We start from the raw sequence: 144,179 nt of genomic DNA, 5'->3' as shown, positions 1-144,179 counted from the left end.
TTGGTTCGGGGAGAAGGTCACTCGACGAAGCCAGATGACCCACTATACGTAGCGTCATCTACTCCATTGTATGAAGGTTGTACGGACTCCGTTCTTCGTGCATCCCTCGAGATACTTAACTTGCAAACAATTTATGGATGGAGTAATGTTAGTTTGAATGTGTTATTGAAGTAGGTATCAATTTAGTTTGGCTTATGAATCATAATATTAATTGTTCTATTTTGAAATCAGACACAAATATATGTTGGTGGTTTTTTAACTCACTTTTAAAAATATATGTAGGTTATTATCACAAATGCTTCCAAAAGGAAACAAATTGCCAACTAAGAGAAAGCAAGCAAGACATTACTTAACATCTCTGGGAGGCCTCGATTATGTCAAGATCAATGCATGTGTCAATGATTGTGTCTTATTTCGTGGGATTCATGAGCTCGCATGAGGGTGTCCTGTTTGTGGTGAATCAAGATACGAAGTGGAGATGAAGTCAATGGATGTGCCTCATAAGGTTTTGTGATATTTTTCGATTATTCCACGTATTCAACTTATATTCAAGTGTAAGTCTATTGGAAAGCTCATGTCATGGCATGCTAGTCATTGTTCAAGTGATAGAAAATGGAGGATCCCTATAGACACATCGGCAAGGCAACATATAGACAATTTGTGGCCCGTTTTAAAAGAAGAGCCAAGAAATTTGAGATTTGGTTTAGGTATAGATGGAATCAATCCATTTGGCATCAACGCACATCATACAGTGTATGGCCAGTGGTATTGGTGAGCTATACTATTTCTCCATCTATGGCAATTAAAAAGGGACATGTAATGTTGTCCCTAGTGATTCCTAGAAAGCACAAGGTAATAAACATGGACATTTACTTAGAGCCTTTGATTGAAGAGTTAGAAATGTTATGGAAAGATATTGAGGTACAATATACAAGTGCATGTGCATCCTCTAGAGATTTCACTTTGAAGGCCATGTTATCATGGACCATGCATGACTTTCCAGGATATAGAGAGTGTTCAGGTACATGTATATAACTCTATATTTGAAATTCAAGACTTAATCAATTGCATGTTATTGATTCACTTGTTTGTTCAGGTTTAACCACATCAGGATATCATGCATGTCCTATTTGCAGTCCCTCTCTAGTTTCCTCTAGGCCGGCACGTTTAAAGAAGGTTATCTATGACAATCATCCTCAATTTCTTCATATTGACTATCCCAAATATGTTCTCCATACTAATGGAATGACTCCACAATCTCTAACCATTCCAGATTGGAAGGAGAGATGGATTAATGCCGACAGCCACCCTCCACTCGGCATGAGTCGGTAAGAAGTATATTTCTCTCGATTGATTTAGTATGATGAATTTTTTACACAATATATTGTTTATTTGTTAGGTTCTCTATATTTTTTCATCTTTTGTATTGGACTGAACTCAAGATCAATCACCTGTTGGACCCCATGCACATATTCAAAAATGTTGTATCTACATTATGGGATCACTTGATAGGGGCTCATGATTCAGTCAATGTAAGGGAGGATTTACGTAACATGGGTCGCATGAGACGAGCCTGGCCATGCATTGGACCTTGAGGAAAGATTGAGCTACGCCATGCACTTGGATGCTGTCAAAGAACGAGGAAAAAATAGTAAAGGAACAGATATGTAGCTTTCGAACACCCATAGGATGTATGAGATGTCTCAAGGGAGCCTTCATAAAGAAAAAGAAAAGAGGTGTGGAGCAACTATCTGGTTTGAAATCCCACGATTGGCACAAAATGATTCAAGTAAGGGTATCTCTAACCATGAATATAGTAATTAGTGAAGTAACTATGTGTAAACTTTGGGGTATAATGAAATTTTCCTCAACTAATCATTTGATCTATGAATATTATTTACATTTAGTTCATACTTCCTACTACCATATCCCATTGTGTATCCAAAGATATACTTGATATCATTTACAAGATGGGAGAGCTTGTGATGTGTGTATACATTGTATTTTTTCATTATATATTGCATATATCATGTAGTGAACCTCCTTGAATTTCTACACAAAAATAAACAATTGTTAAATACATCCTGACAGATACGTGAGCTCGAAGGAAATTGATCCAAATACATTGCAATATGCTCGAGTATTATCTATTGAGGTGGTTTGTTTGGTGGATGAAATTTTTCCTCGCTCCATTTTGACTACTCAATTACATTTACTCGTACATTTGATTGATGAGATCGCACTTTGTGGGGCAGTTCATGCAAGGTGGATATTTTTTCTTGAGCACTTCATGAAAATCTTGAAAGATTTTGTGAGGCAAAAAGCACGGCCTGAGGGAAGCATGGCTGAGGGTTGGTTAGTACAATCATCCCTTGTTTATATTTCTGAATATCTTGCTGAAGTGGATCCCTCTCAACCACGACGATGGAAAGATGATGAAGACTTGAGGATGATCTCTATAATACCTCAAGGAAAAGGAATGAGTAAAGTGCTAACAAAAGAAGAACTTCGTAAGTGAAATAGTTTTTCTGTGCTCAATAGTGATGTAATGAGCAAATGGGTGACACTATATAATGAGGCAAGGACAAGAAGAAAAAGTGAAAGACAAGCATTTCGTACCAAATATGGAAGTAATGTCTCATTTCCAGATCATCTAAATGCACTCCCACGTCATATTGATATAGATTGGTCACATGAGGAAATGGAGAGAATGAAAAAAGAGGAGGAAATTAATATATCTCAAGAAGAGTTGGAATACGCACGAGGTTTCTTATCAAAGGTGAGACATACTGTCAATTAATTTCTTTCTAGTTATATTTTATATAATAAATTGACATGTTTAATCTTAATCTTTTACTACTAGTGCACATTATTCAATGCTATTTGATGTGAGGGTAAACATCTTCGAACTCAACGTATAGATGAAAAGAGAAATACCCAAGATTGTGGTGTCCTTGCTCACTTTGAGGATGCCAATGGTACCATGGAAGGTTATTGTGGCTTGATCCAAGATATTCTGAAGCTTGACTTCAGATGATTCTTTATACATGTACTGGATATGAAGTGGTTTAAAGAAGTGGTAACAAATGGTGAGCATTGCACAATCAGACGTCACCCAAGTGGTTTTGTAATCATTGACTCTACAAAATTTCACCAAAATAAGAATGACACATTAATACTACCTCAACAATGCAAGCAGGTGTATATGTAAAAGATAAAAAAATTTATATGTATACATGTGATACATATACACAATATAATAAGTATTTAAGTTTCTTGCTTTTGTTTTTCAAATACAGGTTGTGTATCATCCAATGGTAAACAATAACCGATGGTGGTATTTCATCCCTATATCTAATCGTTCAAAACCAATATATGGTAATATTACTGACATAGAGATAGCAGATGACAATCCAACAATTAATGATGATGTACATGATGACACCATAATGGATGATATGCGTGATATAGTACAAGATGAACCTCGCGAGGATGTTCAAGGAAACACATAAGAGGACAATAATGTGGTTGATGATGATGAAGTTATTGAGCAATATAGCAACACATCTGATAGTGGGATAGACTTATTTGTTTCGTTACCTATTGGTAACATAGACCTAGAAGTAGATAGTTGATCTCATTGAAGATGACATGGATCATTCACTATAACATACTTAATTCGCTTAATGATTCAATGTGTATTCTTAATTCTATGAAAAATATCATACGCACATGTGCAATATACTCAAAAATCAATAGTCAAGTTTAAAGCTAAATTGAATTTTCTATAATAAAAAGGAAGTATTTTTTATCTTCTTCAGGTAGAGAAATTATGAGATACATACAATTCTTGCTACTAATTGTATAATAAGGTTTGTGTCACTTGCCGCGCTAATTAGTTATATCAGGCTTGTCAACTGGAGGAACTGCCATTTATTAGAGCAATGAAAAAATAATTATTAACTCTGGTTTTTTTACTATATTAAGTCCAATTTCAGGTGGTTTAATAATTATGCATCTGAAAATGTGTCTATATTCGCGTCTATCTGCGCGGATATATAGACGCAAAATTCGCATCTATTTACACGCTCTTTTACACGCGCATATAGACGCAATGATAGACGCGCCTGAATTTGCGCATCTAACATGCGCGTCTATGCCTCGTTTCTGTTGCGGTGTAGATCTATACGCATGTCCAGTCCCTTGACTCAACCATCTGCAACGAATGGCACTCCTACGGGTGCATCTTTGAGAGGTCACAGAGGTGGGAGAGGATGCACCTTAGATGCAACCCACCAAGATGTAGATACTTATTAGATGAGAAACTAGTGCTATACTCATGAATGATGAGGAGAGGAGGGTACTTGCCTATAAGAGAAAATTGTGCCAACAAGTATTTAGGCACAATATTCTGGATCATTGAAAAAATATACCGGAGGGAAGCACAAACTATGTGATAATATTTTTATATGAAGAGATCACAGTACCTACATAAGTTGATCAAATCTCCATTAGATAGAGGATGGATTGTATGCATACATATATGTCACATAGATGGTGAGATGTATGCAATGCAATTGAGAGTGGTGTCAAAAGACTTATTTGGAGACTTCATAAGTTCTCTATTGGTTATATTCACTTTTTTATTTTGTATATTTCTTATACTAATAACCTTTTTTCTAACAATGCTACTTTTCTTGTGTTGTTGTACTCAACCACAAATTGCAACGTCATGGGATTGGAGACTTGGTATGCAGAGAGACACAATCTCACTACAATGATTGATGAATTATATGTGCAAGGGAGGCCAATAAGTCATGTCTCTTTCATTTTTTTAATTTTTTGTTTTTGCGATGCATTATGTACTCTAGATTAATCTTTGCCTATTTATATTCCAGACTCGGTTTGACTATTTGTTACATCGGGAATAGATGGTGAGAAGAAATAGTAGTCGCTTGGATTTGTGAAGCACACATCCATTTTTTTTCTAGCTCTATGCTCCATGTAGATTCCTTTAATTATGTAGCATTCTTCGGATACATTTCTCATCCTTTATATGTACTCACATTTGGAAATATTTATGGATACATTTCTATGTCTTGGTTTCTCATCCCTATCAGTCTATATAGCTCTATGGAATGTCATCATCCATATTGTACTTATTTGGAAATTGAATTGCAATCCACTCATTTTTCCTAGTATCTCATGATGTATGTACTTTGATAGTAGTTTCATGGAATATTATTCAACTCATTTGGTTGGAAGGTGGTAGGATTACATGCCCTACCACTGAAATTTATTTTTTTCCCTCTATAATTGTCATGATTTGCATAACAAATAAATATGTATACATCACTATTTGCGAGTATATCTACATTGCTATATACAAATGTTTTCTAGTGAAAATGGGGGCAATTATTTAGGTGAATAATTATGTTGCTTTGAAAGTTGGTATGCAACTATGAGGGAAGTATTCATGAGCATTGGTATATACAAACTCACAATATGGTAACCGGAAAAGAGGACTTGCATTGGTAGACCACACTACAACAAAAAGGCTCCATAGACGCGCTTGTAGACACAATATTTGAATTGTGTTAAAAAATGTCGGGTGCGTTTATTACATCGTCTACTGCTGCGTCTAAAATTTCACGTCCAAAAGCATGCTTATAGTCAGAGTTACACACCCATATAGACGTGCATATAGACGTGCGTATTGATGCACTACGTAAATATATAATCATATTTATAAAAAAGTGGATATATTCATATTGTGCATCTATACACGCTGTATCTGCGCGTCTAAAAAAGGGTTTACTCTGCAAGTTTTTGACGAGAATAGATGCGCATTTATCATGTAATTTAGACACGTTGATAGACACACAAAATAGAGGTGTGAAAAAAAAACCAGAGAGCATGTGGCTTTGCAAGCCACATGCTCTCTGGTTTTTTTTTTCCCATCAACATCAAATTGTATGCTTAGGGAAAAAAGAGAAATATTATTTTGAAGATTTTTGTACTGAAAACAAAACAATGTATATAGAACACGAAATTTCATATATATATATGAAACATTTTTACATGATGAGTTCTAGTGCTTGTGACCTCAAGCATGGTCATGGTCGCAAGCACTAGCTGAAAGTAATACATATCAAAAATGAAAACTACAAGCCAAGGGGAGGCATGCACGCATAGGGCTCCTCTACATCTCCTCAGAAGAGGCATCATCATCGCTACCACCACCACTGCCTCTGCCGTTGCCACTGCCACCGCTACTGCTAGTCCCCCCTTCGCTATCCTCAACTGCATCAGGGTTCGCCTACACAAAGGATTAAGGTATATAAATACCATTACAAACAATAAATTAGAGTTACCTATACTTTTCATGTAAAAAATAAAACATACCTCTTCTGGTTGTGGAATCCTCATGGCACGATTATATTGCTCCTCCGTGATGAGTCTCTCCTCGTTGAAATGCTGCCAAGTGGACGCCCGGTTATGACCTCGATGGTAGCCTACCTCTCTTGGAGTAGGTAACCTACCAACGATATAATAGTACAAAACAATTTGAACATACAACGTATTAGAACACACTACATAATGAAGTGAAACAAATTACAAAATTTAATTTTAAAAAAAGAAATCAAATAATACTTACAAACTCAGCCTCCCATGACTCCCTGCCACCCGATCCATAATGCGATGATCCCATGGTTGCCATCTGGATACATTGCACCTCTGCATGCTGGCGACTTGTCATTTTCTCTGCTGCTCTCTTCTTGGCCTCTTTCCACTCCCTGCGGTAGCAATTGGGTGGTTGGCCATATCCAGGGTGCCCCTGCTCTTGTCTTCGCAGTGACTCCTTGGCGCACGTCATAAAGTGAGACCTCTTGTTATGAAGTACGTCTCTCACCTTTAATCATCCCCAATCATCTGCGAATCGTGAATTCTCAGGATTAGGGTACCTTCTACATACTTCCCGCAGCACCTCTTGCCACAAACCATTATTTTGGTGCTTGAAGGGAATCATGCAGTCTTTGTATGTGGTATGCACGACACTCCTCAAGTAGGCTATCACTTCCCTCCCCTCAGAGTCATGCAAGATACCACCAACATCAGTGGGACAGAGTAGTACATTTGTGGAGGCTCACATCTCTCATTTCCCGGTGAGGGTGATCGAGAGCCACGTCCTAGGCAACCCCCACAAAGCCCTCAACCTCCTCATCCTCCCGCACGACTCTCCCTCCTCCCTCAACGGGCACTATCCTCTACCTCACTCGATGCACATGCTTCTGCAGATGCACGTGCGTTGACCGATCCATGTACTTGAGCTGATTCCTGTGCATCAGCCGATCTGTGTGTATGCATAGTGTGTGGAGTACCTGCTAGTAGAGGTGTCCCAAGGTTTGATGTTTGTGTGGCAGTGCTAGGCAAAGATGTGATAGGTGTCCCAGACATCACACTGAAAACCTCCCATGCAGTGGGAGGGCAACCAAGATAATTGATCATCTCTCGCATGAATTGCTTCTTGTTTAGAAAACCTCCAAAAAAGCTACTAACACCTCTAGAAAACTCCGCTAAGGTGTTGTTCATGCATTCCAACTCAGGATCAGTGCTGGAAGATCCAGGATTCCATATCTACACAAGAAAAATCATATTACCCTGTGCAGATAAAACATATTACATCTTCATCTATATCTGTGTCTCTGTGTGCGTCTGTCAGCGCGTCTATTTCCATGTCTATACCTGCGTCTACACTGTCAGCTGGACGCGCTGACAGACGCACACAGTCGAACCACTTTTTTCAAACTTGGTTAAAAAACGCACAAAAAAACCTCCATAGATGACAGTCTATAGCATGTAAAGAGAGAGAGAGAGAGACAAACAGACAGAGAAAGCAAACAAGATTGAGAGAGAGAAGAAGAACTCACCTTCTTTGCTTGTTTGGACGGGTGGCGGCTAGGTTGCAAGCTCCTTGTCCTCCTTCTCCCTTCCCTTGGTATGTTGCTTGCATCTTCTTCTCTTCCTTGTTGTTTCGATCTTGTTCTTTACTCTTTGGCTCTTCCTTCGTCTTGTCCTCTTTTTATTCTTATTTCCTTCCCTCATTGTCTTCATGAAGTGATAGATAGACATGATTAGTGATGTCGAGCTCGAATTGCAGAAAATGCGCAAAAAATGCATGAAAGCACTGGTTTGAAAAGAAAGCCACAATTTTTTTAAAAAAAATTATATTTACATAGCATGTCTATAAGCGCGTATATATGCACAGATAATACTTATTACACGCGCTGACTGACGCACAGTAACAATTAAATTGATTAGATGCTAGCTTTTGGTTGTTTTTGGATCAACATGACATGACTTTCCTAGTCTTTCAATATCAAAATGTTTGCCTCCATGTTGTAAGTATCAATGCATGCATTTAGGGAATATGACATATATACCAAATGAAATCACATTTGTCCTTATGATCCAGGTGTAATTATGTCGTATATACATCCAATCATGCCCCATACATGCATACAAATATACATCCAATCATGCCCTATACATGCATACATGCCACATAGATGATTAGATGCACGCAAGGCAATCAGGACTTTGTTTTCTTTATAGCACTCCATCACAAACCATGATCCTATGGATTTGGAGACTCGATGTACAGAGAGACATGGTCTCACTACACTCATTGATAGATTGTATGTGCATAGTGGTCCAACAAATCAAGCCTCTTTCTTATTTGCATGCATTATATATTTGTAGGTATTCAATATATAATTGATTTATGGAACATTATTTAGCACATGATGCTAGAAGGTTAGCATCACTAATTTACTACACGCATTGCTATCCATGTCAATATATGCATAAAAAAACACAGCTACTTGTTGCGATGCTAATAGTGATTGATTTGCAGAGAAGTATATACCGATGCTTTTAGTCAATTGGCACATATGTGGTGACTTACTAGACCATCCCACTTGCAATTGCATGTAAGTATCAATAGGTGGATAAAGCGCAAATGGTTTTTAGCTAGAGAGAGATAATGTAATGAAGGTGTATACGAAAGAGATAGAGAAAGGTATATTATCCACCAATCAATCAAAGATATGTACATGAAGTGAATTGATATAGTAATTAGAGTATCGTCATTTTTATGATGCTCCATTGACTTCTGCAAGTTCCCATAACCTTGAAGTAGATAGCCAACCACAGTGTCCATGGAAGGAAAACTTGACCTCATCAAATTAACCAAGTTAATTTACTTATACATTTCATAGATAAGAGTTTTGTAGTTGGCTTGTTGGTATTGCAAAGTATCCTTACAATGATCTATTTTAGTCACCAAAAAGTGGACACACTGGCTAAAGATGATGAAAAGAGGACATGTGCACATTGGCTACATGTGGTCCACCTTATCTAAAATTATATGTGAGCTATAAGTGCACCTTGTCATGATTGGAATAGCTTGCACATGCACAAGCCAACTAATTTACATCAATCTACTCATGCTATGAATTGGCATGCATGTCTTTCTTTTGCTTTGATTATATTGATTATGATGTATATTCCTCGAGAATAATGAGAATCAAGGGACTACCCTAAAAAGTGAGGGTACTCCCTTGAATCACCGATTAAGCTTTGATCTATAAGTTTATGCATGGCTAGGTTAAGTGCACAACAAATGAGACATGTGAGTGTATTGATCAGTTCTCTCTCTCTCTCTCTCTCTCTCTATATATATATATATATATATATATATATATATATATATATAATAGATTGCACATGCACAACCTTTGATCTATAAGTTTTAGCCATGGCTAGGTTAAGTGCACAACATATGTGACATGTGCATGTATCGATCACTTCTCTCTCTCTCTATTGCACATGCACAAGTAAATTTATTTGCATCATTTGACTAACGCTATGAATTGGCATGCATGTCTTGCTTTTGCTTTGATTGTATTGATTGTAATGCATATTTGTTGAGACTAATGAGAGTCAAGCGACTACCCTAAAAAGTTAGGATACTCTCTTAAATCACCAACTAACCTTTGATCTATAAGTTTATGCATGGCTAGGTTAAGTGCACAATAGATGTGACATATTATGCATGTATCGATCACTTCTTTCTCTCTCTCTCTCTCTCTCTCTCTCTCTCTCTCTCTCTCTCTCTGTGTGTGTGTCTCTCTCTCCCTCCCTCCCTCCCTCTCTCTCTCTCTCTCTCTCTCACTACAACAAAAAGGCCTCATAGACGCACTTTTAGACGCGACTTTTGAATATAGAGAAAATCTTACGGGCGCGTCTATCCGCCCGTCTATTTGCGCATCTACAGTGTCGCGTCTATAATCGCATGTATAAAGGAATTTACACGCAAAAATAGACCCGCAAGAGACGCACAATACACGCGTGAATACAAATGCATAAAAAATCAAAATTTTTATTTATATAATTTATTCTGTGCATCTACTAGCGCATCTGTTTGGAAATTAGATGGGCACATAGACACGCCTATAGACGCGCTTTTACAAGCACCCATAGACGCGAATGGAAAACAAAAAATCTCATTTTAAAAAGAAGATATTTAATTTATTTTTAAAATTTGAATTATCTAGCGCGTGTATAAGTGCGTGTACTCTGCATTGTAGACGCACTTGTAAACGCGCGTTTTCTGCAATTTAGACGCGCGGATAGACGCGCAAAACAGAACTGAAAAAAAAAACCAGAGAGCTGGTTTTTTTTTCCCCCTCCTATACATCAGATTGTGCATTTGGAAAAAAGACAATGGATCTAAAAGCACGAGAATTGAAAATAAAAGTCCATATATTCATTATAGATCAAAAGCATTTACATGGGGAGTTTAAGTGCTTGCGACCTAAAGTGTGGGCGCAAGCAGTAGGCTCAAAGATGGATAATACATATACAAGAAAACAAGGCCATAGAGGAGGTATTGTGCTCCTCTACGAATCTGAAGAAGAAACATCTTTGCTAGCACCACCATGGCTACTAGCATCGCTATCCCCCTCCTCGTTATGCTCCACATCTGGGTTTGCCTACACACACAAAAGATCAAGGTTGCTTACGTAGACATGGTGGAGAAAAAGTTATAATTAGCTATACTTTTAATAGAAAAGTAAGAAAAACACACCTCCTCTAGTTGTCGAATCCTCATAGCCCGGTTATATTGGTCCTCAGTGATGAGACCCTCCTCATAGAAGTGAAGCCATGTGGCTGCGCGATTATGGCCTCGATGGTAACCTACCTCTCTAGGAGTAGGTATCCTACCAACGATAGTAGTCTGCAAAACAATCATGATATATACAAACAATTATGAGACACAATGTATTAGAACAAATTATATAAAAAATTGAAAGAAATATAAATTTTAAAAAACTAGAAATCAAAATATACTTACAAACTCTGCCTCCCACGACTCTCTGCCGCCTGATCTGTAATGCGACAATCCCATGGTTTCCATTTGGATCCGTCGTGCCTCTGCGTGCTGGCAACTCTTCACTTTCTCTGCTGCTTTCTTCTTGGCCTTCTTCCACTCTATGCGGTGGCATATAGGTGGTTGGCTATAGGCTCCATGCCCCTCCTCCTACCTCCGCAGTGAGTCCCTGGCACGTGTCATGAGGTGGGATCTTTTGTTGTGAAGCAAATCCCTCACTTTTCTGCGTCCCCAATCATCCGAGAATCGCTGACCCTCAGGATTTGGGTACCTCCTATGGACTGCTCTCAACACCTCCCACTACAACAAAAAGGCTCCATAGACGCGCTTGTAGACACAATATTTGAATTGTGAAAAAAAATGTGGGGCGCGTTTATTAACGCGTCTATTTCCGCGTCTACAAAATCGCTTCTAAAAGCGCTCTTATGATCAGAGTTACATGCACACTTAGACGCGCGTATAAATGCGCTACGTAAATATATAATCGTATTTATAAAAAAGTGGATACATTCATATTGTGCATCTATACACGCGTGTATCTACGCGTCTAGAACCACGTTTTTTCTGAAAGTTTTTGACGAGAATAGACCCGCATTTATCCTGCAATTTAGACGCGCTGATAGACACGTAAAACAGAGGTATGAAAAAAAAACCAGAGAGCATGTGGCTTTGCAAGCTACATGCTCTTTGGTTTTTTTTCCCCCATCAACATTAAATTGTATGCATAGGAAAAACAGAGAAAGATTATTTCGAAGATTGGATACTGAAAACAAAACAATGTATGTAGCACACGAAATTTCATATATATAGATGAAACATTTTTACATTATGAGTTCTAGTGCTTGTGACGTCATGGTCGCAAGCACTAGCTGAAAGTAATACATATCAAAAATGAAAATTACAAGCCAAGGGGAGGCATGCATGCATGGGGCTCCTCTATATCTCCTCAGAAGAGGCATCATCATCGCTAGTACCACCGCTGCCTGTGCCGCTGCCGTCATCACCATCGCTACTGCTAGTCCCCCCTTCGCTATCCTCAACTGCATTAGGGTTCGCCTACACAAAGGATTAAGGTATATAAATACCATTACAAACAATAAATTAGAGTTATCTATAATTTTCATGTAAAAAATAAAACATACCACTTTTGGTGGTGGAATCCTCATGGCGCGATTATATTGCTCCTCCGTGATGAGTCCCTCCTCGTAGAAATGCTGCCAAGTGGATGCCCAGTTATGACCTAGATGGTAGCCTACCTCTCTAGGAGTAGGCATCCTACCAACGATATGATACTACAAAACAATTTGAACATACAACGTATTAAAACACACTACATAATGAAGTGAAACAAATTACAAAATTTAATTTAAAAAAAGAAATCAAATAATACTTACAAACTCAGCCTCCCATGACTCCCTGCCACCCAATCCATAATGCGACGATCCCATGGTTTCCATCTGGATACGTCGCACCTCTGCATATTGGCGACTTGTCATTTTCTCCGCTGCTCTCTTCTTGGCCTCTTTCCACTCCTTGCGGTGGCAATTGGGTGGTTGGCCATATCCAGGGCGCCCCTGATCTTGTCTCCGCAATAACTCCTTGGCGCGCATCATAAGGTAAGACCTCTTGTTATGAAGCGCGTCTCTCACCTTTGACCGTCCCCAATCATCGGAGAATCGTGAATTCTCGGGATTAGGCTACCTTTTATGTACTGCCCGCAGCACCTCTTGCCACAAACCATTTTTTTGGTGCTTGAAGGGAATCATGCAATCTTTGTATGTTGCATGCACGACACTCCTCAAGTAGGCTATCACTTCCCTCCCCTCAAAGTCATGCAAGATACCACCAACATCAGTGATAGAGTAGTACATTTGTGGAGGCTCACCTCTCTCATTTTCCGGTGAGGGTGATCAAGAGCCACGACCTAGGCAACCCCCACAAAGCCCTCGACCTCCTTGTCCTCCCACACCACTCTCCCTCCTCCCTCGACGTGCACTACCCTCTACCTCACTCGATACACGTGCTTCTGCAAATGTATGTGCTTCAGCCGATCCATGTACCTCAACTGATCCCTGTGTAGGCAAAGATGTGATAGGTGTTCCACACATCACACTGAAAACCTCATCTGTAGTGGGAGGGCGACCAAGATAATTGGTCATCTCCCCCATGAATTGCTCCTTGTTGAATGGGGTGCTCGAGGATCTAGGATTCCACATCTACACAAGAAAAATCATATTACCCTGTGTAGATAAAACATATTACATACAGCGTCTATATCTGTGTCTCTGTGCGCGTCTATACCTGTGTCTCTGTGGGCATCTGTCAGCGCGTGTATCATCGCGTGTACACTACAGAGCACACACCCAGCACACGCGCTCTAAGATGCGCCCTCAGAGAAACATTTTTCACATCTATATCTGCATTTACACTGAGATGTAGACGAGCTATCAGACGCGCTCGGTTGGCTGATTTTAGGCCGACGACCGCCATTGATGATTTACAAAATGCAATATATAATGGAATCACAAATCCTAAATACACAAATAGAGCAGAGAGAGGAAGAGAGAAACACAGAGAGAGAGAGAGAGAGAGAGAGAGAGAGAGAGAGAGAGAGAGAGAGAGAGTCACCTTGGGTGTTTGGTGTGGTGGGTGGTGGCGCTTCTTCATTCTCCTTCTTCCTCTCCTTGGTAAGTTACCCTCCCTTGATGCTTGCTTGCTTGCTTACTTCTTCTTCTTGTTCTCCTCTCTCTTGTTCTCTCTTTCTTCCTCTCCTTGGCTTTCCTTTTTCCCTTCTTGTGTGTTTGAAATGAAAGAAGAGGTGAGTCATGAGGAGGTGAGGCATGAAGAGACTAGGTGAGGCATGAAGAGACTGCATGTCGGCTAAACTCAAGCTTCAGAACCGCAAAAAACGCAGGAAAGAAAAGGCGTAGTTTGAAAAGAAATGATTTAAGTATGATTTGAATTTTGACGTGCACGTCTATTTTTGCTTGTATATGCGCGTTTATTGTTCAGATAGACGCGAGTATAGACGCGAACATAGACGCGAAAATAGACACGGAATGAGAGAGGGAGAGGGAGAGGGAGAGGGGGAGAGAAGAAAACATAATAGGGAAATGAGAGAGAGAGAGAGAGGGAGAGAGAAGAAATTAGAGAAGGAGAGGAAGAGAGCCAAAGGAAATGAGAGAGGAAGAGGAGAGAGAAAAAAGAGAGAATGAGAGGAGAGAGAAAAAGAGATAAGATGTCAAACATAATAGGCAAATAGAGCAAGAGAGGGTATGGCCCTTGCACGACATCCACATCTGTGCACGACATCAACCGCGACTGGCCCCTACAGCATGAGGCCTCCTCTGTGCCCTACTGCAAAACACAAACCAGATTGCCATCAAGACGATTGTTGCATGCACGCAATCGCTTCCTTGCGTAAGTACTTTCATGAGTGGTTTCAAGTTATATCTAGCAGAATAAGCTCCTTACAAAGGTCAATCCAAATCGAAGGCTCTTCCTCAAGGCCTTTCAATTGAGTCTCTCATCGTCGACTACCTCAAGAAAGTATCACAATTTATCTTGCATTACCTGAGGGACAGGTATGGTGGGCAATTGATGATGAAGGATATTCAATGGTGTCTTTCCGCGCCAGCAATATGGGCAGAAGCTGCCAAGCAAAAGATGAGGAAATGTGCTCAGGAAGCTGGCATGGTCAAGGGAGTGTCAAGCAGAACATGCTCAGAGGATGCTAGCCCTCATCTATTAAGAGTAGTTCTGGAGCCAGAGGCTACGTCTTTGCATTGTCTCCAAAATTCTAGATTCCTATCCATCAGAGAAGGAGAAAAGTTTGTTGTGGTTGATGTGGGCAGAGCCACTATTGATTTGCTGGTGGGTGAGGATTTGCAAAAATCTGAGGCTGATGCTACAGTGTTAGATGCGACCTTATTGTGGCTTCAAAACTAATGAATGATCTGCATTTTAATAATTATCCTTGGACCTAATGCCAGTCCGGTTGTCTAGATTTCTTTAGTATATTTAGAGTAAAGAAGCCAATAAAGTGATACTTAACATTAATAAGGCAATAGCTCACTTGTGAAATGGTCTTGGTCCAAGTTGCTTATATTGTTAGCCCATGCCAGTACCCAAAAAGTGTCACCTGATTGATAGCTGTCTTTTTACAGACTCCTCTACCCTGTAGTGTTCTGACTTTGCATTGTAAGCCTTGTGTATTCCAACCTCCCTCCTTGTGTATTCCAACCTCCCATGCCAATGAGAGAGGGAGAGGAGAGAGAAAAAGGAATGAGAGAGGGCAAGGAAGGGAGAGGAATGAGAGAGAGAGGAGAGAGAAAAAAGAGAGAGGGAAGGAGAGGAATGAGAGGGAGAGGAGAGAGAAAAAGGAATGAGAGAGAGAGGAGAGAGAAAAAGAGAGAGGGAGGGAGAGGAGAGAGAAAAGGAAATGAGAGAGAGAGAGGAGAGAGAAAAAGAGAGAGCGATGAGATAATTTTCTTATTGATTCAATGTGTATTCCTAATTCTATGGTTTTTATCATGCGCACACGTGTATATTCAAGAATTAATAGTCAATTTTAAAGCTAAATTGAATTTTCCATAATAAAAAGGAAGTATCTTTTATCATCTTCAAGTACGTAGAGAAATTACGAGATACATATTACAATGCTTACTACTAATTGTAAGGTTTCTGTCGCTTGCCGCTAATTACTTATATCAGGCTTGTCAACTGGAGGAACTGCCATTCATTAGAGAGCAATGAAAAAGTAATTGTTAACTCTATTTTTTTAATTCAATGATTCAATGTGTATTCTTAATTCTATGGTTTTTATCATGCGCACATGTGCATGCTCAAGAATCAATTTCAGGTAGTTAAATAATTATTAACTTTGGTTTTTTAATTATGTGAATTGCTAATTTTAGGTGGTTAAATAATTGTGTGTCTGCTGGCGCGTCTATATTAGCGTCTATTTGCGCGGATATATAGACACAAAATTTGCATCTATTTACACGCACGTTTACATGCACTTATAGACATTGTGATAGACGCGCCTGACTTTGCGCGTCTAACATGCGCATCTATGCCTCGTTTCTGTTGTAGTGTCCTGTCACAAGCCGCTTTTCTGATTTTTGAAGTAGACGAAACAATCTTTATACGTCGCATACATGACGCTCCTCATGTACACTATTACATCCCTTCCTTCATCATCATGGAAGATGCCACCAGTATCTATAACTCTATAGTACTAGCGTAGAGGCTCCTCTACGTGATCTACTGGTGAGGGTTATCGCTCGCCACCTCCTAGGCAACCCCCACACAAGCCTCGTTCTCCTCCTTGACTCTCCCTCCTCCCTCTCTATCGACTATCCTCTGCCTCGTTGGATGCACGTGCTTTTGTAGATGCACGTGTATGGGCTGACACATGTGCTTCAGCGGATGCATGTACATGTGCTGCATGTGGAGTATCTACACGTGGAGTACTTGCATGTGGAGTACCTACAATTGGAGTTTGGGAAGTAGTGCCAGGCAAAGACGTCAGAGGCATTCCAAACATGATGCTGAACACCTCATCTGTTGTGGAAGAGCAGCCAAGGTGTCTGGTCATCTCTCCCATGAAGTCTTCTCTACTAGGAAAACCTTGAAAAAATGCATTGACCCCCCTGTCGAACAAGGCCAATGTATCATTCATGCGATCCAAATCCGGGGCATTGCTAGATGAACGAGGATTTGATATCTGCAAAAAAAAAAACAGGAAAAAGACAAATTTGTTTGCATACAAAAAATCATATATTACCTTCATCCACACCTAAACATTTTCAAAGAGCCATAATCCTTGATCCAATCCAAGATTAATTATGAAAAATCATTCAGTGAGCCTAGAATCATTATGTAGGAGAAGGCTTTTGATGCTCACACATAGAAAAAATACATGGATGCTCATGGCACTTGAAAGTGCTAATAATCTAGCTTTCTTTAGACATTGAGCGCATAAAACTTAAGTGTTAATGCTTCTCATAAACAAGAAAACTGATAAACACAAACATGGGATTGGTCACATTCATCATTGCAAAAATATATTATTTAGGCAATGAAAATTATTTTTCATTAGAGCTGGCACTGGTGCATGTATAACCGTGTCTAAATTGCAGGATAGACGCACTCTCAGACGCGTCCCTAAAGTCAACCCTCTGTCCAGAGCGCATCTATATCCACATCTGAGATGCAATATAAACGTGTATCAGACACGGTTTCCAGGTCAATACTTTGGCGTGCGCGTGTATCATCGCATGTAGACTGCAGAGCACACACGCTAGGAGACGCGACTCTGAAGACAAAGCCTCTGTGTAGAGCGCGTGTATTCTCGCGTCTCTGACGCAAAATACACGCGCTTTGAGACGCGGCCTCAGATGCAATGAGAGAAAACACACTTCAACAAAAAGGCCTCATAGACGCACTTTTAGACACGATTTTTGAATATAGAGAAAATCTTACGGGCGCATCTATCCGTCCGTCTATTTGCGCGTCTACCGTATCGCGTCTATAATCGCATGTATGAACGAATTTACATGCAAAAATAGACGCGCAATAGACGCACATATACACACGTGAATACAAGCGCATAATAAATCAAAATTGCTATTTATTTAATTTATTTTGTGCATCTATTAGCGCGTCTATTTGGCAGCTAGACGAGTATATAGACATGCTTATAGACGCGCTTTTACAAGCACCCGTAAACGTGAACTAAAAACAAAAAATCTCATTTTTAAAAAAAAGATATTTAATTTATTTTTAAAATTTGAATTAGCTAGCACGTGTATAAACGCATGTACTCTGCATTATAGACGCGCTTATAAACGCGTATTTTCTGCAATTTAGACGCGTGGATAGACGCGCAAAACAGAACTAAAAAAAAAAACCAGAGAGCATGCAATCACATGCTCTTTGGTTTTTTTTTTCCCCTCCCATACATCAGATTGTGCATTTGGGAAAAAGACAATGGATCTAAAAGCACGAGAATTGAAAATAAAAGTCCATGTATTCATTGTAGATCAAAAGTATTTACATGGGGAGTTTAAGTGCTTGTGACCTAAAGCGTGGCCGCAATCAGTAGGCTCAAAGATGGATCATACATATATAAGAAAACAAGGCCATAGAGGAGGTATGGTGCTCCTCTACGAATCTGAAGAAGAAACATCTTCGCTAAAACCACCATGGCTACTAGCGTCGCTATCCCCCTCCTCGCTATGCTCCACATTCGGGTTCGCTTAGCTACACACACAAAAAATCAAGGTTGCTTACGTAGACATGGTGGAGAAAAAGTTATAATTAGCTATACTTGTAATAGGAAAGTAAGAAAAACATACCTCCTCTGGCTGTCGAATCCTCATAGCCCGATTGAATTGGTCCTCGGTGATGAGACTCTCCTCATAGAAGTGAAGCCATGTGGCTGCACGGTTATGGCCTCGATGGTAACCTACCTCTCTAAGAGTAGGTATCCTACCAACGATAGTAGTCTGCAAAATAATTATGATATATACAAATAATTATGAGACACAATGTATTAGAACAAATTATATAAAGAATTGAAAGAGATATAAATTTTAAAAAACTAGAAATCAAAATATACTTACAAACTCTGCCTCCCACGACTCTCTGCTGCTTGATCCGTAATGCGACGATCCCATGGTTTCCATTTGGATCCGTCGCACCTCTATGTGCTGGCGACTTTTCACTTTCTCTGCTGCTTTCTTCTTGGCTTTCTTCCACTCTATACGGTGGCACATATGTGGTTGGCTATAGGTTCCATGCCCCTCCTCCTACCTCCGCAGTGAGTCCCTGGCGCGTGTCATGAGGTGGGATCTTTTGTTGTGAAGCAAATCCCTCACTTTTGTGCGTCCCCAATCATCCGAGAATCGTTGACTCTCAGGATTTGGGTACCTCCTATGGACTGCCCTCAACACCTTCTGCCATAAGCCGCTTTTCTGATTTTTGAAGTACATGAAACAATCTTTATATGTCGCATGCACAACGCTCCTCATGTACGCCATTACATCCCTTTCTTCATCATCATGGAAGATGCCACTAGTATCTGTAACTCTATAGTACTAGCGTACAATCTCCTCTATGTGATCTACTGGTGAGAGTGATCGCTCGCCACCTCCTTGGCAACCCCCACACAAGCCTCGTCCTCCCCCTCGACTCTCCCTCCTCCCTCTCTGTCGACTACCCTCTGCCTCGCTGGATGCACATACTTCTGTAGATGCACGTGCGTCGGCGGCAGCTGACGCTTGTGCTTCAACCGATGCATGTATAGGTGCTGCATGTGGAGTACCTGCATATGGAGTACCTGCATGTGGAGTACCTACAATTGGAGTTTGGGAAGCAGTGTCGGGCAAAGACGTTAGAGGCGTTCCATACATGACACTGAACACCTCGTCTGCTATGGGAGAGTGGCCAAGGTGTCTGATCATCTCTCTCATGAAGTCTTCCCTACTAGGAAAACCTCCAAAAAATGCAGTGATCCCCCTGTCAAACGAGGCCAATGTATCATTCATGCGATCCAAATCTGGGTCATTGCTAGATAAACTAGGATACAACATTTGCAAAAAAAACACAGGAAAAAGACAAATTTGTTTTCATACAAAAAATCATATATTACCTACATTTTCAAAGAGCTTTCTTTAGATATTGAGCATAAAACTTAAGTGCTAATGCTTTTCATAAACAAGAAAACTGATAAGCACAAACATGGGATGAATCACATTCATTATTACAAAAATATATTGTTTTCTATCAGAGTTGGGAGATCTGGCGCGTGTATAACCACGTCTAAATTACAGGTTAGACGCACTCTCAGACGCGTTCCAGGTCAATACTCTGCGCGCGCGTGTATCATCACGTGTAGACTGCAAAGCACAAGCGCTCTGAGACGCGTCCTCAGACGCAATGAGAGGAAACATTTTTTCACGTCTATACCTACGTCTACACTGAAATGTAGACGCGCTAGCAGACGTGCTTAGTCGGCTAATTTTAGTCCGACGACCGCCATTGATGATTTACAAAATGCAATACATAATGGAATCAGAAATCCTAATACACAGACAGAGCAGAGAGAGAAAGAGACAGACAAAGAGAGAGAGAGAGACTCACCTTGGGTGTTTGGTGTGGTGGGTGGTGGCGCTTCTTTCTTCTCCTTCTTCCTCTCCTTGGTAAGTTACCCTCCCTTGATGCTTGCTTGCTGCTTCTTCTTGTTCTCCTCTCTCTTGTTCTCTCTTTCTTCCTCTCCTTGGCTTTCCTTTTTCCCTTCTTGTGTGTTTGAAATGAAAGAAGAGGTGAATCATGAGGAGGTGAGGCATGAAGAGACTAGGTGAGGCATGAAGAGACTGCATGTCAGCTAAACTCAAGCTTCAGAACCGTAAAAAACGCAGGAAAGGAAAGGCGCAGTTTGAACAGAAATGATTTAAGTATGGTTTGAATTTTGACGTGTGCGTCTATTTTGGCATGTATATGCGCGTCTATTGTTCATGTAGACGCGAGTATAGACGCGAATATAGATGCGCAAATAGACTCTAATATAGACACGTACGTAAACACGGATATAGACGCGCATTTAGGCTTTATCATAATTTTTTGTTTTTAAGATAAGTTTTGATAGTGAATTCTTATTATAAGTTTTAATGTATTTATGATGAATTTTGTGTATTTAAAATTGAGATCTTAGATTAATTAATACGCTAGCTTGAAATTTTTATGTAAACATATGAATGACAAATATTTTGATGTTGTCATGAATTAGGTTTAATCATGTCGTCGTCATCACCATGTCGTCATCACCTAGTGGATTGATCGGGCCTACGAAGTCGATGCCCCACTTCTCAAACGGCTTCAAAGGAAGAATAGGTTGCAGTGGCATGGCACTTGTCTTGGTAGGTTTCCCCATTCTCTGACAAGCATCACATCTTTTACAATAATCATAGGCATCCTTGTGGAGGGTCGGACACCAGTATCCTGCTATAGCAGAGCCTTCCTGGCTGTGGCTTCTCCTGCAAAGTGGCCTCCACATGGCTCGTCATGGCAAGCCTTCAGAACAATCCCGATCTCATCTCCTGCAACACATCTTCTGAGCACTTCATCTTTGCCTTTCTTGTACAGTGCGCCGCCTAACAGGGTGTAGGGGGCTGATTCTAACAAAAGCTTCTTCCTTTCTCGACTAGAAATACCAAGAGGGTACTGTTGGGTTGCCAGCAGATTGGCAATGTCTGCATACCAGGGGGTTATAGTTTCTACCAGGAATAGGGAAGCATCAGGGAGGTCTGGATCATCCTGCTCCTCGTCTGCAGTATGTGGGATACGCGACAAATGATCAGCCAGAATATGGGAACGACCAGGTTTGGTAATCACCTCAAAGTCGAACTCCTGGAATAGAAGGAGCCATCTCATCATTCGTCCTTTCACATCTGCTTTGTTCATCAGGAAGGATAAGGCCTCATGATCCACATAAAATTTAAAGTGGATGGACAGCAGATAGTGGCGAAACTTCTCTAGGGCAAACACCATTGCCAAGCACTCAAGCTCGGTCACTGTGTAGTTCCGTTTCCTATCACTGACTTTTCGGCTTGCGTAATAGATCGGTTGATCCAGCTTCGAGGATCCCTTCTGGCATAGAACTGCGCCTAAGCCTTCAATGGATGCATCAGTGTGTACATGGAACTCCTTCGTCCAATCAGGAGGTTGCAGAATGGGTGTCTCAGTTAGACACTGCTTCAGAATGTTGAAGGCTTTGTCACATTCTTCCGTCCAAACAAACTCTGCATCTTTCCTCAGAAGCTTGTGCAAGGAGGTTGCCTTTGTTGCAAAATGGGCTATGAACCTTCTGTAGTAACCCACGTGGCCTAGGAATCCCCTCAATTGTTTGAGGTTGGTGGGTGCTATCAGAGCTGCAATCTTTTCAATCTTTGCAGGGTCTGTTGATATCCCTTGTGCAGAGACAATATGGCCCAACAGAACTCCATAAAAGACCCAAAAGATGCATTTGTTGGGGTTGAGGGAAATCCCATACTCCCGGCATTGATCAAAGCATTGTTCCAGCTGTCCCCAGTGTTCACGGATCAAACTATAGACACAGAAATCATCCAAATATACCTCAATAAAGTCGTGCAGATGATTTTGGAATGCGGTCATCATGACTCGCTGGAAAGTAGCAGGGGCATTGCAGAGCCCAAACGGCATCACTCGATAAGCGTAGGTCCCCCATTCTATGGTGAAGGTTGTTTTGGATTGGTCTTCTTCTGCTATCTGCACTTGGTTATATCCGCTGAATCTATCCAGAAGGGAATAAAGCTCATGTCTTGCCACTGTGTCTAACAATTGGTCTGTAAAAGGGATAGGAAAGTGATCCTTTTTCGTCTTGGAATTGAACTTGTGGAAATCCACATATATACGAAGCTTGCCATTCTTCTTGGGTACAACCACGATGGGTGAAACCCATTCACTATTTGCCACTGGATAGATGAACTCAGCTTCCAGAAGCTTCAGCAGCTCTGCTTTCACCAAGGTAGAATAATTCGGGTTCATTCGCCTCCGTCGTTGCCATACTGGCTTGGCATCAGGCTCCAAGTCAATATGATGCTGACATATTGTGGGATCAATCCCCTTTAGGTCTTTGTAGGACCAAGCAAACACGTCCAAATTCTCTTTCAACAAGTTATGCAAGGTTGACAACTCCTCTTCTGGTAGGCTGCTACCCACCTTCAAATGACGTTCAGTGCCATCTGCATCCACAAAAGTTAACTGCCTTTCACCTTCTACTTCATGGATGAAGGTCCCACGGGCTGCTTCTGGATACAGATCCGACTCCTTCAAGGGGGGTGGTGTCCTTTTCTGATGTCCCACTAGACCCAACTTCTCTTTTGGTGGAGACTTAGGTTGCTCCTTGAGATGTTCAAATGGGATTAGAGCCGTTTCGGGTTTGGTTTCAAGATTAGTTACCTCTTGGCTTGAAGACTCATCTTCTGATGACGCATCCAGGAACATCACATAACAGGGACCCTCTGATTTCTGCTGGGGTTGTGGGACTGGTGCTTGTTGGCATGGTGCATCATCATCATCTTTCCTTGGCAAAGGTGGGTGAGGGCGGCATGAGCCACTGTTGAAAGATGGCTTGGTCTTCTTAACCCATTTCTTATAAAGATTTTGCATATGAGAAAATCCATTTACCAGACCAAATGGTACCATCGCCATTCTATCCCACAGCATGAGCTCGTCTACTTCTGATGCTTCTGGAACTTCTTCTTCATATGTATCCTCTTCAGGTGGGATAGATTCTTCCGTTTCGCTTTCATTGTCAAGATTGTGGGAGAGAAGGAAGGAGTCTCGCTTGAAGCTTTCTTGCTTGCACAATGGGGGAAGACACACAAGGGTGGAGGCTGAAAACAATTTTCCTCTTCTTAGTTGTGTAAGCCAAAAAAACTCTAGTACAAAGAAATAGAAGAACCCTCTATATGGGTCTCAAACCAAACTCAACTAACTAAGGTGGCATACTAACTGAGCCACGAACTAGAGTAGATAAGGATAGCTATCATGTAGCTATTATTCATAGGCGGTGTACCAACCGCGCCTGCAACTGACAAGTCGGTGACATAAATACACAACGGTCACCCTGGCGTATCACAAGTGGAGCTCGATATCTCAACACTCCCCCTCGAGCTCAATCCCAATTCCTGCACACCAAGCAGGTCTCTGAACTTGCGCAGCTTCTCTGCGCCCAATGCCTTCGTGAATATGTCAGCTACCTGATCCTCTGTGCTGACATAAACTAGATCAATAAGACCTAGTAAAACCCTCTCTCGCACATAGTGATAATGCACCTCAATGTGCTTTGTTCTAGCATGATAGACTGGGTTATTTGCCAAGTGTATACTACTCATGTTGTCACAATAAATGACAACTGGTCCATCTATAGACTGATGCATATCATAAAGTAGCTTATGCAACCAAGCTACCTCACATGCAGCCATTGCTGCACCCCTGTACTCAGCCTCTGTGCTCGACAAGGCAACTATAGGCTGTTTCTTGCTGCTCCAAGTGACTGCAGCACTCCCAAAAGAGAACACATATCCACTGGTAGATCGTCTATCAGAAATACTACCAGCCCAATCAGCATCAGTGTATCCATGCAACTGTATCTGAACCCCAGTCTCATAAAATAGTCCATACTGCAATGTGGACTTTACATACCTGAGTATGCGTCTAGCCGCATCCAAATGTGGTTTCCTTGGAGCCTGCATAAAGTGACTTACCAATCCAACAGCATAGCTCAAATCTGGCCTGGTAATAGTCATATAAATCAAACTTCCTACTATGCGTCTGTACATAGTAGGGTCTTCTAGAAGCTCACCTGCATCTGTGCTCAGCTTCACATTCTGCTCCAAAGGAACTGAAATAGGCTTACAGCCTGTCATCCCATATTTGGACAGCATGTCCAATCCATACTGCCTCTGCAAGAGCTGTATCCCACTTGGTGATCTAATCACCTCAATGCCCAAGAAATAACGCAGCTCTCCCAAATCTTTCATCTCAAACTTCTGCTTCAATAGCATTTTCACATGAAGGATATCTTCATCACTGTCACCTGTCATAATCAAATCATCAACATAAATGACAAGTAGCATAATACCTTTCTCTGTTTTTCTCACATAAAGTGAGAAATCTGCCTTGGAAATCTGAAAGCCAATAGTGACAAGATACTGTCCTATCTTGTCAGACCATGCTTTAGGTGCTTGCTTCAAGCCATACAAGGCTTTCTTCAACCTGCAAACAAACTCAGGATGAACAGCATGCACATAACCTGGTGGCTGCTCCATATAGACCTCTTCTTGCAAATCACCATGCAAGAAGGCATTCTTTACATCCATCTGATGTAAAGACCATCCCTTTGATGCAGCCATAGCAATGACTGCTCTTACAGTTGCCATCCTTGCAACTGGACTGAATGTTTCTTCATAGTCAATGCCATATGTTTGTGCATACCCCTTGACTACTAATCTTGCCTTGTATCTGTTCACAGAACCATCTGCATTGTGCTTCACCTTATAAACCCACTTACAGCCAATTGCATTCTTACCTTTAGGCAAAGGTACTAACTCCCATGTAGTATTTGCTTCCAAGGCATCCATTTCTTCATCCATGGCTTTCTCCGATTTTTCTTTTCCCATGGGTTGCTCAAAAGAAGTGGGTTCTGGTTCCTGTATCACTTTGACCATATATGCATAGTGAATGGCTGTAAATCCATCATATTTCAGCCTATCCACAGGATACCTAGCTCTCGTAGACCTGCGCAAAGTAGGTTCACTCCCAGGTGCTCTCAAAACATCCCTGGTCTTCCTTACTCCAGGTGTAACAATAGAAGGAATACCCAACTCATCATCAATGCTCTGTTCTGAGCCACTGGATTCACCATCCACATAAGAGTGACCTGCATTCACATCAAACATGGGCTGATCAACCTTCTCTTTTCCTTTTCGTGATACCTGCATACCACTATCTGCATTGCTTTGAGAAGATTCTCCTGATCTTAATCTGCCTGTCCACGGCAAAGAATGTGAACCACTGCTAGAGGACGCTCCAGGTCCACTAATATTTTGTGACTGCTGCTGTGAATTCTGTGCAGCATTACCATTTTGTGCATCTACATCATCAATCACATTTACTGGTTTATACCAGCTACTCATCTCATCAAAAACAACATCTCTGCTCACTGTAAACTTACGAGTAGAAGGGTTATAGCATCTATACCCTTTTTGCTACAGAGAGTAACCAATAAAGATGCACTTCTCAGCTTTTGGATCCAACTTGGATCTCAACTCATCTGGCACATGTACATAGGCAATGCAACCAAAAATTTTCAAATGAGAAATATCTGGTTTCCTACCAGTATACCTCTCCTCTGGAGTCATTCCATGTATTGCTGCAGTGGGAGTCCTGTTCATTATGTAGACTGCTGTAGCAACTGCTTCAGCCCAATAAAAATCTGGCAAGTCTTTTTCATTGAGCATGGCACGAGATACCTCTCGAATATGCCTGTTTTTCCTTTCTGCAATTCCATTTTGTTGTGGGGTATGACTGCATGAATATTGCTTCTTTATGCCATGCTCCTGCAGGAACCTTGCAAACTCATTTGAGAGGTACTCTCCCCCTCCATCTGACCTTAGGCATTTTATCTGTAGGCCTGTTTCTTTTTCAACCATCGCTTTAAGAGTTTTGAAATGCCCAAAAACTTCACTTTTCTTTTTCATAAAATACACCCAAACTTTTCTGCTATAGTCATCAATAAAACTGACAAAATAATGACAGCCTCCAAGAGATGCAGCTTTAGTTATCCACACATCAGAGTGGATTAATTCCAATGGCTTCTTACTCTCTTGAACATGTCTAGGAAATGGTTTCCTTGCCTGTTTTCCAAATTGACAGGCTTCACATACTTATGCATTTCTGCAACCTTGAATTTCGGCAAACCTGCAACAATATTTTGGGCCTGCATTGATTTAAGTCGCTGTACATTAACATGACCAATGCGTTTATGCCAGATATCAATATCTGCAACTACACCGGTCCCATGTGCAAACATTGCTGCACTCAATTCAGATATCTCTGCGTCCAATGTAAACATTCTGCCATTCTTCTTTCCTTTTGCTATCAAGCGACCTTTATTTTTCATATCCTCAACAAAGCATCCATGAGGATTAAATCTGACCTGCAAGCCCTGTTCAACCATTTGACCAATAGAAACCAGATTCTTGGTGATATTCGGGACATGAAATACATCGGACAGGTATTTCTTTTTCCCATCCTGCATAGACAAATGAATTTTTCCAATCTGCACAATAGGATGTGCAGTATCATCACCAGTCTCCACAAATCCTAGTTTTTCCATTTTCCTTGCATCCTCCATCCATTCTGCATGACCTGTCATATGGTTTGATGCACCTGAGTCAACATACCATACATCGTTGCTTTCTTCTGCACTTGTCACAGAATTGTTCATGTGCTGCACCCTAAACAAATGCTCATTTCTGTCATCACCCTGTCTACTAGAAGATGCATAGTTTCCTTGTTGCAGTTTTCCATTCATGATGTCATTCTGCTTTTTATAGCAGTCTTTAGCCATATGACCCATTTTACCACAGTAATAGCATTCAACATTACTGTTTGCATTTTGGCCTCTTTGCCATCCACCACGACCTCTTTGGCTCCCCCTGCCTCTAGAGTTACCACGTCCTCCTCCATAGGACTGGTTTTCTTGAGTTTGCTGCATATTTTGATTTCTGCCACGGCCTCCAAATCGGCCTCCTCTACATCTGCCTCTACCTCTTCCAGCATTTGAGTAGAAGACATCTTCTTTTGAAGTTCCTCCTGAAGAAGATGCACCACCATTTCTTTTCTCCTCAGAAATTAGAAGAGCAATCAGCTCCTCAAAATCAAGAAATCTTTCACGAACTGAAATGGATGTCCGAAACTGTGCATAATCCTCTCCTAGACCATTCAAGGTCACAGAAACTAAATCATCATCTTCCACTGGTGACCCAATGGAAGCAAGTGCATCTGCAATCTTCTTCACTTCATGTGGTAGTCGTTGATGCTCATATTTTCTCTTTGCACATTGTGCAACTCTTGCTTGAGCTGCATTTTCCTGGCTTGCGTATTTGTGCTATACATTTTTGACAAAGTATCCCATGCCTCCTTTGGCGTACTTGCATCCTGAATATGCACAATCATAGAGTCTGAAATGCTGATAGACAGCCAATACATAACTTTCCTGGCTCTCTCATGCCATGCTTTAAATGCCTGCATTTGCTGTTGATTGGGAACATCAGGAAGAACTGGTTCTTCTTCATTTCCTGCAACAAATTCCCAATATCCTTTTCCCATAAGGAAATTCGTCATTCTAAACTTCCATGCTTGGAAGTTGTTCTTGTCAAGCTTTTCAGTGACAATCTGTGAAAGAGAATCAGATGCCATTACAGAAGATTGCAAAAAATTCTGTCACTGCAAAAAACACAGCTTCACCCTCACAAGGGAAAATCTGCAAAACTGGTAAAAGTGGTATTTGACCACACAGTCACTTCCTAGTGACGATTTTGCATCAACAGGCAACAGGGATGATTCTGTAACTCCCAATGTCTCTGCGCACAAGCATACGATGCAATTTCTACAGTAACTTTTCACCGACCTGTAAAACAGTGGCTGCACAGCATAAAACTGGGCCTTTTTTTGAGTGCGTGCAGAAAACTTCCGCCTCCAAAACAGGCCCCGAAATGGCCTCAAATCAAAAAAACAAGGTCGCCGAGGGCTAAAGCCATCACGTGCAGTATATACTGTCCTCTTGCTTCACCGCGAAGGGCGTCTCAACCTGAGACAATGCACTCCTGCACTTTCCGGCTGTGCTACCTGCAGAGATCTACTCCCAAAATAGAAAATGAAAGCAACACTGCTCCTCTTACCAGAACACCGCGAGCTTGGCTTGCTTTCTTGAGCTCCTTACCACGAACAAGGCTCTGATACCATGTCAAGATTGTGGGAGAGAAGGAAGGAGTCTCGCTTGAAGCTTTCTTGCTTGCACAATGGGGGAAGACACACAAGGGTGGAGGCTGAAAACAATTTTCCTCTTCTTAGTTGTGTAAGCCAAAAAAAAACTCTAGTACAAAGAAATAGAAGAACCCTCTATATGGGTCTCAAACCAAACTCAACTAACTAAGGTGGCATACTAACTGAGCCACGAACTAGAGTAGATAAGGATAGCTATCATGTAGCTATTATTCATAGGCGGTGTACCAACCGCGCCTGCAACTGACAAGTCGGTGACATAAATACACAACGGTCACCCTGGCGTATCACGAGTGGAGCTCGATATCTCAACATTCATAACCTTCTTCTTCTGTATCATCTCCATCTTCTTCTGTCTCTGTCTCTGTCTCTGTCTCTGTCTCTGTAGGAGCTCTGTAAGAGAAGAACAGGTTCTCTGTTTCATCTGCTGCCTCTGTCTCTGGCTCTGCTATGGCCATGTAACAGGGAGAGCAGTACATCCATGCTTCTATTTCACTGTCAGAAGTGATTTCGGAAATCATTCCTGGTTCAGGCAGGAAGTATTGACCCATTGTCAGGGACTTTGCATCTTGAGGGAGTTGGCTTACAGTATCCACTGTTAATGAACGTGCCATTGTTTTCTTGGGAAGGATCTGTTTGACAACATCTTCGTGTGCTGATGTTCCATTTGTAGCCTCGTTGGGGGAGTCAGAGGTCCTCTACCCAAGGTCAAGGTTCCTTTAAACCAATCCGTCCTTGCTCTGGCTTCAAAAAGCCATGGTCTGCCCAGTAAAACTGAGGGTAGGATGTACCATAAGAGTTTGGCTTCACCACCAGATAGGTTAGCCAATAATCTTTTCCAGCCACTGTAGTCTTCACATATGGGAGAATGCCCGAAGGCTTGATTCTACTCTGATCCACCAGTCCGATGAGCCATTGGGTTGGTCGCACACCTTGTAGGCCTAGATCCTTCATTGTCACATCCGTCATAATGTTCACTGATGAACCACCATCAATCAGTGCATTTGCAATGAAACAACCTTCTATCCACACGCCAGTCTCCAGGATCTAGGAAGGCGTTAGCCACATCCACTTCTTTGACAGGCTCTGGAGCTTTGTTGGACTTTGTTGCTGTTGAGGGAGCAATCCTTAAGCCACGTCTTATTGTCAGTATACTTTTGAACCTTTTTCGGCAACTGGGAGACAACACCAATAATTGTTGGAATGTGAGGTTTGGTTTAAAGGTATCTAGATCTCTGACCAGATCGTATTCCTTAATAGGATCCACTGGCTTCTCTAACCGGTTAGGGAATGGGGCAACACCCATTTTCATTTTCCTTGTTTCTTCCAACAGGGGCATCATGGGACATTCTTCTGTCACTTGGGGCACTTCCTCCTCTTCTATCTCCCGGACCTCTAGTCCTGTCTCTGGAATTGTCTCTGTGACTCTCTGTGGCACTGTGGTGCTCTGTACGGCACTGTCCGGCTCTGTTCTATTCTGTTCTTCTGGTGGAAGATTGAACTTCACTGTTCTGGCAGGAGGATTATTTTCTTTCTGGATAGATGGTTCCTTCTTCTTTGCACGCGTAATAGCAGCAACTTCCAATTCCACTAAATTGGAGGTAGGCTCTTGGGCCTTGGCCGGACTATCAGTAGCACTGTTTTTCACTGGGGCCGGGCTTGGACAGTATTTTGTAGTGTGGCCTTCTCCTTTTCATCGACTGGATAATGTCTTGTAATCCACTGACCTTCTGGGATTTGGAAAATTTGGTGAAATGTGTCTCTTTTCTCCGCATCTGTAACACTCCACTTCTGATCTCTGACCACCGCCAGACTGTCTTCCTCTGTAAATTTGGGATGGAAATATCCTTGGACCGAAATTAGGACCAAACTCTCTAGGCCTAGGTCCAATATCCTCTATTGTCATTTTGGATTCCAACAAGTTGAATCTTGCGTCTTCCTTCTTCCTTCTCCTATCATGCATCTCCTTCGGAGAGCAAATATCCTCTGTATGGTTCTTTCGCAAACAATAGGAACAGAAGGCTCCAGGGATGGTTGATTTTTGTGTACATTCAGTGGCTAAATGGCCTGCTTGATGACACTTACCACACCAAGTATTTGACCATATCACATCTCTTCCTGCTCCTGCCACATTGGATATGCTGGCGGTATTCACTTTTAGCGTTTGTAGCTGCTCTGTAATCACATCCATCAACTCCTTTTTTATATTTGCAACCGAGTTGGATAAATAATCCTTCAATATTTCTCCTCCTGAGGTACTGGCAGTAGGGTTTTGAGGAGTCTCTACAATCACTGCATAAACAGGTTGGGCTGATGCAGAGGAATCTCTGTTCTGATTCTGATTCAGAGCTCCTATTTGAACTGTCTGTTGGCTCCAGTTGGTAGGGTTCCACTGTTGCGGCTGATTTGGTATTGGGGAAATTGGTTGGGACCATTGTTGTTGTGGTTGAACCATCATTTGAGGCATGGATTGTGGCCACTGTGGATTTGGTGCACTGTACTGTGATACTGGGGGCATCTGTGGGTAAGGGTAGGGAACTATCCCTGGGATTGCATTTGGTGGGTACATCATTCCTAGCATCAGAGAAGGTAGGACTCCTCTTCCTGGATTCATCGCCAATCTAGCTTCCACTTCATCGTACAGTCTTGCACCTTCTGTTGCAGCTTGCAGTGTGGCTGGTCTTTGCAGGTCCACAAACTTACGGACTTCTGGTTGTAATCCTCTGAGAAACACCCTCTTCTGAATGTCATCATATAGATTATGGTTAGTCCATCTCTTCAAGATGGATTCCATTCATGAGACATAAGCTTCTACTCTTTCTCTAGAGGACTAACTTAGGTTCATAAATTTCTCTCGTATCCGCTCTTCAAAACCTTCATGCCTGAATTTAGTGAGGAAGGCCAACTTCAAGTCGTCCCATGTGCCAAAAGTTCCTGCTGCTTGTCTCTCATACCATTGAAATGCCGCGCCCTTGAAAGTGGCGGGGAATATTGCTAACCAATGCTCAGGGGTTCTGGCATTGTTAGCCACACATGCTACCATAAACTCTGCTACATGAAGATCAGGGTCTTCATTGTACTCTCCCTTAAAAACTGGCAACGGGACTACATTCGCTAGCTTGAATATTTCCAGGACGGGGGATCTGGCTTGGAAGTGGACCTCTAGCAGGAGGAGGAAGGGCTTGATGTGCCATTGGGACTTCTGTAAAGAGTTCCGCAAGGGCATCAAAGGCGGCTTCTGCTGCGAGCTCGTTCTCAGCTTTGATTTTTGCTTTCTCTCTTCTCACGTACCTCTAGACTCGTTCTAACGCTTGCCTCTTTATTGCGTCATTCATCAGGGGGTTGGCTCCACTATGTTGTTAGTGCTCCACAGAGGGTTAACAGAAGGCTTCAGTATCTGGAGGACTCTCTTGCCAACATTTCTTCTACTTCTTCCTTTTCAATGTCTCTGAATTCTGCTTTCATGCCACTGCATAGAGGAAGGTATTCAGTTTTGAAGGTGTCAAAATGCATACGTCTAAGCATTGTGGTGGTGCCATTATCATAGTAATACTAGCTTCTGATGGTTTCAGCAGTGTATGTTGTGAAGAACACTCTGTCTACCAACTTCGAGTGGGTTGCTAATTGAACAAACATAAGATTATCAGTACACCAAGCATCCCATGTATCTTGCTGTTGAGCATCCACGAACAAATTCCAACTTTTTTCCTTCTTGTCTTCATGAACCTCTACAGACCAAGACTCCCGAAGCTTCTTCACAATCTCCCACTTGATGATGTCTGGAAACTTCTCAATGAATGCCAAATCTTCCATGTATGGTCATTCTCTCTGTTTCTGCTCTTCAGTTTGTTCCCAAACAATTTGCCACCAAGATGCAAGTTTCTGCTGCTTCAACAGGAAGAGGAAACTGTCCACCACATAGAGCATGCATCATGATGGTGATATGTTTCCGCCATTGTGGGGTGAACTTCTTGTGGAAAGTGGCTTTAATTATGAGAAATTCCAACTCTTCAGTGGAAGAAGGAACTTTACAAACATCCATTGAATTCTTCTCTTCTTGGCAATGCCATTTCCTTCATTTTCAGCCTCTTCTGGTGCTTGTTGATAGCAAGCTTCCCCGGCTGCACACAAAAAACATGGAGCCCTAAGAGGACCACCAAGGAAAAGGGAATTCTCTTGCAAGAAAATCTATCTTGTATCATCAACAAGCTTGTTTATTAGGGTTTATATGATCACAATGAAGAAATGAACACCATGCACAACAAATCTTCATGCAGCATCATGTAGATCTCCCACGGATTTGATAGAATCAACCATGTTCTTCAACATCTTCACAAAATCCATCAATATAATAAAGAAAGCAAAAAGGAATACACCATCTCTGAATGGAAATACATCACATAGTATTCATCTTCAATGTCTTCATAGTCTTCTCTCTCAATCTCTCATATACAATCACTCTGTTTTAATAAAATTGGCTATCTCTGACTCTCTCTCTCTCTCTCCATCAATAATACATCATATCCTCACTACAATCTCTCATAATCACTCACAATAATCCTTCTTAGGTCGTGGATACCCCTCCCAAGAGATATGGTTGATATGAAGAGGCACCAGAGCCACTATAGTGTCTTTTCATAGCTCACCAGTGTCACTTCACTTCAGTCTTTACTTGAGTCTTCAGCAGCTACTTCTTTCACTTCTTTTAGCTCTTTTGCACTTGTATTCACCTCTTTCCAAGGCTAGAAAACTTTCCCAAAGTCACACATACATTCTACAAAACACATACAAAAGCATACAGAACAGTCACAGTACAGTATCAGAACAGCTACAGAACAGTTACAGTACAGAGATAGAAGCTCTACAGAAGATCTACAGAAGGTTACAGAAGGTCATCAAAACCACATAACTCATACTCAAAACATTCCAAACTCTCAAAAACTATTCAATAAGCTTTCACAATATCTCAATCTTCATCAATCATCAATCCATCCCTCATATAGAAGACAATCAGAGCAAAACAGAACAAAACAGAAGATATACAGAACTAATCAGGACCTATCAGAACTTCACATCCCACTGAAAATCATCACGAACTTCCAAAACACAATCAATACCATCCAAAACACTCTCAAACCACTTTCAAACCAATCAATTATCTCATAAAATCAACCATTCAGCTCTCAAAAACAACAAAAAATCAGTCAAAAAAACAGGTCATTTCAACACTCAACAGTCTATGGGTGCTTGTAAAAGCCCGTCTACAGGCGTGCCTATATGCCCGTCTAATTTCCAGATAGACGCGCTGATAGACGCACAGAATAAATTATATAAATAAAAATTTTGGTTTTTTATGCGCTTGTATTCACGCGTGTATTGTGTGTCTCTTCCGCATCTATTTTTGCGTGTAAATTCCTTTATACATGCGACGTTATAGACGCACAAATAGACGGGTGGAAAGACGCGCCCGTAAGATTTTCTCTATATTCAAAAATCGCGTCTAAAAGTGCGTCTATGAGGCCTTTTTGTTGTGGTGAGAGAGAGAGAGAGAGAGAGAGAGGGAGGGAGGGAGGGAGGGAGGGAGAGACAGAGAGAGAGAGAGAGAGAGAGAGAGAGAGAGAGAGAGAGAGAGAGAGAGAGAGAGAGAGAGAGAGAGAAGTGATCGATACATGCACAATATGTCGCATCTATTGTGCACTTAACCTAGCCATTCATAAACTTATAGATCAAAGGTTAGCTGGTGATTTAAGAGAGTATCCTAACTTTTTAGGGTAGTCCCTTGACTCTCATTAGTCTCAACAAATATGCATTACAATCAATACAATCAAAGCAAAAGCAAGACATGCATGCCAATTCATAGCGTTAGTAGAATGATGCAAATAATTTTACTTGTGCATGTGCAATAGAGAGAGAGAGAAGTGATCGATACATGCACATGTCACATATGTTGTGCACTTAACCTAGCCATGGCTAAAACTTATAGATCAAAGGTTGACTTGTGCATGTACAATATATATATATATATATATATATATATATATATAGAGAGAGAGAGAGAGAGAGAACTGATCAATACACTCACATGTCTCATTTGTTGTGCACTTAACCTAGCCATGCATAAACTTATAGATCAAAGCTTAATCGGTGATTCAAGGGAGTACCCTCACTTTTTAGGGTAGTCCCTTGATTCTCATTATTCTCGAGGAATATACATCACAATCAATACAATCAAAGCAAAAGCAAGACATGCATGCCAATTCATAGCATGAGTAGATTGATGTAAATTAGTTGGCTTGTGCATGTGCAAGCTATTCCAATCATGTCAAGGTGCACTTATAGCTCACATATAATTTTAGATAAGGTGGACCACATGTAGCCAATGTGCACATGTCCTCTTTTCATCATATTTAGCCAGTGTGTCCACTTTTTGGTGACTAAAATAGATCATTGTAAGGATACTTTGCAATACCAACAAGCCAACTACAAAACTCTTATCTATGAAATGTATAAGTAAATTAACTTGGTTAATTTGATGAGGTCAAGTTTTCCTTCCATGGACAGTGTGGTTGGCTATCTACTTCAAGGTTATGGGAACTTGGAGAAGTCAATGGAGCATCCTAAAAATGACGATACTCTAATTACTATATCAAGTCACTTCATGTACATATCTTTGATTGATTGGTGGATAATATACCTTTCTCTATCTCTTTCGTATACACCTTCATTACATTATCTCTCTCTAGCTAAAAACCATTTGTCCTTTATCCACCTATTGATACTTACATGCAATTGCAAGTGGGATGGTCTAGTAAGTCACCACATATGTGCCAATTGACTAAAAGCATCGGTATATACTTCTCTACAAATCAATCACTATTAGCATCGCAACAAGTAGCTATGTTTTTTTATGCATATATTGACATGGATAGCAATGCGTGTAGTAAATTAGTGATGCTAACCTTCTAGCATCATGTGCTAAATAATGTTCCATAAATCAATTATATATTGAATACCTACAAATATATAATGCCTGCAAATAAGAAAGAGGCTTGATTTGTTGGACCACTATGCACATACAATCTATCAATGAGTGTAGTGAGACCATGTCTCTCTGTACATCGAGTCTCCAAATCCATAGGATCATGGTTTGTGATGGAGTGCTATAAAGAAAACAAAGTCCTGATTGCCTTGCGTGCATCTAATCATCTATGTGGCATGTATGCATGTATAGGGCATGATTGGATGTATATTTGTATGCATGTATGGGGCATGATTGGATGTATATACGACATAATTACACCTGGATCATAAGGACAAATGTGATTTCATTTGGTATATATGTCATATTCCCTAAATGCATGCATTGATACTTACAACATGGAGGCAAACATTTTGATATTGAAAAACTAGGAAAGTCATGTCATGTTGATCCAAAAACAACCAAAAGCTAGCATCTAATCAATTTAATTGTTACTGCGCATCAGTCAGCGCGTGTAATAAGTATTATCTGTGCATATACACACGCTTACAGACATGCTACGTAAATATATATATATATTTTAAAAATTGTGGCTTTCTTTTCAAACCAGTGCTTTCTTGCGTTTTTTGCGCATTTTCTGCAGTTCGAGCTCGACATCACTAATCATGTCTATCTATCACTTCATGAAGACAATGAGAAAAGAAAATAAGAGTAAAAAGAGGACAGTAGGAAGGAAGAGGCAAAGAGTAAAGAACAAGATCGAAACAACAAGGAAGAAAAGAAGATTCAAGCAACTTACCAAGGGAAGGGAGAAGGAGGATAAGGAGCTTGCAACCTAGCCGCCACCCGTCTGAACAAGCAAAGAAGGTGAGTTCTTCTTCTCTCTCTCAATCTTGTTTGCTTTCTCTGTCTGTTTGTCTCTCTCTCTCTCTCTCTTTACATGCTATAGACTGTCATCTATGGAGGTTTTTTTGTGCGTTTTTTAACTAAGTCTGAAAAAAGTGGTTTGACTGTGCTGTCAGCGCGTCCAGCTGACAATGTAGACGCAGGTATAGACACGGAAATAGATGCACTGAGACAGACGCACACAGAGACACAGATATAGATGCAGCATGTAATATGTTTTATCTGCACAAGGTAATATGATTTTTCTTGTGTAGATATGGAATCCTGGATCTTCCAGCACTGATCCTGAGTTGGAACGCATGAACAACACCTTAGCCGAGTTTTCTAGAGGTGTTAATAGCTCTTTTGGAGGTTTTCTAAACAAGGAGCAATTCATGCGGGAGATGATCAATTATCTTGGTCGCCCTCCCACTGCATAGGAGGTTTTCAATGTGATGTCTGGGACACCTATCACATCTTTGCCTAGCACTACCACACAAACATCAAACCTTGGGACACCTCTACTAACAGGTACTCCACACACTATGCATACACACAGATCAGCTGATGCACAGGAATCAACTGAAGTACATGGATCAGTCGACGCACGTGCATCTGCAGAAGCACGTGCATCGAGTGAGGTAGAGGATGCCCGTCGAGGGAGGAGGGAGAGTCGTGCGGGAGGACGAGGAGGTCGAGGGCTTTGTGGGGGTTGCCTAGGAGGTGGCTCTAGATCACCCTCACCGGGAAATGAGAGAGGTGAGCCTCCACAAATGTACTACTCTGTCATTGATGTTGGTGGTATCTTGCATGACTTTGAGGGGAGGGAAGTGATAGCCTACTTGAGGAGTGTCGTGAATGCCACATACAAAGATTGCATAATTCCCTTCAAGCACCAAAAAAATGGTTTGTGGCAAGAGGTGTTGCAGGCAGTATGTAGAAGGTATCCTAATCCTGAGAATTCAGGATTCGCAGATGATTGGGGACGGTTAAAGGTGAGAGACGCGCTTCATAACAAGAGGTCTCACTTTATGACGCGCGCCAAGGAGTCACTGCGAAGACAAGAGCAGGGGCACCCTGCATATGGCTAACCACCCAATTGCTACCACAGGGAGTGGAAAGAGGCCAAGAAGAGAGCAGCAGAGAAAATGACAAGTCGCCAGCATGCAGAGGCGCAATGTATCCAGATGGCAACCACTGGATCATCGCATTATGGATCGGGTGGCAGGGAGTCATGGGAGGCTGAGTTTGTAAGTATTATTTGATTTCTTTTTTTAAAATTAAATTTTGTAATTTGTCTCACTTCATTATGTAGTGTGTTCTAATACATTGTATGTTCAAATTTTTTTGTAGTATCATATCGTTGGTAGGATACCTACTCCAAGAGAGGTAGGCTACCATCAAGGTCATAACCAAGCGTTCACTTGGCAACATTTCTACGAGGAGGGACTCATCACCGAGGAGCAATATAATCGTGCCATGAGGATTCCACAACCAGAAGAGGTATATTGTAACGTGTCCGCTAGTATCATCCAGGACACGTCTTAGCAGTCCATCGGAAAGGATGTCTAGAAAACTCCACCCGGCACTCCCATGGAATGTTACGGGTTTTGCGATCTAGGTCTTCCCGCGTCTGCCACGTAGTGGAAGTATCCTGGCCGTTCCCACTTAGGATCGACCGGAATTAGGGTTTTCCTGATTTGGTCATTAGCTAACAGCAACTAGCGTCAGACCCGAGTGAACTACTTTACGCAGAATGCCAGGTCCGAAGCGGATTCATGCTGCACTTGGTTCAAAGAGAATGGGAAACGAGAGGGATGCAAGGCTCAACCTCTCTGCCATAAGGCATAGTCCCATTCCGTTCCCCTAAAACAACATAAATCGGGTAAGACGTAACTCTAGGTTATCGCTCTCGTTATTCGTTTTGATGATGACAATCATCCCGCTGTTCTTCGAGATTTTTGAGAAAAGTTCCCGGCTAACCGGGACCACCCAATCGTAGGACGGACCCATGGCCCATCCTCCGCACTTTCCTCGGTTTGTTTTAGTTATGTAATTATCTAACACATTAATTTGACATATAATAATCAGCTTCATTAATTAACCCTGTTAAGCACTGGTTCCTTCACGTAATCTTATCACGTGACATAGAAAAACAATATCAAGCAAGTTCTTTTAACATTTCATCATTTTATCTTTGAAATATAAGGAGTTCCGCCCGTAGGCTTGTCCATAATCTGCCCGAAGGCTATCCAGTGATTCCCAGGGATGACTATACCAAGCTTCCACTCGTAAACTAGTATGCGGGCTTCGAGATCCAATCCCGAGTCATGTTAGCCTCTTGTGCAGGACCCGGAAGGCGAGGGATTTACGGCTAGAGCCCCCCCTGGCACCCAAGCGTCCTCCTGCTCCAAGTAGAGCTCAACGGAAAGGCCTCTCGCGGCAGGTTCGGTCCACGTTCCCGTCTCGGTCAACAACCCCCTTGGTTAGGGTCAGGCAGGCAGTCGGGGGTAACTGAAGCTGCCTCTCCCTTCAAGCCTTCAACCTGAAGCATTAGATATCATTTCATCCTTTAGTTCTTTGAGCAAACAATGCAAACAGTGCTTTCTAAACTGTTACAAGCACAATCAATTCCAGTGGTCGTTTATTTGGCCAACTGTTAAGGAGTGAATCCTTCTCTCCGAATGCATCCATCATTCGATCCGGGATCAATTGCGACTTGGCAAGATCCCCAAGGGTTTGTTTGTTCACCCTTTTGTCCTTGGGTTAGGGCCATACCCTGTTAACCCAACTTAACCAATACCTTAGGTTTTATTAACAGTAAATCCTGGCGACCATGTTGCTTTAATTTATTGATTGATCATTTGCTTCCAAGAAAATAACTAACTTCCCTTTACTTGGCAATTTTTCCCCAAGAAAGGTGATGTAACAGGATGACTACTCATCCTCTTGCAAGTTAAACTTGCGCAAGAACTTGCCAACCTCATTCCAAGAAATGGCAAAACTCTCTTGTGAAAAAACCACAAGTCTATGCGACGTTGCAACTTATTGCACAAGTGTCGCATATATTCCATGGGATCATTTCATCCATTGAACGTCGTTTTCTGGTCACAGAATTATCTCCAGACGAGAAGTAGGGTTTAGGGTATCTTTATATCCAATCCATTCCCGATTGCACTAGTCCGACATCGTCGGTCCTAGGGTTCCAACTCAATCCGAGTTTCATCTTTTTAACGAGCGATCCTTAGGATAGAAACCCTAGATCGTTTCTTGCAGGTATGTCTTATTGTCCCTACATTCCGTGAATGTGGGCAGGACTTTTAGGGTATGAAAGTTTCGACTTGGTAATAAGTGCGACTAGGTCAAGTCCTTAACGTGCTAAACCCTAGTTAGCACTTGGAGTATATTGTATCGATTTAATAATTTCTAAGCGAATCCTTTGTGGTTTAGGTGTCTTGGGTAATCCAATTTACTTGTCTTATGATAATGACGAACTATTCCTAAAGATATTGTCTTGATCGAAGAGGGGAAAAACTAGTAGTAATACATCATAATTCATGTAAACATGCGATTCATATCCTCTAGATTCGTAATCCCTAACTTTTCTTATTAAGACCAAACACATGTTAAAATTCGCATAACTTCCATTGATTCTACTAGGATATGCATTCACAACTTATGTTTCTAAGCTTATAAGGTTTTATGTTAAACAAACCATGCACTAGTTTCTCATCTAATAAGTATCTGCATCTCGGTGGGTTGCATCTAAGGTGCATCCTCTCCCACCTCTGTGACCTCTCAAAGATGCACCCGTAGGAGTGCCATTCATTGCAGATGGTTGAGTCAAGGGAGTGGACGTGTGTATAGATCTACACCACAACAGAAATGAGGCATAGACGCACATGTTAGACGTGCAAAGTCAGGCGCGTCTATCATTGCATCTATATGCGCGTGTAAAAGAGCGTGTAAATAGACGCGAATTTTGCGTCTATATATCGGCGCAGATAGACGCGAATATAGACACATTTTCAGATGCGTAATTATTAAACCACCTGAAATTGGACTTAATATAGTAAAAAAACCAAAGTTAATAATTATTTTTGCATTGCTCTAATGAATGGCAGTTCCTCCAGTTGACAAGCCTGATATAACTAATTAGCGGCAAGCGACACAAACCTTATTATACAATTAGTAGCAAGCATTGTATGTATCTCATAATTTCTCTACCCATTTGAGACTTGTAGGGTCAGTTACTAGAGTAAACTTGTTACCCAACAGGTAGTGTCTCCAAAGCTTTAGAGCATGGATGACAGCTAGTAATTCCAGATCATGCGTAGAATAATTCTTTTCATGACTCTTCAATTTCCATGAAGAGTACGCTACCGGATGACCTTCCTGCATAAGTACACACCCCAAGGCAAGAATGCTAGCATCAATTACTACCTCAAACTCTTTGTTGAGGTCTGGAAGTTTTAGAATACGTGCTGATACCAAACTTCGCTTCAATCTGTCGAAGCTATTTTGTTCGGGAGTTGACCATGCAATGGAAGTTTGCTTCTTCAGTAGGTCCGTCAGAGGTGCTGCAATTAAAGCATAGTTTTTTATGAAGACCCTATACCATCCTGTCAATCCAAGAAAGCTACGTATCTCTTTGATGGATACTGGTATTGGCCACTCAAGCACATCTTTGACCTTGGCTGGGTCCACTGATATTCCTTCTACTCATACTATGAATCCCAGATATTCAATCTGACGCTTGAAGAATGCACACTTCTTCATTTTAGCATACAGCTTTTGTGACCTCATTGTCTCAAGGACAATCCGAAGTTGAGGTTCATGATCTTCTTCCTGTTTAGAATAGACTAAGGTGTTATCAAAGAAGACAAGCATGAAATCATCAAGATATGGCCTAAAGATATCCTGCATTAACGTATTGAAGGTGGCAAGTGCATTTGGAAGCCCGAATGACATAACTAGGAACTCAAAGTGCCCACATCTTGTATTGAAGGCCGTCTTTGGGATATCTTATTCCTTGATCCTTATCTGATATAGTAACCTGACCTGAGATCAATCTTGGAGAAGATCTTCGCACCCTGAAGACGATCAAGAAGCTCATCTATTCTAGGAATAGGATACTTGTTCTTGATGACTGTTGATTGATTCAACCCTCGGTAATCAATACATAGTCGAAGTGTCCCATCCTTCTTTTTCTGGAATAGTACTGGTGCTCCCCACAGTGAATTGCTAGGCCAGATGTAGCCCTGATCTAGCAGTTGCTTGAGTTGTTCCTTCAGCTCAATTGCTTCTCGTATGGACATTCTATAAGGTCTCTTTGCAATTGGCGCAGCTCCTAGTACTAACCTAATTTCATGATCTACTTCTCTTTGAGGTGGAAGTTCAGACAACTCTTCAGGGAATACGTCCGCGTATTCCTTTAGCCAAGAAGGTCCTTTATGAGACTCTTGCTTTTGATCTAATTTGTTGAGTTTGATCAAGTAAACAGGTAATCCTTTTCTGACTCCTTTTATGATCTGAGATACTTTGGCCAATTGAATTCTTGGCACTCCTGCCTCACCTTGAGTTGTGACTAATTCCCTTTCAAAGTTTCAAAAGGAAACTTGACCCTTTCCACAGTGAATGTGGGTGTTGTTAGGCTTAAGCCAATCCATTCCGAGTAGACAATCATGGATACCTAAATTCATGACTCTGAATTTGACCGAATTCTTCTTTCCTCCCAGAAAGAATTCCACCTTAGCAGTCTGTCTGGTACAAGTAACCTCACGACCATTTGCCAATTCCACAAGCAGGGTAGGTGCTTCTACTGTGGCTATTTGTAATCTTTTTGCACATGCTGGTGAGATAAAGGAATATGTACTGCCACAATCAATCAAGGTCTTGAAACCTTTACCTTGATAGTCCGCCGGTGTCTAAATTACTGAGAACTGGCGATTCGGCCCTTTCTTGTGTAAAGCGGCATGGACTGTTGCCCTTTCGAATTCTGCTTCCATGGTCGGATCTTCCTCTTCTTCTTCTTCACACATTTGCCTATTGGCAATGCAGGCGGTTCCTCCTCTTCCTCGGGTAGCAGCTCCTTGACTGTAATATTTCCGTTTGAAATATTACTAGACCAACCTCCCGCACATCCTAAATTTGTGAAAAGGTTATCTCCATTTCCGGTAGCTGATTTATGATCGTACGCGAGAAAAGGAGTACTCCGCATTGGTAAATCGGGACCGAAGAATCATGACCTCTCCACTGGCAAAACGGGACCGAGGGTTAAATAACCCGCATAACCATAGGTAAACAGCCTCTTGGGAAGAGGTCAAGAGGATAAGGTAATTGTAATTTTTTTTTTTTAAATTACTTCCCCCAGCCAAGCGTGGGTGAGGGAAGGGGATGGACTGAAATAGGGGAAATAGGAGAGGTGGAGGAAGAGGAGCCATGCAGGCATCACGTGGGGGAGGGAGACCTTACCCCCCTTCCTATAAATACCCCCCTCTAAGGGGTGAGAAGGGGGGGGTGGTGGAAAAAGCTGAGAGGCCGCGGAGGGGCCGTGAGGAGGCTGCCGCTGAAGGGCCGTGAGGAGGCTGCCGAGGAGAAGGCCAAAGGCTGCGAGGAGGAAGGAAGGAGAGGGTCGTGCTGCCTAGAGGGAGAGGGAAGTTGAGGATGCCGTGCATGGGAGTAGAGAGTCTGGAGAGTCTGCCGTCCAGCAAGAAGCTGCCGCCATGCTGCAAAAGGGGCCAACGCCAATCGTGGAGGGTCGCCGCCTGTCAGGAAGAAGCACCATGACGTCATGCTACAGCCGTTGGAAGACGCCACCTCATAGGCTGAAGCCGCCATCGCCAGTCGTCATATTCTTCCCCCTTAATCATCTCGTTGATCCGCATACTCCTGGGAAGTAAAAGATTCCTAAAGCTTTAGAAGCTTCATAGGAGCTTCTTTAGGAAGCTTCTAAGGGGGCTTCCCTAAGCCCCCTTCCCACCAATCACCTATAAGCCTCCTAGGCTCGGGATATTAAGCCCCCTTCCCACTACATTTCCCCCATAACCCCATCCCTATCAACCCCCCCGAGGTCTTCGTAGAGAACAAGAGGGTTCCTTAACGCCCTTTCACACAGATCCTCCATAAGTCCATTTTTTTCCCTGGCTCTGAAGAGGAAGCCTATAAGGGCCTTCCTACCAAATCTCCCATAAGGCCTCTAGGGCCAGATTTAAAGTCTCCACTCCTGCAAGGTCCATCACAAGATCCCTTTCACGAACCCTCTCTTTTTCCGAAAGAAAGAAGGCCCAAGCTCCGAATCCTAAGGCCTTCCATAAGCTCCAAATCCCATATACCCAAATCCTATAGGCCCAGGTCTCACAGGCCGGCCTTTTAAAGATCCGAAGTTCCATGAAGGTATCTCCTGCGTACGAGGGAGAAGGGCAAGATCTTGAGGCTGCATACCAAGGCGAGGAAATTTATAGGCCGCGAAGGCAATCCGGAAGCCAAAATCACGCCTACAATGGGCCCCAAAAAGTCACAAGACGCGCCTGCGGAAGGATCTTCTCCTAGTATTTACGTGGATATTTCCCGGAGTCCACAAGTCCAGGTTTTATCTATTTGGATTCCACACAAAAGTATTGAATTAATCACGATAACTTCATGGATTAGGAAGCACTCATGCATGTTCAAATTCAACTAGTCAAGTTAAATGCAATTGGAAAATGAAATGGCTATTTGAACATTTATTAGAAATAGCTTAAGATATGAAAATTGATCATTGGTACGTTCAATGGAATGAATGAAAAGAGCATAAGGTGTCTATGCATTTGTAGGACCTTATTAGTAAGTTTCCTTTTGTGCATTCAAAAGTGACGAGCCTAGGACGACTGTTACCTCATTACAAGGTTGAAATTATTGAGGTACAACTTTTTACTAGGCATGGAAAGATTAATGGCATGTCACATTTTTAGATAAATCTTCCTTGTAATGATTCATGAGGAAAAGTTAACACCCATAAGATGTTATTCGAAAAGAAATGGAAGAGCACGAAAATGATCTATGGACTTGCAAGTGGCATGTAAAATGGAATAAGTTAACACTAGTTTTAGTTTTGTATGAGCTTCATTGAATACATTGGGCTAGGAGAAAGTTGCGTATTGCATAGTCGTCATGCAGAAATGTCATTCATCAGGAGCCGCATTTAGGAAAGGTTGCATGGTTTATCAAAGCATAAGATTCTAAAGTGTAGACAACAAGGTTGTAGGCATGATTATTTGATGTAAGTCCTAGTAGGACCTAGGAAAGTTAGTGTCCAGATTATCAGGCATTTTTTTACTTTACCAAGGAAAGATAGGGTTATTGTGAACCATGTGATGCGTAGAAGCAATGAATCGCATGTTTTCATATATTGGCGTAGTTGTAACTATTTTTCCCCCTTTAGATCTAGTTTATTATCTCTAGGAAAGGCTCATCCTTGTCGCAAGACAAGTATATTGAATTGTCTAAATCTCCTAACCCACAAGGGATTCATATGGGCATGGTTCAGTCGATATGACAAATATCCCAAGTGCTAACTAGGGTTTAGCGCGATAAGGATTCGACCTAGTTTTACACTTGTTGCCAAGTCAAAACCCTCAAACCCAAAGATCATACCCACATTCACGAAATGTTGAGTCAATTGGATGCTCATGCATAAAATGATCTAAGGTTTCTATCCTAAGGATCACTCGTTCAAATGATGAAACTCCGACTGAGTTGGAAATTCCTAGGACCGTGGCCCAATATAATTAGGAATGGGTTGGGTAAGAAGACACCCTAAACCCTGCTACTCGGCTGAAGGTAATTCCGTGACCAGAAAACGCCATTCAATGGGTGAAATGATCCCGTGGAATAGATGCAACACATGTGCAAAAAGTTGCAACATCGCATAGACTTGTGATTTGTTCACAAGAGAGTTTTGCCATTTCTTGAAATGAGGTTGGCAAGTTATTACGCAAATTTAACTTACAAGAGGATGAGTAATCATCCTGTTTCATCACCTTTCTTGGGGAATAATTGCCAAGAGAAAAGGAGAGTTAGGTATTTGCCTGGAAGCAAATGACCAATCAATAAATTGAAGCGACATGGTCGCCAGGACTTACTATTAATAAAACCTAAGGTATTGGTTAAGTTGGGTTAACAGGGTATGGCCCTAACCCAAGGACAAAAGATGAACAAACAAACCCTTGGGGATCTTGCCAAGTCGCAATTTGATCCCAGATCGAATGCTGGATGCATTCGGAGAGAAGATTCACTTTTTAACAGTTGGCCAAATAAACGACCACTGAAATTGATTGTGCTTGTAATAGTTTAGAAAGCACTGTTTGCATTGTCTGCTCAAGGAACTAAAGGATGAAAAGATATCTAAATGCTTCAGGTTGAAGGCCTGAAGGGAGAGGCAGCTTCAGTTACCCCCGACTGCCTGCCTGACCCTAACCAAGGGGGTTGTTGACCACGCCGGGAACGTGGACCGAACCCGCCGCGAGAGGTCTCTCCGTTGAGCTCTACTTGGAGCAGGAGGACGCTTGGGTGCCAGGGGGGGCTCTGGCCGTAAATCCCTCGCCTTCCGGGTCCTGCACAAGAGGCTAACATGACTCGGGATTGGATCTCGAGGCCCGCATACTAGTCTACGGGCAGAAGCTTGGAATAGTGATCCCTGGCGGATTACTGGATAGCCTTCAGGCAGATTATGGACAAGCCTACGGGCGGAACTCCTTGTATTTCAAAGATAAAATGATGAAATGCTAATAAGGAAGTTGTTTGATACTGTTTTTCTATGTCACGTGATAAAATTACGTGAAGGAACCAGTACCTAACAGGGTTAATTAAAGAAGCTGATTGTTATATGTCAAATTAATGTGTTAGATAATTACATAACTAAAACAAACCGAGGAAAGTGCGGAGGATGGACCATGGGTCCGTCCCACGGATGGGTGGTCCCGGCTAGCCGGGAACTTTTCTCAAAAATCTAAGAACAGCGGCATGATCATCATTACCAAAGCGAATAATGAGAGCAATAACCTAGAGTTACATCTTACCCGATTTACGCTGTTTTAGGGGAACGGAATGGGACTATGCCTTATGGCAGAGAGGTTGAGCCTTGCATCCCTCTCGTTTCCCATTCTCCTTGAACCAAGTGCAGCGTGAATCCGCTTCGGACTTGGCGTTTCTGCGTAAAGTAATTCGCTCGGGTCTGACGCTAGTTGCTGCTAGCTAATGACCAAACAAGAAAACCCAAATTCAGGTCGATTCGAAGTGGGAACGGCCAGGATACTTCCGCTACGGGGTAGACACGGGAAGACCTAGATTGCGAAACCCGTAACATTCCATGGGAGTGCCGGGCGGAGTTTTCTAGACATCCTTTCCGATGGACTGCTAAGACGTGTCCTGGATGATCCTAGTGGACACGTTACAGTTGGTATCAGAGCAAACCAACAAAGGACTTGTTTTTAGGAAATTTTAATAAGACGAAGAAAAGCAAATGCCACTGTCCCAAACATTTCCTTACTTTCAATGCTGTCTTGCAGAATTATGAAGCATGGAACAAGTTCTTAGTGTTCCGAGTCATGTTTATGACCGCGATGCATTCCACGGATTATCGAAAAAGGGTTGAGATGATGAACATCCTAGACCGCATTTACAATCCATCGCCTGTGTACGTGGAACGGAGATGGATGGGTGTTACAGGGATCTATTACATGACTGCCTATCAACCTGCGTACCTTCAAATTAACTTGAAGAGAATCAAGTGGATGGAGGATTTGAAGATCGTAAAGCTGTTCGTCTTTGTTGAGGCTCATGCAAACGCGACCCTACAGGTCGGAGGTCGAAGGGTTAACCAGAATAAGTATGTGTACGGGGAAGTGATTCAAAGAATCCTTGCCGACCGAATCAAGGTTTTGGGACGTCATGAGAAGAATGGATATCAAAGGAAAAGATACCCTAATCTTCCAATGAACTATCGATTCCTGAAAATCGATGACCCCAATCCGTACTACTACTCAGTTCCTGTAGCTGAATGCAACAATATCTTATTCTCTTCGAATTAATGTATCAACTTGTTCCATCGCCCCAAGAAATAATTGTACCTCGAAAGGGCTATGTTGATATGAACGGAATAAATTTTTGTTAAAAAAATCAACGATTGTCTTGACTGTGAATATTGATAGAGAAGTAAAGTGATTTGGTCACTTGGCTAAAGGAATATGCGGACGTAGTTTCTGAAGAGTTAACAGAACTCTCGCTTCAAAGTGAAGTAGATCATGAGATCAAGCTAGTAATAGGAGCTGTGCCAATTAAGAAGAGACCCTATAGAATGTCTACATCGGAAGCAATTGAGTTGAAGGAACAACTCAAGCAACTGCTAGATCTGGGCTACATTCATCCTAGCAGTTCACCATGGGAAGCACCAGTACTGTTCCAGAAAAAGAAAGATGGAACACTTCAACTATATATTGATTACAGTGGGTTGAATCAATCAACAGTCAAGAACAAATATCATATTCCTAGAATAGATGAGCTTCTTGATAGTCTTCAGGGTGCCAAAATCTTCTCCAATATTATCTTAGGTCTGGTTACTATCAGATAAGAATCAAGGAAGAAGATATTCCAAAGACGACCTTCAACACTAGATATGGACACTTTGAGTTCTAGCTATGTCATTAGGGCTTACGAATGTGCCTGCCACATTCAATAGGTTAATGAAGGATATCTTTAGACCATATCTTGATAAACTTTGTGCTCGTCTTCTTTGATGACACTCTAGACTATTCCAAACAGAAGGAGATCATGAACCCCAACTTAGGATTTTCCTTGAGACAAGGAGGTCATAAAAGCTGTATGCTAAGATGACGAAATGTGCATTCCCCAAACATCAAATTGGTTATCTGGGATTCATCATATCGGTAGAAGGAATCTCAGTGGAGCTAGCCTAAGTTAGAAATGTTCTAGGATGGCCAAATACCAACAACTGTCAAAGAAATACTCAGCTTTCTTGGATTGACAAGATGGTATGGGGTCTTCACCAAAAACTATGCTTTGATTGCAGCACCTTTGACAGAATTATGGAAGAAGCAAACGTCCATTGCATGGTCAACTACCGAAAAAACTAGCTTTGATAGGTTGAAGCAAAGTTTGGTATTAGCACCAATCCTAAAACTTCTAGACCACAGTAAGGAATAGAGGTAGTAACTGATACTAGCATGCTTATGTAGAAAAGTCATCCTATAGCATAATCTTCAAGAAATTGAAGAGCCATGAAAAGAATTATGCTACCCATGATCTTGAACTTTTTAGTTGTCAAGCTTGGAGACACTGCCTGCTCGGTAACAAGATTACACTAGAGACTGATCATAAAAAGTCTCAAGTGGAACTTTACCTAGAACAAGCTCAACATGAGGCAATGTCAGTTGATTAAAGTGCTGGAGGAGTATGACCTTAAGATCAAGTACCGAACTAGAAAGGAGTATGTAGTTGCTGATGCACTCAGTCGCAAGGCATTCCTTAATTCACTAATCTTGCAAAATCCATCAATAGCTAGATCTCTAGCCACAAAGGTATAAATGCCGAACAACCCCATACTTGAGCTAGCTAGAGAGGAAGGATGCCATGATCTAGCCTATCAAAGGATGCCAAGGAAAATCTCTATCGAGGACCAGGAACAAAAGCTAGAGGCTAAGTATCATGAATTCTCTATCAATAGTGGACTTGCCTACTATGGGACGAGAGTATGTATACCAGAAAGCCAGTCACTTAAGTAGAAGATATTGTGGGAAGCTCATGATTCCCCTTTCTCAGGACATCCTGGCTATGCCAAGACTCTCACTACAGTTAGGAAAACCTAAAGGTTCATAATGTATTCCCTATCAGTCTATTGAAGAATGAAGTATGTACCTAACCCTAACCATGTACTTGATGACCAACAAATTGTAATATTTAGTCAAGGAGTCCTTGAGCTACGGCCTGATGGGATCTTAGATGCTAGGGGAAAAACGACTAAGATCTAGAACCTTGAAAGAATGCCTCGTCCAGTGGAAAGATTATCCCGAGGAGGATACCACTTGGGTGGATGATAAGCACTCTCAACCATAAATATCCCCAGTTCATCTCGAGATGAGGACATCTCGATTCCTCCAAGGGGGAGAGAATGTAATATTTCCGTTTGAAATATTACTAGACCAACCTCCCGCACATCCTAAATTTGTGAAAAGGTTATCTCCATTTCCGGTAGCTGATTTATGATCGTACGCGAGAAAAGGAGTACTCCGCATTGGTAAATCGGGACCGAAGAATCATGACCTCTCCACTGGCAAAACGGGACCGAGGGTTAAATAACCCGCATAACCATAGGTAAACAGCCTCTTGGGAAGAGGTCAAGAGGATAAGGTAATTGCAAATTTATTTTTTTTAATTACTTCCCCCAACCAAGCGTGGGTGAGGGAAGGGGATGGACTGAAATAGGGGAAATAGGAGAGGTGGAGAAAGAGGAGCCATGCAGGCATCACGTGGGGGAGGGAGACCTTACCCCCCTTCCTATAAATACCCCCCTCTAAGGGGTGAGAAGGGGGGGGGGTGGAAAAAGCTGAGAGGCCGCGGAGGGGCCGTGAGGAGGCTGCCGCTGAAGGGCCGTGAGGAGGCTGCCGAGGAGAAGGCTAAAGGCTGCGAGGAGGAAGGAAGGAGAGGGTCGTGCTGCCTAGAGGGAGAGGGAAGTTGAGGATGCCGTGCATGGGAGTAGAGAGTCTGGAGAGTCTGCCGTCCAGCAAGAAGCTGCCGCCACGCTGCAAAAGGGGCCAGCGCCAATCGTGGAGGGTCGCCGCCTGTCAGGAAGAAGCACCATGACGTCATGCTACAGCCGTTGGAAGACGCCACCTCACAGGCTGAAGCCGCCATCGCCAGTCGTCATATTCTTCCCCCTTAATCATCTCGTTGATCCGCATACTCCTGGGAAGTAAAAGATTCCTAAAGCTTTAGAAGCTTCATAGGAGCTTCTTTAGGAAGCTTCTAAGGGGGCTTCCCTAAGCCCCCTTCCCACCAATCACCTATAAGCCTCCTAGGCTCGGGATATTAAGCCCCCTTCCCACTACATTTCCCCCATAACCCCATCCCTATCAACCCCCCCGAGGTCTTCGTAGAGAACAAGAGGGTTCCTTAACGCCCTTTCACACAGATCCTCCATAAGTCCATTTTTTTCCCTGGCTCTGAAGAGGAAGCCTATAAGGGCCTTCCTACCAAATCTCCCATAAGGCCTCTAGGGCCAGATTTAAAGTCTCCACTCCTGCAAGGTCCATCACAAGATCCCTTTCACGAACCCTCTCTTTTTCCGAAAGAAAGAAGGCCCAAGCTCTGAATCCTAAGGCCTTCCATAAGCTCCAAATCCCATATACCCAAATCCTATAGGCCCAGGTCTCACAGGCCGGCCTTTTAAAGATCCGAAGTTCCATGAAGGTATCTCCTGCGTACGAGGGAGAAGGGCAAGATCTTGAGGCTGCATACCAAGGCGAGGAAATTTATAGGCCGCGAAGGCAATCCGGAAGCCAAAATCACGCCTACAATGGGCCCCAAAAAGTCACAAGACGCGCCTGCGGAAGGATCTTCTCCTAGTATTTACGTGGATATTTCCCGGAGTCCACAAGTCCAGGTTTTATCTATTTGGATTCCACACAAAAGTATTGAATTAATCACGATAACTTCATGGATTAGGAAGCACTCATGCATGTTCAAATTCAACTAGTCAAGTTAAATGCAATTGGAAAATGAATTGGCTATTTGAACATTTATTAGAAATAGCTTAAGATATGAAAATTGATCATTGGTACGTTCAATGGAATGAATGAAAAGAGCATAAGGTGTCTATGCATTTGTAGGACCTTATTAGTAAGTTTCCTTTTGTGCATTCAAAAGTGACGAGCCTAGGACGACTGTTACCTCATTACAAGGTTGAAATTATTGAGGTACACCTTTTTACTAGGCATGGAAAGATTAATGGCATGTCACATTTTTAGATAAATCTTCCTTGTAATGATTCATGAGGAAAAGTTAACACCCATAAGATGTTATTCGAAAAGAAATGGAAGAGCACGAAAATGATCTATGGACTTGCAAGTGGCATGTAAAATGGAATAAGTTAACACTAATTTTAGTTTTGTATGAGCTTCATTGAATACATTGGGCTAGGAGAAAGTTGTGTATTGCATAGTCGTCATGCAGAAATGTCATTCATCAGGAGCCGCATTTAGGAAAGGTTGCATGGTTTATCAAAGCATAAGATTCTAAAGTGTAGACAACAAGGTTGTAGGCATGATTATTTGATGTAAGTCCTAGTAGGACCTAGGAAAGTTAGTGTCCAGATTATCAGGCATTTTTTTACTTTACCAAGGAAAGATAGGGTTATTGTGAACCATGTGATGCGTAGAAGCAATGAATCGCATGTTTTCATATATTGGCGTAGTTGTAACTATTTTTCCCCCTTTAGATCTAGTTTATTATCTCTAGGAAAGGCTCATCCTTGTCGCAAGACAAGTATATTGAATTGTCTAAATCTCCTAACCCACAAGGGATTCATATGGGCATGGTTCAGTCGATATGACAAATATCCCAAGTGCTAACTAGGGTTTAGCGCGATAAGGATTCGACCTAGTTTTACACTTGTTGCCAAGTCAAAACCCTCAAACCCAAAGATCATACACACATTCACGAAATGTTGAGTCAATTGGATGCTCATGCATAAAATGATCTAAGGTTTCTATCCTAAGGATCACTCGTTCAAATGATGAAACTTCGACTGAGTTGGAAATTCCTAGGACCGTGGCCCAATATAATTAGGAATGGGTTGGGTAAGAAGACACCCTAAACCCTGCTACTCGGCTGAAGGTAATTCCGTGACCAGAAAACGCCATTCAATGGGTGAAATGATCCCGTGGAATAGATGCAACACATGTGCAAAAAGTTGCAACATCGCATAGACTTGTGATTTGTTCACAAGAGAGTTTTGCCATTTCTTGAAATGAGGTTGGTAAGTTATTACGTAAATTTAACTTACAAGAGGATGAGTAATCATCCTGTTTCATCACCTTTCTTGGGGAATAATTTCCAAGAGAAAAGGAGAGTTAGGTATTTGCCTGGAAGCAAATGACCAATCAATAAATTGAAGCGACATGGTCGCCAGGACTTACTATTAATAAAACCTAAGGTATTGGTTAAGTTGGGTTAACAGGGTATGGCCCTAACCCAAGGACAAAAGATGAACAAACAAACCCTTGGGGATCTTGCCAAGTCGCAATTTGATCCCAGATCGAATGCTGGATGCATTCGGAGAGAAGATTCACTTTTTAACAGTTGGCCAAATAAACGACCACTGAAATTGATTGTGCTTGTAATAGTTTAGAAAGCACTGTTTGCATTGTCTGCTCAAGGAACTAAAGGATGAAAAGATATCTAAATGCTTCAGGTTGAAGGCTTGAAGGGAGAGGCAGCTTCAGTTACCCCCGACTGCCTGCCTGACCCTAACCAAGGGGGTTGTTGATCGCGCCGGGAACGTGGACCGAACCCGCCGCGAGAGGTCTCTCCGTTGAGCTCTACTTGGAGCAGGAGGACGCTTGGGTGCCAGGGGGGGCTCTGGCCGTAAATCCCTCGCCTTCCGGGTCCTGCACAAGAGGCTAACGTGACTCGGGATTGGATCTCGAGGCCCGCATACTAGTCTACGGGCAGAAGCTTGGAATAGTGATCCCTGGCGGATTACTGGATAGCCTTCAGGCAGATTATGGACAAGCCTACGGGCGGAACTCCTTGTATTTCAAAGATAAAATGATGAAATGCTAATAAAGAAGTTGTTTGATACTGTTTTTCTATGTCACGTGATAAAATTACGTGAAGGAACCAGTACCTAACAGGGTTAATTAAAGAAGCTGATTGTTATATGTCAAATTAATGTGTTAGATAATTACATAACTAAAACAAACCGAGGAAAGTGCGGAGGATGGACCATGGGTCCGTCCCACGGATGGGTGGTCCCGGTTAGCCGGGAACTTTTCTCAAAAATCTCGAAGAACAGCAGGATGATCATCATTACCAAAGCGAATAATGAGAGCAATAACCTAGAGTTACATCTTACCCGATTTACGCTGTTTTAGGTGAACGAAATGGGACTATGCCTTATGGCAGAGAGGTTGAGCCTTGCATCCCTCTCGTTTTCCATTCTCCTTGAACCAAGTGCAGCGTGAATCCGCTTCGGACTTGGCGTTTCTGCGTAAAGTAATTCGCTCGGGTCTGACGCTAGTTGCTGCTAGCTAATGACCAAACAAGAAAACCCAAATTTAGGTCGATCCTAAGTGGGAACGGCCAGGATACTTCCGCTACGGGGCAGACACGGGAAGACCTAGATTGCAAAACCCGTAACATTCCATGGGAGTGCCGGGCGGAGTTTTCTAGACATCCTTTCCGATGGACTGCTAAGACGTGTCCTGGATGATCCTAGTGGACACGTTACATTGACCATGGCCTGTTCCTTGGAAAGACGCTTAGCGATGTCCTCCACCAAGCTTGGGACATTGCCTCTTTAAGTGACCGAGTTCGTTGCAGTGGAAACAACGGAGGTTTTGGCCATTACTTTGAGTAGGAACAAAGTTGTTGACCTTATTCGTCCTTGCTTTCTTTCTTTGTCTCTGGTTATGACCTTGAACTCTCTTCACTTGAGGTCTGAATGCTCCTCTGTTCGGGTCATTGTAAGATCAAGCTTTGTTACCCCTTGGTCTAGACTGCACCTCCTGAATTATAGGCGTCACTCGAATGAGTGCATCCTGAAGATCTGATGGACGCATAGATTCGAGACGGGTATTTATTGGTGGATTTAAACCCGCACAAAGTTTGGACACCTGCTGTGTCATGTCCATCTGTGGCGCATACTTTAAAAGTGAGACAAATTTAGAGTAGTATGTGTCAAGAGTGAGTCCCAGCTGTTTTAGCTCGTAGAACTCATTCATCTTCTGAGTGCGATATGCAGGTGGCAAGTATCTTCCCTGCACGGCTTTCTTCAGCTTCTCCCAGGTAACAGATCCTTCTGCGGTCCCTTGATCCCTACACCATTGCTTCCACCAAAGTCTGGCTTCGCCGGTGAGCTTTAACTTGGCGAGCATAGCTTGATTGGCGGGTGCAGTACCGACTGCTTCGAAGTAATCCTCCATGGATTCAATCCAAATTTCAGCATCAGCTTGGACGAATCTGCCTCTCTGGTCAAACTCGGGTGGCTTAATCTGCTTGAGAAGAAACTTCTTCTCCTGGATTACAGTAGTACTTGATGTAGGAGGTGAATCAGGAACCTGTACCTGGGATTGTGCCTGGATAAAGGTTTCTTAACGTTATTATATGATAATCATTATTGGTTTACATTATATCTTTAATTCAGCTATCTCGTAAACAATGTAGCTACTTAACTTTTTATCAACTCTTATGCACAACCAGACATTGATAAAAATAAGTCTTTATTTGTATTTATATGGGTATAGCCCTTTTGAATACAACGTTTCATGTGATGATAAGCCAACTGATACATCTAGTTTGGGGAGAACAACGTTGTATTGCATTTATCTATAGGAACTGTGTAATAGTAAGGTTTTGGGTCATGGATCTTCAGGAATCGATAAGTCATTGGAAGTTCAGGATATCCTTTCCGTTGGAATCCATACTTCTCATGGCGGCCCAACACTTTAATCCTGTCAGTGGGGATTACACGGGTTACTTCCTCATATACATATGAGTTCATCTCAACCCTCCGACCCCGAATATGTAAAGTTTAATTTACGTGAGCTTCCACAAAAACGAACAGCTTCACGACTTTCAGGTCTTCCAACCATTTGATCCTCTTTAGGTTGGTTTGTAGATAAGCAAACTGGTGGGCGGCTATATAGTAGATTCCTGAAGCACCCGTCCATCTTCGTTCCATGTACAAAGGTGATGGATTATAGATCTGCTCCAGGATGTTCATCATCCCAATCCTTTGTCTATAAAGCGGAGAATGCATTGCAGTCATAAAAATAACTCAAAATACCAAGAACTTGTTCTATGCTTCGTAATTCTGCAAGACAGCATTGAAGGTAAGGAAATGTTTGGACAGCAACATTTGCTTCACTTCATCTTATTATAATTTCATAAAAACAATTTCGTTGTTGATCGGCTCTGATACCAACTGTAACATGTCCACTAGTATCATCCAGGACACGTCTTAGCAGTCCATCGGAAAGGAAGTCTAGAAAGCTCAGCTCGGCACTCCCATGGAATGTTACGGGATTTGCGATCTAGGGCTTTCGGCGTTTGCCACGTAGCAGAAGTATTCTGGCCGTTCCCACTTAGGATCGACTTGAATTAGAGTTTTCATGATTGGTCATTTTCTAACAGCAACTAGCGTTGGACCCAAGCGAACTACTTTACGTAGAAATGCCAGGTCCCAAGCGGATTCACATTGCACTTGGTTCAAGGAGAATGGGAAACGAGAGGGATGCAAAGCTCAACCTCTCTGCCATAAGGCATAGTCCCATTCCGTTTCCCTAAAACAGCGTAAATTGGGTTAAGACAACTCTAGGTCAACGCCTTTGTTGTTCGTGTCCTTTGACGATCATCCCACTGTTCTTCGTGATTTGAGAAAAGTTCCCGGTCAACCGGGACCACCCAACCATAGGACGGACCCATGGCTGATCCTCCTCACTTTCCTTAAGTTGTTTTAGTTATGTAATTATCTAACACATTAGTTAGACATGTAACAACCAGCTTCTTTAATTATCTGTTAAGCACTGGTTCCTTCACGTAATCTTATCACATGACATAGAAAAACAATATCAGACAAGTTATTTATTAATAGATCAACATATTTAACTTTGAAATACAAGAGTTCTGCCTGTAGGTTTATCCACAATCCGCCCGAAGGCTATCCAGCAATCCACAGGGACCACTATTCCATGTTTCCACCCAAAAACTAGTATGGGGGCCTCAAGATCCAATCCCAAGTCACGTTAGCCTCTTGTACAGGATCCGGAAGGCGAGGGATTTATGGCTAGAGCCCCCCCTAGCACCCAAGCGTCCTCCTGCTCCAAGTAGCGCTCAACGAAGAGACCTCTCACGCCGGGTTCAATCCATGTTCCCGGCGCGATCAACAACCCCCTTGGTTAGGGTCAGGCAGGCACTCGGGGGTAACTGAAACTGCCTCTCCCTTCAGGCCTTCAACTTGAAGTATAGATATTCATTTATTTTGTAATTCATTGGTCAAACAAGTCAAACAGTGCTCTAAAATATCTAGCAAGCACAAACAATTCCATTGATCGTTTTTGTTGTTGGCAAAGTGCTAAGGAAGGAATCCTTCCTTTCGAATGCATCCAGCACTCGATCCGGGGTGTCTTGCAACTTGGCAAGATCCTTTATATTCTGGGTTAGGGCGTACCCTATTAACCCAACTTGGTCAAACCCTAAAGTTCATTGGATACTTCAGCTTCTGGTTTTTAACCTTCCTTACTCAAAAGGATATCAAAGTATACATCCTCTTGCAAGATAACTTGCGTAAGGATCCGCCATCCTTGTTGCGAGAATTTAGCCTTTCTTCTTGTGATTCAATCACAAGACCATATGATTCCGTATTTGTTGTGCAAGTCCTGCATCGTACTATGCGATAATGGAGTTACGAAACAATCCGTTTCAGTTCCTTTAAGCTGACGTTGTTAGACCTAGGGTTTCCTAGCTTTATTATTTTCTTTTAAGAAACTCAGGGACAAACCCTAGTTCCTATTACGTTTACAATTTACTGACCCTACAATCAGGGAATGTGGGCAAGTATTTAAGGTATAAACGTTTCTTGGATTTTAATTCATTCCCAATGAATATTTCGCACCATAGGTATTTCTAAGTCTATATTAATTTGGTTAACTTTAGAAGGTAATATCGAGATTACCTCCGCATGATTTGTTATCTATGTGTCAATTGATTTTTCAATCCTATACTTTATCGATTTGAGGTAAGGTTAAATCCAACTAATCTTCCCTTTTCTTTGCGAACAAACTCATGCTAAATAAGCAACCTTTTCCTTGCTAAATTATGTAGTTATAGAGTTTATGCATCGTAAGAGTCCTTTCATGATTTGCATTTTCCATGCATAAAGCTATTTGAAAAAAAATTACATTTATGCTTTATTTCTTTTGCATGTTCCATTAAACTAAATTCCTTCATCATGAATAACTAGGACAAAATATATCCTATCCCTAACAATTCATATTGCATGATTGTATTACAACGATATAAAATTAAGAAGGAAAAAACCTGGGTTTGGGGTGAGATGTCCACATGCATACCGGGAGATGACCCTTCCGCAGCTACTCCTTGGACTTTCTTAGGAGGCATCACAATTGTACTCCTTCGAACGTGGAAGCAGCTTTACACTCTTTTTCGGAATTCCACCTTCGCTCCCTTGCACGTTAATACTCTTCTTCTCTTTTTCGAGTAGGGGAAAAAACCAAGTCCCAAGGGTATTTTGGAAAGGCAAGGAATAGTTAAGGTTTTAACCACGAGGAGGGGGGTAATAAGACCTTTAAGGTCTTAGTTCTTTTGGGAGGGAAAGGCTTACAAAGCCCAAGGAAAAGGCCCTATAGGGGTTTACACACGGGGGGTGGGGGGGGTGGGGGGGGGGAGTAACAAGCCCAAAAGAAAGGGGCTTAAGGGTTAAATACGGGGGAAGAAAGGTTTAAATTATGGGGTTCCAATACCCATGGGATGAAGGGGCTTAAAACACGGGGGGGAGGGGGAGGGAAGGTGTGTATGTGTGGTTCCAAAAGGCATAAGAAGGGGCCTTGGGAGATTTTTGGACACGGGAGTGAAAGGTATAGGAAGGGGGTCTTGGAGGGATTTTAGGACACGGGGGAGGGGTGTGTGGACACAGGGGTGAAAAGGGCTTAGGGGGTTTTTAAAACCCGAGGGGGGGGAAGAGAGTAGGGAGAATTTTGTGGACACACAGGGGGGGTGAAAAGGGGCTTAAGGGCCCCTTGGAAGGTTTTTACGACACGGGGGGCTGAAAGGGGTTTCAAGAGGCATATGAAGGGGGCTTATGAGCTTCAAAAGGGACATTCGGGGGGGGGATAGTAATCCCAAGCCCACAGGAAAGGGGGCATAGGGAGGATTAAGCACGGGTTGAAAGGGGGCTTATGAAGCCCTTTAGAAGCTTCTAGTAGCATCCACACGTGGGCAGGGAGGGAAAGGACAGATGGACTTTGCCGGTCGTGCTGACGAATTCGGCGCGAACTGTGATGATGATGGCCTGGCGATACTCGGTGCCTCCTCTCCCCTCTTGCAACAGCAGTGGAAACAATTAAAAATGGCAGCCCCTCCTCCTTCTACGGCAGTCCTCCCCTCCCTCCCCTACGTGGCAGCATGCATGGCTAAGGCTCCACATGAGCCCCAGCGTGCTGCTTGAACGTGGCTTCCCTCCCTCCCCTCCAGCGCGACGTCGGCTAGGGGAGAATGAGGGGATTTAAAAAATTACTTTTATTTTATTAAAAGGGTTTATCCATTCAGAATTGTTACAGTGGCAAGAAGTATACAGCTGATCATGCCTCAAAATGTGCTTTTAGCAATGCTAAGGCACGGGTTCACAGCATGTTGCTATTTGAGGACTCATAGCATGTTGGTATTTTAGAAATGCTAAGGCACAGGTTCACAGCATGTTGGTATTTGAGGACTTAGAGGAGGACCCTGAAGATACACATGATTTTATGATGACTGCTGAAACAGATGATGTTGATGAAGAGTTTACTCAAGAAGAGTACTTTGACCCTGCTGACTCGTTTCCTTTTGACCTCGGTGGCCATTTATCATGGGGTATGGGTAGAAAGATTGAACCACATGATGAAACACATGCTGCCATTGCTTATACCATATCAATGGATGCTTGGATAGGATCCAAAAGCCCTAATACATTGCGTATTAAGGGCCAAATTCATGGGAAGGATGTGTTTATACTTGTGGACAGTGGTAGCACTCATAGTTTCATTAACAGAGCAGTCATGGACATGCTGAAGTGTTTTCCCATTGATTTACAGCAGCCACCATTGAAGGTGCAAGTTGCCAATGGGGATGAAGAAATTAGCACACAAGTATGCCCTGCTATTCATATTCAGCTTGCTGAAAATTTTGGACAGTGATTGGATTTAATTGCATTAGAAATGGGGCCTATAGATGTTGTCTTGGGTTGTGATTGGCTGAAAACTTTGGGCACTATAACCATGGAATTTTCCTTACTGTATATGGAGTTTGTCAGTGCGGGACAGCTCATTCACTTGCAAGGAATTCAAAATGATAGTGAATTTCAGCTCATTACTAGCAAACAACTCAAGAAAGAGTTCAAGAAACGGTCCCAAATCTTTGTATTACAGTTAAATAAAGAAAATTCAAATCAGTCCACTAAAACAGTAAATAATTCAGCATTGAAAACTCTTTTAGAAGAGTACAAGGACCTCTTCCAAGTACCTACAACACTATCCCCTAATAGGGCGGTTGATCATCCCATAGATCTGGAGCCTCATTCAAAGCCTGTGAACAAGCCACCTTACAAATTGTCTAGGTGCGAAAGAGAAGAAGTTGCCAGACAAGTTAAAGAATTACTGGACATGGGATTCATTGAGCCCAATTCTTCACCGTATGCTTCCCTTGTGCTATTGGTCAAAAAGAAGGATGGATCTTTCAGGATGTGCATAGACTAGAGGGATCTTAATAAGATCACCATGAAGAACATGTACCCTATTCCACGCATAGATGACTTCCTGGATGAGCTCAAGGGGGCTAAGTACTTTACGAACATAGATTTGAGATCAGGCTATCACCAGATCCACATGAGGGTAGGGGATGAGGTCAAAACAGCATTTCAGACTGATAGGGGGCTTTATCATTTCTTGGTTATGCCTTATGGGTTAACTAATACACCAGCCACCTTTCAAAGCTTAATGAACAAAATACTTCAGCCCTTTCTTTTCAGATTTGTGTTGGTCTTCTTTGATGACATCCTCATCTATAGTAGATCACTGAAGGATCACCTTTGGCACATGAGGCAGGTGTTTGATGTATTGAGGCAGCACAGGCTCTTTGCCAAGGAAACAAAATGTTATTTCATACAGACAGAGGTGGAATACTTTGGGCACATTGTTAGTGAAGATGGAATTAGGGCTGATCCTAAGAAAGTGCAATGTATAAAAGACTGGCCCACACCTGCAAATACCACTTCACTTGGAGGATTTATTGGTCTCTCATCATTCTATCGCAGATTCATTAGGCATTATGGCACTATTGCAGCTCCCCTAATGGATAGGCTTAAGAAAGAGGCCTTTTCCTAGGATGCCATAGTTGATAAGAGCTTTAATCAGCTCAAAGAATTGCTTACCTCGGCACCCATCCTTGTTTGCCTAGATTTTTTGAAAGAATTAACCATTCAGTATGATGCCAGTGGCAGAGGCATAGGGGCTGTATTGTTACAAGAGCATGGGGTTATAGCATTTGAGAGCCACAAACTTGCTGAAAATGAGATAACCATGAATGTATATGACCAAGAAATACTGTCCATCCTTCATGCCATTAAGAAATGGCACCACTACTTGTATGGCAACAGATTTAGGGTCAAGAGCAACCATAGGGTCCTTAAATACTTCCTCTCTCAGTCTAATCTTACCCCCAAACAACGCAGATGGGTAGCTACATTGCAAAACTATGACTTTGACATCACACATACACGGGGAAAAGACAATGTAGTTGCTGATTCATTATCAAGAATGTGGGCTTGTAAAGTTTCAGCCATTATGGAACTTCATAGTGATTGGATAGAAGAGCTTCAGGAGGCCTATTTGTTAGATGTTGATTTCAACCACATTTTCTAGAAATTACAGCAAGGGCATGTAGAAGAAAACTCTCCATATTAGCTCAAGAACGGTCTCTTATGGTTTGAGGGCAAGACTGCCATCCCATACACTTCCCCATTCAAGCAAAAGATCATGCAAGAGATCCATTCTTCACCTACAGCTGGTCACTTGGGCATTTTTAAAACTTATGAAAAATTTGCTAAAAGCTTCCATTGGGAAGTGCCTATGGAAGGATGTAAAAGATTTTGTTTTGAGCCGCATGCCATGTCAACAAAACAAAGACAACACCTTAAAACCAGCTGGTTTACTACAGCCATTGCCTATGCTTGAAGGCAAATGAACACATATCAATATGGACTTCATAACTGGCCTATCGGTGACCAAGAAGGGGTGGAACAGCATCTATGTAATTGTGGGCAGACTCATCAAGGTAGCCCATTTCATTCTTACAACGATTCAATATAGTGCTTCTCAAGTAGCTAGCCAATTCATGAAACATGTTTTCAAATTACATGGCTTACCACAGGTCATTGTGCATGATCGGGATGCTAAATTCATGAGCAATTTTTGGCAGGCAGTTTTCAGCTTTATGGGCACTCAGTTAGCCCCTTCCACTGCTTATCATCCACAGACTGATGGCCAAACAGAGAGGGTTAACAAGTGGCTAGAAACTTACTTGAGGCATTTCTGTTATGATGTGCAAAATACTTGGGACTCGTGGTTGCATCTGACCGAGTTTGCCTATAACAACTCTATACACTCTAGCATTGGAGTTTCACCATTTGAGGCATTGTATGGCTATAAGGTGCCCCTCCCCACGGTTATCTTCAATGATAAAGTAAACCCATAAAGCAAGGAGGAATTGGATAAAATGCAGGCCTTACTTCAGCAATGCAAAGTCAACTTGAAGAAAGCTTAGGATCAAATGAAGCTTTATGCTGATGACAAAAGAAGGGATGTTGAATTCCAAGAAGGGGATTTGGTGCTTTTGAAGGTGCCCAAGTCTAGATATGCCACCCTTAAGGATGGATCCAGCAATAAGTTGGCACATAGGTTCTATGGACCATATCGGATTATCAAAAGAGTAGGAGACTTGGCATATCAGTTAGCACTACCGCCATCCACGAAAATTCATAATGTCTTCCATGTGAGCCAATTGAAGCCCTTCATTGGATCATCAGTGGATTATGTTGAGGAGTTACCACCGATAAATGAAGAAGGCATCATTCAATACATACCCGAGCAAATCATTGGACAAAGGGAAAAGAAGCTTCGCTCTCGCTCCATCATGGAATACTTGATTAAGTGGCAATGTTTACCACTTGAGGAAGCTTCTTCGAGGCCAGCTTCAGCTTTGGAAGAGTTTCCATATCTATTAGAAGCAGATTTGGCTGAAATCTAGCTAGCTATGGCCTTGTTTTCTCTTAGAATGATTGCACACAACTCTCTATTTTAAATCAAATTTTACCCTGCACTATGGACAGCAACGGACACCATACATGGGCTAAAAGTACTCCTTGAGAGCTCGGTTTTGATATATGGCCCACCCCGATCGGAGTCTCCTACAGAAAGTTATGACAAATTTACTACAGCAGGGTCCTCTAGTAAACAACTTGTTGTCCACTGTCTGCAACTCACATTCACTCAAGATACTTGGGTCAAAATTCATTTTTTATAATTCCTCAATAAGACCCATGTAAAATACATACCCCAATGACCTCACATACGCAATAATACCTCTTCATTCATTTGTATACCCCTGTAATAATGCAGCAGAGTAGTACTCTGATCTGCTCCTACCCAGTTAGCATAAGTGCCCAAATTGTTTTTGAGGGCAAAAACCTTCGGGTGGGGATGGAATGTAAGAGAGGGGGATTTAATAATAGGGAAATACTAGCTACACTGGCTAGTATATAAGGTGTTAGGGACTTGATTTTTCAGCATCAGATTTTAGTACAAGTCTCCTTTCATCTTCATCTCCTTCTCCAAGCTCTCATGGCTTCTTTCTCTCTCTTTCTGTCTTTCTCTCTCATTTTCAAGTCTCTCTCTCTCCTCTTCACTCTTTTTCTCTCTCTTCCTACAGTTTTTCTCTCTCTTCTGCACCCTCTCTATCTCCTCTCCTTCTCTCTCTACTGCCTCCTTCATTACACTAGTATAAAATATAGGGAATGGAACCTCTTAGTTGTGTAGCATGTTATTTCCTACTATCATATGTGGAGAATGCGATTCCCTAGCTGTATGTCCTATAATTTCCTAATATATGGTGTGGGGAATGGAAATACCTAGTTGTATGTAGGGGATTGATAAAGGCACACCTAAGATTAATCGCTACTATAAGATGTGGGGAATGTAATTTCCTAGTTATATGTTGAGAATGCATTTGTCTAAACCTAGGAAATATTAGAGAATTTCTTAAATTCCACAAGTTTTCCTATATAGGAGCTATTCAAAAGCTCCTTGTGTAGTAGTAAGATTCAAAAATTTAAAAAATCCATCAAATTACAATTTTCAAGGTAGACGATCCAACTAAGATTGATAAAACCAAATGATTTTTTAATAAATCAAAATAATTATAAGTATAATCCTATCCTAATAAGAATGTGTAGAATGATTTCTTTTCAATGTTATCATCAATTAGACACTCTTATTAATCTAACAAAAAATATCAAATCCTAACTACTTGTTACAAAATTGTTTCGGGGTCAGCATCACCATGCCCCTTATTCTCTATGGCAATATGTGTGAGAGCTCACATGGTTGACATGAACTTCGTCTGAATAATGGGACCAAAATGTTAGGTAACATGCGCTTAATGCACAAAAATCAATAACAACTCCAAATTAATTAATACATAATGCATTATAAAAAAATTAATGATTGAAAACAAAAAAACAACATGACTTATTGGGCTACTGTGAGCAAATAATCTATTGATGAGTGTAGTGAGACTTTGTCTCTCTATATATCAAGTCTCTAAACCTGTAAGATTGTAGTTTGTGATCGAGTGTTGTAAGGAAAAAAAAAGTAACATTATTAGAAATAAGGTTATTAGTACAAGTAGTATTCCAAATAAGAAAGTGAATACAACTAAAAGAAAACTTATAAAATCCTCCAACTAAGTTCTATGTCTATCACTGTCTCTAGATGATGCATGATCCTTGCCTCAATCCTACCCTTGTTGTATTCTGTTGTGCTACTATCATCTTGGAGAGTGCACAACCTTCTCCTTGAGTTTGTGCCAATCCTCTTTGTCTAACCACTTAGGATTTGGAGTGCCACTCTTCATCGCCTTACATTCTTCTGATAGTATATCTATACCACATGTATACATTCATACAGTCCATTATCCATCTTGTGGAAAACCTCTTTGCCATCGTAGGTATTGAGACCACCTCATATTAGAATGCTATCATATAGTAGTCCTTTCTCCCTCCAATATATTTTTCGAGTGGTCTAGAACGATGTGCCTAAATACTTATTGTCACAACTCTATCATGTATGCCATCACAATCCTCTCGTCATCATTCACGAGCACCATACCTATTTTCTCATCCACTAGTGATTTGTACCCTAGCGGGATACATCTAAGATGTATCCTCTTCAATCGAAAACTACACTCCTCGGCATAACCAAGAGACACATGTCCATTTGGAATACTTGTGGGGGTGGTATATCTCAAAGTAAAACCCATAGGGATACCATCTGTGGACGACTGAGTTAAACCTAGAGTCACAAGAGGAGATGTACCTACATGTGTGATAACCCTGGAGGTGATAAATGTCCAATTGATTGACGAGATGGGGATACTACATTGGTGCCTCCATAGCACCCACCTGAGACGCTCTCTCTAGAACTGGTATGAGATTAAGGAGTAGTAATCAACTATAGGGTCACAACATCTGTAATTTTACAACATCCCTCCTAAAACCACCACAACCATCCTCTTTGGCTGAGTCGAGCAAGGCGTCCTTGAGCCTTACTTAACAGCTAGTCTAGAGGTTGACTCTACTTATTGGATATCAAAGTGTTAGAAGATACTAAAGTAGAACGTGCAAAATGCACAATCAAGACGACAACCACTGGTCTGATATATCTTTGAAGCGTGCCATTTGAAATTTGGAGGCATATATGTGAAGATTTCCTACAACTCATAATCTCTCATCCCTTGGCTTATGTTTCTCTCTTGATATCACCAACAACAACCTACATAGTTAATTTTTTTAAACATAATAAACATATGGTTTAGGTAAAGCATGAAAACATAACTTTACAAAAAAGGATGTTAGTTAAAAAGCATATATGTAAGTACCAGTAAAAGGGGATCATCAATAAATTTGACAAGTGGATGCAAATACGACTAGTCATACAGCTTCATTTCAAGCTTTTGGAATAGCTCAACGTACACCGAAAGGTATACACATATGTCTCCATAGAAAGAGGAGTCCACTTCATTCTTAAAAAATTATTGTATTCCTGTCTCTTCATCTACATTATCCATGCATCTCTTCTCGTAATGCTCCAAGCCCTCCTTGTCCTCCACAGCCCATAATATCAACTCCTCCACTTACATACTCTCTTGATCTATACTGGGGATATTACTTTCATCATAACTCAAGCACTCTAAGATGTTGATGGCACAACATACAACCAACGAGGTTGTAGGGGGTTTGGATATAAGATTTCATGTTTAATATCACATATAAGTGTGTCACCAAGAATGAAACAAAATTTATGACTATTTCGTGTTGTGAAAAAACTAACAAACAAGGTCATACATATGTTCATATGAGTTGGCAAGACAAATGTGTCATGTAGATCGCTCCATCTTTTCTGTAAATCTACCTCCAAGAATCTAGATGGATCTATTTGAATGGTTACCACTGCTCCTTCCAATACCACTTTACACCACTCACTTTACACCACTGTACATCAAATATGATCATGGAGAAGCTACAATCATCTATTGAAATAACACATTGTAAGTTGCCAAAATACTCCATATTATCTATAATAGTATTTGAATCTATGGCTTCCCGTCCACTTTCTTGTTCAAACTTTAACATGACATCACAATCCATCATGGAATATATTTTGTTGATATGCTCAACTTGAAAATATCACCCGTGTGACCACGTGTTGCATTGAAGATTTTGTACTACTTTTTAAATGGCTAGGTTAATTGTAAGAATGTAAGAATGTAACTAAACATTAATATTAGCCTTCAAACCGCTTCTCTTTTATCAAATTTTCTCTCTTTTGTGCATCAAATTAGCGGTTTGGGAAGTAGAGAGTAAGCTATTGTTTCATGCACTTTTTTTTGTCTATTGCTTCACCTAGACTATGAATATTCTTCTACATCTTCTATTTCTTCAAACCGCTTAGTTGGATGGTCCTACCTTGAAAATTGTAATTTTATCAATCTTAGTTGGATGGTCCTACCTTGAAAATTGTAATTTTATGGTTTTTTAAAAATTTTAAATCTTACTACCACACAAGGAGCTTTTGAATAGGTCCTATATAGGAAAACTTGTGGAATTTAGGAAATTCTCTAATATTTCCTAGGTTCAGACAAATGCATTCTCTACATATAACTAGGAAATTACATTCCCTGCATCTTATAGTAGGGATTAATCTTAGGTATGCTTATATATTGAATGCCCTACATACAACTAGGGATTTCCATTCCCCACACCTTATATTAGGAAATTATAGGACATATAGCAAGGGAATCACATTCTCCACATATCATAGTAGAGGAAATAACATGCTACACAACTAAGAGGTTCTCCTATATTTTATACTAGGGAATTATAGATGGCCTGGTGCGCAGATCGGACGCAGGTAGCTCACGTAGTGAATTCCCAAAGGTCCCCAAGAACAAAGCACTCTACTTTTTAGCACAAAGACCAATGTAAAAACAAGCACGACATGAGACAAAAGACAAATTGGGTTGAATCTCCCCCATGCCTTGTGTGAGCACTTCACAAAGCATGTATTTAATATATATTTTCAATCTTTTTGCTCAAAAATAGCCCAATTACAAAAATATGACAAGCTTTTAGCTTTTGAGTTTGCTTTCTATCAAAAATAGGAAAATAAAGCTAATGGACGGTGCCCAAAGAGTCTGGCACGCCCAATCTCAATGTCCAAATAAAAATAACATATCCAGGCGCATAAGCGCATACAAAATAATAATAAATAGTCGATGTCTCTATAGACATAATCAAAATATAGGCGTGGCGCCTATCAAAATATATCCAAAGGTCGGAAACCCGCTAGACTCCAATGCTTTCCTCCGCCACTGCTGCTATCTCTACACATCAACTGAAGCATTCACAATCGTTAGTAAAATAACACAATTAAACCGACAAAAGTGAATACCTAGCAGTCTTCAGCTACATAAATAAATCAACTGGTTAGAAATAAATCCTAACCTTAATTTATTACGAGTGCGCACTCTAAACTCATAAACGTTTATTAATTTAATATGCATTTTGCGGAATCACCCGCTATGGAATCACCCATGTACACACTAAATTAATGAAACGCCCGAAAAGGACAGGCGTCCCCATCAACTTCTCGCACAAAGAATCCTCTTTGCGTATAAGCCCCGGTCATCTAAGTTTACGGAATCCACCGTAAAACCTCACGGAATCCACCGTGGAATATGCCTCCTGGCATCATACCCCCGGGGTGGGATAGCAATTGACCTCAATTGCTATTAGCTCAATGTGGAGCTAACAGAGTGGGGAAAGCATTTAGGTCTCTAGCGTGCATCCATTGTGCTTCCTCTACAGGATGGTTCTTAAATTTCACGAGATATCTAGAGTACCTTCGGCCAGTTCTAGTGGTCATGTAGTCAGTGTCTATGATGGCTTCTGGTTCAAGTATTTCAGTCTCTTCTTCTAGTAAAGGTGGGTTTTCATATACAGGGTGGATAGGTAATTGTCCTCTAAATGGTCTCAATAAACTAATATGGAAGGTATTATGAATTTTCCAATGTGATGGCAGTTCTAACTTGAATGCATTGTCATTAATCTTATGAATGATTCTAAATGGTCCGTAGAATCTAGGGGCTAATTTGACAACTGGATGTCTATCTACACTTTGCAGTCTACGCTTTTCTATTCTAAGCCAAACATAATCATCAACTTTGAAATTCATGGCTTGTCTTTTCTTGTTGGCTTGTTTGGTATATGATTGTTGGGCTTTAACAATCATATCCTTTACTTCATCAAAAATAGTGTTATGCATAACAGCAACATCATCGGCACTTTGTATTCTATTAGACAAAGATGCAACAGGTGTAGATAATCTATATCCATAAATAACTTCAAAAGGGGCTTTCTTTGTAGATGTGTGCGGTGTATTATTGTAAGCAAACTGTAATAAATGTAAATGAGTATCCCATGTCTGAGGTTTAGAAATAGTGTATGCACGTAAAAGATCTAAAATAGTGCTATTTGTGGCTTCTGTTTGTCCATTTGTTTCTGGATGAAATGCAGATGAGAAATCAATCTTTGTGCCTAGATTTGCAAACAGTGTAATCCAGAAATTATTACAAAATCTAGAATCTCTATCTGAAATAATCACTTTCGGCAATCCATGGTTAGTAAAAACAGTTTTCAAAAATAACTGTGCTGCTTGTGATGCTGTTAAAGTTTTCTTACATGCAATGAAATATGCTTGCTTACTAAATCTATCTACAATTGTCCAAATCATGTCATGGTTAGATTTAGTATTTGGTAAGCCAGTAATGAAATCCATAGATATATGTTCCCAAGGTTTAGATGGAATAGATAAAGGCATTAATAACCCATACTGTTTACCATGATGTCTCTTTATTCTTTGACAAATCAGACATTCAGAAACAAAATTAGACACATCTGCATCCATATGCGGCCAATAAAAATCTTCAGTTAACATGCGTAATGTAGAAATGATACCTCTATGACCTTGATATGGGGGACAATGAATTTCAGTTAAAACAAAAGATCGGAATGGAATAGTAACACACAGTCTCTTTTCAAAGAACATGAATCCATCATTATATGACAATGAATCAACATGAATGAAATTATTTTGAACTAATTTTTGCCAATCAGAATGAAAAGTAATATCCTGGTGATATGTGTCTTTCATAGCAATCAAAGAATCAAAAGATATGATAGAAATATTATGAATTGCAGGTCTTCTACTCAATGCATCGGCAACTACATTTTCTTTTCCAGGTTGGTATTGAATGATAGGATGGAAACTTTGAATGAATGAAGCCCATTTGATATGGCGGTCAGAAATTTGGGGTTGGCTAAGTAGATGTCTAATGCTTTGCTGGTCGGTCTTTATCATGAATTCTGAACCCATTAAATAATGCTTCCATTGTTTCAATGCTTGGACAACTGCTAAGAGTTCCTTGTCATAAGTGGAATATTTAAGCTCAGAGGGTTTCAGCTTAGAACTAGAATATGCTATTGGATGGTTGTCTTGCATTAGCACGGCTCCTATTCCTGATCCGCTAGCATCAGTCACAACTAAAAAGAATGGTCTGTTAAAGTCAGGCAATTGTAGGACAGGGGCATTGGTCAATGCACGTTTAAGTAAATCAAAGGATTTCTGCTGGTTTTCAGTCCATTGATAAACAATACCTTTCTTAAGAAGTTTGGTCAGTGGTAAAGCAAGTAATGAGAAATTACGTACAAACTTCCTATAGAAACTAGCAAGACCAAGGAATGAGCGTAATTCATGTACATTTTTAGGAATAGGCCAATGCAATATTGCGTCAATTTTCTTAGGATCAACTTTTATTCCTTCTTCTGATACAATATGACCTAGATATTCTATTTCTGTCTTAAAGAATTCACTCTTGTCAGGATTTGCAAACAATTGATTTTCTTTCAGTAATTGAAAAACTAATGATAAATGCTCATAATGCTCTTTTTCACTTTGACTGAATACTAAAATATCATCAAAGAAAACAATCACACAATATTGATATTTTAGAAAAATACGATTCATCATTCTACTGAAAGTGGCAGGTGCATTAGTTAATCCGAATGGCATAACTAAGAATTCGTAATGGCCAAACTGTGTCCTGAATGCAGTCTTAAATATGTCGGATCTATCTAACCTCACCTGATGATATCCAGATTTAAGGTCAATTTTACTAAATATAGAAGATCCTTGCAGTTTGTCCATAAGGTCGTCAACTCTAGGTATAGGATACCTATTCTTTACAGTGATCTTGTTTAATGCTCGGTAGTCAATACACATCCGATAAGTATTATTCTTTTTCTTGACTAAGAGTACAGGTGCACCGAATGGGGAACTGCTAGGTCGAATTAAACCTCTATTTAGTAATTCTTCTACTTGACTCTGGATTTCTTTTTGCTCTATTTGATTGTGCCTATATGGGGCTTTGCAAGGTGGTTGTGTGCCAGGTATTAGGTCAATCTTATGGTCTTCTGGACGTGATGGAGGTAAACCTGGTGGTAGGTCTTCTGCAAAACAATCCTTAAAATATGCAAGAAATTCCTTGTGCCTAGGGTGCATATGAGTTTCTTTTGCGTGCAATTCATTCACCCAAATGAGATATGATTTAGTATTCTTGCGTAGTGCACGTTTTGCTTGAGTATGCGAAAGCAGTGGAAACATATGAGATGCATGCATACCAAATAATGTAATAGATTTTCCTTGAAAATTTATATTCATTGTGTGTGTGGAATAATCTATATTGGGATTATGTTGATGTCTCCATGGCATTCCTAGAATAATGTCACTAGATTGTAATGGGACAACTAAGAAATTTCTTCTTTCAATATATGGACCAATTTGAATTTCTAAATCTTGAACTTCTTGTGTGCCATTGTACCTAGTGCCTAAAAATGCATCTTTTATGCGATAGTGTGTAGGTACAGTATGCAATTTCAATTCCTTTACCAATTTTGCTGAAATAAAGTCATGCGTACTACCGTCATCATGCAATACAGTTCTTTCCTTTCCATGCACCATACATTTCATAGTCAACAATGAATGTAAAGTAGGCATACCTGGTAAAGTGTCGGAAGTAGTAGTAGGATCATCTTCTTCTTCAGTGAAGTCCGGCATATCCTCATGCTCGTCTTCGTCCATAGCTCCAAGGTAGTTGATATGTGCTGATGGCTTCTTTGAATGACAATTTGCTGCGAGATGGCCTGGCTGGTGACACTTGTAACATACGATAGGCTTGGCTTTGGTCACATTATTTGCAATGGCTGGGAGTCTGGGTATATTTGGATTTGCTTGTTGGATAGGCTTAGGATTTGGATTGACAGTGGATGGTAATGCGGGTGGTTTAGGCCAATTCTTGCGGAAAGATGGTGATGAAAAACGACCTGGATTAAACCTTCTGAAATTGGAATTGAATTGTTTAGATCCATAATTACCGTTTGCTTGGAATGGCTGTGGTCGTCGATCTCTTCCACGTAACTTATCTTCAGTGTCGTGAGCTAAGGAGATGGCATCTTCAAGAGTAGCAGGCTTGAACATATTCACCTCAGCGTAGTAATGTCCAAGAAGTCCAGACATGTACTTCCGCTTATGGGTCGTCTCTGGTACGTCTTCAAGCATGCGTAGCTGTAGGAGTGCATTCCAAAAACGCTCTGTATACTGTGGAATAGGCTCACGGTCGCGTTGTTGAAGTAAATCCCATTGCTTGATTGCCTTCTCATGAAATTGCGGTGGAAGGAAATTTTGCATAAACTTCTTCTTAAAATCTTCCCATGTAGCAGGACATTCTATGCTCTTGCGGACGACAGTCCACCAAAGTGATGCTCTATCTATCAGATGATTAGTAACACACTTGATTTTATCTTTCTCAGGATAAGTTTCCTCATGGAAATAGTCATCAAACTGGCTAATGAATGATAAAACAGTCTTTCCTTCTCTTATGCCATTGAAAGTGCGAAACTTGAAACTTCGTTTACTTATCTTGGATTCCTTGCGAATGGTTTGTGCTTCAAGAGTGGCGTCGATGGTACGGCGAATCAGATCTTCAGCTTGAGGTTCTTCTTTGTCAGTGGACGCTCCTTGTAGCTTTGTCAATTGCGCTTGCAAGGCTTGCCTAGCTCTTCGCTCTTCGTCCAATTGTAACATGATAAGATCCAGCTTTTGCTCCATGGTAGGCTCGGGTAGGTCGTCTTCAGCCATAGGATCATCCATATGTGGGGTAGTCATCCTGTAAAACTCAACAAACCTTTCTCACTCAAAATCAGTTAGCGGGATGAGCGTAGCTCAAATTTGGGGTTACAAGGCTATGTATTTTTGGGTATTTTCTTCTTCAATTTTCAGAAATTCTGAAATATTTCTGTCTCCGTTTGCTGAAAGTACTTCAACGAACTTGCAGATAGGTAAAACAGCTTGCTGCGAACAACTTTCCAGTTCTGAATTTTTGCAAACGAACAAGTCTTCTAGGAGTTTCGAGCATTAGTCAGTTCTGATTTAGTCTGACTTGTAGAGTTGCAGACTTAACAGACTTACAGGGTTGTTGACTTGCTGAACTTAGCTGATTTGCAGAACTTGCAGGACTTGATTAGTGTCGACTTGCGAAACTTGTCTTCTGGAGTGCGTGACCCGGAGTTACTGAACTTGTCTGCCCAGTGTGACTTGCAGAGGATTGTGTGACTTAGCTTAAGGAATTAAGCTTAAGTTTAATAAGCTTAATAACTTAAGCTTTGGGGAGATGAAGAGCCGTCAGAAAACGGCGCAAATCGTGGAGGACAAGAGTATGTCTTTGATGACGTTGCACAAATTTCGGACATCCTCAGACAGCACGTCGACAAGTTTTGGGGACTTCTTTAATTCCTTAAGCTTTTAAACTTCAAGACTAAGCTTTTTGAAGCAAAAGTTATGGCTTCTTACTGTATTATCCACGATTTTAGTGAAGAAGATGTTTGCGTGGTCCTTCGCCGACAGAGAGTGGTCCTTCGCGATCTGAGAGTGGAAACAGGGGTTCTTGATCGCCAGAAGTCTGCCTGTATCGACGGTTCGCGACGAGATTGACTGTAGAGGCCGTTTGTTCCTGGAGCTCCGCCTTCGCCCGAGATTGGTAGCGATTGGAAGCCCTTGATCTCTGCTCCGCTTTGATACCACTGGTGCGCAGATCGGACGCAGGTAGCTCACGTAGTGAATTCCCAAAGGTCCCCAAGAACAAAGCACTCTACTTTTTAGCACAAAGACCAATGTAAAAACAAGCACGACATGAGACAAAAGACAAATTGGGTTGAATCTCCCCCATGCCTTGTGTGAGCGCTTCACAAAGCATGTATTTAATATATATTTTCAATCTTTTTGCTCAAAAATAGCCCAATTACAAAAATATGACAAGCTTTTAGCTTTTGAGTTTGCTTTCTATCAAAAATAGGAAAATAAAGCTAATGGACGGTGCCCAAAGAGTCTGGCACGCCCAATCTCAATGTCCAAATAAAAATAACATATCCAGGCGCATAAGCGCATACAAAATAATAATAAATAGTCGATGTCTCTATAGACATAATCAAAATATAGGCGTGGCGCCTATCAAAATATATCCAAAGGTCGGAAACCCGCTAGACTCCAATGCTTTCCTCCGCCACTGCTGCTATCTCTACACATCAACTGAAGCATTCACAATCGTTAGTAAAATAACACAATTAAACCGACAAAAGTGAATACCTAGCAGTCTTCAGCTACATAAATAAATCAACTGGTTAGAAATAAATCCTAACCTTAATTTATTACGAGTGCGCACTCTAAACTCATAAACGTTTATTAATTTAATATGCATTTTGCGGAATCACCCGCTATGGAATCACCCATGTACACACTAAATTAATGAAACGCCCGAAAAGGACAGGCGTCCCCATCAACTTCTCGCACAAAGAATCCTCTTTGCGTATAAGCCCCGGTCATCTAAGTTTACGGAATCCACCGTAAAACCTCACGGAATCCACCGTGGAATATGCCTCCTGGCATCATGGCCATATCAAGGTCTATTTTGTTTGTTTGTTTTTCTAGAACTATGGGAAATAGTCAGCATACAAATTAGGCTTTAAACCAAGTAGTCACTTTGATGCACTTTCATTGCCAAAGAGATCAAAATGACCCTCTTTTTAAACATTGCACAAAGTGCAATGTCATAAAAGTGGCATCAACCTTGAGGAAGTTACTATATGTATATCCTCTACATCACGTGCATTCAAATCCTATTTATAAATATCCTTATCTATAAATTTTCGCGCGTGAATAGAATGTAACCCTTTTCTATTTAATCTGTAAATAACCCGTTTATATTACACCCCTCTGTATGTAAAAAATGTATAAAAATAGTATTTAAAAATTACCTTATTTTGAACCCACGTGATGCACACATATATTTATGAGTAACTTACTGAAGGCATCAACTCACTAAATTTATCTCTATGGGAAACTTCAACAAAACTAGTCTTCCAAAAAAATATGTTAAACTTACTAAAAGTTCTGGCATTCCACGTTGCTAAAATTAGACTTTTGCATTTACTCACACACATAAATTTTTGTGTTTATTTCAAAATGCATGTGCCTTGAGAAACTAGCTTATCTTCCTTGGAACATTGATTTTTATCACACTATGTCTGCATAGCTGCACGACATCCACCCCCTCTGAATCTGCACATCCTCTATAGTATGTGCCAAAATTCTAGTTGCCACCAAATTATGAGCTGTCCTCCTTATCCTCTACAACCATATCCTTTGCTTTTTCATCTTCCATATTTTCCTTGCTAGCCCCTATATCATGGCCACTATTTTGTTCCAATTCTGGCAACTCATAGGTAGAAGATTCCCACCTCTTGGATAATTTGATTATTTTTCCTACTACTAGAAGTTTTATTGGCTATCCTATCTAGCCCATTTAATGCATAAGTAGCATTACCAAACACTTGTCTTACCACATAGAGTCCATACCATATTTTGGAGACTTTATGCATGGAATTATACTGGTTGTCAAAACTTCTATCATAAACCAGTATCGAATCCCCATCTAGGATGGTTCTTGGCCTCAATTTGTGTCTTTTGTCAAACCATTTTTTTTGTTATGTATCCTTGTTGCCCTTAACTTTACAACTGTTGCCTCTATGTCTTCTGACTTTCTTTCTAATTATCTAACACATAAGGCCAAGAACTCCTCTGGATTCAACTCCTCTTGGTAACACACTCCACGTGACTGTCATCTCTTCTATCATCATAATAGGTTTTTTACCATACATCAATTCAGCTAGCCTAGTACAAGATACAGGCCTCATACCGACATTCAAAGCAACAAAAATGTTAAAAAAAAAAAAAACCCTCATCATAGCTAAACATGCCAATATTAGCATTTCCATAGAACAATCGCGTATAGTCAATTTGTGATGCTAATAGCGACAGTTACAAAGAAAAAAAATATTTGTGGCAGGGTAATAAGCTGCCCTACCACATTTAGCACTATGTGCTGTATTTACATTCTACAAATGAATTACATGTAAAGTATACAATGGTCGTCAAAATGTACTTGAACCCAAAATACTGATACATAAAATAAATACAAGATCGCTTAATGGAAGCACTCATGGAATCATAGCAACATATAAAGGATGATAATAACATAGTGCATAAAAATTGCCTACATAAGTCATAGGAACAAAAAAGAAGAGGATGTGCGCTCCACGAATCCAAGTACGAGCTATAGATCCTCGCCATCCAAAAGCTTGTCTTGATGAAAAGGAGCATAACTACACATGAGTCCACCATACAATAATGCATTTTAATTAAAAATAGTAACTATGGACAAAAAATATGAGTGACTTATTGAGTTGTTGTGTGCATAGAGTCTATCGATCAATGCAGTGTGACCGTGTCTCTTTGCATATCGAATGTCTAGGCCGGTGGCATCGCGATTTGTAATGGAGTACTAAAAACAAAACAATATACAACTGCTAGAAACATGATTATTAGTACAAGCGATATTGCAAAAAAATAAGAGAGAAGAACAAAAGAAAATCTTACAAAGTCCTCCAGATAAGTCATGTGGCCACCACTCCCAAGATGATGGACCACTCTTGCCTCCAATCATGCCCTCGCTGCCTCTCATTGCTATCTCCAATGTGCCAGATAATCTGTAGCCTCCTCCTTGAGTCAGTGCCAGTCATCTATGTCTAGCCACTTAGGCTTTGAGACCCCACTCTTAAGTGCCTTGGGCGCGTTTGATTATCTGGGTGACATGTAAGCATGCATGAACTCCATCATCTAGCGTGTGGAAAACCTATCCGCCGCTGTGGGTACTGAAATCTTCTCATTCAAGGATGCCACTATGTGGGTATGTTCTTCAAATGATCCAAGATGTTGTATCGAAAAGCTTGTTGGTACAACTCTCTCATACGAGCCATCACCCTTCTTCCCTCATCATTCATGATGATGGCTCTTGTCCTATCATCTACAAGGTATCCATACCCTTGTGGTGTATGTCTAAGATGTGTCCTCTCCCACCTGCGACGGCACTCTTGGGCACGTCCTAGAGACCCTTGTACATTTAGTGTACCCACGAGGGTAGTATCTCTTGAAGCAGCACCCATATGGGTGCTACTTATGTACGGTTGAGCAAAAATTGGAGTCACTGGAGTAGACATCTCTACAGGTGTGACAAATCCTATAGGTGATGCAACTCCACCAGAACGGCGAGATGGAGACATTGGCTTGGTACCTACACAACAACCACGTGAGGCACCCTCTCTAGAACCTACATGAGAGCGAGGAGTAGCACCTGTATCTCGAGCCATCCGCAGGCTCCAGTGTATCCACGTCTCTATAGCATCCCCCAGAACCACCCCCTCCATCTGGCCCAAGTCTAGAGCGTTGGCCTCGTCTACTGGAAATCAAAGCATCACACCGTATTGAAGTAGATATTACGTAATAGCCTGATAGTGTCCAAGACAGCTCCTCATCTGCTATATCTCTGAATCAAATCATATGATCTGGAGACATACGTGTGAAGATCTCATGCAGCTCTTCATCACTCATCCCTGGACTCATCGTGCTTTCCAAATATCGCCAAAGGTTACCTAAACATACAAAATTTGATGTTAGCATAATTAATATAAAGATTCAAGCAAAGCACGGTAATATAACTATGACTCTGTGTGGACCATTTGTAGCTCATACCTACTTTCGGTGTTCATTTGTGTCGCTAGAGGTCATCCAAGAAAACGTTCCCTCAGTTCATGACCCTCCAGTAATAAAGCGGCGTATCCTTGATATACCATCTTCTTCATGGCTCATTACCTTCGGTAGTCTAACTATGGCTCACAAAATGGATATGCATGATAGTCTGAGATAGCCAAACTTGTCCCAACACCTCTATCTTGTGAATACAAACTTCAACCAATTATGATAGATATGACCAATGAGAATGGAAGTCTACTTGCTTAAACGCTCCTTGAATCTCGGAAAGTCATGCATGGTCCACATGAAAATGGCTCATATATTGGCGGACTGTTGACCATCGCGCTTGCTCATATTTTCCACGATGAGCCCCTTCTCCCACAAAAACTTAAGCTCATCGACTAATGGACAGAGATAGACATCCATATTCTTGACTTTGTAGTGGCTAGTAATGAGAAGCTAAGGATAATGTGTCCTTTCTTCGTAGAAAGCCATGGTAGTATGTATAGTTAACAAAAACTATAGGGCACACACTGTAAGAAGTTGAGGGGAGACGGAATGGGTTCACGCCATCCATAGCAAGACCAAGCCGAAGATTCCTTGGCTCTCGTGCAAAGCTAGAAAAGGTAGAGTCAATGTGGCTCCATGTGTGTGGATTTACTGATATTAACTGGACTCCATTTATGGATTTATTCTGCACATGCCACATTGTCAAGCTCGCCAAGCTTGACATACAAAACATGTGATGTATACGAGGAATAAGTGAAAAGTGTTTAAGAATTTTTTGAGGGGGATGGTTGCCCTTGCAAGTCCTATTGATATCTATGAGCACCACACTTTGGACATGTCTCCATAGTCTCTTACTCTCCTTAAAACAGAACGCAATCATTGACACATACACTACAACAAAAAGGCTCCATAGACGCACTTGTAGACGCAATATTTGAACTGTGAAAAAAAATGTCGGCCGCATTTATTACCGCATCTATTTCTACGTCTACTGTATCGCGTCTAAAAGCGCGCTTATAGTCAGAGTTACACGCCCACATAGATGCGCATATAGACGCCCGTATTGATGCGCTATGTAAATATATAATCATATTTATAAAAAAGTGGATATATTCATATTGTGCATCTATACACGCATGTATCTACACATCTAAAAACGTGTTTACTCTGCAAGTTTTTGACGAGAATAGATGCGCATTTATCCTGCAATTTAGACGCGCAAAACAGAGGTATGAAAAAAAAACCAGAGAGCATGTGGCTTTGACATGTGGCTTTGCAAGCCACATGCTCTCTGGTTTTTTTCTCCCCATCAACATCAAATTGTATGCTTAGGGAAAATAAAGAAAGATTATTTCGAAGATTGGATACTGAAAACAAAACAATGTATGTAGAACACGAAATTTCATATATATAGATGAAACGATTTTACATTATGAGTTCTAGTGCTTGTGACATCATGGTCGCAAGCACTAATTAAAAGTAATGTATATCAAAAATGAAAATTACAAGCCAAGGGGAGGCATGCATGCATGGGGCTCCTCTATATCTCCTCAAAAGAGGCATCATCATCGCTACCACCACCGCTGCCTGTGTCGCTGCCGTTGCCGCCACCACTACTGCTAGTCTCCCCTTCGCTATCCTCAACTGCATCAAGGTTTGCCTACACAAAGGATTAAGATATATAAATACCATTACAAACAATAAATTAGAGTTATCTATACTTTTCATGTAAAAAATAAAATATACCTCTTCTTGTGGTGGAATCCTCATGGTGCGATTATATTGCTCCTCCGTGATGAGTCCCTCCTCGTAGAAATGCTGCCAAGTGGATGCCTGGTTATGACCTCGATGGTAGCCTACCTCTCTAGGAGTAGGCATCTTACCAACAATATGATACTACAAAACAATTTAAACATACAACATATTAAAACACACTACATAATGAAGTGAAACAAATTACAAAATTTAATTTAAAAAAAGAAATCAAATAATACTTACAAACTCAGCCTCCCATGACTCCCTACCACCCGATCCATAATGCGACGATCCCATGGTTGCCATCTGGATACGTTGCGCCTCTGCATGCTGGCGACTTGTCATTTTCTCCGTTGCTCTCTTCTTGGCCTCTTTCCACTCCTTGCGGTGGCAATTGGGTGGTTGGCCATATCCAGGGCGCCTGTGCTCTTGTCTCCGCAATGACTCCTTGGCACCCGTCATAAGGTGAGACCTCTTGTTATGAAGCAGGTCTCTCACCTTTAACCATCCCCAATCATCTGAGAATCGTGAATTCTCGGGATTAGGGTACCTTCTATGTACTGCTCGCAGCACCTCTTGCCACAAACCATTTTTTTGGTGCTTGAAGGGAATCATGCAATCTTTGTATGTGGCATGCACGACACTCCTCAAGTAGGCTATCACTTCCCTCCCCTCAAAGACGCTCACCTCTCTCATTTTCCGGTGAGGGTGATCGAGAGCCACCACCTAGGCAACCCCCACAAAGCCCTCGACCTCCTCGTCCTCCCGCACAACTCTCCCTCCTCTCTCGACGTGCACTACCCTCTATCTCACTCGATACACGTGCTTCTGCAGATGCACGTGCTTCGGCCGATCCATGTACCTCACCTGATCCCTGTGTAGGCAAAGATGTGATAGGTGTCCCAGACATCACACTGAAAACCTCGTCTGCAGTGGGAGGGAGACCAAGATAATTAGTCATCTCCCCCATGAATTGCTCCCTGTTGAATGGGGTGCTGGAGGATCCAGGATTCCACATCTACACAAGAAAAATCATATTACCTTGTGCAGATAAAACATATTACATGTTGCGTCTATATCTGCGTCTTTGTGCGCGTCTATATCTGTGTCTCTGTGGGCATCTGTCAGCATGTCTATTTCCGCGTCTATATCTGTGTCTACACTGTCATCTCGATGCACTGATAGACGCGCACAGTCGGACCATTTCTTTTCAAACTTGCTTAAAACACGTGCAAAAAAACCTCCATAGATGACAAGATCCAGCATGTGAAGAGAGAGAAGAGAGAGACAAACAGACAGAGAAAGCAAACAAGATTGAGAGAGAGAAGAAGAACTCACCTTCTTTGCTTGTTCCAACGGGTGGCGGCTAGGTTGCAAGCTCCTTGTCCTCCTTCTCCCTTCCCTTGGTAAGTTGCTTGAATCTTCTTCTCTTCCTTGCTATTTGGCTCTTGTTCTTTACTCTTTGGCTCTTCTTTCCTCCTGTCCTCTTTTTACTCTTATTTCCTTGCCTCATTGTCTTCATGAAGTGATAGATAGACACGAGTAGTGATGTCGAGCTCAAACTGCAGAAAACGTGCAAAAAACGCAGGAAAGCACAGGTTTGAAAAGAAAGCCACAACTTTTTTAAACTTTTTATATACCTGCGTGGCGCGTCTGTAAGTGCGTGTATATGCATAGATAATGCCTATTACACGCGCTTATAGACGCGCAGGAACAATTTAGGGAATCAATGCATGCATTTAGGGAATCAATTGACCTATGTGGTGACATATATAACAAAGCTTGAGGATAAGAGATAACACATTGGCAGGTCAATTGGCACATATATAGTGACTTACTAGACCATCCCACTTACAATTGCATGCAAGTATCAATAGGTGGATAAAGCACGAATGGTTTTTAGCTAGAGAGAGATAATGCAATGAAGGTGTATACGAAAGAGATAGAGAAAGGCATATTATCCATCAATCAATCAAAGATTATATGTACATGAAGTGACTTGATATAGTAATTAGAGTATCACCATTTTTAGGATGCTCCATTGACTTCTGTAAGTTCTTATAACCTTGAAGTAGAATATAGCCAACCACACTGTCCATGGAAGGAAAACTTAGCCTCATCAAATTAACCAAGTTAATTTACTTATATATTTCATAGATAAGAGATTTGTATTTGGCTTGTTGGTATTGCAAAGTATCCTTATAGTGATCTATTTTAGTCACCAACAAGTGGATACACTGGCTAAAGATGATGAAAAGAGGACATGTGCACATTGGCTACATGTGGTCCACCTTATCTAAAATTATATGTGAGCTATAAGTGCACCTTGACATGATTGGAATAGCTTGCACATGCACAAGCCAACTAATTTACATCAATCTACTCATGCTATGAATTGGCATGCATGGCTAGGTTAAGTGCACAACAAATGAGACATGTGAGTGTATTGATCAGTACTCTCTCTCTCTCTCTCTCTCTCTCTATATATATATATATAGCAAATGCACAAGTCAACCTTTGATCTATAAATACATCCAATCATCATGCCCTATCCAATCACATTTGTATAGGGCATGATTGGATGTATATAGAGCATGAAATCACATATATATAATTAGCTTTGAATGATTGGATGTATATTTGTAATACTCAGAAAGAAGTAAAGTTGGTAATGTATATCATGTCCTATGCATGTATATGCCCTATACATGTATATCATGTCGTATATACATGTATATCATGTCCGTATGATCCTATACATGTATATCATATCCTAGCTTATGATCCAGGTGTAATTATGTCGTATATACATCCAATCATGCCCATTACCTAAAAAAAGAGGTTCATGCGTGAATTGCAATGTTTGATATATTACACTCTCTTGATGCCCATAGGTAATGCCAGTTATTAGGTAGTAGCTTATGGTACTACTTCTCTCTTGATGCCCATAGGTAATGCCAGTTATTAGGTAGTAGCTTATGGCCTTTTCATTTTATTTGCAATGTGCAGGCAAACATCAGTCAAGGTGGTCAGAAAAAAGTGACCATCAAACAATAGGCCATCTTTCTATGGATGGTGTAAACATTTATTGCTCACCACAGGCCCAAGGTGTAATATTTTTGTTGGAAATATTATGAGCCGTGTGAGTCTCATGCAATGACTCCTCGTTTCTGTTGTAGTGATATTGGATATAAGATTTGGTAAAACATGTCGCACATCATCAAGAGACTCAAGTATGGTATTTTCAAGTGGTAATGTATGATACGTTAGCAACCTAAAAGGAAATCATAAAACAAATTGTAAAAACATAATTGTTTTTTATAATGGTACCGATGAAAAGAAATCAAAGAAGCATACGTAGAAGGTACCTGAATAACTCGGTCACACTCGCATTGTTCCACCTATATTTTGCTTGCACACTTAGGAGTGCAAGCAGCATCTTGAGGCGAGATAATCGATACCCATTAGGTAATGGTATGGATGCTTTCTCTCTAACCGAATTAGATATCTTAGCATCCATGGGCATCAATTGAAGGTAATCATATTCTTTCTTTATTGTTATATTTAGATATATATAGAACTACTAACCTAGCCATTTTAAAAGTAGTACAAAATCTACAATGCAATATGTGGTCACACAAGTGATATTTTCAAGTTGAGCATATCGACAAAATGTGTTCCATGATGGATTGTGATGTCATGTTGAGTTTCAACAAGAAAGTGGACATGAAGCCACATATCCAAATACTATTGTAGATAATATGGAGTATTTTGGCAACTTACAATGTGTTATTTTTGTAGATTATTGTAGCTTCTCCATGATCATATTTGATGTACACTGTTGTAAAGTGGTATTGGAAGGAGCAGTAGTAACCATTCAAATAGATCCATCTAGATTCTCGGAGGTAGATTTACAGAAAAGATGGAACGATTTACACGGTACATTTGTCTTGCCAAGTCATATGGACAAATGTATATGACCTTGTTTGTTAATTTTTTCACAACACGAAATAGTCATAAATGTTGTTTCATTCCTTGTGACAGACTTATATGTGATTTTAAGCATGTAATCTTCTATCCAAACCCCCTACAACCTCATTGGTGGTATGTTGTGCCATCAACATCTTATAATGCTTGAGCTATGATGAAAGTCACTACAACATATAGACCCAATAGCGACGTTTAAAGCGACGAAATTAGTCACAAAAAAAATTATCCCCGTCATCGCTATTCGCGTCGCTATTAGCGACGCGATCGATTCGTCGCTATTTGCGTCGCTATATGCGTTGCTATTAGCGTCGCTATTTACGTCGCTATTTGCGTCACTAATCCAATTAGCGACGCATATAGCGACGGTTGCAGAGTAAATTTGCGACGCAAATAGCGACGGTTACAGAGGGGAAAAAAAATAGGTGGCAAGGCATACAGCCCTGCCACCCTTCTAGCTATATGCACTAAATATTCTTGCATAATTCATTTGCCAATGTCAGCTACGTCTAATGTCTAAAAATTGTGTATCAGATTATTTAAAAAAAACTGAATCCTTTGATTGCAAAAGCAAGATATAATTAATTCGAAAAGGTATTTCGCAAGGAGCTTTTTCATCACTTGCTTAGGCCTGAGAAGAAAAAGAGATTGTGATTATAAAAGCTAGATATAATCAATTCAGAAAAGTATTAATCAAGGAGCTTTTTTATCACTCGTTAGGCCCAAGAAAAAGAGCTTCACTTCAAGCTTTCATTATAGTCAGAACCCTGAGGTATGAATAAGTCCCATTGATCTTATGCTTACTCCAGCTTATTCTCCCCCTTCTCAAACTCCATTTCTTGAGCTCAGATTAGTTACTGTACTCCAAGTAGATCCATGAAACAAACAAATTTCTGTTTACCAAGTGATTTGGTAAAGATATCGGCTACCTGGTCTTGTGTCTTCACATGAAGTAGATCAGTCTATCCTACAAGTATCATTTCTCTGATGAAATCGTAATGAATCTCTATGTGTTTGGATCTAGCATGATAGACGGGGTTGCTAGTTAGTATCCATATATACCTTAGGTTGTATACATAACCCTCATGCTACTCCATATATACCTCTTCAAGCAAGTCACCATTCATGAATGCATTTTTGACATCCACTTTTCATAATTTTCAGCCCTTAGAAGCCACTAATGCAATGACTATTCTCACCATTTCCATCTTAGCAACCGAGCTGAAATCTCCTCATAATCTAGGCTGTATTGATGTGCATATCCGTTTGTAACGAGCCGGGCTTTATACATTTCCAACGAACCATCTGACTTGCATTTCTCTTTATAAACCCATTTGCTTAAAGACATCGAGTACCTCATCCTTGTACTTCCGAATGTACAGCCATGTGTATCAGTTGAAATCATCTATCCAACCGACACTAGATTCTTGCAAATTTCGTTCTGCCATCTATCCAATCGACAATAGATTCTTGGTAATAGAAGGTACACGTAGTACATCATGTAGGCTCTTCTTTCTATCGTCATAGTTGTAGCAGTCTACCTTCCTACTGGTGGGTTGTCTCACACTTGTGCCTACTTGGTTTCCATCTCCTCTTCTTCTCTAGTGGTCATTGTGCTCTATGGGGAGTACCTGTTGCTGCACTAGAGGAGGCTCCACCTTGTACTCCAGGTGGCGGGCTTTGGCATGAGACCTCTCCATGGCCGAGAAACGGGGACATGCTTGCTTGGTGCCTGCCATGCAAGCTTGAGGAGGGCAAGATGGAGAAGAGACAGAGGTTGGCTTCTCCTTTGTAGTTGTCCCCTCTCTTTTAGTGGATGTGCTGGCAATGGTAGTGGCAATGGCAGCTTCTCTCTCTCTCTCCCTCTCTCTCAATCTCCCTTGTGTTGATTTGTCTCCCTTCTTCTCTCTATACATCTATTCATCAACAAAAATAAAAAGAGAAGTAAATAAAAGAGAAAAACAAAGAGAGAAGATATAATACATTTACCTCAAAGCTTGAAGAAGAATCCTTTCGCGCTTCTCTCCTTCTTCTTCTTCTCCTTCACGGGTCCCCTCATTCTTCTTTGCAGTTGTCCCCTCTATTTTTGTGGTGGATTGGCGGTGGCAGTGACCTCTCTCTCTCTCTCTCTCTCTCAATCTCCCTTGCGCACGTTGATCTCTCTCACTTTTTCTCTCTATACACTCTTCATCAACAAAAAGAAAGAGAGAAGTAAAGAAAAGAGAAAAACAAAGAGAGAATAGATAATGCACTTACCTCAAAGCTTGAAGAAGAATCCCTTCGTGCTACTCTCCTTCTTCTTCTTCTCCTTCACGGGTTCCCTCCTTCTTCTTTGCAGTTGTCCCCTCTCTTTTTGTGGTGGATTGGTGATGGCAGCGACCTCTCTCTCTCTCTCTCAATCTCCCTTGTGCATGTTGATCTCTCTCACTTCTTCTCTCTATACACTCTTCATCAACAAAAAGAAAGAGAGAAGTAAAGAAAAGAGAAAAACAAAGAGAGAATAGATAATGCACTTACCTCAAAGCTTGAAGAACAAAGAGAAAAACAAAGAGAGAATAGATAATGCACTTATCTAAAAGAGAAAAACAAAGAGAGAATAGATAATAGACTTACCTCAAAGCTTGAAGAAGAATCCCTTCGCGCTACTCTCCTTCTTCTTCTTCTCCTTCACGGGTTCCCTCCTTCTTCTTTGTAGTTGTCCCCTCTCTTTTTGTGGTGGATTGGTGGTGGCAGCGACCTCTCTCTCTCTCTCTCAATCTCCCTTGCGCATGTTGATCTCTCTCACTTCTTCTCTCTATACACTCTTCATCAACAAAAAGAAAGAGAGAAGTAAAGAAAAGAGAAAAACAAAGAGAGAATAGATAATGCACTTACCTCAAAGCTTGAAGAAGAATCCCTTCGTACTTCTCTCATTTTTTTCTTATTTGGGAGTTCCTTCCTTCTCCTTTACACTTGTCTCCTCCCTCTTCATGGATGGTGGCAGTGGGAACGACCTCTCTCTCTCTCTCTCTCTCTCTCTCAATCAAAGATAGAAAATAAAAAGCTTAAGAAACAAAGATATTGAAAGAAATGTCACCCCACCTCTCTTTATCTCTCTCTCCCCCCTCTCCCTTTACTTTTCTTTATTAACATTCTCTCTCATTCTCTCATTGTTTTCCTATTTCTCTCTCCCTCTCTCTCGCTCTCTATTTTTTCTCTCTATCTCTCTTTCTCCCTCTCTCTCTCTCTTCTTTTCACTCTCCTTCCTCTCTTTACCTCACCCTTCTTTTCTACGTCCTCCTCCTCTCTTCCTTCCCTCTCCCTCTCTCTATTTCTCTCCCCCTCCCCTCTCCCTCTCCCTCTCTCTATTTCTCTTCCCCTCCCCTCTCCCTCTCTCTATTTATCTCTCCCTCTCTCTATTTCCCTTTCTTTGTTTCCTCTCTCTTTGTTTTTTCCCTCTCTCTCTCTCGTTGTTTCTCTCACTCATCCTCTATCCCTCCCTTTATCTCTCATTTCTCTCTTCCTCTTTCTCTTTATTTCATTTCTCTACCTTTTTCTCTCTTTCTCTCCCTTCATTCTTCTCCCTTCTTTCTTCCCTCCCTCTCTTTCCATGTATCTCTTTGCAAAGAAAAACAAAAAAAGAAAACAAGATAACACAAAAATAAAGCAAGAAGAGGCAATGTACCTACCTCAAAGGCTTGAAGATGAAACCCTTTGTACCTTCTCTTTGCACCTTCCCTCCCTTCTCCATTGCACACTTCTCTTTCTTCTTCATATATAGCGGCGGCGGCATAGTGATGAGCTCCCTCTCTCTCTCTCTCTCCCTCGCAAAGCTTTAAGCTCTCTCGCTCTCTCTTTCATTCTTTCTCGCAAATAATCTCTCGACGAATGTTATGCTCGGGTTTTCGAAATTTTTTCCCCAGACCGGCGTCGCTATTTGCGTCTCTATAAGCGTCGCTATATGCGTCGCTATATGCCTTGCTATTTGCGTCGCTATATGCGTCGCTAATATTAGCTATTTGCGTCTCTATAAGCGTCGCTATATGCGTCGCTATATGCCTTGCTATTTGCGTCGCTATATGCGTCGCTAATATTGCTAATATTAGCGACGCATATAGCGACGCAAATAGCAAGGCATATAGCGACGCATATAGCGACGCTTATAGAGACGCAAATAGCAAGGCATATAGCGCAATATTAGCGACGCATATAGCGACGCAAATAGCAAGGCATATAGCGACGCATATAGCGACGCTTATAGAGACGCAAATAGCGACGCTTTTAGCGACACCGCCTTTTTGCGTCGCAAATGGCCGTCGCTATTGCCCCATTCCCTTGTAGTGAGTAATATCCCCAGTATAGACCAAGAGAGTATGTAAGGAGAGGAGTTGATATTATGGGATGTGGAGGACAAGGAGGGCTTGGAGCATTACAAGAAGAGATGCATGGATAATGTAGATGAAGAGATAGGAGTACAATAATTTTTTGAGAATGAAATGGACTCCTCTTTCTATGGAGACGTATGCATATACCTTTTGGTGTACGTTGAGCTATTCCAAAAGCTTGAAATGAAGCTATAGGACTAGTTGTATTTCTGTCCACTTGTCAAATTTTTTTATGATTCCCTTTTACTGGTACGAACATATATGCTTTTTAACTAACATCTTTTTTTGTAAAGTTATGTTTTCATGCTTCACCTAAACCATATATTGATTATGATAACATTGTTTTTTAATTGTGTAGGTTGTTGTTGGTGATATCAAGAGAGCAAGATAAGCCAAGGGATAAGACATCATGAGTTGCAGAAAATCTTCGCATATATGCCTCCAAATTTCAAATGGCAGGCTTCAAAGATATAGGGGACCAGTAATTGTTGTCTTGGTTGTGCATTTTGCACGTTCTACCTTAGTATGTTCTAACGCTTTGATATCCAATAAGTAGAGCTGAGCTCTACACTAGCTGTAAAGGAAGGCTCAAGGACACCTTGCTCCATAAAATACGAGTTGTGACTCGTCACTTTGATGCAGCGAGCTACGACAGAGGCATTGAAGTTGCGGGCACAGGGGCACTCTATAGAGGCATATGAAGGAGGAGTTGCAAAAGGAGGAGAAGGCTGATGGTTTTTGAGCAGTAGGCCACTTCAGCTGTGCAGATTTGTGCAAGTGCAAGCAGCGAAACAAGTCATCTTGCATACTGGTACCGGTGAAACGAGTGTCGAGTCGTCACTCCAAGGCGAAGGCATTGAAGCTGCGAGCGCAGGGGCATAGGCATATGAAGGAGGATTTACAAAAGGAGGCGAATGATGATGGTGTCTGGGCGGTGAGCCACTTCGACTACACAGATTTGTGCAGGCGACAACGAAAGAAGCCTTCGTGCATAGTAGGGGGCCGACTCGCCGAGGCACAGAGGCAGTGGCACGACCTTTTGAGCCTTGAGGCTGTCTCTTGAAGCACCCGAGGTCAACTTCTATAACTTGTAAGCCTTTCTAAATTCTCATAATCCTTGGATTTTGCTTTTTTTCACCTCTCTTGAGTCACTTTAGGTGTCTAGGCTTTTGATGATGTGAGTATATCTATCCTCTATGAGGATTCTAGGCAACTTACAAGCCATCCAAAAAAAATCAAGGTATGAGTTCTAATTCTTCTAAGTATGCATCTAGTCAAACTATTTGAGAAAAAGTAAATTTTGTGAAAACCATTATTGAAATACCTCATTTTTACTATTTAACAGATGAGTCGACAAGCTTCTTGGATATGCTTAGCAAGGGAAAACAAAAGGGAAAAGTTAATCCAAATGTCAACCTCGAAGTGAATCCAAATATAGATCTTAATGTCTATCTAGAAGACAATCCATATGTCGATCTAGATCTTCATCCTCAACTCTTTGGCGATACTCCAGAGCATGATGAAGATGAAGACAATGAGAATGAAAATGAAGATGAGGATAATGAAATGGACGGTGATGTAGAAATGTTTGATATGCGAGGTAGCACTTCAGAAAATGTAGCTAACACAGAAGACTCCATAACAACATCAAAATAGTATTCTAGAAAATTTCGAATAGAATGGACGAGAAAATATCCTTTTTTAAAACATGTGGTGGAGGGAAAGAATGAGTATATGAAATGTGAGTGGTGTGAAAAGTTTAGGATCAAAGGACCATGGGGAAAAGGAAAGGGATGTAAAACCATGCAGCTTAGTGCAATTTGAAAACATGTCATCTCTAAGGAGCATCAATGGGCACAAGCTAGACATGATGCTAATGTAAAGGGAATCAAAGTATTCACACAAGTGAAAACAATTAATGATAGAAATAAGGAGAGAGTAACTACAGTAATGAAACTCATGTACTTTGTGGCAAAAGAAGACTTGGCAATCCAAAAGTTTGTTAAGATTTGTGAGTTGGCTTATGCAGTGGCAATGGAATCAATGCCTTCTTATCATGATTATTCATCTTATACTAACATTATGGCTGGTAAGGAGTTTGCTTTCTCTATATAAGAACATCTATATACATTGCAACTTTAAGAGATATTGTCAAGTCCTTACTATGCCTTAATGGTAGATGAAACAACTGATAGGGGTTTAGAAAAGCACTTAATCATTTATTTTTCATTCTTATCCTCTGAGGGAAGAGGTACATGCAAAGTAGAATTCCATGACTAATCTTGGTTGTTGATGGCACTGCTCAAACAAAGTTTGATGCTATCATGCTAGTTTTGAAGGACATTGGTTTCAGCATACAACGTCTTGTTGGCATCGCCACTGATGGAGACAGCTCAATGTTAGGTTGTTATGAAGGCTTGGTTGCAAAACTACAAAGGGAAGTACCTCATCTTATTAGCACACAATGTATTCCTCATAGAGAAGCCCTTGCCATTGTTGATGCAGCTAAGTGTTTTCCTTACCTTTCTTATGTTGACAAAATCGCAAACAAGGTGTGCTCTTGGATAAATGCATCAAGTTTATGTCATACAACTTTCCAAAGCCTTTTACAAGAAATGAATATACAAGTTTTGGAAGTACTTCAAATCCATGATGTTAGATAGTTGGCAATGGGTAACATAATGGAAAGGTTATGCAAGCTAATGTCTGCAATTTTGACATTTTGGAAAGACAGCGCACGAGCATGGTATCAAAAGTTAAGGATCTACAAAGTGTTGTTTTGTATTTGTATGCTTGCTGATGTCCTAAAGGTCTTAAACCTCCTAAATAAAAAGTTTCAAGAAGATGCTTTGGATATCACAACAATCACTCCTACCATCGAAGTGAGAATAAGATCTCTTACCAGGAAGTTCTTAGAACGGCCATTCGGAGCAGGTACATCATATCTTCTCAAGTTTATGAATGACACAAGAGATGGTTTAGTATGGCATGTAAATGAGAATGGAGAAGAATATATACATCAACTTCTCTTCACAAAAATGCCTGGACAAGATAAAGCACGTATTGCTATTAATAATGGAAGGGGTGATGTTGATAGTTGTGTTCAACTTGCAAAATAATTTGTTGGAAAGATCATAGATTGTGTGAATGAGCGGTTTCTAGATATGTATGTTTTTGGTGCAACAAGACTATTCTCTCCATAATATCTTCCACATGACCCAAAAGAAAGAGAAAATAAGGTCAATCTATGGTTGGACAGGTTACTACAAAAGTTTAGTGCTTCTATTTTAGATACTCAAGGATGCAAAAATGAAATCTACGCATTCACTGACACACTATATTTTGGATGTGAGGGAATGAGTATGAAGGATCCATGGCATGTTTTCTCCAACAATTTTGATTGGCAAGCAACATATCCAAACTTGATGAGATTATCGCAAATTCTTTTAGTTCTTCCTACTTCATCAATAGCATGTGAACGAGGCTTCTCTAAGCACAATATAATCAAAAGTGATCGTCACCAACTATTGAAGGTGGTGACTCTTGAGGCATTAATGTGAATTTCTCTTATTGGCCCTGACATCAAAAACATTGATTGGGGGCATTTGTCTATGAGAAATGGGAGCTAGTAAAGGCATGGAGACTACTTGATTTGTAGTTCTTACTTGTTGCTCACCTTGTTTTCTATCATGATGAACTTTATCAATTAACTATGATGTACAAGAGAATAGACCTTGGAAACTCTTTTGGTCTAAAGAATATGAAACCAAAGTTTTTATTGTGATTTTCCACACTAGTTTATACTTGTTTTGTTAATCGTGTATTATGGGACGTTACCATCTTCTATTAAGAGTTGTTATCTCTTAAGTTTCATCTAAGAATGATCTCTTGTGAGCTTCTTGGAAGTTGATGCCTAAATTTAAAGCAAAGGCACCAAAATGAAGCTCACAAAAAAGAATAAAAGCGTCATTGATTTTGTCTTGAAGCCCAACCTTGGGCATAAAGTTTAAAGCATGTTGCCTTGTCCGCATGGCCCTGCTCATGTCGATTTGGTGGTGCGCATGTGCTTCCAACTTCCTACGATGACGGTTGTTGTTTTTGAAAGGTAAAGTTTCTACATGGTTGCTTTCTACCCTAATCATTTTCAAAATTTGGCATTCAAGCATTTACAATGTGCATCATTGGTCAAGGCCCTAATGATTTAGGTTAAGGGTGCCAGTTTACTGGTAGCTACCAGCCCCTCTAGCGAAAAATATCAAGAATGGAAAAATTGGCCTTTTCATATTTATTTGGAAAAAAATTATGATTTTTTAGAATTATGGATTTTTCTTGATCAAGTATGCTCAACATTATTTTCATATTCATTTTCATCTCATATGAACCCTACCATCTCATATGCTCAACATTATATCCATATTCATTTTCTCGATATATAGAGAGAGAAAGTCTCACTACACTCATCAATAGATTATTTGCTCACAATAGCCCAATCAGTCATGTTGCTTTTTTTTCAATCATTAGTTTTTCTATAATGCATTATGTATTAATTAATCTCTAGTTGTTGTTGATTTTTGTGCATTAAAGCTCTTTAAGGAAAAAGAGTATATCAAATGGTCCCAATACCTTAAGCACGTGTTACCCAACATTTTGGTCCCATTATTTAGATCAAGGTCATGTCAACCATGTGAGATCTCATACATATTGCCATGGAGAATAAGGGGCGTGGTGATGCTGACCCTGAAACACGTTTGCAACAAGTAGTTAGGATTTGATATTTTTTGTTAGATTAATAAGATTGTCTAATTCATGATAACATTAAAAAGAAATCATTTTACACATTCTTACTAGGATAGTATTATACTATTCATTAGTTTTATTTATTTAAAAAATCATTTGGTTTTATCAATCTTAGTTGGATGGTCCTACCTTGAAAATTGTAATTTTATGACTTTTTTAAAATTTTAAATCTTACTACTACAAAAGGAGCTTTTGAATAGCTCCTATATAGGAAAACTTGTGGAATTTAGGAAATTCTCTAATATTTTGTACGTTCAAACTAATGCATTCCCTACGTATAACTAGGAAATTACATTCCCCACATCTTATAGTAGGGATTAATCTTAGGTATGCCTTTATGAATTCCTTACATACAACTAGGGATTTCCATTCCCCACACCTTACATTATGAAATTATAGGATATATAGCTAGGAATCGAATTCTCCACATATCATAGTAGGAAATAACATGCTATACAACTAAGAGGTTCCATTCCCTATATTTTATACTAGGGAATTATAGATGGTCATATCAAGGTATATTTTGTTCGCTTGTTTTTCTAGAACTATGGGAAATAGTCACCATACAAATTAGTCTTTAAAGCAAGTAGTCACTTTGATGTACTTGCATTTCCAAAGAGATCAAAATGACTCTTTTTTTAAAAATTGCACAAAGTGTAATGTCATAAAAGTGGCATTAACCTCGAGGAAGTTACTATATGTATATCCTCTACATCACGTGCATTCAAAGCCTATTTATAAATATCCTTATCTATACATTTTTTATGAATAGAACATAACCCTGTTCTATTCAATCTATAAAGAATCCCTTTATATTACACCCTTCTGTATGTAAAAATTGTATAAAAATAGTATTTTAAAATTACCTTATTTTGAACCCACATGATACACACATATATTCATGAGTAACTTACCCGAGGCTGACTTACTAAATTTATCTTTATGGGAAACTTCAACATAACTAGTCTCCCAAAAAAATATGTTAAACTTACTAAAAGTTATGGCAAATCATGTTGCTAAAATTAGACTTTTGCATTTACTCGTACACATAAATTTTTGTGCTTTTTTCAAAATGCATGTGCCTTGAGAAACTAGCTTATTTGCCTTGGGACATTGATTTTTATCACACTTTCTAATCTTGGTATCGTAAATTATTTAGACTAAATTGATCTTTGCCAGCAATCTAATGCATGCAGGCATCCAAAGAAATTTGAAAGCAAGACACCCAAATCATGTTTGATTTGCCTTTCATTTATTTTGATTTATGCATTCTAATGTGTTTGCTCGTTTGGACATCTATGAAACCTTCCTAAGCCAACAATGTTTCTCAAGGTGATCAAGTCCACAAGTCAACTTTGGCTATTTACATGCGTAGCCTAGTATGTCTAACCAACAAAGCACCATTCCAAGTCTATTTCATAGCCTAGTACATCTAGCAATGACTAGACAGAGCACCATTACAAGTCTATTCATAAATCACACTTGTTGGCTTGTGGGGGCTAAAATCTTGTCTAACTTATGATTATCAGAAGTACAATCCAACTTGGCGATGAGGATACATCTAACGCAATATAGTTATAGTTGCTATTGATCTGCGTCTAATATATTGAACAATTAATTTTTTGCATGTCTTTACTGATATGTAGATAGTTGAGGTATATCTTTCTTATTTGAACCTTCAACAAATTTTCAACCTCTTGCTAGTTGTATGATAATTCCACTATGCATCATCACGCTAGAGGCGACTCAAAAAGATAAACAAGGGGGACCTATTCTTGGATAAGACACGAAGGAACAGATTGTGGTGGGTCCATGATAACCTTGAGTAGGGGCTACTACTATCTTTCAAGGGAGGCAAATGATATTCTAAACTTGCATTGAAAAGAAGACCATCGTGAAGAAGGTGACCAAACTATGAAAAGAGGTTGATACAAAGAGAACTAGTAATTGTAGCAAATCATTAACAGAATAATGGACAATGTCTTCTGAAAGCAAGACAAATAGAGTGTTTCAGTAGGTTGAACCTGGTTGGGCTTCTCTTGCATTGTACAACCTCACATGCAAGTATCTATTTCTACCATAAGGGAATCTCTTTAAAAATACATGCAAATCATCATCCACAAGTAGAGAGCAAACACAATGTAAAGCATAAAGATGATCTATTCTACCTTGCTCCATGTCATGTTTGGTGATAGCCACATGAAATCTAACCATGAACTCGGTTTACATGTTTCAAGATTTGTTAAGAGTGGTTGTCTTACCCACCACTAGTTTATCCATGACTATTAGACTTTGTAGACTACTTGCTAGTCTCATGCTTTAAACCTGGTAGTGTTTGAAGAAGCCATTAGGTTAACATGGTAGGGCCTTCTCAAGGAGGGTTCAGCATAAAGAAACATGCATATGTGGATATGGAGTGAGCATTACCAAAAAACAAGAAAAAATATGCAAGTGATTTTGTATTATATTGTTCAAATGACATGACAAGTCCATCATCAATTTATGTTTTATAATAAACACATTGGAGAGATATGGAGGGGATAAAGACTAGACAAGATGTATGCGCCATGTGCTGATGGATAAGTGGGTATCACTTGGCATCAGATATGCAATATTGGGGGAGTACTATGCCTTGGATTATGTCTCAATACTAATTACCCCCTAGGGTTAGTATGTGAGAGAAAGACTTATAAATCTCTAAGTCCTTTTAAACTTAACATGTCTTTTTCTTCAAACAAAATTTTGTAAAGGAATTGCAGAGTGCATAGAAAGTAATGGCTTTAGTACAACTTGATCCCTTTCAGAAGTGGAGAGCAAGCGTAAAATCTGTAATGTAGCTTTGCAAAAGCCATAGGGATATTATAAATATAATGGATAGAAAGTCACACTATATATTTAACAATTTAGAGGTATTGCTCTCAAGTCCTAAAGATTCTTATTTTCCTTTTGTGGAGTTATATTAATAATCAACAAAGTGATAAATTTCAACTACAGAGACATAATTGAAGGCTCATGAGATGATGGTAGGAGCATCCATGCACCAATCCATCACAAAAATGAAGAAGGCATTTCAGGAAGATTTCTTCATCAACTATACTCCATTGTTGAAATATAACTTAAATAAGTAGAGGGTTATAAAGCTACGCTTGTCACCTTTTTGATCCTAAAAGAAAAGGTAAAGAGTGATATTTCCCTCTCTATTGAAAGAACTTTGGGTGTGGAAGAGACATTTTTTCTTGAGAAGGATGAATTTTTTGGGGAGAAATTTAGTGGTGTGTATTTCTTGGCTAGTAGGTAGATGTAGCAGCTAGGGTTAGCAACGTTGACTATTGGCACCAAGCTTGGACACGAGAGAGAGAGAGCACAAACGGTGCACCTTGTTGCCTAGTACTATAGGTGAATATGGCCGCTTATATAGTATATTGAAATGTGATTTTTTCAATTTATTGTAATTGCTTGTCTAGTGCTTATAATTGTTCTATCTAGATTCATGACATCAGGACCTAGGGTGCGATTGATAGTAAGGGCTTTGTGGAATCCTCACCTTGGTTTTGAAAGAGGAACATGTCTTGGTTTTGCATGAGGTATGCTCTGAATCAAGATCGCTTTTCTCTTATCAGAACACCATATTGGGGAATATGGGAATTCCCATAAGTTTGGGACAAGTGGTCAAATCTTTGGATTTGTCATAACTTGAACACGATAACTCCAAATTGAGTGCTCTATAGCTCAATAGATTCCATTTTTCAAGTACTTTTCGATGATCAGTCACATCATATGGTTCCGAGAAACTTATGGGCATGTTATCCGGGTACCACCTTTTTAGTATTCAAAAAATGAGAATTGAAAAATTCCCAAATTCACTAATATTGTGTTTATGTGCAAGGTATGCTCTAAATATTCGGCCTTTCTGGCGAGATATGCTCTAAATATTCAACCTGAAATATTTCGCCCTTTCTCATCCGTTGCGAAAGATCACTTTCACCATATCTCGCCCTTTCTGTTATGCCAATCTATGTTTTGCATGGCATCTCTCATCTAAGATAAGTTTTGATAGTAAGTTCTTATCATAAGTTTTTATGTATTTATGATAAGTTTTGTGTATTTAAAATTGAGATCTTAGAATAATTAATACGCCAGCTTGAAGTTTTTATATAAACATATGAATAACAAATTTGATGTTGTCATGAATTAGGTTTAATCATGTTGTCCTCATCACCTAGTGCGGTGCATGCTGATGAGTCAAAGAGCACATCTTCAAGTGAGGATGAAACATTACGTATTCATAATCGAGATGCATGGCTACGATGAAAAATAAAATGCATGTGTAATTGTTGTCGAGGGTATATTTTTCGAGCATGTCGAGTTGCAATGTCACACCTCAGCATGTATGGAGAATGGGACCGAGAAAAATCACCAGTATTCATTGTTTTTTTTAACACTAAGATTGCTAGTCTATGTTACTCAATATATATCAATGTACATGAAACTCCCTTTTGTGGTAGAGCAGGATGCGGTGCCACATCCTTAGATGCTCCCTCTCGGGCGTGGAGAGGCTGCAAAACGTCGACGCGAGGAGGCATAGTCTTCAAGAAGAGTGGAGACTGACGACCATGATAGTAGCCCTCATGAAATGCCCCATCAAGTTGTAGAGGATGAGATTTTGGACAACATGGTACACCATCTATTTTTGTAACCGGTTCAGGGAGAAGGTCACTCTACGAAGCCAGATGATATGCAAAAGCTAAATTTTTTATATGTATACATGTGATACATATACACAATATAATAAGTATTTAAGTTTCTTGCTTTTATTTTGTTACAACTATATATATCATCTCTCACTTAACTTGGGTCTCACCTATATATACTAACTCTACATCAATATGAATCATTCTTTGGGAGCATGTCTTGTGTATCTCTCTCGTACTCTCTCTCTCTCTCAACATGGTATCAGAGCTATGGATGCGTAGCAACAATAAGGAAGATAAGTTGTTTCATTGTTTATACTTGATTGAATTCTTTGCACAAGTGATGATTTGATACATGAACTTGTTCAAATTAGAAGTATTAGTTAATTTTGTCTTTAAAAACAAAACCATTCTCGTCGTGCTCTCGAATCCTGTCAAAACCGCTTGTCAATTGGAGTTCCGCATCAAAAGTTATGACAGTTCAGGATTCAAGACAGCAATTCTGCTCGAATCTGCGATTCTTTATTTAAAACTGTAATTGTAATTACAGTTTGTTAATCCCCAATTACAGTTTGTTAATTGCTCGTCTTCGTTAATGATGTTGATTATGACAAGCAAACATCTTGCTAATTTTAGTGATGTTTTATTATCGTTCACGTTCTTTGCTCGATCGAAATAGTATTTTTCTTATATGCGTCATCTCGTTTTGCACGTTACGCCTCTCTATTTCGGGCTTTCTTTTTAGTCACTCAATATTTTTCGTCGTTCTTACGTGCATATCCCTATTTTGATTGTCATGCGTCTCAACTACGCTCGTCTTGATCATGGTTTGCAGATTCTGCGATCTCATCTTATTTGTTTTCTCTCAACATACAGGCATGGCCAATTGCGTAATTGTTAACGGATATCCGTATGGCCAACGTTCAGTTCCCTTCTTCCAAGGACAAGGCTTTCCTGGGTGGAAAGCAAAGATGATGCTAATTCTTGAAGGTGACGAATTATTTGATATTGTTTTGGGCAACTGTCTTGCCCAGTTCAACCTATTGATGTGATGAATAACAATTCTGTGATTACTGATGGTCCATTATTTGAAGAATTGAAAATTGATCATACTGATTGGATTCGTCGTGACAAAGCGGCTCGTCCTTATATATTGTCTGCACTTCCTCACTCACTTATGTTGGATGTCTTTCATCTGGAAACCTCTCATGCTATTTGGGAGTATCTTATCTCAACGTTTGAGAAGAAATCGGTCACCGAAATTTTATATCTCCAAACTTGTTTGAAGAATCTTCAATATAAGGTTGGTACTTGTATGCACTCTCATATCGAGGCTTTTAAAGACATTATCAATCAACTTGGTGCTGCCGGCGCTCCTGTTGCTAAAAATCAGATTGTTACTCAACTTCTTCATACCATCAAAGATCATTTATATGACAATATCATCAATATTTTGTCTAACAAGGATGATATCCACTTTGACAAAGCATGTATATCTCTTATTGAATATTCTCAACATCATGAGCATCATTTGAAAAAATCTGATGCTGTTTTGGTCACTCGCGAACAAAGGGATTTTGATGCTGCTTTTGTTGCTCGCAAGCGTCCCGCTTCACGTTTTCAGCAGGGTGGACGCCCTAATCAAGGTAGTAAATCTTCTCATCTTGCTTATCCTAATAAACATTGTTCTTATTGTGATAAGAAAGGCCATGTGGCTTCTGATTGCTGGGCATGTCAATATGATGAGGAGCATGGAGTTACTACAAAGCAACCTCGCTCGTCCAAAAATTTTCCTCCTTGTGATTATTGTGCACATACAGATCATCCATCTCATCGTTGTTATAAACATAGATATGATGAAGAACGTTCTCGAGCTTATATTGTTCAACAAACTACAACTGATGATTATCATACTCATCAGGAGCTCAATTTCGTCCATCATGATATCTCTCCAGAAAAGGTACTTCATGTTCATGATGGTTCTCTATTCATCGTTGATTCAGGTGCCACTGGAAACATGACATACCAATCGCAGTGGCTTCACAATTATCATTCTCTTCCTATCAAGAAGTTTGTTTATCTTGCAGATGATAGGACTTGTCAAGTCAAAGGAGTGGGTGATTTATATCTGGGGACTGTTTCATCCACCAGAATATTAAGAGGAGTTCTTTATGTTTCAGATTTGCAAAGAAATCTTCTTTCTGTTGCTCGTCTAGTTGATCTTGGTTTGTTTATTGGCTTTGATTATAATCAATGTCGTATAGAGAAAGATGGGCATACTATAGCAGTGGCTCCTCGACATGGTAATCTATTTGAGCTATCATTGAATGATACAGTTGCAAATGTTGTTACTGCCCCTAGAGATGCAGATTGCAAATTATGGCATCAACGATTTGCACACTCCGATTTTGCCAAAATTCTTGATCTTCATTGTCATGGTCTTGTGCAAGATATGGATCTTAAATCTCATCCATGTATGGGAATATGTGAGTACTGTGCACTTGAAAAACACCATCATTCGCCTTTCCACACTTCTATTTCATCACATTCTTGTGCTCTCTTGGATTTGGTTCATACTGATATTTGCGGTCCTTTTCCTGCCTCAAAGTCTCAATATTGATATTTTATAACTTTCATTGATGATTTCTCACGGTACACACATGTCTATCTTCTTCGACATAAGTCTGAGGCTTTATCTATATTTAAACAATACAAGATAAGTGTGGAGCTTCAAACTGGATTTTCTATAAAGACGCTTCGCAGTGACAATGGCAGTGAATATGTATCCAATCTATTTGATGACTTTTGTAAGAATCAAGGTATTCATCATGAGTTTACAGTTCCTTATTCTCCTCAGCAAAATGGTGTTGCTGAGCACAAAAATCGCACTATTCTTAATGCTATATGTTGCATGCTTATACACTCTGGTTTGTCTCAAAAGTCTTGGACTGAAGCACTTCTAACAGCCGTTTTTATTCAAAATCATCTTCCAACTACTGCACTTGCTGGTAAAATTCCTATAACAATCTGGACAGGGAAGATACCTTCAGTATCTCACTTTCGCACATTTGGCTGCATTGCTTATATTCATGTGCCCAAGGACAATCCTCCAGGTTTGAAGGTTATTTTTCTTGGTTATTCAGATCATTCCAAAGGTTACAAATTTTATGATCCTTCTACTCAAAAGGTTATCATTAGTCGTGATGCTATATTTGATGAGAAGACTACGGGTGGCACATGGTCGTCAGATGTTTCAGATGATACACAGTCTTTGCTTAGTGCATTTCCTTACTTGCTTTGTGATTCTACTAATTCTGATGATCATAAACCTCCTTCACCTCCAAAGAAGATTGATGAAAATTTGGAGATCTATGTCGATCTTCCTATTGAGATAGAGCATGGATTCTATTCTATTGAATATGATGTCTTTGATGATGCTATGTCTGACCAAGAGGATCCAATATCGTATATGGAAGCTATCAATTCATCTCAAAGGGATCAATGGCAAGAAGCTATGCAAGCTGAGTATGATTCTTTAATCTCCAAAGGTACATGGATTCTTACTAAACTCCCCCCAAATCGTGTTCCTATCAAATGTAAATGGGTTTATAAAACCAAGACCAAAGCTGATGGCTCATTTGATAAGTTCAAAGCACGACTTGTTGCAAAAGGTTACTCACAGATTGCAGGAGTAGATTATCAAGAAACATTTTCTCCCGTTGTGCGCTCCACAACTGTTCGTATGATTTTGGCTTTTGCAACACTATTTGATCTAGAAATTCACCAAATGGATGTTAAAACGGATTTTCTCAATGGAGATCTTGAAGAAGAAATCTATATGGAGCAAGCTGAAGGTTTTATGATTGCAGGAAAGGCTCTCGTGCTTGGTATATTAAGATTGATCAGTTCCTCACATCTAAAGGTTTTGTGGCATGTTTTTCTGACCCAAATCTTTACATCAAAAGGGATGACAAATATTTTATTATTCTTGCTCTATATGTTGATGATACTATTCTTGTGTCAAATAATATTGCTTCCTTGGATGCTATGAATAAGCTTTTATCGACTGCATTTGAAATAGTGGATCTTGATGAGATACATTCTTGTTTGGGTATTCAAGTTCAATGACACCGACAACAAGGCATTCTTCTTCTTCGCCAGACGAAGTTTATTAATGATATTGTTGAGAAGTTTGGGTTGAAAAATGCGCACTCTGCCAACACTCCCATTCTTTCAAGCTCTACCAAGGGTACATCTACAACACGCAATGAAGAATCAACCATTCATCAACCTTTTGCTAATCTTGTTGGTTGTCTTCAATTTATTGGTTTAAACACAAGACCAAATATTTTATTTGCAGCTAATTTTTTGGTACAGTATCTTTCTTTCCCTTCCACTATTCATTGGAGTGCTGCAAAACGTATTCTTAAGTACCTCAAGGGTACTAAGGAATTTGGTCTTATTTATCGTCCTCGAGAGGATTCTTCTTTATCTTCTTCAACTTCTCTTGACCTTATTGGATATACAGATGCTAATTGGGCAAGTTCACACTTATCCATGCGATCTACAAGTGGGAATTGCTTCTTTGTAAATGGATGTTTGGTTTCTTGGTCCAGCAAGAAACAACGATGTGTTGCGGTTTCTACAACTGAGGCCGATATGTTGCTGCATCATTAGCAGCTCGCGAGCTAGTTTGGCTTCAACAACTACTTGCAGATTTGGGACATCCTTCATCATCTAGTACACCTCTTCGATGCGATAACCAAAGTGCTATTAGTCTTACCAAAGACTATATACAACATAGTAAATCAAAGCATATTGCTATTCATTATCATTATGTTCGACATGAAGTCAAGAAAGGTTCCATTATGGTGGAGCATTGTCCTAGTGATCAAATGGTTGCAGACATCTTCACAAAAGCTCTTAGTGAAGCTCGCTTTAGTTCATTAAGACATGCACTTGGTATTGTTCCAAGTTCTTGTCTCACTGATTGAGGCATGTATCATTGTATTCAAGAAAACTTTATAGTAAATCATTTTTGTATCGTAGGTATGTGTAGGGGCTCGAGTTTTTCCCTTGTTCTCCCCAAGGGTTTTTTCACTCACAGCCAGAGACCTTTGTTTGAGTGGGGATGTTACAACTATATATATAATCTCTCACTTAACTTGGGTCTCGCCTATATATACTAACTCTACATCAATATGAATCATTCTTTGGGGGCATGTCTTGTGTATCTCTCTCGTACTCTCTCTCTCTCTCAACATGTTTTTCAAATACAGGTTGTGTATCATCCAATGGTAAATAATAACCGATGGTGGTATGTCATCCCTATATCTAATCGTTCAAAACCAATATATGGTAATATTACCGACATAGAGATAGCAGATGACAATCCAACAATTAATGATGATGTACATGATGACACCATAATGGATGATATGCGTGATATAGTACAAGATGAACCTCACAAGGATGTTCAAGGAAACGCAGAAGAGGACAATAATGTGATTGATGATATTGATGTTGTTATTGAGAAATATAGCAACACATTTGATAGTGGGATAGACTTATTTGTTTCGTTACCTCTTGGTAACATAGACCTAGAAGTAGATAGTTTAGCAAGGGCTGATGTCATTGAAGATGAGATGGATCATTCACTGTAACATACTTAATTTGCTTAATGATTCAATGTGTATTCTTAATTCTATGGAAAATATCATGCGCACACGTGCATACTCAAGAATCAATAGTCAAGTTTAAAGCTAAATTGAATTTTCCATAATAAAAAGGAAGTATTTTTTATCATCTTCAAGTAGAGAAATTACGAGATACATACAATTCTTGCTACTAATTGTATAATAAGGTTTCTGTCGCTTGCCGCTAATTACTTATATCAGGCTTGTCAACTGGAGGAACTGCCATTCATTAGAGAGCAATGCAAAAATAATTATTAACTCTGGGTTTTTTATTATATTAAGTCCAATTTCAAGTGGTTAAATAATTACACGTTTGAAGACGCGTCTATATTCACGTCTATTTGCGCGGATATATAGATGCAAAATTCGCATCTATTTACACATGCATATAGATGCACCCCACTTTGCGCATCTAACATGCGCGTCTATGCCTCGTTTTTGTTGTGGTGCATATGAAGGAGGAGTTGTGAAAGGAGGAGAATGCTGATGGTTCTTGAGCAGTAGGCCACTTCAACTGTGTAGATTTGTGAAAGTGTAAGCAGTGAAACGAGCCGTCTTGCATATTGGTACTGGTGAAATGAGTGTTGAGTCGTCACTCCCAGGCAGAGGCATTGAAGCTATGAGTGCAGGGGCATAGGCATATGAAGGAGGATTTGCAAAAGGAGGAGAAGGATGATGGTGTCTGGGTGGTGAGCCACTTCGAGTACACAGATTTGTGCAGGCGACAATGAAAAAAGCCTTCCTGCATAGTAGGGGGCCGACTCGCCGAGGCACAGAGACACTGGCACATAGCGTTTGCATGAGGGAGGAGGCACAGAGGTAGTGCCTTGTAAGTTGTGACCATCTTCTTCAAGAGAGGAGGCTAGCGCTATCTACTGGTGAATCGCATTAAAAAATAGAATAAAGCAATACACAAAGGTTTGATTTGCATTAGAAAATCGGTAAGAAAACATTTGATTCGCATTAGGAAAAAAACAAAGCATTTTTCTTTTCACCATCACAGCTTGCTGGTCCTTGGAGTTATTGATGAGTGTGAATGCCGAACGGTCAAAGCCTAAAGGCCACTGAGATGTTGACCATTGGGCCTTGGCACCACATCCCGTGACACGCGTCAAGTAGATGGAGGTGTGGTGATGATTGAGCTATTTGGTGTTTAGACAAGGACCTTTTGAGCCTTGAGCCTATCTCTTGAAGCACCCCAGGTCAACTTCTATAACTTGTAAGCCTTTCTAAATTCTCATAATCCTTGGATTTTGCCTTTTTTCACCCCTCTTGAGTCACTTTAGGTGTCTAGGCTCTTGATGAAGTGAGTATATCTACCCTCTATGAGGATTCTAGGCAACCTACAAGCCATCCAAAAGGCATCGAGGTATGAGTTCTGATTCTTCTAAGTATGCATCTAGTCGAACTATTTGAGAAAAAGTAAATTTTGTGAAATTCCATTATTGAAATACCTCATTTTTACTACTTAATAGATGAGTCAACAAACTTTATTGGATATGCTTGGCAGGGGAAAAGAAAAGGAAAAAGTTAATCCAAATGTCAACCTAGAAGTGAATCCAAATATAGATCTTAATGTCTATCTAGAAGACAATCCATATGTCGATCTAGATCTTCATCCTCAACTCTTTGGCGATACTCCAAAGCATGATGAAGATGAAGAGAATGAGATTGAAAATGAATATGAGGATAATGAAATGGACGGTGATGTAGAAATGTTTGATATGCCGAGTAGCACATCAGAAAATGTAGCCAACACAGAAGACTCCACAACAACATCAAAATAGTATTCTAGAAATTTTCGAATAGAATGGACGAGAAAATATCATTTTTTAAAGCGTGTGGTGGAGGGAAAGAATGAGTATATGAAATGTGAGTGGTGTGAAAAGTTTAGGATCAAAGGACCATGGGGAAAAGGAAAGGGATGTAAAACCATGCAGCTTAGTGCAATTTGAAAACATGTCATCTCTAAGGAGCATCAATGGGCACAAGCTAGACATGATGCTGATGTAAAGGGAATCAAAGTAACCACACAAGTGAAAGCAATTAATGATAGAAATAAGGAGAGAGTAACTATAGTAATGAAACTCATGTACTTTGTGGCAAAAGAAGACTTGGCAATCCAAAAGTTTGTTAAGATTTGTGAGCTGGCTTATGCAGTGGCATTGGACTCAATGCCTTCTTATCATGATTATTCATCTTATACTAGCATTATGGCTGGTAAGGAGTTTGCTTTCTCTATATTGGAACATCTATATACATTGCAACTTCAAGAGATATTGTCAAGTCCTTACTATGCCTTAATGGTAGATGAAACAACTAATAGGGGTTTAGAAAAGCACTTAATCATTTACTTTTCATTCTTATCCTCTGAGGGAAGAGGTATATGCAAAGTAGAATTTGCACGACTAATCTTGGTTGTTGATGGCACTGTCAAACGAAGTTTGATGCTATCATGCTAGTTTTGAAGGACATTAGTTTCAGCATACAACGTCTTGTTGGCATTGCCACTGATGGAGATAGCTCAATGTTAGGTTGTCATGAAGGCTTGGTTGCAAAACTACAAAGGGAAGTACCTCATCTTATTAGCACACAATGTATTGCTCATAGAGAAGCCCTTGCCATTGTTGATTCAGCTAAGTGTTTTCCTTACCTTTCTTATGTCGACAAAATCGTAAACAAGGAGTACTCTTGCATAAATGCCTCAAGTTTACATCATATAGCTTTACAAAGTCTTTTACAAGAAATGAAAATTACAAGTTTTTGAAGTACTTCAAATCCATGATGTTAGATAGTTGGCAATGGGTAACATAATGGAAAGGTTATGCAAGCTAATGCCTGCAATTTTGACATTTTGGAAAGACAACGCACGAGGATGGTATCAAAAGTTAAGGATCTACAAAGTGTTGTTTTTTATTTGTATGCTTGCTGATGTCCTAAAGGTCTTAAACCTCCTAAATAAAAAGTTTCAAGAAGATGCTTTGGATATCACAACAATCACTCCCACCATTGAAGTGACAATAAGATCTCTTACAAGGAAGTTCTTAGAATGGCCATTTGGAGTAGGTACATCATATCTTCTCAAGTTTATGAATGACACAAGAGATGGTTTATTATGGCATGTAAATGAGAATGGAGAAGAATATATACATCAACTTCTCTTCGCAAAAATGCGTGGACAAGATAAAGCAGGTATTACTATTGATAATGGAAGGGGTGATGTTGATAGTTGTGTTCAACTTGCAAAATAATTTGTTGGAAAGATCATAGATTGTGTGAATGAGCGGTTTCTAGATATGTATGTTTTTGGTGCAACAAGAATATTCTCTCCACAATATCTTCCACATGACCCAAAAGAAAGAGAAAATAAGGTCAATCTATGGTTGGCCAAGTTACTGCAAAAGTTTAGTGCTTCTATTTTAGATACTCAAGGATGTAAAAATGAAATCTATGCATACACTGACACACTATATTTTGGATGTGAGGGAATGAGTATGAAGGATGCATGGCATGTTTTCTCCAACAATTTTGATTGGCAAGCAACATATCCAAACTTGATGAGATTATGGCAAATTCTTTTAGTTCTTCCTACTTCATCAGTAGCATGTGAACGAGGCTTCTCTAATCACAATATAATCAAAAGTGATCGTCACCAACTATTGAAGGTGGCGACTCTTGAGGCATTAATGCGAATTTCTCTTATTGGCCCTGACATCAAAAGCATTGATTGGGGGCATTTGTCTATGAGAAATGGAAGCTAGTAAAGGCACGGAGACTACTTGATTTGTAGTTCTTACTTGTTGCTCACCTTGTTTTCTATCATGATGAACTTTATTAATTAACTATGATGTACAAGTGTCTAGACCTTGGAAATTCTTCTGGTCTAAAGAATATGAAACCAAAGTTTTTATTGTGATTTTCCACACTAGTTTATACTTTTTTTAAAATCGAGTATTATGGGACATTACCATCTACTATTTAGAGTTGTTATCTCTTAAGTTTCATCTAAGAATGATCTCTTGTAAGCTTCTTGGAAGTTGATGCCTAAATTTAAAGCAAAGGTGCCAAAATGAAGCTCACAAAAAAGAATAAAAGCGTCATTGATTTTGTCTTGAAGCCCAACCTTGGGCATCAAATTTGAAGCATGTTGCCTTGTCTGCCTGGTCCTGCTCATGTCGATCTGGCGGGCGCGCACGTGCTCCCAACTTCCTACGATGATGGTTGTTGTTTTTGAAAGGTAAAGTTTCTACATGGTCGCTTTCTACCCTAATCATTTTCAAAATTTGGCATTCAAGCATTTACAATGTACATCATTGGTCAAGGCCCTAATGATTTAGGTTAAGGGTGCCAGTTTACTGGTAGCTACCAGCCCCTCTAGCGGAAAATATCAAGAATGGCAAAATTGGCCTTTTCATATTTATTTGGCAAAAATTTATGATATTTTAGAATTATTGGTTTTTCTTGATCAAGTATGCTCAACATTATTTCCATATTCATTTTCATCTCATATGAACCCAAAAAACCCTATAAAACCCCTAAATGTCATAATTTCCATGAAAATCGTAATTTGTGGGTTTTGTGTATTTAGGAGAAAATTATTATACTACTAAATTTTTTGATTTGCTTTATTATTTTTGATAAAACACAACATGGGGAATCAAAAGCAACCATTCTTAAGGATTTTCTTCAACCATTCATCATAAAACAAAATGAAAAATCACTTACGCATAAAAATCGCGGTTTTGAGGCTCGTATTTCATGGTTGGAAAGCCGCTCACGCTCTTTCTTGGCCGTTAGCATCCTTCATCACACCCCACCCCCTTCTCTCATGAATTGATCCATATGAACGAACATCAAGGAGGAGAGAGAGGAGAGAGAAAGACTAGATTTTTAGAATTTCATTCCCTTCATCATATTTCGTAAGACTACAGCCAAAATCTTGCTCTTCTTCCATAGATCAAGGATCCATCATCATCTCTCATGATTGCTGATGTTTCACACCTCTTTGCAAGGGATGGAGCTTCCCAACAACAAAATATAAGCAAAGATAAAGGTATGGCGAGGCCTTTCTAGTGCTGCGCAAGAAAATCAGTGATGCAAAAAAAGACCTGTTGTTTTGTGATATGGGTGTGCCTTTCTAAGAAAGTGTATTAGCAGCTCTCCATTGGACACCTATTACAAATAGCAAGCAATTATTCATTTGGTTTGCTCTAAAATCGATGTTGGTTTATCTCAATCATTCTTACAAAATAGGGGGGACCGTCTTAAAATTGGGCACCTTACCCTAGAGGCTGTATTTTTGTTTGAGTTGCGAGAGAGCTCTCTGTTGAAGATTTGCCTCCTATACCTCCAACCCAATCTCTTTTTCTATATGGGTCCTTAGTTTCTTTGGCTCCCAACTTTTTTCCTTATCCTCTTGCTTATTATTATTATTATTCTTCTTCTTCTTCTTATGTTCTTGCGAAATCTTTGGTTTCACAATCATCATGACTTGCAACAAACAATCTAAGCTGAAACCACGATTTCTGTCGAAGACCACCTTCTTCCAATGGATCCACACTTGCCATAGATTAATAGTCCTTAACAAGTTGCATATTATGAGTGGGATTCCATATATTCTCCCTAATAATTTGCATGCCAAAGTGGAGGTATCATGCACATTAGCACCTTCAATTGTGCATTGAACAACACATGAGGCTTGTAATTTAGCACCATTAGTTACACATGTAAAAAGAAGAGCGAGTACCTTCATTTTTGCATGCACTACTCTTTGCACACAAATTTCGGTAACAAGAACTTGAGGGTCATGTGGGTCTCCTTGAGATGGGTGTTTCCCTTGGCCACCATCAATTGGCCTATTTCTTTTAAGCAATTACAAGATTTCTGGGTCAAAATAGGATAATTTTCAATTTGATCTATGAGAAATGAGGGAAAAGGCTTAGGAATTCTTGATAAGAAAGTAAATTTGCATATTACATAACACTTACATAGATGGATTCGCTAGGCAAATGTTTCAATGCATGCATATTCTTCGAGGCTAGCATAGATTGTTTGATATGCATCACATCACTGTTCAATTGCATTGATCAATAAAGCATGAGTGTTTGAGCACAAATATTTTCAAAAAGTTCTTGTCTCAAGGTGCACTACATCTTTGATTGAACTACTTTGACATAGATTTTTGGAAAGACCGAAGAACCTTGGGGGTTTTGTACTAGCACAAGAATTGAAGATCACTTGTATACCCTACAAGCACGATTGAAAGGCACAAGAACACATGTCCTTTTAAGCAAGAAGAAATTTATTTGCATCTTATGCGCTTCTTAAGTTTAGAGAGGTGTTAGCTGGCATAAAGAGGGGAAACCTTCCTAGTTAGTGGTTGTGCCATACTTTCCCACCTACCACCTTACTATTGGGTGGATCCATCTTATCACCCTACTATTAGGTGGTTGGACCCTATAGTTTACTCTACCACTTGTAGTTTAGATGTTGTTGCCCTACCCTAGAGGATCATTGTGAGCTACTTCCTTGCTCTCACCATTAGATTCAAAGTTATTTAGCCTACATTTTCACCAATATAGCCCACATTTTTCCACTCCTGAGGGCTAACAACTAACATGATCATCAACTACTCTTTTTTTAATTCATGGTATTTTTATTCAACCAGCATAGCTTGCACTTTTGCAATCTTAAGTTATCATTGGTATCCTATGTTTCAATGGACTATGTTTCACTTCCCCCATTGCTAGATACATCATTGTCATTCTTAATGGATTGTTGCTACTATGATTTGGGATCCATCTTGAGTGTGGCATATTCTAAGAGCTATTCTTAGCATCTCTAACACCACTTTCAACTCACTTGTACCTTGGTCACTAAGACATAGAGATTCGATGTCTCATTGTATAGTATTCATCTATAGACACCTTCAACTTCATTTAGAACTCATTTGATTGTGTTATTTCTTTTTCATGCTGTTAGATTTCTTTGCATTTTCCCTAGGAGTTCTTTATATCATAATATAATTGCTCTTAACCAATGCCTGAGATTTAATCGAAAAATTGTTGCATACTCAAGAGCACATAGGAATACTTTCTTACATGTCTCAACCAACACTATCAAAGCAATATCCCCAAAAGACTATTCCTTTGGCACTTATTTATCCCTAATTATAGGCTCCAAGGGATTGGTAGCCTAGATCTCCAAATAGAGAGATGGAGGGAAAGAGAAAGAGAGAGAGAGAGGGGGGGGAGGGAGAAGGATATAGAGAGATTGAAGGATAGAGGAAAAGAGAGGTGGAGGGAAAGAGAAAAATAGAGAGAGAGAGAGAGAGGGAGGGGATAAAAATAGAGAGGGAGAGAGAGAAATAGAGAAACAAAGAGAGAATGAGAGAGACAAAACAGATAGAAAAGTACAGAGAGACAAGGAAGAGATAGATAAAGAGAGGGAGAGAGACATTGCCTCTCATTGCTTTGTTTTTCAATTTTCTTCTTTTCTCTCTTTATTTTTATTTGTGGGGAGACGCATTGAGGGAGAGGGAAAGAGAGAGAGAGAGAGAGAGACGGAAATAGTGAGAGGGGAGGAAAAAAACAAAGAAGAAGAGAGATAAATAAAGAGAGGGAGAAACAAAGAGAGATAGAGAGGGAGGGAGGGAGAACCAGGGTGAGGGAGAGAAACAATGAGGAAAACAAAATCATATTATCTATCGTAGCATATATGAAATGGATAACAATGATGGCAGTGACATTAAGATCATGAGTTGTATCTCAATTAGTATGTCCAACGCCCTTGTACTTAGTCCCTCAAAAGGTTCTGAGACACTTTTCACTTATATTCAGATTTTATATCGAACTACTAACCTAGCCATTTCAAAAGTAGTACAAAATCTACAATGCAACACATGGTCACACGGGCGATATTTTCAAGTTGAGCATATCGATAAAATGTATTCCATGATGGATTGTGATGTCATGTTGAAGTTTGAACAAGGAAGTGGATGGGGAGCCACAGATCCAAATACTATTGTAGATAATACGGAGTATTTTGGCAACTTACAATGTGTAATTTCAATAGATTATTGTAGTTTCTCCATTATCATATTTGATGTACAGTGGTGCAAAATAGTATTGGAAGGAGCAGTGGTAACCATTCAATTAGATCCATCTAGATACTTGGAGGTAGATCTACAAAAAAGATGAAACGATCTACACAACACATTTGTCTTGCCAAGTCATATGAACATATGTATGACCTTGTTTGTTACTTTTTTCACAACAGGAAATAGTCATAAATGTTGTTTCATTCCTTGTGACAGACTTATATCTTATTTTAAACATGTAATATTCTATCCAAACCCCCTACAACCTCGTTGGTGGTATGTTGTGCCATCAACATATTACAGCGCTTGAGTTATGATGAAAGTAATATTCCCCGTATAGACCAAGAGAGTATGTAAGTAGTGTTAGCTATATATAGTCTGTCTATATATAGCGCCCTAGGTCCCCTTTATATATTCCTATCATGTGTGCTTAGTTGACACACTTCTGGGGTTCCACTTCCGATGTCTCATATCTCTCTTCTCTTCTCTCTTCCTTTCATCTCTCATCTTCCTCGCAGTTTCTAACATGGTATCAGAGTGCACAAATACGCCCGAGTTGGAGGAGAAGGAATGGATGCTCTCCATCAAGGGCATGCGCGATGCCTGCTTGTGCAGGCCATGATTCGAGTAGAGAACAACAGACCAAAAGGCCATCGCCAGTCATGTTTCATCGTATCAATTGAATCCCGGCTATGGCGGATTCCTCCTCACCTCATTGTTGTTCGTCTTCTTCTCCTCGTCACTGCTTGTTTTGCACCCGCCTCTCCCCGTACCTCCTCGTCTCCTTCTTGCTCCTGTCCTTTTGATAAGCGTCTATATTCTAGCTGATGATACATTGTTTCGTTTATATTCTTTCCAGCTGATGAGTGTCTATATTCTAGCTGATGACAAATTGTTTTATTTATATTCTGTTCATGGGGCCCCACATGTGTTATGTTGTCTATAGAGCGGCGTCGCGAACCGTCTCTATAGACCTTGTGTTGTTCTAATGTCACTGTAACATTTTTCTTTAAGTTTTGATGTGACAGATATACTGCTTACATCCCAAGTTCAATTGAAGGAATTTCTTGGAGATTTTATCTTTTGCAGTGACGTCGCTTATCCTTTTTTTACATATTGTATATTTAGGAGTGATAAAGCTCTTTTGATGCCTCTGAATAGGCTGTTGTAGTTGTATATTTAGGATTCATAAAGCTCTTTTGATGCCTTTGAATAGGCTATTGTAATTCAGGACTGATGTAGCTCCTTCTCTGTTGATGTTATAATTCACGAGTGATGTAGCTCCTTTAATGCCTATGAATAGGCTCTTGTAAGTTCAACTTTGTAATTTTATATTTTGAATATTAATATAACGGTAGGCCTATATAGAGCTGTGGGTTTTTTCCCTTGAGCCCCCAAGGTTTTTTCATCCATAGTAAGGGACCTTTATTTGAGCGGGGGTGTTAGCTATATATAGTCTATCTATATATAGCGTCCTAGGTCCCCTCTATATATTCCTATCATGTGTGCTCCGTTGACACACTTCTGGGGTTCCACTTCCGGTGTCTCATATCTCTCTTCTCTCCTCTCTTCCTTTCGTCTCTCGTCTTCCTCGCAGTTTCTAACAAGTAGGGAGTCGATATTATGGGATGTGGAGGACAAGGAGGGCTTGGAGCATTACAAGAAGAGATGCATGGATAATGTAGATGAAGAGACATGAGTATAATAATTTTTTAAGAATGAAGTGGACTCCTCTTTCTATGGAGATGTATGCATATACCTTTCCGTTTATGTTGAGCTATTCCAAAAGCTGGAAATGAAGCTATAGGGCTAGTCGTATTTGCATCCACTTGTCAAATTTGTTGATGATTCCCTTTTACTGGTACTTACGTATATGCTTTTTAACTAACATCCTTTTTTGTAAAGTTATGTTTTCATGCTTCATCTAAACCATATATTGATTATGTTAGTATTGCTTTTTAATTGTGTAGGCTGTTGTTGGTGATATCAAGAGAGCAACATAAGCCAAGGGATGAGAGATGATGAGTTGTAGGAGATCTTCACATATACGATTTGATATTGTAACGTGTCCACTAGAATCATCCCGGACACGTCTTAGCAGTCCATCAGGAAGGATGTCTAGAAAGCTCCGCCCGGCACTCCCATGGAATGTTACGGGACTTGCGATCTAGGTCTTCCCACGTCTGCCACGTAGCGGAAGTATCCTGGCCGTTCCCACTTAGGATCGACCTGAATTTGGGTTTTCCTGTTTGGTCATTAGCTAGCAACAACTAGCGTCAGACCCGAGCGAACTACTTTACGCAGAAACGCCAGGTCCGAAGCGGATTCACGCTACACTTGGTTCAAGGAGAATGGGAAACGAGAGGGATGCAAGGCTCGACCTCTCTGCCATAAGGCATAGTCCCATTCCGTTCCCCTAAAACAGCGTGAATCGGGTAATAGTTAATTCTAAGTCATCGTTCTCGTTACTTGTTTCGGAGATGACGATCAACCTCTGTTCGTCGAGGACTTTGAGAAAAGTTCCCGGCTAACTGGGACCACCCATCCGTAGGACGGACCCATGGTCCATCCTCCGCACTTTCCTCGGTTTGTTTTAGTTATGTAATTACCTACCACATTAGTTTGACATATACAAACAGCTTCTTTGATTAACCTTCTTATGCACTGGTTCCTTCACGTAATCTTATCACAGGACATAAAGAAAACAATGCCAAACAACTTCTTTATTATCATTTTATCATTTTATCTTTGAAATACAAGGAGTTCCCGCTCGTAGGCGTATTCATAATCCGCCCGAAGGCTATCCAGTAATCCACCAGGGATCACTAATCCAAGTTTCCGCCCGTAGACTAGTATGCGGGCCTCGAGATCCAATCCCGAGTCACGTTAGCCTCTTGTGCAGGGCCCGGAAGGCGAGGGATTTACGGCCAGAGCCCCCCCTGGCACCCAAGCGTCCTCCTGCTCCAAGTAGAACTCAACGGAGAGACCTCTCACGGCGGGTTCGGTCCACGTTCCCGGCGCGGTTAACAACCCCCTTGGTTAGGGTTAGGCAGGCAGTCGGGGGTAACTGAAGCTGCCTCTCCCTTCAGGCTTCAACCTGAAGCTTTAGATATCTTTTCATCCTTTAGTTCCTTGAGCAAACAATGCAAACAGTGCTTTCTAAACTATTACAAGCACAATCAATTCCAGTGGTCGTTTAGCTGGCAAACTGTTAAGGAGTGACTCCTTTTCTCCGAATGCAACCCGCATTCGATCCGGAATCAATTGCAACTTGGCAAGATTCCTATCATTCTTGGGTTAGGGTCATACCCTACCAATACTTTAGGTTTTGTTGTGGTAGGTTCCAGCGACCATGTCGCTTTAGTTTATTGTCTGGTTATTTGCTTCAAGGCAAGTACCTAACTTTCCTTTTTCCTTGGCAATTATCCCCCAAGAAAAGTGAGTAACAGGATGATTACTCATCCTCTTGTAAGTTAAATTCTTTCAATAACTTGCCAACCCCATTTCGAGAGATGACAAAACTCTCTTGTGGACAAATCTCAAGTCTATACGATGTTGCAACCTTTTTGCACATGTGTTGCATCATTCCACGGGATCATTCCACCCATTGAATGGCGTCCTCCGGCCATGGAATTACCTCTAGCCGAGTAGCAGGGTTTAGGGTATCCTCCAACCCATTCCTAATTATGTTGGCCCATGGTCCTGGAAATTTGCAACTCCGTCGGAGTTTCATCATTAGAACGAATGATCCTTAGGATAAAACCTTAGATCATTTTATGCATGAACATCCAATTGATTCGACATTTCGTGAACGTGTGTAAGATCTTTGGGTTTGCGGGTTTAGACTTGGCAACAAGTGTAAAACTAGGTCGAAGTCTTATTGCACTTGGCACTTGGGATACCTATCATATCGACTGAGCCATGCCCATATGAATCCCTTGTGTTTTAGGTTACTTAGACAACTCAATATACTTGTATTGCGACAAGGATGAACCTTCTAAAGGTAATAACCTACATCTAATGGAGAACAATAGTTACAACTACACCAATACGCGTAAACATGCGATTTACTGCTTCTACGCATCACATGGTTCACAAAAACCCTATCTTTCCTTGGTAAGGTAAAAATGCCTGATAATCTGGACACTAACTTTCCTAGGTCCTACTAGGACTTACATCAAATAATCATGCCACTTGCAAGTCCATAGATCATTTTCGTGCCTTCTGTTCCTTTTTGAATAACATCTTATGGGTGTTAACTTTTCCTCATAAATCATTACAAGGAAGATTCATCTAAAAATGGGACATGCCATTAATCTTTCCATGCCTAGTAAAAAGGTGTACCTCAATAATTTCAACCTTGTAATGAGGCAACAGTTGTCCTAGGCTCGTCACTTTTGAATACATAAAAGGAATCTTGCTAATAAGGTCCTACAAATGCATGGACACCTTATGCTCTTTTCATTAACTCCATTGAACGTACCGACGATCAATTTTCATATCTTAAGCTATTTCTAATAAATGTTCAAATAGCCAATTCATTTTCCAATTGCATTTAATCTTGACTAGTTGAACTCGGACATGCATGAGTGCTTCCTAATCCATGAAGTTATCGTGATTAATTCAATACTTCTGTGTGGAATCCAAATAGATAAAAACCTGGACTTGTGGACTCCCGGAAATATCCTCATAAATACCAGGAGAAGATCCTTCCGCAGGCGCGTCTTGTGACTTTTTAGGGCCCATCATGACATAATTACGGACTTCCAGGTTGCCTTTTCCCTTACGCAATCGGTGAATTTGCTCGCCCTGGTACGCAGCCTCAAGATCTTGTTCTTTTCTCCCTGGTACGCAGGAGATCCCTTCCGAAATGTGGATCCTTGAGAATACCGGCTTGCGGAATTTGGCCTTATGGAAGGCCTCGCGGGGTTGGAGCTTGGTTTGTGGAAATGGGGCTCCTATAAAATTCTGGGAAATGGGGATTTTATAAACGGAGTTTCAACAATTGGGGCCTTACGAGGATGTTCGCGGAAAGGGCTCTTGCAAATTGGCCTTGCAAGAATGGAGGCTTTAGAGTTCTTCTTCTCCTTCCCTAAAATCCTAGGACTGGCCTTGTAGGTGATTAGTGGGAAGGGCCTTTATGGGCTTCCTCTCTTATTCTTCAAAGTCCCGGGGGGTGTGGATAGACCTATGGGGGAAATGTAGTGGGAAGGGACTTGTGTTGGGAATCCACGAGAAGGGGGGACTTACACCGGGCTAATATGGGCTGTGTGGGAATGCATTGGAAAAGGGGATTGAATCCCGGGGTAAAAATGGGCTTATAAAGGGACTCCACGGGAAGGGGGCTTTGAGAAGCCCCCTTAGAAGCTTCCTAGAGAAGCTTCTAAGAGCTTCTGTCAGCACGTGGCCACGTCAGGGGAGGGTCCAATGATCATGGGAGGAAAGGGTGTGGTCGAGGCGAGGACGGCGGCGGCCTGGTGGTTTCCAGCGAGGTGGCGGCACCCTGTCGGCGGCTCCCCCAGCGGCCAGCGACTTTCCCCCCCTCTATTACCACACCGCTTGGTCTATGGCGATGGCGGCAGCCACGTCTCCTCTCACCTCCTTCAGCACGGCGACATGGCGACCCTTCCCTCACACGGCCGGCCTCCTCCCTTCACGTCCGGCCCCTCCCTTCACGTCCGGCCTCTCCCTCTCAACAGCCTTCTGCCGCCATGTCCCCCTTTCCCCCCCCCAAGAGGGGGTTCTTATAGGCCTTGGGAAAGAGGGCCTCCACACACGTGGAGGACTCCTCCTCATGCATATCCGTCCCACTCCTTCTTGGCCATTCCTCCCCACACTCCCTCTCCTCCAGCCATGCATCGGCTGGGGGAAGGGATAATAATTAAAAAAAAATTGCCTAAAAATCTCCAAATTGCCCCTTCAAAAAGGGTGTTCCCTCGCGGCTTTTTACGGTCTTCAACCTCAGCCTCGTATTTACAATGTGGCGGCCTCATTTTTGAGCATGCACGGTATGGATTAAGCTACCAATAATACGATGTAGGTGATACCCTTGCACAGGATTTACACGGTGTGCGGGAAGTCAATATTTACGGTTCGCAGTGTGCGGAAATATTACATTCTCTCCCCCTTAAAAGAATCGAGATGTCCTCATCTCGAGAAAAACTGGGGATATTGAAGACTGAGAGAGCTTTCATCCATCCAGGTAGCATCCTCTTTGGGATAATCTTTCCACTGGACGAGGCATTCTCTCAAGGTTCTGGATCTTAGTTGTCTCACCCTAGCATCTAAAATCTTGTCCGGCCTTAGTTCAAGGACTCCTTGACTAGGCATTACAACTTGTTGGTCATCAAGTACATGATTTGGGCTAGGTACATACTTCATTCTTCAATAGACTGTTATGGAATACTCAAGGAGAAGGTTGTACACTCTCCAAGATGATAGCAGCATAGCAGAATACAACAAGGGCAGGTTTGAGGCAGGGATAATGCATCATCTAGAGATAGTGATAGACATAGAACTTAGTTGGATGATTTTATAAGTTTTCTTTTAGTTGTATTCACTTTCTTATTTGGAATACTACTTGTACTAATAACCTTATTTCTAATAATATTACTTTTTTTTCCTTACAACACTCAATCACAAACCACAATCTTACAGGTTGAGACTGGATATATAGAGAGAGAAAGTCTTACTATGCTCATCAATAGATTATTTGCTCACAATAGTCCAATAAGTCATGTTGCTTTTTTTTCAATCATTAGTTTTTTTATAATGCATTATGTATTAATTAATCTCTAGTTGTTGTTGGTTTTTGTGCATTAAAGCTCTTTAAGGAAAAAGAGTATATCAAATGGTCCTAATACCTTAGCATGTGTTACCCAACATTTTGGTCCCATTATTTAGACCAAGGTCATGTCAACCATGTGAGCTCTCACACATATTGCCATGGAGAATAAGGGGCATGGTGATGTTGACCCTGAAACACTTTTGCAACAAGTAGTGAGGATTTGATATTCTTTGTTAGATTAATAAGAGTGTCTAAATCATGATAACATTGAAAAGAAATCATTTTACACATTCTTATTAGGATAGTAGTATAATTTTTATTGGTTTTATTTATTTAAAAAATCATTTGGTTTTATCAATCTTAGTTGGATGGTCCTACCTTGAAAATTGTAATTTTATGACTTTTTAAAAATTTTAAATCTTACTACTACAAAAGGAGCTTTTGAATAGCTCCTATATAGGAAAACGTATGGAATTTAGGAAATTCTCTAATATTTTTACGTTCAAACTAATGCATTCCCTACGTATAACTAGGAAATTACATTCCCCACATCTTATAGTAGGGATTAATCTTAGGTATGCCTTTATGAATTCCCTACATACAACTAGGGATTTCCATTCCCCACACCTTACATTATGAAATTATAGGATATATAGCTAGGGAATCACATTCTTCACATATCATAGAAGGAAATAACATGCTATACAACTAAGAGGTTCCATTCCCTATAGTTTGTACTAGGGAATTATAGATGGCCATATCAAGGTATATTTTGTTTGCTTGTTTTTCTAGAACTATGGGAAATAGTCACGATACAAATTAGGCTTGAAAGCAAGCAGTCACTTTGATGCACTTGCATTGCCAAAGAGATCAAAATGACCCTCTTTTTAAACATTGCACAAAGTGAAATGTCATAAAAGTGGCATCAACCTCGAGGAAGTTACTATATGTATATCCTCTACAATATCACGTGCATTCAAAACCTGTTTATAAATATCCTTATCTGTACATTTTTTATGGATAGAACATAACCCTTTTCTATTCAATCTGTAAATAATCCCTTTATATTACACCCTTCTGTATGTAAAAAATATATAAAAATAGTATTTTAAAAATACCTTATTTTGAACCCACATGATACACACTTAGCTCACTAAAATTTTCTCTATGGGAAACTTCAACATAACTAGTCTCCCAAAAAAATATGTTAAACTTACTAAAAGTTCTGGCATTTCATGTTGCTAAAATTAGACTTTTGCATTTACTCGCACACAAATTTTTGTGCTTTTTTCAAAACGCATGTGCCTTGAGAAACTAGCTTATTTGCCTTGGGACATTGATTTTTATCACACTTTCTAATCTTGATATCGTAAATTATTTAGACTAAATTGATATTGATCATAAATGAGGTGGACAATATCTCCTTAAACTTTGACATGATTTGAAATAATTGATCCATTTCCTATGACATTCAAGTATCAATAACTAATTAGATACAAAGGCACCTTATAATTTCCTTATGATTCCACACTTTCTCCTAGCATTTGATTCCCTTTTGAGAAATATGAGAGAATTTAGGATCCTCATTAACAACAAATATATCCTCCTTGAAGGGGACCAAAGTATTGAGCAAAATAGACAATCAAGTGATGAATTAATCCTTGCTTGACCACCTAACCAATGATGAGTGTTTCAAGCTATCGCTATTGATACTCATGATTTTAATGGGCATTATACCCTTTAAGGAGGAGATTCCACAATGGGTCAAATACATATTTATTGGAAAGGGATTTGTGGATGATTGGTTGCATCTAGAGGGAGCTAGTCCACTATCTTCCTTAGTCAGCAAGCTTCTTTCTTGAAGAAAGAGACAGTGTGAATTTACAATATCACATGACCATACACTTAGTTAGAAATAAGACAATATAAAGAATAATTAAGATTAAGAAAAACAAAAATATAGACTACAATTGAGATACGTCTGAAGAGAATCAAATGTAAGAGGAGCTCTTAGGGGATCCATCTTTTACAACATGTAAGATATCACGTGGGTTCAAAATAAGGGTATTATATCTGGTAAAATTTATAAGATTATATTTATCAAAGGGGATTTTTAATTATATTTTGAAAAAAATTATAAGTTTAGTAAAGTAAAAGGGGTCATTTTAAGGCCTTATAGCATGTAAAGAAAATGTATTTCTTAATATCCTTTAAACATACATTATATAGATGATTTCTTATAGGTGGAACTCTCTAAGAGGAGATACTTTTAACACCCTCTCTTGTTACTCAATAAATATTATGAGTAAACAGAGATTACAATGATATAAATAAGTCAAAAATTTGTTAGAACCATGGATGTTCAAATCCTAAGCATAGATGAGATGTGCCTAAGAGAGAGCACAAACAAGACTCCTTAAGCATAAAACATGGATTGAAGAAACAACTTTCCACATGTGTTAGCTCACCAATGCCCACTATATTCTAAGCAAGAGTTACTCAAGATCAAATTAGACTATTCAATAATCCTCAACCATATGCGAGAATCAAAAGGCTATACATTGCAAAGCAAATTGAAACCCTAAGCCATAGATCACATTGAGGATTAGACTCACAAATCACCTCCAAAAACTAGCATTGGATTTCATCCAAGAAAGTGAATCAAAAGTGCATCCAAGAAGAATCAACTTACTCCTCAAGGTGAATGACCAAATATTTCCAAGGTACTAATTGCCCTCCTGAAACACCACTTCCCATCATCCCCCCTCTAATCAGATAAAGTAAGAAGTTGTCACCATGAGGCTAGAGAAGAAGCGTTGAGTTGAGGGAGACCACATTGAGCTGCCTCACCTTGGGTCAACAATTGAGGTTTACCTATGGAATAAGGCTCATGAACTATGGAGGTTACCTTTGTAGTAATGTTCATGAATAATGTAGTAAAAGTCTTCACATCTCTCCCACCAAGTGACTCCAGAAACTCTTCTTGGCTATTTGCCATATGTTTTTGTTGCTCTAACTTAGGTTCCACACATGAAACAATGCTTTTCCAATTTCTTACACACAATCCATGACTTCATTTTAATCTTTTAATGAGAATAGTAAAGGTCATCAAATATATATTTTGGTTTTGATACAGAGAGGTCATGATGGAGATGCAATACTAGTCACTTAGAATAAAGTAAACACTAAATCTCACAAAATAATAGTCCCAAAACTCACAAAAAAGTAGAAGAAAAACTCATGAATCATGATGCTAGTAGTTTCCATGTAGGTAGGGTAAAGGGGCCAATAAAGTGATGCCCTCCCAAAAGAAAAACACACCCCACCCAATTAAGTGACAATTTTACAAAGAAGATGTAGCTCTTTTAGCAATTTTACATTGTGATATAATTTTTTTAAAATCACAGATGAGCTTAATGTCAATTAAAAAATTTAGCCATGTATATATTTTTTAATTTGGATTTTGTAAAACCTTAAAACAATGCATCCTTTAGTATGACTCTATTGGCCCCTCATTTTCACTCTTTTTTGAACCGCCTCAATGTTTTTTCTTTGAGCTCCATATGATATAAATAGTTTGACCATTGAAAAGTGTTTTTAGAACTTTAAAAAAAGAAAATATAATGGAGGATTGTTAGACAACACTCTATTGCCACCTTTACCCTAAAGCTTTAAAAATAAAAGGTAATCCAAATGTTTGATTGGTGGCTATATATATATATATATATGTATATATATATATATATATATATATATATATATATAGAGAGAGAGAGAGAGAGAGAGAGCCTAGAGGTCCCATTAATTTTCTTAACTACTACATGCACTATGGTCGAAGCTCATGTGCTCCAACTCCTTGTTATTTATCAAAGCCTCTTCCTCTCTTATGGACTTTCTTTTGCATACCAAATTGCTCGATGATCGATCCAACAATTACCTTACTATCCCCCAAAGGATCACAAATCACTCTTTAAGCAAAACTCATGCTCGACCTAAAATAATTTTTGGCATGCGATGTCTTTTGATCTCATCCCCCACCATGTATCTTCAGACTACGTGGCATCACATGCTTGTTCGAATTTCCAAGTATAGTTGCTTGGGTTTTGAATTTCCCTACAAAGGATTTGCAATTGTGCATCCCTATCTAATAGAATGTTTATTGAAGAAGTGAAATCTACTAGTTATAATGTTAACCTGGGCATGTGGATGTGTGCACCTACATTCTGTGCTTTTTATCTTGGGTGCCTACACACATATCAGCAAGGCATGTAGGATCTTGAAAAACATGATCATGAGAGCAGATCATTTTGATTGGGATCCACAAACCTTCTGAAATCATTTGTGTTTAGAGCAGCTAAATTTCAGTAGCATCGTGAGTACACCTTCTTAAATCACCTGTTTTATTAAAGTTATGATTAGGGTGATTACTAAATTATTGGCATTATGATTAGAAGGGTGGATTGTTGACATTCTCCTGATTTTGCTTTCCAAATACTTGTAGAGTCACAGGCAGTGGGGTGGATCTGAAAAGGAAAAATGGGTCTTAGATGCTTTACTTCTTATGCACTCTCTAAAAATGAGTTACCATGCATATTTGTGTATTAAAGACGACCCATTACCCTAAAGATGAAACCCTTTGTACCTCCTCTTCGCACATTCCCTCCCTTCTCCCTTGGACACATCTCTTTCTTCTTTGTGTATAGCGGTGGCGACGGCGACGCTTGTGATGAGCTCCCCCCTCTCTCTCTCCCTCTTCCTCTCCCTCTCCCTTGCAAAGCTTTAATATTTCTTGCTCTCTTTCATTATTTCTTTCAAATGTTTTCTAGGCAAATGTCATATTCGGGTTTTCGAAACTTCTTTCTCAGACCGGTGCCGCTATTAGCATCTATATATGCGTCGCTATTAGCATTGCAGATAGAATTTGTGATGCTGATAGCGTCACCGCTTTTTTGCATAACAAGTGAATGTCGCTATTGCCCCATTTTCTCGTAGTGACTATGTTCCTTCTTTGCTTATCCAATAACACACCCCCCTATTTGTTTTGTTCAGCCGTCTATGGCTTGATGATGCATACAAGGTCCAAAATAAAATTCAAAAATCTAAAAGACCCCATATCTCAAGATTCAATGTCATGCTACTATGCGCATACAGTGTGAAACTCTAGAGTGCATCGTCATTTGGCTTTCTTATTGATTTAGAAATATTATGCCATATTAGTGATTAGTGTTAGTGTCTGTAGTGTGGATGGCTGAAAAATACTAGATTTTTGGATAAGTTTAGCCTATTTTTAATCTTTTGGATATTATTTCCTGTAAATATCCAAAAGTTGTAGACAACTTCTAAAATAGGATGACATGTAAAAAAAGCAAGTGGCTTTCAACCATTTTTGTGGGATTTTATGCAAAAAGAAGGATTGGCGAAATCGCGCGATGCGCGATCATAGTTTATAGGCAAAAAACAACACTTTGAACTGGAAGAATAAGAAGAAGAAGGAGTGATCAATGAGAATTCTTACTGGGTGTCTTAGTATTGTGTGAACATCATGTACTCTCTTATTGGGAAAAACCTAAGGTATAAATGAGACTACTATTTATATGGTGGCTTTAGCAAGAATCAAATGACCATAGTGTCCCATACTAAGATTGGGTGTTAGTTTACTAGTTTTCAAAATAACCTCGAGTATCACCCTTATATTGGTACTAATGATGGTTGTTGACTTTACTATTGGGACAAATAAGTGACTATTCTATTAGAACATCACCTATGGATCTCTCTTCTAGTAGCAAGGAATTGCTTGCTATTGGTGTTGGATGTTTATGTGTGCTTCAATGCATGTGCATGCATGTGTGTGTGTCCAATAGGGTTGTCTTCTCTCATCTACTTGGAGAGACCCTAGTCCTTGCCTTTAGGAGGATTAATTGAGGAGAAATATCCTAATCTTATAAAGTGCATGGAAGTCGTAAGAGAATGAGGAGAAAGTGCGAGGACCTAGTAGCATCTTGATGACTTTTTAGTTGACTTATAACCCTACAAATACTTCCACTTCTAGATTATCGAAAGTGCACCTAGCCCAACCAATGATTGTGTGCCTCTCCAATGTTGCTATTCCCATATGAGGACTTGCTAAAGCTTTTACTATATGCATTTATGGTTATCTTTAGTTTGATGGGAGTCTTGCCCTGATGGTGATAAGTGTGATCCAAGTCATTGAGAAGACAAGTTATGGGAGTGACAACAAACTAACAAGCATGTGATATGGCACCTAATAAATTTGGTCTACTACATGTAATATCCTTGAAAAGATAGTCTTCGTGTATTAGCTCATAAATATTCTAGTTATGGATGTATGGTTCCTACTTCAACATATAGGAGGTAGATGAAATTTAACAGAGATTTGAGAGTCTTAGCATTAATCTTGATTTGCATGGCTCTCAAGATTCTCCATAGCTTGACCACCTAGGCATCTATAAGGTGGCATTGTAAGTTGCCACTATACTATCAATTTCACATGTTATAATTATAGATTTATAGGGCTATGGAATGTTAGACCGTTAAGATGTGCCTCTTTGCTCCACACATGGATTAGGTATCAATCTTTATGCAAACCCTATATTATCTAAAGTAAAAGATAATAAATTATAAAGAAAGAACAAACTTCTCCCTTTGGAATAGTCTACAAGTTTTATTTTCTTGTAGATTTAACAATACCTTAAATAGTAAGAAAGAACTCCCCTACATCATTTATCGATTCCATGCTCTTATTTAGGAGGTTCATATATGATGTCCTTTTGCCTCCGTGAATATTTTAAGAATTGTGTAGGATAAATGAGCAATCAACATATGCTTTCACTTCCTCCAACAAGAAGATTGTAATCAAAACATATGAGCAATATGGATTTGCAAAATAAAAATTTGCTAATTAATGTTTGTGTTACAATGTAAAGATAATAAACACATTGGAATAGGTATTGATCAAAGATATGAACACGACTTTCATGAATGGACTTGCAATGCAACAAAATTGCAACATGCCAGGAGTATGATAGAGTTTTGGTAGGTTAGGGACTTCCATATTCATGGTAGTGGCTTTCGAGGGCTTTGACTAGACATTGGGGAAACATGCATAAGGAACAAGTCGTTAGCAACAAAGGGGGGACCGTTGTTAGGAGTGTTTAGGGTCAAACGTTTACCAGGGGAGTAAGAGAGAGTAGGTTGAAGGGAGGTTCAGGGAGAGAAATTGATAAAAGAGAAGCGGTCTGAAGAAATAGAAGATGTAGAAGAATACTCATAGAGGTGAAGCAGTAGACAAAAAAAATGTGCATGAAACAATAGCTTCCTCTCTGCTTCCTAGACCACTAATTTGATGCTTCTGTTTGCTTCGAAAGGTGGGTAAAATACTAGGACTCCTTCTTCTTCTCCCCGTTTGGAGTGTTGTTTGCCTGCATATAAATTGCAATCGTGTGTTGTGCAATTTTGCTAATCCTTTTTTTTGCATAAAATCCCTCAAAAATGGCTAAAAGCCACTTTCTTTTTTTTTTAAACATCTCATCCTATTCTTGGATTTTTCTACAAATTTTGGATATTTATAAGAAATAATATCCAAAATATTAAAATAGGCTAAACATGTCCAAAAATCTAGTATTTTTTAACCATCCACACTAGGAACACTGATAGTAATGACTAATATGGCATTGAGTCTCTAGATCAATAAGAAAGCTGAATGATGAGACACTCTAGAGTTTTTCACACTATGTTCACGTAGCGGCACGACATCCACCCCCTCTTAACCTCCACATCCTTCGACATGTACCAAAGTCTTATGGATCTAAAGTGTCAGAAGAAGTATCCTCTACCATGTATTTGTCTTCATCTTCTACCCCTTGTTCTTCCATATTCTCATGTTCATGCTCAGTATCCAACTCCTTCAACTCATATGTTGAAGACTCTCTACATTTAAAGAGCTTAATACATTTTCCAGCTAGAATCCTTAGAGCTGTCCCATCCATCTCATTTAATGCATAGGTATCACATATGGACCAAATCACCGCTTTGCCATCTCCCGACTGGCACTATGTTGATTTTCTAAGCTTCTATCATAAACCATCACCCAGTCCCCTTTTTTTATAGCTTGTGGTCAAAGTCTATGTTTCTTGTCAAACCTCTTCTTTTTCTTGATCCTTACATTCTTCAGCTTTTTCATCGGTGTCTCAATGTCTTTAGGCCTTGTTTCTAACTTTCTAATGCGTAGGACGAGCAATCTTCTCTATTCAAATCCTCTTCCCATGGTAGAACACTCGAAGTAGCAATAGTATCCTCAATAGGCATCATTAGTTGTTGTCCATATATTAATTCAGTAGGCATATACCTTGTAACTGCAGTATGATTGATCTTGTCAACCCATAGAGCAAATGGTAACATTCTTAGCCACTCTTTCATCTTACCCTTGCATGGCTTGCTTATGCCTTAATGATAGGCTGATAACTTCTTTCACTTTTGCAATTTGCTTCAAGATTGTAGACTGAAGTTAAAGCGATCTTGATACCCAATTGTGAAAAGAATTCAGGAGCCTCATCCACATCCTTTTTTCATCCATTTGCAATGACTTTAACAACACAATCATACCTACAAACTACTTGAGTAGTTTTGTCAAGTCTTCTCGTGCAGGCACAAGATATATCATATTCCATAAACCTGTAGGCACGGTAACCAAATCAACTATCCATTTGTAATGCATAGACAATGGATTGGTCGGTTGCGACCCATCCCTATGCTTTACTATGGAATACATCTAACAGACATTGCATGATTTCACATAATGCTCCACATATTTACACATTTTTTTCCACCAATACTTCTCTTTGACCTGGCAAATGTGCCTCAAACTCCTCCATGTCTAGCCCATAAACTTTCATGAAACTCATGCATCATGTGTTGTTGTTGAGAAGCCTTATCTACCAATGCACGTACTGGAGCTTCTCTCTTTTCCTTTACATGCTTCCATAAATATCCATCTTTCAAGAAAAACCCATCAGATTTTCTTTTAATCCTTTTGAATTCAACTTAGACCACTCAAGCTTCTTTGTCATGAGGCTAAGATATTGGCATATTTTTAGCCAATAGTCCTCATACAACTCTTCCAAAGTTTATGTTTTTACTAAAGCATAACACTAATGATGCTTTTTCTCTACTGCCCATCTCTTCTCTATGGTAGTAAGCTCTTTTCTTAGTGTTGAAATCCCTATTACAATAGTTGTATCTGTAGTAACAATAGCTGCATACTCATTCCTTGCTGTCATAAAGTCATTTTCCGCACCTATCACACTGTCCTCTTAATCTTCCATTAGCTTATCTTGATCTTCAAACCTTGTTGGTGAAAGCATATCAGTCACAGGGTTTTCTCTACCTGCAATATGCTGAAAATCAGGGTTAAGTGACTTTATATATGCAATCTACCCTAACATGGCAATATTAGGAGTTGAGCAATTTACTATCATGCCCAATAGAGAAACACAATCAGTCTCTACCACTACATGAGCTTCCATAAAATACTCCCTATCACACTTAAGGGCTGTCACTATACCCCAAAGCTTTGTTTTGACTTGAGAATATTGTCGTTGCCGTTCATTAAGGACATTTGCTCCAAACGGAATGGCATATCTATTCCCATCAACATCATCATGACCCAATGCCAAACCAATGCCAATTGGTCTTGTATTCACAGTGAGAATTATAGGCTATCCATTCTCATAATTTTCTCTCTTTAGTATTGGGGCTGAAATCAATAAGTTCTTTAACTTCTGAACTGCCTTTGTATGTTGTTTACCCCACCAAAACTTTTGCCCTTTTCTTAAGAGCTGATATAAACTTTCACCCACATGAGCAAAATGGGGAATCCATATCAAGTAAAAGACACATGCACCCAAAATTCTTCTCACCTCCGATACATTCAAACATGTCTCTCACATCATGCTTGTGGCATCAATCCTTATTAGTGGATTGCATGAAAGAAGGTGTCAACTCTATAAGAGAGAAATAGAAATGAAATATCATGCACATGGTAAGGTTGTGTGGAATATGCTTGCCTAATAAGCCTTTTTTTAGTAAGGAGCCTTGAACGTGGGAGATAAATTTGGTAACACACACACACACACACATAGAGGAATTGAATGTGATTAAAAGTCTACTTTCAATTAACATAGAGGATGAGCTAAGAACTTGGGTAAGTTACTTATGAATATATGTGTGCATCATGTGGGTTAAAATAAGGTATTTTTAAAATAAACAATGATATTTATAAATAGGCCTTAAACGCACCTGATATAGAGGATATATATAGTAACTTTTTCGAGGTTAAGAAAAAACCAGAAAGATATAGTATAACATTATTTCACATATTATACTAAGAATCCATATAGGATAAATTGCATGCATGTGAAAGCAAGATTCAATACCAAATAATACTTTTTTCTCAAAGGTTTTAAAATGCTCTATGGTAACCACATAGGATTGGATCAACACTATTGCTTCAATGTTAGGATTGATTTTCTTTCTAGAATAAATAACATGATTAAAGAAGACGTTCAAATAGAAGCACAAAACCTAATGCCATACAAAAATCCATACAATCTGTCTCTCTCATCCTTCATGGGTTTGCCTACTCTTAGCATAAATTTATGCAATTTGACTATGCACAAGTTATATTTATCTTGTATAAGAATTGTTATCCTAGCATAGGCTTAGATGATCCAGTGAAGTTATTAAAGGCCTTGAATATCAACCCCATAGTGATGTACCCTTGATAGCGCACTATCGATTTAGAGCTTGCATTTCATTAGTTTATGGAAAATAGTTTTTTAGATCATGCCTTCAACTCTTCTTTTATCTTGTGACCTGTTGCATTTGCATGATGAACTATTGAGATTGATTAATAGAGAAGCATGCTTGTTTAGCATGATAAATTAGCTTAACATTAAACTAATATAACACTATTTGGACATTACCTCCTTGTCATAAAAACTAAGGTTGATAATGGTTCTACATTACCATATTGTAGTAAAATTACTAGGCTTTCTTGGCACCTCAAGGAAGTTACTATATGTATATCATCTACATCACGTGCGTTCAAGGCCTATTTGTAAATATCCTTATTTGTGAATTTTTCTTGAATAAAACATAACCCTTTTCTATTCAATATGTAAATAACCCCTTTATATTACACCCTTTTGTATGTATTAAATGTATAAAAATAGTATTTTAAAAATATCTTATTTTAAACCCAGGTGATGCACATATATATTCATGAGTAGCTTACCTGAGCTTGGCACATTGTTACCCTTTTCTAATCAATCTGTAAATAACCCCTTTATATTACACCCTTCTGTATGTATTAAATGTATAAAAATGTTATTTTAAAAATATCTTATTTTGAACCCAGGTGATGCACATATATATTCATGAGTAGCTTACCTGGGCTTGGCACATTGTTATGCATATATATAGATGGCAAAGACATAAACATATTCTAGTTTGTTGAAATTAAACAATAAATTGGACCAAGAAAATATAATAAGAAACAACACCTTATATTTAATTATTTATAGATTAGCAATTTGACCAAGCTTATTGTTGCAAGGTTTTTCAATTCTAAATGGAAAACCACATCTATCTCTAAATGCTTAAAGCAAGACTTGAGGGAACTATAGAAACTGAATATAAGAGAATATAATAGATCATGAGGGTCTTTTATTTAAGGGTATGTATGCCACAAAACTTTTCATTAATCATTATTGGAAGTGATTCAATATTCATAAATTTATAAAAAATAACAAGAAAGTATAGTATGACCACCCTTGCTAGTACCAATTATCCAAGAAAATGCAATGCACTTCAATAAGGAAGTGGGCATGGATAATCTCCCTAGAATATAATATAAAACTATAGTTTCACACATACTAGATTCTAGTTTTAATATAAACATTGAAACAATGTCTAGAGGCATAACCATAGTATAAATTCCTATTTCTAATATGAATGCCAAAACAAGGTGTGAAGACTTCATCCTCCATGATAAAATATATAACTAACAAAAATGCATGTACTTACTAAGTGTTCATAAATTTTGTGCTTTTTGAATATTGGAGTCTTTGTTATAAGAAACAAGTAGTACTCAAGAATCTCTAAGGTGTGGTGCGCCATTCTCCCTTCCTCTCCCTTGAAAAAAGCGAGTGCTACGAAAGAGATATACACCCTTCTTGCTCCTCAAGCACCACAAATTTCATTTCCACTAAACCAAATAAGAAATAACCATTTTCTCAAACTATACCTATTTATTTAGACACCATATGTTAACAATGCTGTAAAGTACTTTTAAATAGAGTGCAAATAAGGAACAAGCATTTTCTTAATCTACACCCCATGTGTGTAGACAGTACATGTTGAAAAAGTAGTAAGGTACTTTTGGATAGAGTGGACTAATGTATGCAATAAAAACTCATATAGTTATTTATTAGTATAATATCCTTTAACTCAAAAAATTAATGAACCTAATAATTGCTCTTGCAAAAGATAAGAAGAAATTCATGAAGTAATATTTCATCGAATAGGCATCAAACAAATAAATTATATCACCCATGTAAATACCAAGGGATCGCATGATTACTTAGTTTGAGGCCTCCCACTTCTTTAATATGGTGGTTATTTCTACCATTTAGTGCTAGGAAAAATAAGTCCATAATTAAATCTAAATATAGCTAGTTAACTAAGAGTGGAGAGGGTGTGTGTGTGTATGGTTTTGGTGGGGGGCGGGGGGTTGGATGGGTTCATTAGAAAATTGAGTTTATCTCCATATGATTTATTCCAATATTATCAAATTTAAAATTATGCTTACATACTAGATCTTAAATATGTAGTCGAAAGCTTGAATCTCTTATATTCTCCCATGTTTATTCATTATTTTGTATGCGCATAGGTGCACGATTTAAATATTTGTTATTGGACATTGTAAATTGGGCTATTTTTTGAGCTTGGAGATGAATAATATATCAAATACATGCTTTGTGGAGCGCTCACACAAGGCATGGGGGGAGATTGTACCCAATTAGTCTTTTGCTTCATGTCATGCAAGTCTATCTTCTATCTTGTTTTTTGTGCAAAAGTAGAGTTCTTTTGTTCTTGGGGACCTTCCGGCGCTCACTACGCGCACATACAACATCCGATCTGTGCACCACTTAGAGATAGATTTAGAGAAAAGATGGAATGATCTATGCAACATGTTTGTCTTGTTAGGTCATTGTGAGTAGGTGTATGGTCTTTTTTTGAATTCTTCCATAGCACAAAAAGGTTAGAAATATTTTTTCTTCCTTTATAGCACACTCTTAATTGATATTAAATAAGTTATCTTCTATCCAAATCCACAGCAATCTCAACGCTGGTATGTTGTGCATGTGCAATACCTCGAAACCCTCAAGTATATGATGAAAGTTATCTCCCAAGCATGGATATGTAGAGTATATAGGTAGAGGAGTCATTTTTGTGGCAGGTAGGAAATGAGCAGGGCTTGTAGTGTGCAAAGAAGACAAACATGATCAATCTAAGGAAAGGAACAAGAGTACAATAATTATTCAAGAGTGAAATAGACTCTTCTTTTTGTGCAGACGTATGCATAGAATTTCTACTGTATGTCGAGCTATGTCAATAGCCTGTTATGGAGCCACAGAATTGGGTCATATTTGCAGTTGCATGTTGTCAGATTAATTGACTATTCACTTATATTAGTATTTTATTATATTTTTTTAACTTATATATTTCTTTTTAATTATATACTCTCATAGTTCACTTTCACCCTTATATTGATTGTGCTAACAATATTTTTTGGCTATATAAATCACTATAGATGACCTAGAGATTAGGATGAGTCCAAGATATATAGATAAGGAGCTATAAGGGATCTTCACATGTATGTCTCCAAATCAGATGGTGCACTTCAAGGCCATGGAAGACCAGGATTTGTCTCAAATATCATCTCAGTGTTGTTTGCATATTACCTCAGCACACTAACACATCGATCTCCAATAGGCGGAGTCGATGGTTTAGGCTAGCTGGAGGAGGGAGGATCAAAGATACCTTGCTTTTGACTTGTGGAGGTGGTGGTTGTGGTGGATGCCTTGCAAAGCCACATACTTTTTCACCTCCTCATTCTAGGGGTGTTTGTGGCGGGTGCTGTAGAGATACAAATGTTGTGACCCCATAGTCAGTTGCTACCGCTTAGTCCCGCCCCAATTTTAGAGAGGGTGGCTCAGGTGCATGCTCTGGAGATACAGATGTAGTATCCCCATCCCGTCATTTGAGTAGATATTTATCATCTTCAAGATTTGCTAAATCTATAGGCATATCCACTCCCTTGACTCTAGGTTTTACTCAATCATCTGCAAATGGTACTCTTATGGGCGCTACTTCGAGAGGTCACAGAGGTAGAAGATGCTATCATTTGAGTAGATACTTATCATCTTCATGATTTTCTAGCACTACAACAAAAGGCCTCTTAGACACGCTCTTAGATGTGATTTTCGAATTGAGAGAAAATCTTACGGGTGCATTTACCAGCCTGTCTAAATGTGCATATACCATTCCGTGTCTATAGTCGCGTGTATAAGGAAATCCACACGCACCAATAGATGCGCTTTAGACGCGCATATACACGCATAAATAAACACGCACATGAAAACCAAAATTTTTATTTATTTCATTTCTTTTGTGCGTCTACAAGCGCATCTATTTGGAAGATAAGACGGGCACATAGACACGTGCATAGATGCGCTTTTACATGCGCCAGTAGACGCGATTGCAAAACCAAAAATCTCATTTTTTTTAAAAGATATTTAATTTCTTTTTATTAATTTGAATTATATAACGCGTCTATAGATGTGTGTACTTTGCATTTTAGACGTGAGTCTAGACGTGCATTTTCTGCAATTTAGACGCGCTAATAGATGCAAAGAACAGAATTGGAAAAAAAAAACAGAGAGCATGTGGTACTCTTTGGTTTTTTTTCCCCCTCCCATACATCAAATTTTGCATTTGAAAAAAACACAATGGATCTGAAGGCACGAGAATTGAAAACAAAAATCCATGTACTCATTATATATAAAATGCATTTACATGGGGAGTTTAAGTGCTTACGACCTAAAGCGTGGCCGCAAGCAGTAGGCCATAGAGGAGGTATGGTGCTCCTCTACAAATCTGAAGAAGAAACATTTTCGCTAGCACCACCATCGCTACTGGCGTCACTATTCCCCTCCTCGCTATGCTCCACATCGGGGTTCGCCTACACACACAAAAGATCAAGGTTGCTTACGTACAATTGCAAAGAAAAAGCTATAATTAATAGAAAAGTAAGAAAAACATACCTCCTCTGGCTATCGAATCCTCATAACCCAGTTGTATTGCTCCTCAGTGATGAGATCCTCCTCATAGAAGTGAAGCTATTTGGCTACGCGGTTATGGCCTCGATGGTAACCTACCTCTCTAGGAGTACGTATCCTACTAACGATAGTAGTCTGCAAAACAATTATGATATACAAACAATTATGAGACACAACGTATTAGAATAAATTATATAAATAATTTTAAAAAATATAAATTTTAAAAAACTAGAAATCAAAATATACTTACAAACTCTACCTCCCACGATTCTCTGCTGCTTGATCCGTAATGCGATGATCCCATAGTTTCCATTTGGATGCGTCGCGTCTCTGCATGTTGGTGACTCTTCACATTCTCTGCTCCTTTCTTCTTGGCTTTCCTCCACTCTATGTGGTGGCATATAGGTGGTTGGCTATAGGCTCCACACCCCTCCTCTTGTCTCTGCCACCACAACAGAAACAAGGCATAGATGCGTAAAGTCGGGCGCGTCTATCATTGAGTCTATATGTGCGTGTAAAAGAGCATGTAAATAGACGCAAATTTTGCGTCTATATATCCGCGCAGATAAACGCGAATATAGATGCATTTTCAGACGTGTAATTACTTAACCACCTGAAATTGGACTTAATACAATTAAAAAACCATAGTTAATAATTATTTTTGCATTGCTCTCTAATGAATGGCAGTTCCTCCAGGTGACAAGCCTGATATAAGTAATTAGCGGCAAGTGACACAAACCTTATTATAAAATTAGTAGTAAGCATTGCATGTATCTCGTAATTTCTCTACTTGAAGATGATAAAAAATACTTCCTTTTTATTATGGAAAATTCAGTTTAGCTTTAAACTTGACTATTGATTCTTGAGTATGCACATGTGCGTATGATATTTTCCATAGAATTAAGAATACACATTGAATCATTAAGCGAATTAAGTATATTACAATGAATGATCCATCTCATCTTCAATGAGATCAGCCCTTGCTAAACTATCTCCTTCTAGGTCTATGTTACCAAGAGGTAACGAAACAAATAAGTCTATTCCACTATCAGATGTGTTGCTATATTGCTCAATAACTTCATCATCATCAACCACATTATTGTCCTCTTCTGCGTTTCCTTGAACATCCTTGCGAGGTTCATCTTGTACTATATCACACATATCATCCATTATGGTGTCATCATGTACATCATCATTAATTGTTGGATTGCCATCTGCTATCTCTATGTCAGTAATATTACCATATAGTGGTTTTGAACGAGTAGATATAGAGATGACATACCACTATCGGTTATTGTTTACCATTGGATGATACACAACTTGTATTTGAAAAACAAAAGCAAGAAACTTAAATACTTATTATATTTTGTATATATATCACATGTATACATATTAAAAAATTAGCTTTTACATATATACCTGCTCGCATTGTTGAGGTAGTACTAGTGTGTCATTCTTGTTTTGGTGAAATTTTGTAAAGTCAATGATTACAAAACCACTTGGATGACGTCTGATTGTGCAATGCTCACCATTTGTTACCACTTCTTTAAACCACTTCACATCTAGTACATATATAAAGACTAGGTGATGACGACAACATGATTAAACCTAATTCATGATAACATCAAATTTGTTATTAATATGTTTACATAAAAACTTCAAGGCATATTAATTATTCTAAGATATTCAATTTTAAATAAACAAAACTTACTATCAAAACTTATCTTAAATATAAAAAATTATGATAAAAATGAAAGCGCGCTAAATACACGTCTATTCCTGCGTCTAACTGCGCATCTAGATCTGCGTCTATCTGCGCGTCTAACTATGCATCTACTAGCACGTTTACGTAAACTTAGACGCGCATATACACGCAAAAATAGACACAAACGTCAAAATTCAAAAGATACAAGCGATTTCTTTTCAAACTGCGCATTTTCTACATTTTTTGTGCGTTCTGAAGCTCGAGTTTAGGCTGACATGCAGTCTACCTCCACTAGTGTCTTCATGACTCACCTCCTCATGACTCACCTCTTCTTTCACTTCAAAGAGACAAGAAGGGAAAGAAGACAGCTAAAGAGAAGAAAGCCAAGGAGAGGAAGAAAGAGAGAACAAAAGAGAGGAGAAAAGAGGAACAAGAGGCAAAGAGAGGAGACAACAAGTAGCAAGCATCAAGGAAGAACAACTCACTAACAAGAGGAAGAAGGGGAACGAAGCAACAGCACCGCCCGTCCATACCAAAGACCCAAGGTGAGTCCTCTCTCTTTCTCTCTCTCTCTCTCTCTCTCTCTCTCTCTCTCTCCCTCTCTCTCTCTCATTTTGTATTAGGATCTATGATTGAAGTTTTTATATCACAAATAAATCATGGATGGCGGTTGTGAGATTGAGAGCGGCCGACTTAGCACATTTGACAGCGCTTGTAGATTCTAGTGTAGACGTAGACATAGACGCCCATCTATGTTTTCTATCATCGTGTTTGCAGTCACCTCTTCAAGTGCATGTATTCTGCATCTTAGCAGATGCGAGAATATACGCGCTCTACCCATAAGCTTTGACTTCAGAGACGTGTCTGAGAGCGCATCTATTCTGCATCTTAGACGCGAATATACATGCGCTCCACCCAGAAGCTTTGACTTCAGGGAAGCATCTGAGAGCGTGTCTATTCTACATCTCAGAAGCGAATATACAAGCACTCTAACCAAAAGGTTTGACTTTAGGGAAGCGTCTAAGAGCGCGTCTACTCTGCATCTCAGACGCGAATATACATGCACCAACTTCAATAAAAAAACAAGTTTTTATTTTTCTGGAATTGTACGAGCATGTTACACAATAGTACAATTTACATAATATTACAGTTTAGCAAATTTTTCTTATTCCTGTGTTTTGTTTGCAGATGTCACATCCTGGTTCATCTAGCAATGACCTAGATTTGGAGCGCATGAATGATACATTGGGCTTGTTCAGTAGAGGGGTCAATGCTTTTTTTGAAGGTTTTCCTAGTAAGGAAGACTTCATGGGAGAGATGACTAGACACCTTGGTCGCTCTCCTGCAGTAGAGGAGGTGTTCAACGTCATGTCTGGAACGCCTTTGACGTCTTTGCCTGGCACTACTTCCCAAACACCAAATGTCCAAACTCCAACTGCAGGTACTCCACGTACATTGCGTGTACATGCATCGGTTGAAGAACAAGCGTCAGCCGGCGCACGCACATTTGCAGAAGCACATGCATCCAGCGAGGCAGAGGGTAGTCGACAGAGAGGGAGAAGGGAGAGTCGAGGGGGAGGACGAGGTTTGTGTAGGGGTTGCCTAGGAGGTGGCAAGCGATCACCCTCACCAAAAGATCAGTAGAGGAGCATGTACGCCAGTAGTATAGAGTTACAGATATTGATGGCATCTTCCATGATGATGAAGGAAGGGATGTAATAGCATACATGAGGAGCGTCGTACATGCGACGTATAAAGATTGTTTCGTTTACTTCAAGAATCAGAAAAGCGGCTTGTGGCAGGAGGCGTTGAGGGCAGTCCATAGGAGAAACAGAGAGAGAGAGAGAGAGAGAGAGAGAGATCACCTTGGGTGTTTGGTGTGGCGGGTGGTGGCGCTTCTTCATTCTCCTTCTTCCTCTCCTTGGTAAGTTACCCTCCCTTGATGCTTGCTTGCTTGCTTACTTCTTCTTCTTGTTCTCCTCTCTCTTGTTCTCTCTTTCTTCCTCTCCTTGGCTTTCCTTTTTCCCTTCTTGTGTGTTTGAAATGAAAGAAGAGGTGAGTCATGAGGAGGTAGGCATGAAGAGACTAGGTGAGGCATGAAGAGACTGCATGTCGGCTAAACTCAAGCTTCAGAACCGCAAAAAACGCAGGAAAGGAAAGGCGTAGTTTGAAAAGAAATGATTTAAGTATGATTTGAATTTTGACGTGCACGTCTATTTTTGCTTGTATATGCGCGTTTATTGTTCAGATAGACACGAGTATAGACGCGAACATAGACGCGAAAATAGACACGGAATGAGAGAGGGAGAGGGAGAGGGAGAGGGGGAGAGAAGAAAACATAATAGGGAAATGAGAGAGAGAGAGAGAGGGAGGGAGAAGAAATTAGAGAAGGAGAGGAAGAGAGCCAAAGGAAATGAGAGAGGAAGAGGAGAGAGAAAAAAGAGAGAATGAGAGGAGAGAGAAAAAGAGATAAGATGTCAAACATAATAGGCAAATAGAGCAAGAGAGGGTATGGCCCTTGCACGACATCCACATCTGTGCACGACATCAACCGCGACTGGCCCCTGCAGCATGAGGCCTCCTCTCTGCCCTACTGCAAAACACAAACCAGATTGCCATCAAGACAATTGTTGCATGCACGCAATCGCTTCCTTGCGTAAGTACTTTCATGAGTGGTTTCAAGTTATATCTAGCAGAACAAGCTCCTTACAAAGGTCAATCCAAATCGAAGGCTCTTCCTCAAGGCCTTTCAATTGAGTCTCTCATCGTCGACTACCTCAAGAAAGTATCACAATTTATCTTGCATTACCTGAGGGACAGGTATTGTGGGCAATTGATGATGAAGGATATTCAATGGTGTCTTTCCGCGCCAGCAATATGGGCAGAAGCTGCCAAGCAAAAGATGAGGAAATGTGCTCAGGAAGCTGGCATGGTCAAGGGAGTGTCACGCAGAACATGCTCAGAGGATGCTAGCCCTCATCTATTAAGAGTAGTTCTGGAGCCAGAGGCTACGTCTTTGCATTGTCTCCAAAATGCTAGATTCCTATCCATCAGAGAAGGAGAAAAGTTTGTTGTGGTTGATGTGGGCAGAGCCACTATTGATTTGCTGGTGGGTGAGGATTTGCAAAAATCTGAGGCTGATGCTACAGTGTTAGATGCGACCTTATTGTGGCTTCAAAACTAATGAATGATCTGCATTTTAATAATTATCCTTGGACCTAATGCCAGTTCGGTTGTCTAGATTTCTTTAGTATATTTAGAGTAAAGAAGCCAATAAAGTGATACTTAACATTAATAAGGCAATAGCTCACTTGTGAAATGGTCTTGGTCCAAGTTGCTTATATTGTTAGCCCATGCCAGTACCCAAAAAGTGTCACCTGATTGATAGCTGTCTTTTTACAGACTCCTCTACCCTGTAGTGTTCTGACTTTGCATTGTAAGCCTTGTGTATTCCAACCTCCCTCCTTGTGTATTCCAACCTCCCATGCCAATGAGAGAGGGAGAGGAGAGAGAAAAAGGAATGAGAGAGGGCAAGGAAGGGAGAGGAATGAGAGAGAGAGGAGAGAGAAAAAAGAGAGAGGGAAGGAGAGGAATGAGAGGGAGAGGAGAGAGAAAAGGAAATGAGAGAGGGAGAGGAGAGAGAAAAAGGAATGAGAGAGAGAGGAGAGAGAAAAAGAGAGAGGGAGGGAGAGGAGAGAGAAAAGGAAATGAGAGAGAGAGAGGAGAGAGAAAAAGAGAGAGCGATGAGATAATTTTCTTATTGATTCAATGTGTATTCCTAATTCTATGGTTTTTATCATGCGCACACGTGTATATTCAAGAATCAATAGTCAATTTTAAAGCTAAATTGAATTTTCCATAATAAAAAGGAAGTATCTTTTATCATCTTCAAGTACGTAGAGAAATTACGAGATACATATTACAATGCTTACTACTAATTGTAAGGTTTCTGTCGCTTGCCGCTAATTACTTATATCAGGCTTGTCAACTGGAGGAACTGCCATTCATTAGAGAGCAATGAAAAAGTAATTGTTAACTCTATTTTTTTAATTCAATGATTCAATGTGTATTCTTAATTCTATGGTTTTTATCATGCGCACATGTGCATGCTCAAGAATCAATTTCAGGTAGTTAAATAATTATTAACTTTGGTTTTTTAATTATGTGAATTGCTAATTTTAGGTGGTTAAATAATTGTGCGTCTGCTGGCGCATCTATATTAGCGTCTATTTGCGCGGATATGTAGACGCAAAATTTGCATCTATTTACACGCACGTTTACATGCACTTATAGACATTGTGATAGACACGCCTGACTTTGCGCGTCTAACATGCGCATCTATGCCTCGTTTCTGTTGTAGTGTCCTGTCACAAGCCGCTTTTCTGATTTTTGAAGTAGACGAAACAATCTTTATACGTCGCATGCATGACGCTCCTCATGTACACTATTACATCCCTTCCTTCATCATCATGGAAGATGCCACCAGTATCTATAACTCTATAGTACTAGCGTAGAGGCTCCTCTACGTGATCTACTGGTGAGGGTTATCGCTCGCCACCTCCTAGGCAACCCCCACACAAGCCTTGTTCTCCTCCTTGACTCTCCCTCCTCCCTCTCTATCGACTATCCTCAGCCTCGTTGGATGCACGTGCTTCTGTAGATGCACGTGTGTGGGCTGACACATGTGCTTCAGCGGATGCATGTACATGTGCTGCATGTGGAGTACCTACACGTGGAGTACCTGCATGTGGAGTACCTACAATTGGAGTTTGGGAAGTAGTGCCAGGCAAAGACGTCAGAGGCATTCCAAACATGACACTGAACACCTCATCTGTTGTGGAAGAGCAGCCAAGGTGTCTGGTCATCTCTCCCATGAAGTCTTCCCTACTAGGAAAACCTTGAAAAAATGCATTGACCCCCCTGTCGAACAAGGCCAATGTATCATTCATGCGATCCAAATCCGGGGCATTGCTAGATGAACGAGGATGTGATATCTGCAAAAAAAAAACAGGAAAAAGACAAATTTGTTTGCATACAAAAAATCATATATTACCTTCATCCACACCTAAACATTTTCAAAGAGCCATAATCCTTGATCCAATCCAACATTAATTATGAAAAATCATTCAGTGAGCCTAGAATCATTATGTAGGAGAAGGCTTTTGATGCTCACACATAGAAAAAATACATGGATGCTCATGGCACTTGAAAGTGCTAATAATCTAGCTTTCTTTAGACATTGAGCGCATAAAACTTAAGTGTTAATGCTTCTCATAAACAAGAAAACTGATAAACACAAACATGGGATTGGTCACATTCATCATTGCAAAAATATATTATTTAGGCAATGAAAATTATTTTTTATTAGAGCTGGCGCTGGTGCATGTATAACCGTGTCTAAATTGCAGGATAGACGCACTCTCAGACGCGTCCCTAAAGTCAACCCTCTGTCCAGAGCGCATCTATATCCACATCTGAGATGCAATATAAACGTGTATCAGACGCGGTTTCCAGGTCAATACTTTGGCGTGCGCGTGTATCATCGCATGTAGACTGCAGAGCACACACGCTAGGAGACGCGACTCTGAAGACAAAGCCTCTGTGTAGACCGCGTGTATTCTCGCGTCTCTGACGCAAAATACACGCGCTTTGAGACTCGGCCTCAGATGCAATGAGAGAAAACACACTTCAAAAAAAAGGCCTCATAGACGCACTTTTAGATACGATTTTTGAATATAGAGAAAATCTTACGGGCGCATCTATCCGTCCGTCTATTTGCGCGTCTACCGTATCGCGTCTATAATCGCATGTATGAACGAATTTACATGCAAAAATAGACGCGCAATAGACGCACATATACACACGTGAATACAAGCGCATAATAAATCAAAATTGCTATTTATTTAATTTATTTTGTGCGTCTATTAGCGCGTCTATTTGGCAGCTAGACGAGTATATAGACACGCTTATAGACGCGCTTTTACAAGCACCCGTAAACATGAACTGAAAACAAAAAATCTCATTTTAAAAAAAAAGATATTTAATTTATTTTTAAAATTTGAATTAGCTAGCACGTGTATAAACGCATGTACTCTGCATTATAGACGCGCTTATAAACGCGTATTTTCTGCAATTTAGACGCGTGGATAGACGCGCAAAACAGAACTTTAAAAAAAAACCAGAGAGCATGCAATCACATGCTCTTTGGTTTTTTTTTTCCCCTCCCATACATCAGATTGTGCATTTGGGAAAAAGACAATGGATCTAAAAGCACGAGAATTGAAAATAAAAGTCCATGTATTCATTGTAGATCAAAAGTATTTACATGGGAGTTTAAGTGCTTGTGACCTAAAGCGTGGCCGCAATCAGTAGGCTCAAAGATGGATCATACATATATAAGAAAACAAGGCCATAGAGGAGGTATGGTGCTCCTCTACGAATCTGAAGAAGAAACATCTTCGCTAAAACCACCATGGCTACTAGCGTCGCTATCCCCCTCCTCGCTATGCTGCACATTTGGGTTCGCCTAGCTACACACACAAAAAATCAAGGTTGCTTACGTAGACATGGTGGAGAAAAAGTTATAATTAGCTATACTTTTAATAGGAAAGTAAGAAAAACATACCTCCTCTGGCTGTCGAATCCTCATAGCCCGATTGAATTGGTCCTCAGTGATGAGACTCTCCTCATAGAAGTGAAGCCATGTGGCTGCACGGTTATGGCCTCGATGGTAACCTACCTCTCTAGGAGTAGGTATCCTACCAACGATAGTAGTCTGCAAAATAATTATGATATATACAAATAATTATGAGACACAATGTATTAGAACAAATTATATAAAGAATTGAAAGAGATATAAATTTTAAAAAACTAGAAATCAAAATATACTTACAAACTCTGCCTCCCACGACTCTCTGCTGCTTGATCCGTAATGCGACGATCCCATGGTTTCCATTTGGATCCGTCGCACCTCTGTGTGCTGGCGACTTTTCACTTTCTCTGCTGCTTTCTTCTTGGCTTTCTTCCACTCTATATGGTGGCACATAGGTGGTTGGCTATAGGTTCCATGCCCCTCCTCCTACCTCCGCAGTGAGTCCCTGGCGCGTGTCATGAGGTGGGATCTTTTGTTGTGAAGCAAATCCCTCACTTTTGTGCGTCCCCAATCATCCGAGAATCGTTGACTCTCAGGATTTGGGTACCTCCTATGGACTGCCCTCAACACCTTCTGCCATAAGCCGCTTTTCTGATTTTTGAAGTACATGAAACAATCTTTATATGTCGCATGCACAACGCTCCTCATGTACGCCATTACATCCCTTTCTTCATCATCATGGAAGATGCCACTAGTATCTGTAACTCTATAGTACTAGCGTACAATCTCCTCTATGTGATCTACTGGTGAGAGTGATCGCTCACCACCTCCTTGGCAACCCCCACACAAGCCTCGTCCTCTCCCTCGACTCTCCCTCCTCCCTCTCTGTCGACTACCCTCTGCCTCGCTGGATGCACATACTTCTGCAGATGCACGTGCGTCGGCGGCAGCTGACGCTTGTGCTTCAGCCGATGCATGTATAGGTGCTGCATGTGGAGTACCTGCATATGGAGTACCTGCATGTGGAGTACCTGCAATTGGAGTTTGGGAAGCAGTGTCGGGCAAAGACGTTAGAGGCGTTCCATACATGACACTGAACACCTCGTCTGCTATGGGAGAGTGGCCAAGGTGTCTGATCATCTCTCTCATGAAGTCTTCCCTACTAGGAAAACCTCCAAAAAATGCAGTGATCCCCCTGTCAAACGAGGCCAATGTATCATTCATGCGATCCAAATCCGGGTCATTGCTAGATAAACTAGGATACAACATTTGCAAAAAAAACACAGGAAAAAGACAAATTTGTTTTCATACAAAAAATCATATATTACCTACATTTTCAAAGAGCTTTCTTTAGATATTGAGCATAAAACTTAAGTGCTAATGCTTTTCATAAACAAGAAAACTGATAAGCACAAACATGGGATGAATCACATTCATTATTACAAAAATATATTGTTTTCTATCAGATTTGGGAGATCTGGCGCGTGTATAACCGTGTCTAAATTGCAGGTTAGACGCACTCTCAGACGCGTTCCAGGTCAATACTCTGCGCGCGCGTGTATCATCATGTGTAGACTGCAAAGCACAAGCGCTCTAAGACGCGTCCTCAGATGCAATGAGAGGAAACATTTTTTCACGTCTATACCTACGTCTACATTGAAATGTAGACGCGCTAGCAGACGTGCTTAGTCGGCTAATTTTAGTCCAACGACCGCCATTGATGATTTACAAAATGCAATACATAATGGAATCAGAAATCCTAATACACAGACAGAGCAGAGAGAGAAAGAGACAGACAAAGAGAGAGAGAGAGACTCACCTTGGGTGTTTGGTGTGGTGGGTGGTGGCGCTTCTTTCTTCTCCTTCTTCCTCTCCTTGGTAAGTTACCCTCCCTTGATGCTTGCTTGCTGCTTCTTCTTGTTCTCCTCTCTCTTGTTCTCTCTTTCTTCCTCTCCTTGGCTTTCCTTTTTCCCTTCTTGTGTGTTTGAAATGAAAGAAGAGGTGAATCATGAGGAGGTGAGGCATGAAGAGACTAGGTGAGGCATGAAGAGACTGCATGTCAGCTAAACTCAAGCTTCAGAACCGTAAAAAACGCAGGAAAGGAAAGGCGCAGTTTGAACAGAAATGATTTAAGTATGGTTTGAATTTTGACGTGTGCGTCTATTTTGGCATGTATATGCGCGTCTATTGTTCATGTAGACGCGAATATAGATGCGCAAATAGACTCTAATATAGACGCGTACGTAAACATGGATATAGACGCGCATTTAGGCTTTATCATAAT

General features: G+C 40.0%; 2 pseudogenes; both read left to right on the top strand.

Moving 5' to 3' along the window:
* The first annotated feature begins 59,623 nt into the window (after positions 1 to 59,623).
* On the top strand, positions 59,624 to 91,313 carry LOC148021941 (uncharacterized; annotated as a pseudogene).
* A 13,456-nt stretch (positions 91,314 to 104,769) lies between these two features.
* On the top strand, positions 104,770 to 107,055 carry LOC148021940 (uncharacterized; annotated as a pseudogene).
* Positions 107,056 to 144,179: the final 37,124 nt, after the last annotated feature.

This window comes from Lygodium microphyllum, chromosome 17, assembly GCF_053477565.2.
Source record: "Lygodium microphyllum isolate KBCC chromosome 17, Lygodium_microphyllum_v1.1.10, whole genome shotgun sequence".
NCBI lineage: Eukaryota > Viridiplantae > Streptophyta > Polypodiopsida > Schizaeales > Lygodiaceae > Lygodium > Lygodium microphyllum.
This window is presented reverse-complemented; position numbering and strand designations above follow the sequence as displayed.